The 144,179-nt window shown below is 43.7% G+C and overlaps 1 protein-coding gene across 2 annotated transcripts; it reads right to left on the bottom strand.

Moving 5' to 3' along the window:
- Positions 1-66,504: 66,504 nt before the first annotated feature.
- LOC115461237 (RING finger protein 145-like) lies at positions 66,505-125,602 on the bottom strand. Of its 2 annotated transcripts, none has more exons than XM_030190925.1 (10): positions 125,099-125,602; positions 110,048-110,156; positions 104,177-104,268; positions 99,899-100,134; positions 91,184-91,356; positions 90,597-90,737; positions 90,119-90,301; positions 83,144-83,291; positions 82,609-82,965; positions 66,505-68,326 (listed from the first exon to the last, which is right to left on the bottom strand). In XM_030190925.1, exons 1-10 carry the CDS (start codon positions 125,262-125,264, stop codon positions 67,811-67,813), a joined length of 2,121 nt encoding a protein of 706 aa, XP_030046785.1. In that variant the 5' UTR covers positions 125,265-125,602; the 3' UTR covers positions 66,505-67,810. The 2 variants fall into 2 exon arrangements, with proteins under 2 accessions (XP_030046785.1, XP_030046787.1); XM_030190927.1 differs by having other exon boundaries at positions 125,191-125,602.
- Between the last annotated feature and the right edge of the window lie 18,577 nt (positions 125,603-144,179).

Genomic DNA, 144,179 nt, shown 5'->3' with positions numbered 1-144,179 from the left:
AAAATATTTCTTCACTCAATGAGAAATTAAACTCTGGAATTAATAGTCAGACCAGAGAATGTGGTAAAAGCAGTTAGCTTAGCAGGGTTTAAAAAAGGTTTGGATAATTTCCTAAAAGAAAAGTCCATAAGCCATTATTAAGATGGATTTAAAATCCACTGCATATTCTGGGATAAGCAGCATAAAATCTGTTTTGCTGTTCTGGGATCTTACCAGGTACTTGTGACCTGGATTGGCCACTGTTGGAAACAGGATACTGGGCTTGATGGACCTTCAGTCTGTCCCAGTATGGCAATCCTTATGTTCTTAAGCCATGTTTTCACGGCTTTGAGAAACTGCAAATTATTAGTCATGCTTCTTATATCCTCAGATAACTGGCTCCAAAGGACCAAAATGGAAGAATACACATTTCATAGTGGATGTTAGCTTAATTTCAGAAAAAGGAGGAAGTTCTAAGAAAGTTCTTTGTTTCTCCCACTTGCCTCTCTGAACCTTTGAGCCTGAACCTGGCATGCCTTATGCCAATCTCAAAGAGACTCCAGTACTTTTATATATTTTATTTATCAAACAAAACACTTTTGTTGCTGTAATTATATTAAAACCTACCACTCATACCATCCTATCACCCTTCTTGCCCTCTGCTGCACTAAACAATATATACATTAACTTGCATAATTCACATTTTATTCTATTTACGTTGTTTCCACATTTCAATTCACAATTGCAAGAGCACTGCTCAGTCTGTAGAATGCAGCGATTCACGCCACGCTTTCCACTTGGCCACTGCACTCTTAGAGCAAACAAATGCTGGTTGTGTTTGTCCCTGATGTATCACACTCAAGTCAAATGTGAATTCTCCGTTTACCACTACCAAGTCAAAAATCACACTTGTGCAGCATTGTACAGGTGCTGAGAAGTCGGTGAATATGTCATTAATTAACCCTTGGTGTCTCCAGTGTGTATCGGTTCCCCGATGCTGATCCGCATTTCACTAGATCTTCCTCAGGAGGAACCACCATTAGATCTACAACAATTTGACAATATCCTCATTATTACCATCACTACCACCCATAAATCACTCTTATTATTACAATATACATTAAAGTAATACATACAATCATTCATCTAATCGGCTGCATGCCGGCTTGAGGCTCCCTCAGGCGTAGACCACAAGATGCCGCATCAGGAGTTACTACGTCAGACGTCCCTATCCAAATTTAAAGGGCTGCATACATCGCCACTCCCATTATATTAAAGAAACAGTTCCTTACACCCATTCGACCTCAAGATTGAGGCCATTGGGGGTAACCGTTCCCCATGAAAAAATGAATCGCTGCTCCATGACTAACAGGCTAGCACTGACATCCCCACCCCTATTCGACCAGGGATGCCTTATGCCAGCCACTTGCCTGTCTGAACCTTTGAGCCTGAATCTGACTTGCCTGCCAGTCACTTGCCTGCCTGAACTTTTGAGCCTGAATCTGACTTGCCTTCTGCCACCTGCTTGCCTGTCTGAACTTTTGAGCCTGAGCATGATTTGCCTTCTGCCAGTTGTTTGCCAATCTGAACCTTTGAGCCTGAACTTGACATTGTCCACTGCCAGCCTGCCTGTCTGAACCCTCAAGCCTGAGCACTGTTCCTCTGCTGGCCACCCGCTGTATCTTCTCCTGCCCAGGTTCTCCTTGAAGTCCTGTTGGCTGCCAGCACTCAGGGGCTCGACCACTGGGGATTGGCAGTCATCACAGGTGAAGTACCGGGCATACCAACAGTTGGTCCTGGTACGGAATCTGAACCATTGGGGCTTGGTGCCACTTGTTCTGGAACAGCACAAGGGCTCACTACTTGTGGAAATCAGCGTTCCTACTAGAAAGTCGTGACAGATAGCTGAGGCCATGACTTGTCGGATAAGCCTGAGCTGCCTGATTTGGCACAAGTCATCCAACAACAGTCTCAACTACATCATTTATTGGGGGTTCTTCAGGATGTTTGCTCCCAGCTTTCTGCGCTTTGTGCTCAGCACCGCACCAGTGCTCCTTTTCAGGCAGGAGCCTCTGCCTCCACTTCTGGGAGATTACCCATTCGAGTACCTGAACCCCCTAGGTTTGATGGGTCTGCCACAGCTTGCCATGGATTTCTAAACCAATGCCTAATGCATTTTGAGCTTCAACCTGCTTCCTTCCCTTCTGAACATTCTAAGATTATTTATATCATCTCCTTGTTATTGGGCCAAGCTCTGGCCTGGGCCTCACTCCTATGGGAACAGCAGGATCCTATTCCGTCTGGTCTCTCTGAATTCCTTCGACGTTTCAGAATGATTTTTGATGAACCTGGGCATCCTTCTTCAGCAGCCAGTGAGATCCTTCAAATACAACAAGGAAATCTCACTGTAGGTTCTTATGCAGTCTGTTCATGATACATTTCATTTACTTATTCTCTCCACTCTGATGTCTAAAATTCATTATTGCAACATCATATACCTAGGATTACCCCATTACTCTTTAAAACATCTCCAAACACTACAAAATACCATAGTTAAACTTCTCTGCCATGCTAAAAGAACAGATCATGTTTTGCCCCTACTTTAAAAATACCACTGGCTCCCTATACAGCAACAAATTATTCATAAACTCCTCACACTCACCTTTAAAGCTTTTTGACAGGGATCCCCAGATTATCTAGCTAATCTTACAATTCACCAATTCAGCTGTTGAGCTCTCTCAATAATTACCTTAGTTACTGCTTTATAAATAGTATTCAGCAAAGATGATTTCAGGAAAGTCATAGTAGCTGCAGTGGCTCTGATCTGAGGAGATTTCAGTGCAGTAGTCAGTAGAGATGTGCAGACAGAATTATTTTATTTTGTTTAGTTTCCAGTGTCATTTGCAGGTTTTTTTTTTCATTTTGTTTTGTTTTTATACATTTTTGTTTAAGGGCAATTTTACTAACTGTGGTTATTGAACAAACAAACAAGAAAAACCTGCTCATGGCAAACAATCCCCAACCTCCCTTCCCTCCCAGTTTCAACCTGAATTTTCAATGGAATGTCTCAGTCGTAAAAATTCCAGTTGATGATGCTGGATACAGCTCATGGCCACACCAAAAATGAAAGAAAATTCAATAATTACCAAAAAGTCAAACTAACCCCCCTGTTTTCTAAGCTGTGTGGCAATGCACACACCGCTCATTCAAAGTTGGAATTAGCGCATGGCAACCGCTAGCATGGCTTAGTAAACAGGGGGGGTAAAGGATCTCTAAAAACAGAGAGAGCATGAAACTGAGGCAACCCAACCCCCCAAAAACATTTTTTATCAAAACATTTTGAGAAAGCAGCCATGGAGATAAAACCAGTACCAGTAGGCTCCAATGAAATAGTGAAACTAAGGTGACCCCACAGAATCATGTTGATGTGGGAAGTCCCACATAAGCATGGTGTACCAATTTAGAAAGCTCTGGGCCCTGTTGGATAGCACCACTCATGTGTAAGGCCACTGATGTTCTGCTTTCCCTTGGAGAAACATGGACACCTCTGGGCTTATAGCAATACAATTTATATAACTAGTAATATGATTTCCTCCTGCAATGTACCAATTCTATAAGCAGGTGTCTCCTTTTAGGCATCCCAATGCCACTCAGTGAGAGCTTATTCTAAAATGGCATCTAGTCACCCAGAGTCTGTTATAGAATACTAGCATATTTGAGCATCAACGCACTTTACACAGTTACACCAGCAATAGACCTGGCATAAGTGTAGGTGCCTAAATGTGGCAAGAGCTCATGTAACTTACAGTATTCTGTAAATTGCATGTGTAAATTGCAGTACCACCCATATCCCTCCAGTGCTCCATTTCTGTGAACGCCTCCTTGTATTTACGCACATGCCACTTATAGAATAGCACTCAGTCACTTTGCCACCACTTGAACACGTAAGTGTACACTTACCTCCGAAAGTGCTGGTATTCTGTATATTTACATGTGCAAGTGGTGCATTAATGTGGGCGCTCAGTTATAGAAATGAACTTCACATGTTGATAAGGAATACACAGCAGCTGTTCTACTTTCTTTCCCATGTAAAACTGTATTTCTTTTTCTTACTTTGTTTATATGTTGTCTTTTTAAATCACCATGATAATGTTCCCAATGACAGTATTTCAAACTTAAATAAACCAATAATATAGACTTTTGTTGCCTAAACAATTCTAACATTACAGCTACCTGTATATCTGCATTAAAAAAATGCCTTGAAAAGATTTGAAAACTGCACCAGAAAGGATTGACAATGATCTTTTACATTGTGAGCAACAGTGGATGTTTCAATGAAATACAATCAACTACTGATTTCTCTGAGTCTTACTTCTTATTGTAGGATCCTGTGTTTACAGTCAAAGTTTAATGCTTGAAGTATTTCTAGCATTTGCTCCTTAAGTTGGCATTGCAAACTGGTATGTAGATCAGGGCCCTGGATAAAAAGAAAGTTTCCTGGCAAAATATTTGAACCAAAATTCTGTCTGCCCAAGGATTTTATTTCCTGTTATTTCTGGAAAGGAAAAATATTCTTAGAAAAAAATATGCAAAAAGCCTTTAATCTCCCTTGTTAATGTGTTATATTTTTACTTAGTCTGATTGTTTTTAGATTCTGAAACAAGCAGAGCTCATTATTGTTTATATTTATTAAACATTTACTATACTGTTCACAGTTTAAGATCTAAGTGGTTTGCAAGAATTATCTACATAATCAAAGTAAGAAATGGAATGCCATAATTGAGATAGGAAAGTAACACTCATCCACTAACAGAGAAAAAGATAAACTAATTCAACAATCGATCATGGTCTCAGTGATAACTGATCCAAGAGGCCAAAAGCCAATTTAAAGTGATAAGTCTTCAACAAAATTTTACACTTTTTCATAGAGACTTCACTATGAATCTTATTTAGTAATTTATTCCATAAAGCCATAGCCTTCTTTAAAAAAAGGCAAAATCCAGAGTAGGAATATAAGCATGCTGTAGATATATGCTCTAGATATATGCTCCAATCAAGTAAAGATCTAAGTAGTCTAATAGGCATATAAAATATTGTCACAGACCCCAGATATAAGGAGCCAGAGCCAATAATAGGATCTTAAATTCAATATGGTACCTAATCAGTAGCCAATGAAATGTAATCAGTAATGGAGTCACATAATCTCTAGTGCACACCCTAGCAAGTAATCGCACTTCTGCATTTTGCAGCATTTGTAATCTCCTTAAACCATCTGAAGAAATACCAGAATATACAAAATTAGCATAATTAACACCAAAACAACCAAAGTATGAATAAAAGAATACAATGCTTTTTCATCAAAAAATAAAATGTAATGGCTCAGAGCTGATGCAATACAAAAAAGTGCTCACCTACAGTAGGTGTTCTCCAAAGACAGCATCACATGTGGGTGTCATCCCTGACAGAGCCCCGGTGTGGATGCCACCCAGCATTCATTGTAAAAACAAAGCTTTTGGTAGGCCTGCACTATGCATGTGCGAGTGCCTTCCCACCGGCCCAAGTCATGTGAGACCCTCAGTTTGATAAAAAAAAGCATGAAGAATGCGTCTCCTAGGGGAGGTCAGAGAGTATGTGGGAATACTAGTCATGCTGTCCTCAGAGAACATCTGCTACAGGTGAGTAACTTCATTTTTTCCAAGGACAAGGAGGAGTTAGTTTCACACATGTGGGAATCCCTAGCTACCAGGTTCACCTAAAACAACAAACAAGGTCAATAGAGACTTGCAATGGCAAGGCCAACCAGAACCAATAACACTAACAAATTAAACAGGTCTGTTATGGAGGTGCAGCCTGGAACAGGAAAGAATGGGCCTAGGATTGGAGTTGGATTCTAGGCTCCAAACAAATTCTGAAGAACTGTCTGACCAAATCAGCTGTCACATCAGATGTGCTGCTCAAGGTAGTAATGAGATTTAAATGTGTAGACTGAAGACCACGTCGCAGCTCTGCAATCTCCTCAATGGAGGCTGATCTCAAGTGGGCTACTGACATAGTCATGACTCTGTCATTATGACTCTCCAGAGTCAGCCTAGCCTGATGATATGTAAAGGAGATGCAGTCTGCTAACCAATTGGATACAATCCTAGAATATCTTAAGTACACATGAAGCTCTGTCTGAATTCCATTGTACATCTGCTTATTCCCATAATGTGAATTTAGGTGACAGATTATATAAGTCAGATATTTGATCGACTGGACAAGGCCACTTTTGGTGTGGTTCCTGCTCAATCTGAGCTGTAACTGTGGAAAGGCCTTTTTATAAAAATAAGCATATTGATTAAGAGTTTTATTTAAAGGGTTATACCTCTTGTGTTTCTAAGACTATGATCTACATGGTTTGTTGTCCATGTAAGATTTCATCAAAGAATAAAAACAACCTCCAATAAACAAGATATGAATACTTAAGGTTTTAGCTTCTCCAAACTCAAATATTTCACCCAAAAAGATTAGAGAAAGATTAGATATGGAGAAAAAGCCTCAGAGCCTTACATGGGCACAGTTATAATTTTGTAGTGCTCACTCATTCAATCATTGGCATAAAAAACCTCCAAAATATCTCTTCATTAAATCTGAATCAACTCAAAAAGCTTTCTGAGCAAAAATATAAACAGTAAATTGTGTATTTATTCTCAGCACAAAACTTAGCTGTTCTTTTGTATCTGGTTACCTGAGAATCTTGTGGGGGGGGGGGGGGCAGGATGGAGTCCCTGGGAATGGGTCTGTGCATCATGTGCTCCTTAGTGGTGAGGCTCACTGGGTCCACATCTGGTGCTTTTCCACATCCCTCTTCAGCTGGCTCCTTTTTCTTTTGTTTTTCAGTCCTCCATATCTCCATTTGTGAGGTAGGCCGCATTTAGCTTGGGGCATATGGCCACCCATTGGCAAGGTTGAGGTTGACAATGTCCAGCATCCTACAGCTTAATCCCTGTCTTAGCCTTCATGTCCTAGCTTTTGGATTCCTTAAAGCTGCTACTGGGGCCACATAGGACCAGCTTGTTTGCTACCTGCCTGCTGTAGTGGCAGTAGCCTCTGGGGGCCTCACTGGTTCCAGAGGGAGGGTCATCTGCGTGTTGGGGGGGGGGGGTAGTGTGCTGGACAATGCCTCAGTGTGCCCACTGTGTCTAGACTATCCAACTGCCCTCTGGCCTGCTGAACACAGAGTAAACTCTAGTCTATGCAATGGCAAAACATACCTGCATGTTTGTACCTGATTGGTCACTTTTGTGAAACAACGGACATGTGTAGAATATTTCCTTTCCTTCCTTATGTATATATCCCCCATATTTTTATATAGTTTGTTTCCCTTCCCTCACCTTAAATTTCTGAAGTTGGTTTAAATTTGTAAATGTGTAGATAGGAAACAGCTGTTCGTGTATCTTCCTAAACTCTCAGCTATGCTGGCTGTGGGCAAGGAAGCATGCTTCCTAAACTCTACTCTGGACACTGCCTAGGCCCATCATCTGGTTGGTACCAAACTGGTGGCTAGTATGAGTCTACACACCTTTATTTTGATTAGCTGTATGAAGTCTGCTGTGGGTCTGAAGGGAGAAGGGAATATATGGGACTGGGCTCCTGCTGCAAGCTGTTAGGCACAGACATGGAAATGCTTAGAGTGGGCCAAATGTGGCCAACTTCAGTAGCTGCTGCCCCCTTCCTGGGAGTGGCAGTACACATATCTATCCATCATCTTTGATGGGAACTTGGCTCCAGGTGCCTAATCAGATAAATTGTGTGAAATAGCCAGTAGAAATGACATGGGACTGGGTAAACTGCGGGAATGGGAAACATTTTCAAAGTTTTACCACGGGCACGAACAGAGGTTATTTCTCCACCCTGCAGGAGTGGTAATAACCCCTGCACCCGTGGTAAAACTGACGCCTACCTTTTTACCGTCAAGTTGATCAGCTCACATCTTGGCTGCTTGTTTCACCTCCTCCCATCCCAGGCTGCAGTAGTAGCACGCACACGATCTGCGTGTGTAAGAGAGGGCCCCTGATTGGCCTCTCTTGAGTCTTCTTATCCCATTGGTGCAGGACTCAGGTCGGAGACAGTCTAGTCAGCAATGAACAAGGAGTCTCTCTCAGTGTCTCCTTTGTTGGCGGCGCTTGGCGGAGTACAGGAAGGGAGAACAGCTTTGAATCGAGTGAGAGCTGAGGCAGCACTGCATAACCGGTGGAGTAAAAGGAGTCTGGAGTGGTAAGTAAAGCACTTAAACCATGGAGCCAAGCCACGGCAAAGCTGAAATGAGAGGGGGGGAAGAAAAAGATGTTATTGATTTACGATGGTGAAAGCTAGCATTCTCAGCACAATAGCTACAATCCCTTCATCCCTGGAAATGGGTGCACCACCACAGCTCTCTGGCTGGAAACCAACCTGAAGAGGGGAGTGATTGCATGCGTTATTGTTGCTGCAGCTCCTCTCCAGCGGGAACCCAACTCCTCTGAAGCTGCAAGGACTCGCTTTAGTTCCGATAGTCATGCACTTACTGAGTCCGAGCATCGGAAGGGATGGAGTCCGAGCTGTTGCTTTTTTGCTAACTGGAGTACCTTGCTAGTGTGCATGGTTCTCAAATTCCCGCGCAGATAATTGCCCGCCATCATGGCTGCTAAGTCTGCTCAGGCATGAGCCTGAAAAGTTTACTGCTAGAGCTCACCGGGTAAGAGACTGGGCAGATATGGCAGTGGCTCAGTAAAACTAGGTTTGAAATGTGTTTACAAGGGGACTTGTACTTCTTCATGATTTTAAAGAACTGTATGGGTTGGCAACTTCCATGGAGAGCACATGCCCCTCTGCCACACCAGCCCAGGGCACGCTCGCACTGTGAACTCTCCAACTGTTGCAAATTTAAATGGCCCCCGGTTTTATTCCACATCTACGTCTGGAGGAATAGAGTAAACTATTCTCAACACATAGCACAGCCTGTTATAAAAGAAATTGGTTGTATTGTTTTGTATCTTATGAAACATTTCACCATTCTCCTCTCCCCGAATTGATTACCATTTTTTCAAGTAGAAATAACATCTCCCAAGGACAATGTGTGGGGATTAGTTGACGTGGGTAACATTGCTAACTGTATGTTGAGAATGTGGAGCTGTTTCACAGTTAACATAGTTTTAAAGTAATGGTTCATACTGAGATTCTACCGTCTCTATTCATATAAAGTCAAAATAGAATCCAAGGAAAATAGTGAAAGCAAGCACCTGAATTTGTATAGTTGTGTTGCTGCATGCTGTTTATTGCTGTAGATTTTGTTAACTGTTACAGTATCTATTTTGAATATTTGGGGGTACATGGAGGAGTGGCCTAGTGGTTAGGGTGGTGGACTTTGGTCCTGGGGAATTGAGGAACTGAGTTCAATTCCCACTTCAGGCACAGCCAGCTCCTTGTGACTCTGGGCAAGTCACTTAACCCTCCATTACCCCATGTAAGCAGCATTGAGCCTGCCATAAGTGGGAAAGCAAGGGGTACAAATGTAACAAACAAAAAAAAGCCCTTTTAAGCATAAATGTGGTTGGCTTTCAAAATGCAGATGACATTACCATTTTCATTCCTTTTGATGATGATGTACAAGAACTCGAATATAGTATTAGGATTAGATCTACTGGAACTATGGGCTAAACAGTGCCTATCCAACTGATGGCACAAGAAAACAGGAAAGCATTGGTCCAGCAGCGATGACTCAAAATAACCTGTTCCTTAGCTGGGCTCTAACCATATTGAAAAGGCGACCATACCATGTGGTATGGCATGAGAGAAATGTTGGTAATGGGGGCAAGACAAAGAGAGCAGAACGCAGCAGCATCATGTTTTGAGTGCCCCTAGCTAGCTCTGTCTAAGGGCCAGACGCACTAAACTTAACGAGCCATTAAACGAGCCATTAATGAGCAAGTAGTAAACCCTGGCATGCACTAAAGGCTATTTTCCGATCACTGTAGCAGCTAACAAAAACGGAATGCAGATGGTCCAAAGGCTATTGTAAGGCAATTATAATGAGATGCACTACGGTTTTCCGATCGCCTTACCTCTCGTTGGGGCAAATCGGAAGAAAAAAATGTTGTCAGGGATGTCCTTTTTGGACATCCTTCACCACCCCCCCCCCCCCCCCCACTCCAAAGACATTCTTTTTGGATGTCCTTCTAAAAACCTGTGCCGCCCGAAAGGAAGATGCTGCGCTGCTCACCCCCTCCACGACTTGCTGCAGGAAGGCTCCGATGTGGCTCGATCGTAGCAGGAGAGTGCAGTTGAGGACGTCCATCCAAAAAGTCTTATCTATCAAAAATACAAATTTTTCTGATATGGAAACAAGGCTGAAAAACTATTGGCATGTATTATAAAGGCTATGGGGGGGGGGGGGGGGTAATAGAACCATACCAGCCCTGAGAGATACAACAGGAGGCATTGAAATCACAGCTTCCCACAGCCCCGTCCTCCCTGCCATCCTCCGCACCCCGGGGCCTCACCCCCTGCTGCCCCCCTGAGGTCGAGGTTGTCGTCGCCGCTGCTCCCTCCTCCACTCACCCCCCCCCCCTCCATCTGCCACCGGGCCGGGCCCTCAAAGCGCCTCTCACCTCCGTGTGAAGGCAGTGCAGCAGGCAACAGCAGATCGCCTTCCTTCGGACTTCCCTTCTTCCCTCCCTGTGTCCCGCCCTTGCAGCACTACGTCAGATAGGGCGGGCCAGGGACGGAAGGAGGGAGGCCCGAAGAGAAGCGATCTGCTGTTGCCTGCTGCAGTGCCTTCACACGAAGGTGAGAGGCGCTGTGAGGGCCCAGCCCAGTGACAGATGGAGGGGGGGCGAGTAGAGGGGGGGCGCAGCAGTGACGACGAAGTCTCTGAACTCAGCAAAATGCGTTGTGATTGGCTCAGAGACTTCAAGGTCCCTTAGCTGAGTGAAGCACGTCCAAAAGGACATTTTTATTATTTGGGGGGGGGGGGGGACGTCCAAAAAGGATGTCTTTTTGGATGGACATCCTCAACTGTACTCTCCTGCTACGATCCAGCTGCATCGGAGCCTTCCTGCAGCAGGCCGTGGAGGGGGTGAGCAGCGCTGCGTCTTCCTTTCGGGCAGGACAGAGGCGTATTTGGCATGCGCAGAGCAGCCAGCATAACGCTTGGCTGTTCTGCGCATGCTCGACCGGCCGACTGTTTACCGATGGAATAGAGAATGCAAGTGAGCTACAATGAGCAGCTCATTTGCATTCCTTTTCCTTGATGCATGCCTGTTCCTTACCGATTTGCTAAGGGAATCGGTAAGGGAAGGGCTTTAACGATTTTTTAGTGCATCTTGGCCTAAGTGTCTGACATCACCTGGGACTTTAAGTTTTATGCTGTGCTGCTGAGAATGAGGTAGCGCAAATGCCTGCTGCAGCTGCACTGATTTTCAGAGTAGGGAGAAAGAGAAGACTGCTCCCTGCCACTACTATGGTGAAAGTGTTGATGACTTAACTGTAACACACCCTAATTCAATCCAGTGAAGTCTAGTAGTTTTTGTACTACAAAAAGGGTTTTTTGTTGTTGTTTTTTTTTTAAATCTGATCACTCACTGGTCAACATTGTGCTTTTATTTTTATTTTTTAGATTATCTGTAGTCATAGATAAAACAATGGTACATGCTCTAATTGGTAAAAAGAAAAGTGAGAGATAATCTTTTATTGAGAATGATGGAGCTTGTGCAGTGTAGAAGTCCTTCCTTGTTATCCATGTGAATGGTCAAAACAGTGGTTTTCACCATGTGCAAGACAGCATTGAAGTGGAAGTCACGTGACAGGACCAGTGGTCTGAAAGCGCATGCAGCAAGTTGTGGGCAAAAGCATATGTGCACAAGAAACATCGGGAACTTCTTACAAAAAGTGAGTCATGAACCCGTGCCAGCAACAGTGAAAGCAGAAGTTACTGACGCAGTCGCCTCAGTGTGCGCTATAGACATTAGGTCTTTCTCTATAGTTGAAGGTTTTGCTTCATTCATCTCGCTGAGAAGATGGTTTCAATTGGCGCAAAATATGGTCAGCTTTCTGCAGATCAGATACTCCCCTCTGCCAGAACAGTGTCTAGGCATATTTCTGCTATTGCTGAAAAGGAAAAAGCAGCACTGTCTGATCTGCTGCAAAAGCAAATTAAATTTGGTGTAACAACTGATCTGTGGACTGAAGATGGTACTGGGATGCCATACATAAGTTACTGTACAGTATATAGATTCAAATTATCATCTTAACTCAAGAATCCTTGCCACCAGAACTCTGCTAGAAAAACACACTGCGGCTAATATCAGATCTACTGTAAAGGACATTTTAGAAGAGTTTGGGGCTTAGCAGCAGGACAATATATATATGACTGACAATGGAGCTAACGTGAAGGCCGCATTCAAGGATCAGTAGTGGATATCATGTGCTGGCCATAACTTGAACCTTGTATTAGTTCATGGACTGAAGGACGACAGCTCTGCCTCTGATTCTGCAGCAGAAGTAAATGGTCTGATAAAGGTTTCAAAAGACATTGTCACACATGTCAAGTATTCAAGAATGCATCAGAAGCTTGAGACTAGCCTTAAACAGGCTGTTCCTACTAGATGGAACAACATCTATAAAATGCTAGACTCAATAAGTAAAAATGTAACACATCTTAAACAACTGGCAATTGAACTCAATGATAAAAAACTGAGAAGCTGCTTTTGGATTTGGATGAAGCCATGTTAAATGACATAATTTGCCTCGTCTGCCTTTGATATAGCAACAAGAGTCTTGTCTGCTGATCAAACCCCTACCATCTACAATGTCCTTCCAACCCGTGCCCAGTTGTTAAAGCATCTGAATGTCACTGTAACTGATTCATCCATTGTTGCTAGCATGAAGGAGCATTTCCAAAACCTGACTTAGTTTCGGATTCATCCACTACACAACATTGCTTCCCTTCTACACCTGTGTCTGAAACACAAGCAACAGAATCTTTGAGGTTATACCAGCAGCTTGAAATGAAAGACTCAAATCCATTAACATCTCAGGATCCTCCACAATCCATACTTTCAGAAAGTGTCACATCTGTGGAACAGTCCGGGCCAGGCCCCTCCAAACGAATGAAGATGGATTTCAGCATTAGAAGTTTTCTGAGCGACTTTTATTAAACAATGTCTCTTCAGAAGGCTGTTGTTCACAAATTTGACAGTTATTTATTTTCGACTGATGATGCTGACAATGATGTTTTATCATTTTGGAAAAATAAGGAAAAGTGCTGGCCAAAACTAGCAAAACTTGCATGGGGGATCCTGTGCATTCCTGCTACCAGCATATCTTCGGAGAAGGCATTTTCTGTTGCAGGAAGAACAGTGAAAGAAAGGAGAGCTCGACTGAATCCCGATATTGTGGATGACTTACTATTAGTCCATGGATTAAAAAAACAGAACACTAGTTCAAGAGTATAGGGAATGCTTCGTATTTGCTGAATGCAAGGGTGTTTCTTCTATTGGGGCAGGGAGGGAGTGTAGGGGAGGGGATCATTTGTGAAAGGAGAGGAGGGAGGGAAGATGGGGGGATGTATCTTCATTCTATTTTTGCTTTAATGACAATATTCAGAATATTGTTCATTTTTATACTGTAATAAAAAGAATTGAATATAAAATCAACTATTTGTGGCTTCTGTGGATGGGGACAGAGTTCACGGGGACAGGGTGGGGATGGGGACAAACTTTGTTCCCATGTCATTCTCTAATAGCCAGTTATGCACTAACTGGTTATCTCCTGCTGAATATTGTCAGTTAGGTACTGATATGCTATGTAACCAGTCAGCAGCCAATCATGACCAATTAAACAGCGCTGAATATTGGGAATAAGAGACAAACATTTAAAAATAAAAACCTTACTATCCATCAAAGTGGTTAACAATTAAATTCAAAGACCATGAATACACAACATAAAATTGCAACATCATCAAAAAAACAAACAAAACACACACAAAAAAAACAGAAAAACTAACATATCCAATCCAATGTTTACAATGAAAGCAATTCTACAACTGGGAACCTCCATTTAGGTGCTCTGAGGACACTTGATAGGAGCCTGTTCTATACTAAAATCTGGGCATTATAGAATACTAGTATTGGTATGCCTGCAGTTACACCATCCATAGTCCTGGCATAAGTGTAGGCACCTATATATGGCAAGGATGCACAAACCTCCACCCCTGTGTACACCTCTTTACAAATATGCACTATATAAGGTAAGTGGGTATTTGCATAATACCACTTAGATGCCCTGTTAGAACTTAAGCGGGTAAGTGTGCGCGCACACACACATACGTACTAGTATGCTAGACATTTATGCATTCAAGGAGTGCTTAAATACAGGCATCTAGATTATAGGATTGTAGAATTGTAAAACTCCCAACCATCAGAGATTAGACTAGCAACAAAGTATTTACACTTCTTCCAATTATTGAAAATCTGGTTATTTCAGAATTATATTGGAATGTCAACTGCATCAAACAATTAGATTTTCAATCATCTGATATATATAATACCGATAGACTCCAGGGGCCAATATGTAGCAACAAGCCAGAAAATTCCAAGGTATAGAACTTCTGATCCTAAGGGGATTATATAGGGATACCTGTTACTACTACTACTACTACTACTATTTAGCATTTCTATAGCGCTACAAGGCGTACGCAGCGCTGCACAAACATAGAAGAAAGACAGTCCCTGCTCAAAGAGCTTACAATCTAATAGACAAAAAATAAATAAAGTAAGCAAATCAAATCAATTAATGTGAACGGGAAGGAAGAGAGGAGGGTAGGTGTAGGCGAGTGGTTACAAGTGGTTACGAGTCAAAAGCAGTGTTAAAGAGGTGGGCTTTCAGTCTAGATTTAAAGGTGGCCAAGGATGGGGCAAGACGTAGGGGCTCAGGAAGTTTATTCCAGGCGTAGGGTGCAGCGAGACAGAAGGCGCAAAGTCTGGAGTTGGCAGTAGTGGAGAAGGGAACAGATAAGAAGGATTTATCCATGGAGCGGAGTGCACGGGAAGGGGTGTAGGGAAGGACGAGTGTGGAGAGATATTGGGGAGCAGCAGAGTGAGTACATTTATAGGTTAGTAGAAGAAGTTTGAACAGGATGCGAAAATGGATAGGGAGCCAGTGAAGGGTCTTGAGGAGAGGGGTAGTATGAGTAAAGCGACCCTGGCGGAAGACGAGACGGGCAGCAGAGTTTTGAACCGACTGGAGAGGGGAGAGGTGACTAAGTGGGAGGCCAGCAAGAAGCAGATTGCAGTAGTCTAAACGAGAGGTGACAAGGGTGTGGATGAGGGTTTTGGTAGAGTGCTCGGAAAGAAAGGGGCGGATTTTACAGATGTTGTAAAGAAAGAAACGACAGGTCTTGGCAATCTGCTGGATATGAGCAGAGAAGGAGAGAGAAGAGTCAAAGATGACCCCAAGGTTTCGAGCTGAGGAGACAGGGAGAATGAGAGAGCCATCAACAGAAATAGAAAACGGGGGGAGCGGGGAGGTGGGTTTGGGGGGGAAAATGAGAAGCTCGGTTTTGGTCATATTTAATTTCAGGTGGCGTTGAGACATCCAGACAGCAATGTCAGACAAGCACGCTGAAACTTTGGTTTGGATGCAAGGTGAGATATCAGGGGTAGAAAGGTAGATTTGGGAGTCATCAGCATAGAGATGGTAGGAAAAGCCATGGGATGAGATTAATGAACCAAGGGAAGAAGTGTAGATAGAAAAGAGGAGGGGACCAAGAACAGAACCCTGAGGTACGCCGACAGGCAGAGGGATAGAAGTAGAAGAGGATCCACCAGAGTGAACACTAAAGGTGCGGAGGGAGAGGTAGGAAGAGAACCAGGAAAGGACAGAGCCCTGGAATCCAAGTGAGGACAGGGTATCGAGAAGTATGCTGTGATCGACAGTGTCAAAAGCAGCGGAAAGATCAAGAAGAATGAGGATGGAATATTGACCTCTGGATTTAGCCAGTAATAGGTCATTGGAGACTTTAGTAAGCGCAGTTTCGGTTGAGTGGAGAGGGCGAAAACCAGATTGTAGTGGGTCAAGAATAGCATGTGAGGAGAGAAAATCAAGGCAGCGGCGGTGAACAGCACGCCTGTTGAGGGGTTATACTTTAATACTGTATACATACTAGCTCCTATGGCTTGAGATCATGTTAGATGATAGGGATACTTGTTGCGAGGCTACACTTTATAATGTACACACATTAGTTCAAATGTAATAGTGTACTAGTACTTCTTAATTGTTGAAAGATGTTTTAAAGAAGACTATCTTCTGCCTTGAACTTGATGGCTAAGCAGATTATAAATGCCAAAATTAAATTTAAAATGTACAATAAATATAAGACAGAGGTTAAATCAACAAAAGACAAAGGAGGAACAGGAAAAAAAAAGTTAACCATCATTGATAAGCAGAAGAAAAACATATCAGCAACATTATGAAGATCCACTAGACTATAAAGCTTTTGCCATATGCCTGCTGAACAGATAGCTTTTAAATCCAACCCTGAATGAGTAATACAAACAGTTCATTCTTAAGAAAGAATGCAGAGAATTCCAAAGACTTGGAGCAACATAACTAATTGCAATATGTTGAGTAATTTTTAGATATACTATATCGTGTTTGGGGACAGATAGTAAGTATGTTTGAGGGTGATCTCAGATAACTAGAGCTCACTGTACCCAGTCAGTTCAACCTCCTCTCCCATGGATGACAACGGAGCAGCGCTGAGCATAGGGGACGACAGCTTCGGTTGCTGCAGGAGTTGCCGTGCAGAGAACACAGATGTGCCCTTGCCGGACACCACGCCGACGCACACCCAACACTGGAGAAGTGCTGAGCATCAGGACAGCGGCCTCGGTTACTGCAGGAGTCACCATGCAGAGAACAAAGTGGTGCCCTTGCCGGACACCATGCCGACAGTAATTGCACTCATTGCCAACTTCAGAAGAAAAATCAGTCAGGGCAAGAGCACACTACTTTTACAATCTGACATATCTTCGGCCTTTGATATGGTAGACCATGACACCATACTACGAATTCTTGACAAAATTGGAAAAAGCGGAGCACTACTCAAATGGTTCGAGCAATTCCCAACTAGGAGGTCATACCAAGTCAAAATGGAAAATCATCTATCCTTCCCTTGGAAAGCTCATTCAGGAGTTCCACAAGATTCATCCATCTCTTTGATCCTATTCAATATCATGATGGTCCCGTTAGCCAAAACAATCGCCAAACAAGGTCTCAACCCATTTATTTACACTGACAACAGCATGTTAAAGGTGAGAACAAAAATATTTTATTAACATGTCAGGTAAGGGCTTCCTCCAGGACCACAGTGTAAACTACTTTCTCTTGAAAAGGTAGCACACTCAGCTTGATTTTAGCTTGGGAGCCCAAAGATAAAGTTTTACCTCTTGTAACATAATATTCACTGGCTGGCATCTGGCCAGGTTTCAAAATAAAGTTCTGCAGGTTGCCAAGATTAACTTGGCTTATCTGACTATAGCATCTGTAAATCATACAGATGTGGTGGAGACATAGACAGTAGGGCTCCACTTCTTCCCTCTGGTCCTCCTTGATCTAGCTGTATCCTGAGCTTTTATATTTCCTGGGCTATGCCTTCCTGGCTCCACCTCTCTTGAGTCAGCTTCCTCCTGGGTGTTAGTGGGGTTTAAAGTGATTCTGCAACTGTGAGGGAGACCCGTTAAGGGGAAGTAGTAACTTCCTATAGACTCCCTCACTCAGCAATATACAGAGTGCAAAGACAAAGAAGGTCAATGAAAAAAGGATTTGGATGGATGTCGTAGATCTGGGCATGGAGGGAGAGTTTGGATATAAACAATGCCAACTTGGACTAGGTATCTGCCTAGGGTGGCACAATCTGTAGGGAGAGGGGGCAGCACTGAAGCAGCCTACAAACTTATCTAAAGAAGTTCCATCATGGCAGTCATGGGGACTTGGGAATCTGCTCATGCTCAAAGCCTGCCAGGTCCCTCCCTGTTTAAGAGAAGGTGGGATCTTGCAATCCTTGAACATGATTGATTGCTCAAAGCCCCTTGCTGGATGTGATGAAGCTTTTTAAAACATGCTGACAGTGGCCTCGGTGCCACCTCAGAGGTGGTAGAGAATGAAAAAACAAATTTGTTTTAACTTCCTAATCTCCTGGTTTGATATAAAGAAAAGAGGGGCTATCATCCAATGGTGTCACTTTGTGCCAGTGGCGTACCAAGGGGGGGGGGTGGAGGCGGTCCGCCCCGGGTGCACGCCGCTGGGGGGGGTGCCGCGGCGCGCACCTGCTGCGAGAGTTTGCTAACTTCTCTCGTTCGCTGCAGCTCCCTCTGCCCCAGAACAGGTTACTTCCTGTTCCGGGGCAGAGGGAGCTGCAGCGAATGAGCAAAGTTAGTAAACTCGCAGCAGGCGCGCACTGCGGCACCCCCCCCCCCCCCACACACACACACAGCGGCATGCACCCGGGGGGGGGCGGGGTGCCGCCCCGGGTGTCTGCCCCCCTAGGAACGCCACTGCTTTGTGCTATTAGTATGAGCATTTGATGCAACTTTGTAGCTCAGGGGGGAGGGGAAGACTTCTTGACTGGTAAGTAGAATACTGTCAGCAGTATTTGGAGTCTTGGTTATAACCACATATCATTCCCCATCATGTTTGGCTGTTTATATGGTTGACATGGTGGAGAGCTGACAACCAGCATTTAAGCATGGATGATTGGGGCACGCACAGAGTAGCGGGCACAGCTCTGGCCACCTTGGGCAGACTGGATGGACTGTGTGGGTCTTTATCTGCTGTCAGTTACTGTGGTACTGTGTGCTTCTTCGCACCTCTGGATACAACAGCTCACAAGGTATGACCAAGGCTATTACATGAAAGATTGTGCAGTTGGATGTACTGAAATAAATCTGGAACCTCAGAAAAACACAGCAATGTCGGAACCGCTTGTGAATGAAAACTGGCAGATTAAAGTTCAACATGATCAAATGAGTCTACTTGAATGAAACAAACATATGCAAGTGTGGTGAAGTACAGACCACGAAGAACTTGCTTGTTTGCTGACTATGGGGCTCATTTTCAAAGCACTTAGACTTACAAAGTTCCATAGGTTACTATTGGGCTCATTTTCAAAAGAGAAAAATGTCCAAAAAGTGGCATAAATCTGCATTTGAAGGTTTTTCTCACAAAAACGTCCACATTGGCATTTTCAAAACCAATTTTAGATGTTTTTCTATGAAGTCCGTCAGACGTGCATTCAAATCACAAGGGGGCATGTCAAGGGTGTGTTAAGGGTGGGATTTGGGCATTCCTAATACTTAAGACGTTTTTCAGCCATAATGGAACAGAACAAAAACGTCCAAGACTAACACTAAGACATTTTGAGTTAGACCTGTTTTATAACGAATAAGGCACTAAAAGGTGCTTTAAATGACCAGATGACCACTGTAGGAATCAGGGGTGACTTCCCTTTACTCCCCCTGTGGTCACTATCTGCCTCCCACCCCCCAAAAATGTGATTAAAAACATTACTTGCCAGCCTCTATGGCAACCTCAGATGTTATACTCAGGTCCATTAGAAAAGCATGCAGGTCCCTGGAATAGTCTAGTGGTGGGTGCAGTGCACTGCAGACAGGTGGACCCAGCCCCATACCTCCTCCTACCTGTTACACTTGTGGAAGAAACAGTGAACCCTCCAAAACTCACCAGAAATCCACTGTACCCACATATAGGTTCCCCCTTCACGCGCAAGGGCTATGGTAGTGGTGTACAGTTGGGGGTAGTGGGTTTTGGAGAGCTCAGCAGACAAGATAAGAGAGCAATGGTGAGATGTGTACCTGGGTGCATTTTATTTAGTCCACTACAGTGCCCTATTGCTTTTCTGGGATGTCTGGGGGACCAGTCTACTAAAAATTCTGGCTCCTCCTACATTCCAATGGCTTGATTTTGTGCGTTTTGCACTTGGACTTTTTTTGTTTTAAAATGGACCAAAAAACAAAACATCCAAATCACAAAACCTTGTTCAAAGCAGTATTTTTGAAAACAAAAGATAAATGTTTTTCTTTTTTGAAAATTACATTCTTTCCTATTCAGATTTTGGGCGTTTTTTGCAAAACGTCCAAAGTCAGACATCATATCGAAAATGCCCCTCTATGTAATTTTGTAAGTCTAAGTGCTTTGAAAATACACATTTACTGTTCCTAGGGGGACCTTGCTGTAGCAAAGGAAAGAGCCACTTTTATGTATAGATCGAGGGGGGAGGAGGAAGACAAGTAATTTGCAAGGATATAAGAAGAAATTGGCTTACTGACCTTGTCATCAATGTGAGTTCAACTGTTGTAAAAGCAAGTATATATAATGTACAATATTGACAGTTTGTTTCTGAATAGATGAGAAGCTGTTCTTGGTTTGTCTCCATCAGCAGTACAAAAGGATGGAGGTGGGGGAGATCCTGTTATTGTTTTACTCTGGAGATATTTGATACAGTATCTGTAGAATTTATTGAAAATGGTTATATGGGGAGGCCTCGGGGATAAAGATGGGAAGGAGGGGGTGATGAAGTAAATTCTGAGATTGGCTGGCCCAAAGATCAGGGAAATAATTATATCAGTAATATAAATTTCTTTAATAAACTAAAATAAGCTATTACCTACTGATGATTAGCCAAGTGTTTTAGAAGGATTTTTCTTTCTGTTTTATAAATTTCCCTTGAGAGACAGACTTTGTACCAAAACACAGCTGTGTGAGGGATGTAATATTAACACATTCTAACTTCCTTTTCTAACAGAAAAAACATACATCAGATAGCTAGATAAAAATAGATATATTTGTATCCATCCCTCGTGTTGTGTCACGAGGGCTTGCATGCATAAATGATGCTATTGGTAGGTTAACTATTGGCTGAGTCTCAAAATGGAAAGGTCTCTGCTGAGGTATCAGACTAAGACAAACCTTCCATTTGTGTGGGATAGTATTGACAGAGAAGGACATTTCTGTGACAACAGCAACAACACTATAATGACCTTCATGGAATAAAGGTCTGGCAATCTACGTCTCTATCTTGCCATGAAAACTCAATGGATAGCTACAATGAAATAAACTGCAAAATAACACAGTAAATGATGGCAGATAAAGACTGCAAAATCCATCCATTTCAACTAATGCATTTCAACTAAAGCTCAACAAAGAAAAAACACACTGCCTCGTCGTCTCATCCCAACACAACGTAGACAACCCCACAATTATCAACACTCCAGAGTACACCCTCCCTATCTCGGACAGCCTGAAAATACTTGGCTTTACAATAGACTGCAACTTAACACTAGAGAGCCAAGTGACATTCACAACAAAGAAAATGTTCCACTCAATGTGGAAACTCAAGCGCATGAAACAATTCTTCCCGAGGGAAACATTTTGCAACCTGATTCAATCAATGGTACTAAGCCATGTAGACTACTGCAATGGAATTTATGCGGGATGCAAAGAACAAACTTTAAAGAAACTTCAGACCGCTCAAAACACAGCAGCAAGACTTATCTTCGGAAAAACGCAATTCGAAAGTACAAAACCCCTCCACGAAAAACTACACTGGCTCCCAATCAAAGAACAAATCGCTTTCAAAATCTGCACTCTGGTTCACAAAATTATCTATGGTGAAGCCCCAGGGTACATGACAGATTTGATCGACCTACCAACTAGAAACACATCCGAATCAACGCAAACGTACCTAAATCTGCACTACCCAAGCTGCAAAGGACTCAAATACAAGTCAACCTACATATCCAGTTTTTCCTACATAAGCACACACCTGTGGAATGCATTACCTAAAGCCTTGAAAACTACATATGACCACCTACACTTCCGGAGAACACTAAAAACTTACCTGTTTAAAAAGGTATACCATACCAATCCAACATAAATGCCAATCTCTGCTACACAACAAAACTAAAATACGTAATGGACATAACACAACTCTTCCGCTGTACGATTCCCTTATATGGCTATACAACATGAACTTTATCTTGCCACAACATCACTCTGTAGTTGTTTGAACTTTATCTTACCACAACATCACTTTGTATTTGTTTACACCGGAGTCTGCAAATGCCTCTCCGGCACTATGTAAGCCACATTGAACCTACAAATAGGTGGGAAAATGTGGGATACAAATGTAACAAATAAATAAATAAAATCCAGCCTGCCCAACAAGTCAGCCAGAGCCATGCCTGCTCTGCACAGGCAACAGTCACCCATTCTTATACTCTGTTTGGCAAGTCTCCACCATACCAACCACATATATAGCAGCTAAACATGGAGGCTTGGTTATAACCATATGTCGTCCCCAAGTATTGCTGACAGTATTTAACTTACCAGTCAAAATATCTTCCTCCTTCCCCCCTGACCTACACAGTACCCTCACTTACAGCACATGACAATAAAATCATCTATAACACTGGAGTTGCTAAAGCTTCACCAATCTTTTGCTATTTGCAGGACACAGACTGTAGAAGTCTCTCTGGCAGCCTTGGTTCCCCCAATACTGGAGTTGCGGAATCATCTTCCGTTTTTTGCCATCTGTGGGACATAGATCAAAGAAGTCTGTCTTGCTTCAGCCTTAGTTTCCACAACTCTTGCCCAACATAACACTTTAACAGCCATGTTATGTTTTTATCCTCTCCCTTTTAAAGGCATCCCGTGTCAATCCCACGCCATTTTTAAATTTGCTCACTGTTTTTTACTCTACCACCTCTCCTGGCGGGGTGTTCCAGGTGTCCACTACCCTCTCTGTGACATTACTCCTGTCTACCTCCCTGTAACCTCAATTCATGTCCTCTAATTCTACCATCCCTATGTCTCTGGAAGAGGTTGGTTTGTATATCAATACCTTTCAAGTACCTAAATGTCTGTATCATGTCACCTCTCTCTCCTTTTCTCTATTGTATACATATTCAAGTCCTTCAGTCTCTTCTCATATGTCTTTTGGCACAAACCCTGTACTGTATCCCTCAGTCATAATACACTCAATGGGCTACTGGAGGAGAAGAGCTGAAGATCGACATTTTTGAAATAGCTGGAACAAAGCACTTGGAACATCTGACTGACTGCAAAATTAGCTGCATATAAAATGAGAGTCAGAAGCTGCAAAGACATCTTACATATTGGGACATGGAATATACAAATCATGAACCAAGGAAAGCTGGATGTGTCAAGAATGAAATGGAACACACATATCTTGATCTGTTGGGTGTCAATGAACTGAAATGGACTGGCATTGGGCCCTTTAACTGTGATGATCATGTAGTACACTATGCCAGAAATGAAAGACCTAGAAGAAACGGTGTTGCATTTATAACTAAGAAGTAGCTTCCAGAAATGCAATATAAGGCAGTCAGTGAACCCTTAATTTATATTTGACTACAAGGAATGCCCACCAATACAGCTATTAAGTATATGCACCAACAACAGGGGACAAAGAGGACACATTTGGTCAGTGCTATGAAACTGACAGAACATGCAAACAAGATGATCGACTGGAATACAAAAATTAGACACAAAGAAGGGGGCCAAGTGACTGAAAATATGGGCTCAGCAAACGGAAGAAGCTGGAGAATGTTTGATAGAATACTGCAAAAACATCAGTCTGCTCATTTCAAACAACTTTTCCAGCAACACAAGTAGTGTCTGTACAAATAGACTTCACCTATTGGATTGTACAAAAATCAAATTGAGTACATCTGTGGAAGTTAGTAATGGAAAAGCTCAATAACATCAGCAAAGACAAAACCTGGAGTTGACTGTGGTACAGATCACTAGCTACTATTATGCAAACACAAGCTAAAGCTGAAAAGAGAAAGCCTATCATGAAGGAGGAACTTGCAGGCTGATCTTTTGGCGTTTCTGGGCGGTAAGTCTAATAAGTTTAGCGTAGAGTGGGGCATCTGTGTGAATGATTTTGTGTACGGCCGTGCAGATCTTGAACTCAATTCGTTCCTTGAGCGGGAGCCAGTGCAGTTTCTCTCTTATGGGCTTCGCACTTTCGTATTTGGTTTTTCCAAAGATGAGTCGGGCTGCGGTGTTCTGGGCTGTTTGGAGTTTTTTAATGGTCTGTTCCTTACAGCCTGCATACAGAGTGTTACAGTAGTCTATGAGGCATATTTTCAAAGCACTTAGCCTTCCAAAGTTCCATAGGTTTCTATGGAACTTTGGAAGGCTAAGTGCTTTGAAAATATGCCTCCAGGTGACTTATCACTAGTGATTGTATGAGGGTGTGGAAGATTTTTCTTGGGAAAAAAGGTTTTATTCTTTTGAGTTTCCACATCGAATAGAACATTTTTTTCGTTGTGTTCTTCACGTGGGTGTCAAGTGTGAGGTTTCGATCAATAGTGACTCCAAGAATTTTTAGATTTTCTGAGATATGGAGTGTGCAGTAAGGTGTGGTTATGGTAAGGTAATTGTTTGTGTTGTATTGGGAAGTGAGAACCAGACATTGTTTTTTCCGCGTTCAGTTTTAACTGGAATGAGTCCGCCTAAGAGTGCATGATTTGGAGGCTCTGATTGATCTTGTTGGTTATTTCGTTTAGGTTACTTTTGAATGGGATGTGGATCGTGACATCGTCCGCATATATATAGGGGTTAAGGTTCTGATTGGCTAGTAGTTTGGCTAGCGGTATCATCATCAGGTTGAAGATAGTTGGCGAGAGGGGGGATCCCTGAGGAACTCCACATTCCAGTGTCCAGGGTGGTGATCTGTCATTGTTCGTTGTTAATTGCTAGGATCTGGTAGTGAGGAATCCTTTGAACCAGTTGAGAACTGGGCCTCCGATTCCGAAGTATTCTAACAGGTGTAGTAATATTCCATGGTCTACCATGTCGAAAGCACTAGACATGTCGAATTGTAGTACGAGTATGTTCTTACCGGTTGCAATTGTTTTTTTGAATGAGTTCATTGCAGACACAAGTACAGTTTCAGTACTATGATTTGATCTAAATCCTGATTGAGACTCATGTAGAATTGAGTGTTTGGTTAGGTATTCCGTGAGTTGTTTTGTCACTATGCCCTCCATCAGTTTTGTTATGAGCGGGATAGAAGCAACTGGTTGGTAGTTTGTTAGGTCCATTGTGCTTTTCTTGGCATCTTTTGGCAGTGGAGTGAGAAGGATATTTCCTTTGTCCGTGGGGAAGAGACCATTTAGGAGTCTGTAATTTATTTGGTTCGTGAGGTCTTTTTTGAATTGTTTGGGGGCGGCTTTTAATAGGCTAATAGGGTAGATGTCAAGTTTGCATTGAGATTTGGCGTATTTTCCGAGCCAGTGTGCGAGTTCGTCTACTGAAATCAAGTCAAAGTTGGTCCATGATCGGTCGGCTGGATATTCCCCAGGTTTCGGGTCTAGGCATTCAAGGATGCTTGTGTACTCAGTGGTATTGTTCGCTATCATGTGTTGGAGCTTTATGATTTTTTCCTTGAAATATTTCGCTAGGTTCGATTTGGAAATTGTTTAAAATTATAAATAAAGAAATTAAAAATAAAAAGAAACTTAGCCAAAATTTCCAATGTGCTACAAGAATAAACAAAGAAGTACTAAAACAGAAAAGATAAAAGGAAGAACAAATTTGGTTTTCCTAAAAGTACGAAAGAGAAAATTCCAGCCTTGTATTGGAATGTCAAAGGATGCTCACAGCTCCATGTTTAATGATGCTGAGAAGATCAAGAAAAGATGGAAAGAATACACTAAGTCAACATACCACATAGATCAAGTGAATCAATGGTTGTTTGAACTTATACCTTATGATCATGAGCCACTGGTGATAAAAGAAGTTGTCGAAGCAGCACCGAGAGCTTTATCATAGAACAAAACAGCAGGCACAGATGGCATGCCCAATGAAGTATTACAGCAATCATTTGAAATTGTTACAAGCTCTGCCAGGACATTTGGAAGATAACACCATGGACAACTGATTAGAAAAGATCTGTATTTCATGCCAATATGAAAGAAAGGAGATCCAACTCACTGTGGAAATTGTCACTACGCAAAATCATCCAGTGGAGACTACAGTTATATCTGAAACAAGAACTGCCTCAAGTTCAAGCATGATTCGGGAGATGGCAAGGAACAAGAGACATCATTACATATGTGAAATGTATTCAAAAGATGAAAGAATAGCAAAAGGCTATCTACATGTGATTTATTAACTACAACACGTTAGCTGCATAAATCATGAAAAACTCTGTGCCACATTTAGAAGTATGGGTATAAAAGAACACCTGATAGTTCTCATGCACAACCTTTATACTGATCAAGAAGCAACAGTTTGAACAAAACAAGGACAAACAGAATGGTTCAACATTGGCAAAGATGTACAAGGCTGCATACTTTTCACTTACCTGTTTAATCTATCTGCAAAACAGATCAAAGAAGCAGAACTGTATGAAGAAACATTAGATGTGGTTACTGGCTGAAAGTAAAAACTATCTAAACATCTAATTATCAAGATTAAAAAACATAGTCTCAAGATGGGCCTGAACTTTAACGAAAAGAGGACAAAGATCCCAACAACTGGTAAAATCAATAATTTCATCCTTGATGGAGAAATAATAGAAACAGTAGATAACTTCAACCTGCTTGGATCAATAAGGAAACAACAAACAGTCAAGAAATCCAATGATGCATCACTCTTGGCAGAACAGTTATGAAAGACCAAGACAAACTCTTCAAGTGAAGAGATGTCTATCTGCATACAAAGATTCAACTTGACCAAGCCATGGTTGTTTCAATAATGTTATATGCATGTGATGAAGCAAGACCAAAAGAAAATTGATGCCTTTGAATTATGGTACTGGCGAATACTACATATATGTGGACTAGCCAAAGAAGAAATCAAGCAGTATTAGAAGAGATCAAACTTAAGCTTGCCTTGGAAACTCAAATGACAAGACTGATTTTCATACTTCAGATATATCATGCAAAGAGCAAGATCATTAGAGAAAGACATCGTGCTTGGCAAGGTTGAAGGTCAATGCAAAAGAAGAAGACTGCACATTATAGGGTCTATTCAATAAAGGGCACTCAAACATAGGCATTTAAAATTAGGGCACAGCTGGTATTCTATAATGGCATTAGCATGCCTAATCTGTTATAAACTACTAGCTTACAAATGCATGTATGTGTGTGTGAAAATATACATAGATATATCTCCAATAACATCTGCAATGGATGCCAATCTACCAATGAATGCACACACATATGTGCGTAATCATTGGCATACATTGCTAGTGTTATTGGAGATATAAATAAATAGATAGATATGCATGCACACAGTGAAGTTTCATTAATAAGTGGTCCATTAACAAGCAATATTGCTTAACATGTAGAAAACACATGGACTTCAACATAAGGAGCATAATGTGTAGTATTCATTAACACACAGGGCCAATATTCCTTGCTGTCATAGCGTCAGAACAATTTATAAGCACCATATCTGTACGTAGTTCCGCTTGCATGCGGTCAAAGTTCTTTACAACATCAAGTGATCAAACGGAAAGGATACAGCATTATACATTTGTCACTGCTGTGTGCTACATGGACAGCATTTCACTAAAGTACTGTAGTTACTGCGTAGAGTAGAAAAAATAGAAAAGTTCACAATCCAAATAAAGTATAGTACAGCTATTAGCAATGTATAGCTTGTTATCAAACTAAGGATGTTAAGTGTAATAGCTGTACAATAATACAGTATTAATGCAATGTGTGATTTAAAAAAATGGGAACATGTATACATCATAGAACAGAAGTGGCTAAAAACTAAAACTAAACTGTATCATTTTGTAAAAAACATTCATTCCAATGCCAGATTAGCAGGAAAACAAGTGAGATATTCTACAAACCCAGAATTTGACAAGGCCATGAACACATGGTTTGCACAAGAAAAGCATGAAGGAGTACTACTTAGTGGTCCAATTCTCCAGACACAAGCGATAACACTTAATATACACCCTTAGTACAGATGACATGGTCCAAGCCAACAAAGGATGGCTTGTTTTAAGAAATGGCATAGCATTGTGCAGGCAATGATTTCAGGAGAAAGCTGATTGACAGATGATACAGCAGTGGACACATTTCATGCCAAATTGAAAATATTTATCAAAAATGGAGGTTATGAGGATGAACAAATATATAACTGTAATGAGACAACTCTGTTCACAAAGCTACTTCCAGATAAAATATTAGGCTTTCATGACAACAACTGTAAAACAGCAGGCTTCAAGAAAATTAAAGACAGAGTAGCAATATTATTTTGTATTAATAAGACTGGCAATTCAAACTCAGTCCTTTCCTAATCAGACATTTCAGCAATCCATGCTGTTTTCATCATATGAATAAGGCATCACTACCTGTTATTTATGAACGCAGCAGAAATATTTGGATGACACGAGACATCTTTAATGACTGCTTCCATAAACATTTTGTACCTATGGTGAAAATGCACTTACGTGCCAAAAAGATTGAAATTAAGGCTGTTTTGATGTTGGATAATTGCCCATGCATCCTCCAACTGATACACTTGTGTCTAGAGATGGGCAGATATAAGTTTTATATCTGCCAAGGAACTCTATGTAAAAAATCCAGTCACTTGATCAGGGAATACTTCAGGGTTTGAAGCCTAATTACCAGAGAGAACTGATAACATCAATGATTGCTAGTGAAGACAAAGCAGCTGAATTTAAAGGAGGTTATTTACATAGTGGTGTGGGCTTGGGAATTTGTGAAAACAAGTGCCATAGAAGACCTCTGGATCAGAAGTTTACTACTACTACTACTATTTATCATTTCTATAGTGCTACATGTGTTTGGTGGTCATGACCTTAACAGCGATGAACAAATTCCTGATGCAGACAATGTTGACAGATTCAGATGCTGAAGACATCAATGATACTACAGAAACAAGATACGACTGAGTTCAAACTTTATTCCAACTCATCAAAGACTTGGGCATAGATATGTCACCAGATATCGCTGACCAATGGTGGGAGCTAGATGAACCCTGCCCAATTTCAGAATATCACACTGAGGACAACAAAATATTCGCTTTTAGTGCTTCTAATGTGAATGAAGATGTAGCCTCTACTAATGATGATACTGATGATGAGGGCAACAGCAATTTTGAAGAACCAACAATTTCTAACCCAGAAGCTTTAACATTGTCACATACAATTATCAAGTGGATGGAGAGGAATAATACTGAACCAATTCACCTTATTCAAACTTGTGGCATGGCTGATTTTATCCAAAGGGAAAATTTTGTAAACCTATAGCAACAGAAACCTATCACATATTTTGTTCAAGGAAACTGTATTTAGCACTATAAATTTTGTGCTTCTGTTCTTTGGTGCAATACAGCATTTGTAATCATTGGTTAAGAACTTTGATGTGCATTAAATGGTGCTTGCAACTGAAATATTTATTTTTCTTCTGTCTTTTTAATTTGTTTGCTCATTGTGATATTAATAACCAGAGTCAGGGTAAGTACATTTTTTGCACTATTAATAGTAGCAAAGTTTTGTTCCCATACATTGTGGTTTACTTTACTCGCAGTTGTTAACCATTTGGCTCTGAACTTCTGGATATGAAAGGATCCACCCTGGATTCTACTGGCCGTACTGGCATTGGAATGAATGATTATCGTTTGATAAGAACAGAATTCATTTTATGATGTAACATCTGAAATTAAGTCCCAAAGTTTGAATATCATAATTTCAGAGCTGCCAAATTTCCCAATTCCAAGAAAGAGACTTTTTGGCCAGTGAGGAATTTGTTGTCCTCATTCAAATTAGTGCTGCATGTACCAAAATGCAATAGGATGGTGTCATTGGAAACACAGGAGTGACCTAAAATCTCCCTCCTGGAGCTGAGAAACTTGGACGCTCTGAAATGTTTTCTGGATGCAGTGAGTATATAAATGAGCTTGTGATTTTGCTGCCAACCTGTATCTTCAGTTACTGGATTTGATTTATCCTTTTTGTAGTATTTTGTTTTAATTCTTTCATATGGCAGTTTCAGTCATCCCAAATTTTAGTGTGTGTGCTTATTTAGTTTCACCTCCACACTCTACAATAGTGGAATTTCAAAAAATGAGGCGTGTCTTTCACTTAAAGCAGCAAACCAAAAAGTAGGGGTGGGCCAAAAGATCTTCGCAGCCAGAGTTTGATAAAAACCAGTGGTGTAGCCAATCCTGACATTTTGGGTGGGCCCAGAACTAATATGGGTGGGCACTGTGCATATAGGTATGAGTAGTGTTTCTTGGGACACTACAAAATAATGATTTAGAATGCACTTGATGATGGATTTCTAAGTAGTCTGCCCAACAGCTGCCCTGCATCAATATAAATCACATACATGCATACATACATAATGGAAAAACTACCCAGTTACATTATCCCATATCTTAAACTTAACCAGACTTATGTCTGAAATAATGGCAAACATCTCAACACACATGACAGGATCCTGCAATATAATTACAGCAATAGCATTTATCCTTCAAACTTTGCTTTATAACAAACATTTAAAAATATAGAACCTTTTTTTAATTATTATTTTAACTTGGGCATTGAGCCCACCCCCACCCAGAAACCCAACATCATTAAAATTTATTGTTGTTGGGTTTCTCAGTGGGGGAATGCTCTTCACTGCTTTGGGGGGGGGGGAAGGTATATTTGATTAAATATAACTTTTCCCCCTAGGCAGTGAAAAGCCCACCCCCACCATTACACTGTACATTTAAACATATTTATTTTACCTGGGCAGCTGGGCTTAAGCTTCCAAAATTTGTGTGCGTGTGGTGGCTGGTTTTTCAGAGAGCACGTCACACTGTGCTCTGTGTGTGCTGACTGGGTCCTGTGCCTGTTGGGGCCATAGGGGACTGCATTTCTCCCCTCCCCTCCATCCATGTGCATCTCCTTCCTCCATCTTCCCTCCCCTCCATCCATGTCCAGAATTTCTCCTCTTCCCCCTCCATCCATGTGCATTTCCTCCTCTGTCTTCCCTCCCCTCCATCCATGTCCAGCATTTCTCCTTCTCTCCCCTCCATTCATGTCCAGCAACTCTCTTCTCTCCCCTGCCCTCCCCTCCATCCATCCACATCCAGCAACTCTCCTTTCTCCCCTGCCCACTCCTCCATCCATCCATATCTAGCAATTCTCCTCTCTCCCCTGCCCCCTTCCATCCCTCCATCCAGCAATTCTCCTTTCTTCTCTGCCCTCCCCTCCATGTCCAGCAATTTCTCCTCTTTCCCCTGCCCTCCCCTCCCATGTCCAACGATTCTCCTCTGCCCTCTCTTCCCATCCATGTCCAGCGTTTCTCCTCCCTGCCCTCCTCTCCCCTCCATGTCCAGTGATTTCTCATCTCCCCTGCTCACCCCTACCATCCATGTCGAACAACTCTCCTTTGCCCCCTATCCTTCCCTCCTATCCATGTCCAGTGACTCGCCCCAGCCCCTACCTGTCCCTTTCAGCCCCCAAGTTCCAGTTCAAACCAGAGCCCCACCTACCTGCTCTCTTCTCCACAACATTCCCCTTTTCATTCCTGCCGCCCTGCATTTAAATTTTTTATTTTACCTCAAGTCGCAGTAGCGGCAGCAGGGAAAGCAGAAAGCTTGCCTCCACCCTTCCCTTCCCTGTCACGTGTCCTGCCTTCCTCTGATGAAATTTCCTGTTTCCATGAGGGTGAGACACAGAGGGAAGGATGGAGGCGAGCCTGCTGCTCTCACTGCCGCCACTGCTGCGACTTGAGGTAAAAGATTTAAACGCAGGGTGGCAGAAACAAAGAAGGCTGTTGGGGAGCTGAGGGCGGGCAGGTGGGGACTAAGAGCTGCCTGCTGCTTGGGCTGGGACCAAGGCCGTGCCAAATCCTGATTGGAGCATCAAGAGAAACTGGGTGGGCCTAAACTGTGATTGGGTGGGCCCAGGCCCACCTGTAGCCCCTGATAAAAACAACTTTTATTCGGCACCAAAGTGGTGTATAACCCGACAGGGGGCTGTGTTTTGACGGAACAACAGTTTTTCTCAGGGCTCTAACACTTAACTGTAGAAAATCATAAGATATGGGTGCAGAATAATACAAAGGAAGAACAATAAGCCACTCGAGGGCAGTGAAGCAACACAGACGCCTTTAGGGTTTTTACCTTTCACTAAACGCAAACACTGGAGCATCTCACACTGCCAGGCAATAGCCCCCAGATTCTAGAATGACCCTGAGATCTGCACACAAATAAATTAATGAGACATTATCAATAATTGGTTGTTATCAGTTATTGACAATTGACTCTAATTTGGATTTGTGCACGGACCTGGCGCAATTCTATAAAGATTTGTGCCTAAATCCTCTCATGCACAATGAAAAAGAAAGTGTGCACATGGGGGCAGGGGTATGTGCAGGTCGGGGGCATTCCAAAGAATTAAGAGCAGTGTTATAGAATTTGCAGGCTGCGCACCCACGTTGGAAATCAGGATTTACACCAGGTTTTAGTTAATGTAACCTCTCGTATCAAATGTTGGGTGCCAGAATACTTACTAAGCACTATTCTATAAAGAGCGCTCAGCTTAGAGTGCCCTTTACAGAATAGCACTGAGCACAATTTTTTTTCCAGCACCTACTTTTTGGTGCCACGTATTGAATCTGGACCTAGATATCTTTAAATACATGCTGTGTGGAAGTATAGTGGGGGGGTTTCTTTCCTTCCTCTCTCCCCAGGGGAGGTTTTTCCTTAGATGGGAATGCTGCATTGGGGTTTCTAGTTATACTGGTATTAGGGGTTTTCCTTTCCCCACTGTCTGTTTCATGTATTTCCAAGATCTTTCCATTCTTACTCATTGACCTTGTTATTCCATTGTTGTTCTAGAATGGGTTTCATAGCTATTTTATTGTCTCTCTTCTAGCGCCTGTTTTTATACCACACTCACACATAGAAAACCAACAAAAATATGTGTTCTTAAATATTTGACTTTTCATTTTACAAGAGGATTAATACACTGTACAGTGAAGATACTTACCTGTAGCAGGTATTCTCTGAGGACAGCAGACTGATCTCACATGTGGGTTGACGTCCACGTCAGCCCAGGAATCGACATTTTGCCAGCAAAATAAACAAAGTTTTGCTAGAGTCTTCTAGCGTGCAAGCTGCGCGCACCGTGTATGTGCGGACGACTTCCCGCCCGTAGCATGAACATGCTACTTCAGTTTAATCAAAAAGCATAAAAGCAAGCAAACAACAATAGAGCACCGTTCACGGAAGAGAGTGCGTATGAACAACTTGAAAAGCTAAAGGTGGACAAAGCCATGAAACCGGATAGGATCCACCCTAGGATATTGAGGGAGCTCAGAGAGGTTCTGGCGGGTCCTCTTAAAGATTTGTTTAATATATCCTTGCAGACGGGAGAGGTTCCGAGGGATTGGAGTACGGCGGATGTGGTCCCTCTTCACAAAAGTGGTGATTGGGAAGAAGCTGGAAACTACAGGTCGGTAAGCCTCACTTCGGTTATTGGAAAAGTAATGGAAGCGATGCTGAAGGAAAGGATAGTGAATTTCCTGGAAGCAAATAAGTTGCAAGATCCGAAACAACATGGTTTTACCAAAGGGAAATCGTGCCAAACAAATCTAATTGAATTCTTTGATTGGGTGACAGGAGAATTGAATCAGGGACAAGCTATGGACATAATCTACTTAGATTTCAGTAAAGCTTTTGACACGGTTCCCCACAGGAGGCTCTTAAATAAACTGGATGGGCTGAAGATAGGACCCGAAGTGGTGAACTGGATTAGGAACTGGTTGACGGACAGACGCCAGAGGTTGGTGGTAAATGGAATTCGCGCGGATGAGGGGAAGGTGAGTAATGGAGTGCCTCAAGGATCGGTGCTGGGGCCGATTCTGTTCAATACATTTGTGAGTGACATTGCCGAAGGGTTAGAAGGTAAAGTTTGCCTATTTGCGGATGATACAAAGATCTGTAACAGAGTGGACACCCCGGAGGGAGTGGAAAACATGAAAAAGGACCTACGGTCTAAGGTTTGGCAATTAAAATTCAATGTGAAGAAATGCAAAGTGATGCACTTAAGGAATAGAAATCCACGGGCGACGTATGTGTTAGGCGGGGAGAGTCTGATAAGTACGGACGGGGAGAGGGATCTTGGGGTGATAGTATTTGAGGATTTGAAGGCGACGAAACAGTGTGACAAGGTGGTGGCCATAGCTAGAAGGTTGTTAGGCTGTATAGAGAGAGGTGTGACCAGCAGAAGAAAGGGGGTGTTGATGCCCCTGTATAAATCGTTGGTAAGCCCCCTCCTAGAATATTGTGTTCAGTTTTGGAGGTCGTATCTTGCTAAGAATGTAAAAAGAATTGAAGCGGTGCAAAGAAAAGCTATGAGAATGGTATGGGATTTGTGTTACAAGACGTATGAGGAGAGACTTGCTGACCTGAACATGTATACTCTGGAGGAAAGGAGAAACAGGGGTGATATGATACAGACGTTCAAATATTTGAAAGGTATTAATCCGCAAATGAACCTTTTCCGGAGATGCGAAGGCGGTAGAACGAGAGGACATGAAATGAGATTGAAGGGGGACAGACGCAAGAAAAATGTCAGGAAGTATTTTTTCACAGAAAGAGTAGTGGATGCTTGGAATGCCCTCCCATGGGAGGTGGTGGAAATGAAAACGGTAACGGAATTCAAACATGCGTGGGATAAACATAAAGAAATCCTGTTCAGAAGGAATGGATCCTAAGGAGTTTAGCCGAGATTGGGTGGCAGAGCCGGTGGCGGGAGGCGGGGATAGTGCTGGGCAGACTTATACGGTCTGTGCCAGAACCGGTGGTGGGAGGCAGGGCTGGTGGTTGGGAGGCAGGGATAGTGCTGGGCAGACTTATACGGTCTGTGCCTTAAAAGGACAGGTACAAATCAAGGTAAGGTATACACAAAAAGTAGCACATATGAGTTTATCTTGTTGGGCAGACTGGATGGACCGTGCAGGTCTTTTTCTGCCGTCATCTACTATGTTACTATGCAACTCCAAAGGGGAGGTGGGCGGGTTTGTGAGAACAATCAGCCTGCTGTCCTCGGAGAATACCTGCTACAGGTAAGTATCTTCGCTTTCTCCAAGGACAAGCAGGCTGCTTGTTCTCACATGTGGGGTATCCCTAGCATCCAGGCTCACTCAAAACAATGAACATTGGTCAATTGGGCCTCGCAATGCGAGGACATAACATAGATTGACCTGAAACCATAAATAACTGGAACAGAACAAAAATGGGTCTAGGGGGGTGGAGTTGGATTCTAAACTCCGATCAGATTCTGCAGCACTGACTGCCCAAACCGACTGTCACGTCTGGTATCCTGCTGAAGGCAGTAGTGAGATGTGAAAGTGTGGACTGATGACCACGTTGCAGCCTTGCAAATCTCCTCAATGGAGGCTGACTTTAAGTGTGCCACTGACGCAGCCATGGCTCTAACATTATGAGCTGTGACATGGCCCTCTAAAGACAGCCCAAGGTCAAGTACTTCAGATGGCAGGAATTCAGTGGCTCAAAAGGAGCTTTCATCAGCTGGTTGAGAACGACGTTGAGATCCCATGACACTGTGGAGGTTTGACCGGGGGGCTTTGACAAAAGCAAACCTCTCATGAAGCGAACAACTAAAGGCTGTCCAGAGATAGGCTTACTCTCTACACGGTGATGACAAGCACTAATCGCACTAAGGTGAACTCTTACGAAGTTGGTCTTGAGACCAAACTCTGACAAGTGTAGAAGGTATTCAAGCAGGTTCTGTGTAGGACAAGAAAGAGGATCTAGGGCCTTGCTGTCACACCAGACAGCAAACCTCCTCCATTTGAAAGCGTAATACCTCTTTGTGGACTCTTTCCTGGAAGCAAGCAAGACTCGAGAGACACCCTCTGAAAGACCCAAGGAGGCGAATTCTAAACTCTCAACATCCAGGCCATGAGAGCCAGAGTCTGGAGGTTGGGATGCAGAAGCGACCCCTCGTTCTGGGTGATGAGGGTTGGAAAACACTCCAATCTCCACGGTTCCTCGGAGGACAACTCCAGAAGAAGAGGGAACCAAATCTGACGCAGCCAGAAGGGAGCAATCAGAATCATGGTTCCGCAGTCTTGCTTGAGTTTCAGCAAAGTCTTCCCTACTAGAGGTATGGGAGGATATGCATACAGAAGGCCTGTTCCCCAATGAAGGAGAAAGGCATCTGAAGCTAGTCTGTCGTGGGCCTGAAGCCTGGAACAGAACTGAGGGACCTTGTGATTGATCTGAGTGGCAAAAAGATCCACCGAGGGGGTGCTCCACGATCGGAAGATCTTGCGGATTACTCCCATGTACAGAGACCACTCGTGAGGTTGCATTATCCTGCTCAGTCTGTCGGCCAGACTGTTGTTTACGCCTGCCAGATAAGTGGCTTGAAGAAACATGCCGTGACGGCTCGCCCAAAGCCACATCTGGATGGCTTCCTGACACAGAGGGCGAGATCCGGTGCCCCCCCCCCCCCCTGCTTGTTGGTGTAATACATGGCATCAAAATTACTAATCAGGGGATAACTCTTTTAATTCCACAGTCACTTTTATTATCGACTACACAAAGACTCCAGTATTTTTTCTTTATCACAAAAACATTTTATTATATTGCAATGCCCGCTAACCTCACTAGCACTGCTACCTACTATTAAAACCTCACACATTCACTCCTCCGCTCACCTTGCACACCTGTATTTAATTTAAATACAAAACAGTTGATTTTACATTTTAAACTGCATACTTATACTGTTTCGTATTGTGCATATGTTTTGCCTGGGCGGCGTCTGTGGCTCAGCCCTAAGGGAGTTTCAATCCGGCATGCAGCCACTGGAGGTGTAGAACAAATTTGATGGTGGTTCCTCCTGAGGAAGATTTGTGAAATGCAGTCCTGCATTGAGGAGCCGGCATAACATGAAACAGATATGGTGGACTGTTGAGTTAGTCACCGAGCACACAGCACCTGTATTGTGATGTATACTAATGACTGGAGGTGGCGTATTTGAACAGCCAACGGAGGTTTAACGGACATACAGAGTTTGTCCATGAAGAACAGTCATCCAGCGTTTATGTGGAAACATTTTCACTGCGTCCATGCGGAAGGCGTGGCGTTTGTAGGAAAAGGACCATTTAGCTGGCAGGACTGAGTTTTGATTATTTGAGTATGATATAATGTATAAGCATGGCAAAACATATGCACAATACGAAACAGTAAGTATGCAGTTTAAAATGTAAAATCAACTGTTTTGTATTTAAATTAAATACAGGTGTGCAAGGTGAGCGGAGGAGTGAATGTGTGAGGTTTTAATAGTAGGTAGCAGTGCTAGTGAGGTTAGCGGGCACTGCAATATAATAAATGTTGTTGTGATAAAGAAAAAATACTGGAGTCTTTGTGTAGTTGGTAATACATGGCAACCTGATTGTCTGTCTGAATCAATATGATTTGGTTGGACAGCCGGTCTCTGAAAGCGTTTAGAGCGTTCCAAATAGCTCACAATTCCAGGAGATTTATCTGAAGACCTTTTTCCTGAAAGGACCAAGCTCCTTGAGTGTGAGGCCCATCCACATGAGCTCCCCACCCTAGGGGGGATGCATCTGTCGTCAGCACTTTTTATGGCTGAGGAATTTGGAATGGACGTCCCAAGGTCAAATTGGTATGAATCGTCCACCAATGCAGAGAATTCCGGAAGTCGGTGGACAATTGGATCACATCCTCTAGATCTCCTGCAGCTTGATACCACTGGGAGGCCAGGGGCCACTAAGCTGATCTCATGTGCAGGCGTGCCATGGGAGTTACATGAAATGTGGAGGCCATGTGTCCAAGGAGTCTCAACATCTGCCGAGCTGTGATCTGTTGAGGCGCTCGTACTAAGGACACTAGGGACAGGAGGTTGTCCGCCCTTGCCTCAGGAAGATAAGCACAAGCTGTCTTTGTGTTCAACAGAGCTCCAATGAATTCCAATTTCTGAACTGGGGTGAGATGGGACTTGGAATAATTTATCACGAACCCCAGAAGTTCTAGCACCTGAATAGTCATTCGCATGGACTGCTGAGCGCCTGCCTTCGAGGTGCTCTTCACCAGCCAATCGTCGAGATAAGGGAACACATGCACTCCCAGTCTGCGTAGCGATGCTGCAACTACCGCCAAGCACTTTGTAAACACCCTGGGTGCAGATGCCAGACCAAAGGGCAGTACACAGTACTGAAAGTGCTGAGTTCCCAGCCGAAATCGCAGATACTTCATGTATCAGGACATGTGTGTAAGCATCCTTTAAGTCCAGAGAGCATAGCCAATCGTTCTTTTGAATCATGGGAAGAAGGGTGCCCAGGAAACCATCCTGAACCTTTCTCGAACTAGAAATTTGTTCAGGCCCCTTAGGTCTAGGATGGGACGCATTCCCCGTTTTCTTTTGCACAAGGAAGTACCTGGAATAGAATCCCAGCCCTTCTTCCTCTGGTGGAACGAGCTCGACCGCACTGGCCTTTAGAAGGGCGGAGTGTTCTTCTGCAAGTACCTGCTTGTGCTGGGAACTGTAAGAATGAGCTCCCGGTGGGAAATTTGGAGGTTTGGTTTCCAGATTGAGGGTGTATCTTATCCGGACTATTTGAAGAACCCACCGGTCGGAGGTTATGAGAGGCCACCTTTGGTGAAAAAACATCAACCTCCCCCTTACTGCAAGCCGTCCGGTACAGACACTTTTACTGAGGCTATGCTGAACTGGAGCCAGTCAAAAGCCCGTCCCTTGCTTTTGCTGGGGAGCAGAATGGGCCTTAGTCGCACGCTGTTGACGAGAACGAGCGCGCTGGGGCTGAGCCTGGACAGGCTACCGAGAAGCAGGAGTGTACCTACGCCTAGAATAGGTATAGGGGGCACTCCTCCTCCCACCAAAAACCTCCCAGATGAGGAGGCAGTAGCAGAAGGCGCCCGGTGGGAGAGAGAATCCATAGCATCATTATGCTTCTTGATCTGATCAATGAGATCCTCTACTTTTTCACCCAAAAAATTGTCCCCCCGGCAAGGAACATCTGCCATCCGCTGCTGGATAGAGTGATCCAGATCACAGAAATGCAGCCATGAGAGTCTGCGCATCACTGTACCTTGAGCAGCGATCCTGGATGTCACGTCAAAAGTGTCAAAAGTACCCCTGGCCAGGAACTTGCGACACGCCTTCTGCTGCCTGACCACCTGGCAAAAAAGCTCAGCCAGCTCCGTAGGGAATGCATCAACCAAGCTGGACAGCTGACGTATCGAGTCCCACAAGTGTACGCTCGTGAAGAGCTGGTATGACTGGATCTTTGCAGCGAGCTTAGCGGCCTGATACGTCTTCCTCCCAAAAGAATCAAGAGTCCTAGCTTCTCTGCCTGGGGGCGCCAAAGCATAGTCTCTAGTACTCCTTGCTCTCTTGAGGCCGGAATCCACCACCATGGAATTGTGGGGTAACTGAGACCTCATCAACCCAGGTTCACCGTGGATCCGATACTGGGATTCAGCTTTTTTCGGGACCATGGGACCAGACAGAGGGGCTGACCAGTTTCGCATAAGGACTTCCTTCAGTACCTTATGCAGAGGAACTGTCACAGCCTCTTTAGGTGGAGAAGAATAATCCAAGACCTCGAGCATCTCAGTCCTGGGCTCATCCTCAACCTCCACAGGGAAGGGAATAGCCGTAGCCATTTCCTGGACAAAAGAGGAAAAGAACAGACTCTCCGGTGGAGATAATCTCCTTTCTAGCGGAGGGGAAGGATCAGAGGGAATCCCAAAGGACTCATCAGAAGAGAAGTACCTGGGATCCTCATCTGACTCCCACGAGCACTCCTGCTCAGTGTCGGATAAAACCTGAGTTAAGGTGCTTCGACACTAGACCTGCCTCGACGCCGAGGAACGATATCCTCTATGGCGATGTCGAGAGGTCGATGCCCAGTCCGACTGCAGCGAAGTGACCTGGGTGGCAGCTGACATTGATGCCACAGGCGAAGGGCCAGACACCACTGCAGCAGCCGGTACAGAAGGCGCAAGCACCCCCGACACCAAAGCTGACTGTCGTAGCAGCCCCTCCAGATGTTCTGGAAACAAGGCCCGCATGCACTCGTCGAGAGCCGCCATCAGAGAAGGCTGCGGGATCGGTGGGACAGGCGGTGTCAGAATCCATGGAGGCTTGGGAACAGGTACTGGGCAGCCAGGAGACTGACGCATCGGCACCTCCTGTATCGAGGGGGAGCGATCCTCTCAGCGCGGATGCTTCTCAGGTGCTTACTCTCTCGAAGCCTTGGAGTTCCCGGTACCGTGTGTCGAAGGAGAACAATGACGGTGCTTCTTCGCCTTCGCTCGATGCCCGTCACCGAGACTCCTCGGTACCGATGAGAAGGACGTGGAATCCTCACGTCTCCTCGGGGCTGGGTCCGACGAAGGTCAGTCCCGGGGGGCCTGCATAACAGGAGGCCTCGAGGCAGGTGGAGACCCACTCAATGCCTCACTGCTCCCAGCGCGAACTGGTCTCTCAGCGGCCATTACCTTTCTTTCCAACGTCAATGCTCCTGTCGATGTCGAAAGACCAGACTGAGCCCCAAAAAGGTTTTTCTCGTTGGGCTTCTCGAGATGCTTCAGTCCGTTTCTTCATACAAAGACACAGACTACAAGCGGCTGGTCTATGGTCAGGCCCAAGGCACTGGATACACCAGGCGTGGGTATTGGTACCTGAGATAGTCCGGTTGCACCGCGTACAACGCTTGAAGCCGCTGGGTGTCTTAGATGGCATGGAAGGGAAAACGGCTTCGGCTAAATCATACGACGCGATTGTGCCTTGAAAAGAACAAAGGGGCACAAACGAAAGGGAAGAACGGCCATGCAGCCTGAAAATCAGCCGCGTCGAAAAAGAAAGAAACCTTATAAAAAGGCCTAAAACTTAGAAAAATACATGGAGAAGTGTTGTTTGTTTTTTTTTAATAAAATGAGGGAAAAATAAAAGAAAAATTAGCAAACTCGTCATCAGACTCTTTCTCCTGGGCCAAAAACAAACAGCAGTGTAGAAACACTGTCTCTCCGCCGCGGAGAAGAAAAAACTGAAGTAGCACGTTCACGCTACGGGCGGGAAATTGTCCGTGCATGGGCGCACTAGAAGAATCTAGCAAAACTTTGTTTATTTTGCTGGCAAAATGCCGATTCCTGGGCCAACATGGACATCAACCCACATGTGAGAACAAGCAGCCTGCTTGTCCTCGGAGAGATAGAGTATAACACCTACACAAAACAGAAATCCCAAATAACCTTAAGTTTAAATCTATGGGTGTTATTACAACAGAAAAATATGAAAGTATGTTAGAAATCTATATAAATAATTCTCACCTCCAACGTTCTGAAGCTCAACTGTGGCAGGGAAACACTGAAGCCCTGCACTGTTGGTAGGCTAGGCTGTCAGCACCACTCACTCTCACTCATGCACCACTCACTCTCACTCATGGACACGCCCTCAGCCACGCCCCATCCAGACATAATTCACAACCCCAACGTTCTATGAAGCCTCCACAACTCCCAACATTCTAACTGATGGTGGTGAAACCCAAATTTGCCCATGAGTGTTGGCCCCGCCCTCGTGTCACAACGTGATGACGTCAAGGGCGGAGCACTGACACTGAGCAAATCCCATCTCACCCCCCTGCTCACCACCGCTATCCCCCCCCTTCGTCCGATACAAAAACAAAAGAAAAAAAACAACCTGCAAAAATGCCCCCCCCCCCCCATCAGGTCACAACACCCAGTGCCGGTCCCCCCTCTCTGACCGCCCACCCACCCAACAGACCTGCACAAGTGTCCTATCCCCCCTCCAGCCACCCCGCAATTCTCCTCTCTTCCCGCCCCTGCTGCCACGCCCCCTCCAGAGGCAGTCACCGCTCCACACCCCACCCCCCCACGATGACTCCGCAGCCACTGCACCCCCCCCTTCCACACCCACCCAGGACATCACTGCCTCCGCTCCACCCTCTCCGAATGTCCACCCACCCAACAGACCTGCCGAAACAGAAACAGATGATTTTAAGAAGCAAAACGGCACCACAGGCAGTCAGCAGGCATTGGCTGTACACTCTGAAGCTGCGCCTCTTCTAGCCTGACATCAATGCCCCTGCTGGGGAACCCGGAGGAGCGCACCAACGTCACAGGTGAGAGGCGCGGATTCAGAGTGTACAGCCAACGCCTGCTGCCTGCCTGCGGTGCCGTCTTGCTTCTTAAAATCATCGTCTCTTTCTGTTTCGGCAGGTCTGTTGGGTGGGTGGCCGGACGGAGAGGGGGGAGCTGCGGCGGCAGCGAAGACCTGGGTGGGGGTGGAAGGGGGTGCAGTGGCTACAGTGACATTGGGAGGGGGGGAACGGTGACGGACTCTGGGGAGGTCCGTGGCGCCAGGGGCGGGGAGACAGGAGAATCGACGAAAACCTTGCTAGGGCCCATTTCATTTTCTCGGAAACGGGCCTTTTTTACTAGTATTATATAAATAAAATAACTGTGTTACAAATGTGTGAAAAATGTTAAAATGTTAAAAGTCCAAATAAAAATAAAGTTAAAAAAATCAATGCTATCTACTAATGTGAGGAACATAAAAAAAGTACAGCTCAGGCTCCACAAGCAGCAGTTACAAAACAGTCCAACCAGCTTATTTTCGAAGGAGATCGCCGGCCATCTTCCGACACAAATCGGGAGATGGCCAGCGATCTCCTAAAGCCGGTCAAATCGGTATAATGGAAAGCCGATTTTGACCGGCAACAACTGCTTTCCGTCGCGGAGCCGGCCAAACTTCAAGGGGGCATTTCGGTAGGGTAGCGGGGCAGATAATGGAAAAAATGGCCTAGACGAGCATTTCATCAGCTTCACTTGGTCCCTTTTTTTTCAGGACCAAGCTTCAAAAAGGTGTCCCAACTGACTAAATGACCAGCCTCAAATGTCATACCCAGCTCCCTGACAGTAGTATGCAGGTCCCCGGAGCAGGATTTAGTGGGTGCAGTGCACTTCAGGCAGGTGGACCCAGGTCCATCCCCCCTACCTGTTACACTTGTGGTGATAAATGTTAAGCCCTCCAAAACCCCCCAAAACCCACTGTACCCACATGTAGATGCCCCCTTCATCCCTAAGGGCTATGGTAGTTGTGTACAGTTGTGGGGAGTGGGTTTTGGGGGGGATTTGGGGGGGATTTGGGGGGCTCAGCACCCAAGGTAAGGGAGGTATGCATCTGGGAACAATTTTTGAAGTCCACTGCAGTGCCCCCTAGGGTGCCCGGTTGGTGTCCTGGCATGTCAGGGGGACCAGTGCACTACAAATGTTGGCCCCTCCCACGACCAAATGCCTTGGATTTGGCCGGGTTTGAGATTGCCGGCCTCGTTTTCCATTATCGGCGAAAACCGATGCTGGCCATCTCAAACCCGGCCATCTCTGACATTTGAACAGCCCCAACCGTATTATCGAAACAAAAGATGGCCGGCCATCTTTTCGATAATACAGTTCGGGACTGCTCTTTGCGGCGCCGGCCAAATAGATGGCCGGCCATCTATTTGGCCGGCGCCGTTCGATTATGCCCCTCCAAGTGTTCAGAAGTAAATTAGATAATGAATAGAGCCAACAGCACCTGGAAATCACATAGCAAAATACAGCTGTTGCCTGACAATCTTAAGTTTTACAATAGTTACAGGTAATGGAGTAACTGCTATAATTTCTTTGTCAGCAAATGCTTGGTTAATGATCTGCAAAATAAATTAATAAACAAATATAATAAAACAACTCCCCTCTCTTTTACCTGAAAGAAGGATTATGCTTTCTGGGGTTAATTTTATAACAGGCTACTTGGGTTAAGTGAGCAGGAAGGCTCCTACTTTGGAGCTATTTTATAAAAGACAACAAGCACAAATCCTGAAGCAACAGTGCCTACATTTAAGGCAGAAACTTTGTACTTGCTTGAGTGCAAGTGTAAATGCTAGCACTTACTTCACACATGTACGCACATTTTATAAAATATGTACAGAAACTGTGCCTCTGTCTAACTCTAACCCTATGCACACCTAACATACAAGTATGCACTGGCTTGGACTGTGTATACTTTTAAGTGAGACCTAATTTTACTTATGTAAAACAGTTTCTGTGTAAAAATGGTTTATATTACATTATGCTTGGTCATTGCTATCCTTTGTAAACTGCTCCTACACTACATGCAATAAAGGTACTATTCACAAAGGGCACTTACTTAGGGCTCCTTTTACAAAGCGGCACTACTGATTAGCAGCACACTGAATGTGAAGCCCATTCAATTCCCATGGGCTTCCTTCCATTCAGCACACGCTAATAGGTAGCATGGCTTTGTAAAACAAGCCCTAAGTATACTTCAGTAGCAAATTTGGCAGCAGACTACAATTCTGTAAATCACGATACAATGTTGACACCCAGTGGGTTTTGGTAGAACTGCAGAAGTTTTCAATAGAGGATAGAAAAATAAAATTACCATCCAAATATGCATGTATAACAGGTGCCTACTGGTCTACCCATCTAGGCAGCTTATTTTGAGCATATTTTATAAATGTCACATAGAGGGGCATAATTGAACGAAAACGCCTATCTCCATGGGCGTTTATCTCCGAGAACGGGTCCGTGAAGGGGTGGACCGAACCGTATTTTGGGAAAAAATAGACGCCCATGTTTTATTCAACAATGTGTGAGCTGGGCGTTTTTGTTTTTCAGCGATAATGGAAAATGAAAGCGCCCAGCTCAAAAACGAATAAATCCAAGACATTTATTCGTGGGAGGGGCCAGGATTCGTAGTGCACTGGTCCCCCTCACATGCCAGGACATCAACCGGGCACCCTAGGGGGCACTTTTACAAAAACAAAAAAAAGGTAAAAGAGCTCCCAGGTGCATAGCACCCTTCCCTTGTGTGTTGAGCCCCCCAAATCCCCCTCAAAACCCACTGCCCACAAGTCTACACCATTACTATAGCCCTAAGGGGTGAAGGGGGGCACCTACATGTGGGTACAGTGGGTTTGGGGGGGTTGGACGACTAATAAGCATTAAGCAGCACAATTGTAACAGGTAGGGGGGATGGGCCTGGGTCCACCTGCCTGAAGTCCACTGCACCCCCTAACAACTCCTCCAGTGACCTGCATACTGCTGCCAGGGAGCTGGGTATGACATTTGAGGGTGAAAATAAAAAGTTGTGAAACATCATTTTTTTTGTGGTGGGAGGGGGTTAGTGACCACTGGGGGAGTCAGGGGAGGTCATCCCCAATTCCCTGCAGTGGTCATCTGGTCATTTAGGGCACTTTTTGGGGCCTTATTCGTGAAAAAACAGGGTCCAGGAAAAGTGTCCTAAATTCTAGCTAAAAACGCATACTTTTTTCCCATTATCGGTGAAATGCGCCCATCTTTGTTCGGCAGATAACCACGCCCCAGTTCCGCCTTCGCCACACCTCTGACACGCCCCCATCAACTTTGTCCGCATCCGCGACTGAGTGCAGTTGAAAACGTCCAAAAATCGGCTTTCGATTATACCGCTTTATTCGTTTTTGTGAGATAAACGTCCATCTCCCGATTTAGGTCGGAACTTGGGCGTTTTTCTCGTTCGATTATAAGCAGGATAGATGCCTATTGTCTTTAAGAAACACTAGCATAACTCCTACAGCAAAGATGGGTAAAATGAACCTGTATAAATTTATGCTTGTGCAGGCAGAAATGTGTGCTTGCATATTTTATAAATAATGGACTAAATTCCACAAATGGCACCCAAACTTGGGCACTGATACAAAATTAGCATTAAGTGTTATTCTTCAAATAGCACTCACAGTTGGGCATTGTTCATAGAATAGTGCTTGGCACCAGAATCTGCACCCGAGAATTTACACCAATTGAAACCTAGATCTCACTCTGTGCTGTAACACCTACACACAAATTCCAGGAATGCCCTCGATCCACCCATGCCCCCTTTTCTGATCCTGGCACCTAAAGATGCAAACATAAATTTAAATGAATGCTAATTAGTGCCAATAACTGATAGTGCTTAATTATTAGTGCTAATTGGCTTACTTGTCAATTAAATTGCGTGCGCACCCAACTTTGTACACACAATTTTGAGTGCCATATATAGAATTAGAGTGAATGTGTATAAATCATGATGCCACCCAATATCTGCTCTTGAACGTGCTTTACCTGAGTCACATAAAAGTACATACATTCTTGTCATATGTTTAATTTTATAAGAGGCAATTTATGCATGAAAATACCTTATAAAATTACTCCCATACTGGCCACACCAGGTCTGATTTTATAATAAGATGCCTATATGAGAAATCCAAAATAGCACCTCATTAATGCCTATGTGCCTTTATAAAAATAGATTCCCAGAACCAAACCCTGTAATGCATAAATTCCAATGCCATTTATACCTGCTCTGAGGCAGGTGTAAATGTGTGCTTGTATTTTATGCATGTGCACTCATGTATTTAATAAAACACACAAATTTCAACTCTGTCCCAGCTCAGCCCATACTACACTCCCATACTACATGGAGCACATAAATGCGTGCTGCCTAGTCGCTCCACATGTAGAGATTGCATAGTAATTTTACAAAAGGTCTTTTCGTGCATAAAACTGCCTGTACACACAGAAAACCTTTTATAAAAATTGCCCCATTGAAGATAATTAAAAAAAAAAAAAAAAAAAAAAACAGCACCACGGGCCTTTAAAAATAGAACACAGTTCTTTAATGAATGAGCCTTGACAAAAAGACCCGACACGGGCCGTGTTTCGGTGACTAGCACCTGCGTCAGGGGTCACAGTGATGACGTGGAAAACTTGGGGAATAACTCGAATATATTCCTCTACAATATATTATTCCTTATCCCACGTCTCATGTAGTAAAAGCTACAAAGCACCAAGGCACTTTCACTTGATACAGAAAGTGAAAGTGCCTTGGTGCTTTGTAGCTTTTACTACATGAGACGTGGGGTAAGGAATAATATATTGTAGAGGAATATATTCGAGTTATTCCCCAAGTTTTCCACGTCATCACTGTGACCCCTGACGCAGGTGCTAGTCACCGAAACACGGCCCGTGTCGGGTCTTTTTGTCAAGGCTCATTCATTAAAGAACTGTGTTCCATTTTTAAAGGCCCGTGGTGCTGTTTTTTTTTTTTTTGTTTGGACTTTAGTTTGTACTTTGTTCCCTCTCTTTTGTTACACCCATTGAAGATAATGTCATAGTAAGATGCCTATGAGTAATGTTCAAAAAGGCACGAATACAGGTTTCAATTAAACTTCCATTCCAAATATAGACTGAGTATCCTCAAGAACAATTCAGGTTTGACAAGGTGAAAAAATGCTATTATTGCAAAACACAGTGTTGCTAAGAAACTTGAGACCTTGTTTTCACCAGCTTTATGGGTATTTTCTGAACCCAATATTTCAGGGCCAGCTGTTTTGGATGGGTTGTGAGTACTAAACAGTATAAATGAAAGTCATGGTGCTATGTGTGCCAGGGTACTGCCCCATTGATACAAATGAGATTCAACAAAACTGCAGCTTGCCTCAAGGGATTCACGATTTGACTTTTAGGGATAGAATACAGCTAAGTTCCAACCCTTATAGTTGGGAAAGTAGGTGATTGCATTCATTGTATGTCTGACAGGTAAGGGTGGAAGTTATCAATGTGGGCCACCATTAAGATGGGTTAATTTACCACAAGGAGGAAAAACCTCCGCACAGTCAATCAACCAAAGTCCAGAATAAAGGGTGGTCGTGGTCCAGAAAAGAAGGAGAAAACCAAAGGTTCACACAACACTTTTATTGAAGAACAACCCTACTTAGCCGAGTTTCTGCAACAGCCTTCAACAGGGGTCAATAAATAACTGTGACATGCAGTAGACATCCGAAGGTTTGTCCTGTTCTCTGAAGGAGATTATGTTTGATGCATTGTGTTGATTTAGAAGATTGTACTGACCACTGATGAAAGCTGTTGCCGGAACTCAGGCAAGTAAGGTCACTCTTTATTCTGGACCTTATTTTACCACAAGTATTGCTGTTTTAGCACAGGGTCCAATTTTATGCAATGAAACCCTATGCTAAAATAGCATGACCTGGTAAAATAACACATCTTAATGGTAATCCACATTGATACCTCCCCCCCCAAGGTGGCATTCATTAGAACCTGGGATATTGAATCCATTATTCACCCAAACTGCTGGTACAATTGTTTCTGAGCAGCTCCATGTTTTGCAATACAATTAGCATTTTTTCACCCTAGATTTAGAGGTGGAGAAAGGACCTATTTAGTTGTGTGCAGCCATGTGCTTTTAAGTGTGAGATAATTTTATAAAAGTCATTATAAGAAGGCTTCTATAAACTAGGCATCTGCATTTACATGTCCCTTGTGTGTGTAAGTTTCTAATACCAGCTCTTGCACATGTATGTGTGCACATACCTGCAACAATGCCAGCAGAGCATCTAGACCAAGGATAAGGAGGTCAGGCTTTGAGTGCCACAAACAGGCCAGATTTCCAGGATTTCCCTAATGAATATGCATGGGATAAACACAAAGGAATCCTATATAGAAAGCATGGAACTAAACAAGTTTAGCAGTGATTAGATGGTAAACACCAGTAATTGGGAAGCAAAGCCAGCATCAGGCAGACTTCTATGGTCTGTGCCCTTAAAATCGCAAGGACAAATCAGGATCAAGTATACATATGAAGTATCACATCATACCTTATGTTATGAGTTTATCTTATTGGGCAGACTGGATGGACCATACAAGTCTTTATCTGCCATCATCTACTATGTTACTATGAGACAGATCTGCATAGTTACTACCCCATGCATATTCAAGCACCTTTCTAAGTGGAGGAGTGGCCTAGTGGTTAGGGTGGTGTTCTTTGGTCCTGAGGAACTGAGTTCGATTCCCCCTTCAGGCACAGGCAGCTCCTTGTGACTCTGGGCAAGTCATTTAACCCTCCATTGCCCCATGTAAGCCGCATTGAGCTTGCCATGAGTGGGAAAATGCGGGGTACAAATGTAACAAAAATAAATTAGGGATACAGTATCCTGAAAATCTGGCCTAATTGCAGCTCTTGAGGCCTGAACTACTGCATCCCTGACCTATTCACTATTCAGTAAATACCTTCTTAACCTACATAGCACATATTTTCAAGAGGGGCATACAACAGGGCTACTCTAAATATGTAACTTACAGAGTACTGTAAGCTATGCACATCCTTAATGTATTTAGGCATCCATATTAATGAAAGCTCTACAGCTGGTGTAACTGCGGACACCTAAATATTAGGCAAACTAGTACCAGGTTATGCAAGTATCGTAAGACAGAAATTCACCTTCACATGCAGGTTCTTTATGGTGATGACTGTGTTGATGTGAGTACTGGGCCAAAAAATGTAAGACTATGGATGGGACTAGCTGATTTGTGGACAATCATGACAGCAACAGATAAGTCTCATATAAGAAAAGCTGACAAACTTGTAAAGGACAATCAGAGGATCACTCAACAGGAAACTGCTGATACACTTGGCACGAGGCGGTGAACTAGAACTGACAGGACAGACAGAGTGGAGCCTAGTGATTAGTGCAGTGGACTTTGATCCTGGTGAACTGGGTTTGATGCCCACTGCATCTCCTTGTGACTCTGGGCAAGTCACTTAACCCTCCATTGCCCCATGTACAAATAAGTGACAATATATACTATATAAACCACTTTGAATATAGTTGCAAAAACCACAGAAAGGTGTCATGTAACATGTAAGGGGGGTATGGACCTGGGTCCACCTGTCTGAAGTGCACTGCACCTACTAAGAAACTACTCCAGGGACCTGCATGCGCTGTCATGGACCTGAGTATGACATCTGAGGCTGGCACAAAATATTTTTAATGATGTTTTTTGAGGGAGGGAGTTAGTGACCACTGGGGGAGTAAAGGCAGTCATCCCCGATTCCCGCCGGTGATCATCTGGTCATTTTGGACACCTCTTTGTGCCATATTCGTAATAAAAACAGGTCCAGGTGAAAACGCCCAAGTTTTAATCATGGACGTCTTTGCTTTTTTCCATTATGGCTCAAAGATGTCTAAGTCCTGCCTCCGATTTGCCCCCTTGAGATTTGGACGTCCTTGCGACGGACGTCCAATACAGTCATAAAAAATCGGGTTTCGATAATACCGATTTGGACGTCTCTGAGAGATGGACGTCCAAGTGCCAATTTATGTCAAAAGATGGACGTCCATCTCTTTCGAAAATGAGCCTGGCATGGACAAGACTCAAGACTTTCCCTCTGAGTTTCAGATGTCTACGCCCTTCAGACAACCCTCTACTCTGGAGCTACTCACCCCTATGCTGGACAATGGAAGCTGTGGTTCTTGATAAAGCCGATACCTCGCTGAGACCTAACCAGCATCACGCTCCATCTCCCCCAGCACTGGTATCTCCAGCTTTGGTAGGACTGCAGCACAACAGGTCATATACCAGTCAAGTTCCAATGGAAGAGAAAATTCTGGATTGGAGTGAAGACATCGTGTACAACCACCATGGAGAAGATAGTTCCAGATTCTTCTGAACTGGTGACAGGGACAACTGTGAGAATACCTTGGTTGACCACAGAAGGTCATGTAAAAGTACAAAATCTGGAGCTTTTACTGACAGCCACTCCTCATATTAAACCAGACACTGTTACAGTAATCTGGGGAAGAAGAAACAATAGACTCCCCCCATCCACTTAGAGGACACAAACTCAAGAGGGAAAACACTTAAATAGCTATATCCACATTAATACCTGCCTACCACCATCAAGTAACCCCTAACAGTACAACTAACAGACCACTGCTTGGAAACCTGGGCCTAGTAAATGTAAGATCAGCCAATAAAAAATTTCCTATGATCAATGTCGTCATCATTGAATACCACCTACACATCTTGAGAATAACTGAGACCTGGCTGGATGAAAGCGGAGAAGTACCATTGCTGAACTATGCCCCACAGGATTCAATATCCTGTACCAACCGAGACAAGGGAAGTGGGGTGGAGAGATAGCAGTCCTGATCCAAGAGACAATCAAACTGTGTGGACTCCCATCCTCCACCTGTCTGACTCAGAATGCCTCCTAATTCAGCTGGGAAATAAGGACCCACCCTTACATGTCATGTCTGGTTTCCCCCACATTTCCTCTCTGTTATCTCTTTGTCAGCATTGCCGCGCCAGGAATCGCTAGAACGGTTTGGTAAGAGGCCCTAACTGTACTAAGAAGAAGGATGATTGGGATATAGTCGACAGTTTTATACCACATAATTCACACCTAGCATCCTTCCCTCCCTTCCCATGTCTACCATAAAGTTGCATAATCTGTATAACTCTCTATATTAGCTTGGATCTTCATCAAATATTTGACTTCCTAGTTCCCTTCTATAACTTGCCAGACAGACCTGATTACATAAGTATCTGCATTTCCTCTAGGACTTCTCATTATTACTGTATTTGCAATCTTCTAGATATCCAGTTGCAAGTTAATTCTTTTTTTTTTTCTAATTTGCTTTGAATAATTTTTACAAGAATACTGTGAGGGTAGTACCAGTAATTGACACTCGGTAGGATAAAGACATGTATAAAATAACTGTTAGGAATAATAAAACCACGTCTCCTATTTAGCTTACCGGAGCTCAAACTCGCTCTTCACCTATTAGTAGCAAGAACTTGCAATGAAATGTACAAAAATAAAGGTTTTATTTGCAAAAGCAAAATATGAAATAACATGTAACAGAAGAAAATATTAGTATAAAAAGAAGAGTCCTATTCTTATACAGAAAATGATATATTAGTTGGATCAACACACACACTCCCTGCTGTAAAAACCAGTTTCCTACAACCCCGGATGCTTCCAGTTTTATAGCAAGATAAGCATACGACTTTGTTGTTTTAAATTAATCATTCATGTCATTATTGTGATAGTTTATTATTTATTTAATTACTGAATATATATTTGTTTTTAGACTCCTGAAGCAGGCCTTTGGGCCACAACACAACGTTGTGTTGAGTCTTTGATCAATAAATCTACTTAAGCATAAGATTGTCCTTCTCATCTCTGGAGTCCGGTCCCAGGCTACCTGCAAGAATTGCTGCTGTTGCCAGTGATATCCAAGGTAAATCTGAAAGGGAGACGGGAGAGGTCAATGTGAGAGCAGTTATATGCATGTGATTTGGTATTTCCGGGTATAGACAGTAGCAATAGCATAAAAGTTATGGTGACAAGATCTGTGGATATGAGTAAAAGAAGGAATTCGTACATTAGCTTGGTACTACCATCAGCCGTATAAATTTTGTTGACCATCAGTCTCATAACTATGACCAGCATCGAGCAGTAAAAGTGTTTACTCTTTTTTAATTTCATGACTGATATATTACCTCAAAAGAGTGAAAATAGCAACTCCACATTAGTATTTTAATGATAGCAAATTTGCTGCCTTCAAAATGAAATTTATAGCTTTTGTAATAATCTGGATGATAATAAATGGTATGAAGAATACTGATAATATGCAATATAATGACAACATATATGTGAGTAAGAGGATGGAATAAAGAAATTGTACAGAGTAGGTAATATCAGAGCCGGCATTAAGGGCATGCTACGGCATCCTTTAGCTTATGCCCATATTTAACATTAGTGGTTGTCCTGCAGCTTGCATTTTTTAAGTTCAGCTATAGTTATGAAAATAGGAGACAGCAAAATGTTTCTACTGCAAGTTTGTTTGTTTTTTAAAATTATTATGCTGTTTTTATATTTTTTACTTTTATAAATTTTTACTTCATTAAAAGACATGTTTTCTTAGACTGCTAAAGCAGGTGCCCAAGCTTGATTTCGTCCATACATCATTCAGAGTGCTTCGGGTATGTTATTTCATTTTAATTTGCTCCATGTGCCACTTTGCTGGGATATATACATACAGCTGTTTTAATTGTCTCACTATCTTGTTATGTTTATGAATTTTTATCTTTTCTGATGTTATTGGGAATATCATAACACATTTTGCATGAGCTTTTTTCCTTTTCGTTTACACTTTTTAAGTTGATGATTTCTCTGTGGATAAGTTGTTTTGAGTCCTCGGTTTTGCATGATTTAGTGTTTTGCCAATTTTCTGTAGGTTGATTACAATGAAGTTTGTTGAGTCGCAAAAAGAGAAACCACTGTTGTTGAAAGATGGATATCATTATCAAAAAGCATGGATTAATGTGGATGGGAGCACGTCACAGCATTGTCTAACAACATTTTGTAAAGGGCATCTTAAAGTCCGAGATGAGTTACTACTGTTTCTGAACATAACCATGTGCCCGATGTTTTGAAGAATGAAGCAGTTCTTAGTGTTTCTGAGATGAGAAGATGTGCTGAACAAGGAATGGAAAAGCCTAGGCAGATTATATAACAGTGTACTAATGGGCTTTCTCTAGAGTTGGCTTTCATCTTCCAGCATATGTTGCTTCGCAACGGGCCACAGAGCGTAGACGGAAGCATGCTCATCATCCTTATACCAATCTTCGAAGTGTTGCTGAGATTGATATTCCAAGTGGACTTCGACTTACATTCAGAAATGTCAACGTCCTGCTATGGGATTCAGGTGTTGGTGATGAGAATTGAATACTGTTTGGAACAAGTGAAAATATATACCTTCTTGAGGAAAACCCTCACTTGTTCATTTAAAGTCACCAAGGAACTGTTTTTTCAAGTGTTTTCCGTTCATGCCTTGATTGATAGAGCTGCAATGCCATTAATTTATGTTCTGCTGAGGGACAAAATGGAAGAAACATACATGCGTGTGTTTAGAAAGTTTTTGGAATTAAATCTGAATTTGAACCCTGTAAGCAAGTCAGAATGCGTTGACAAGTCTTTCCAACCTCCTGTTTAAGTGCATGTTTATTTAATCTAGGACAGTGTCTTTGGAGTAAAGTGCAGGATACTGGGTTATCAGAGTTATACAGAGAGAATGAGGATATCAGGATTAACATAAAGATGTGGCTTTCATTGATTTTTCTGCCAATAGTTGATGTTCGGGGTTTGAGAACAATGTCGAGACCAGTCCTCCTCAGATACCACCAGTGACTGATTAGTGGGAGGACACTTTTATTGGACGTCAGCATCAAAATCGCAAAGCAGAGACTCAATATCCAATTGCAATTTGGAATGTACGGAACTATGTGCTAGATAGTTTACCTTGTACTAATAACTCTGTGGAAGCATGGCACAGATCATTTCAACAAACCATTGACTGTCACCATTTTTCACTATTTAAACTTGTTGATCATTTCAGAAGGGAACAAGATCGTACTGAAATAAAACTTTCTCACTATCTTCCTAAAGAACTTAGGCTTGAGGACTCTTTGTAAAGCTCTAAAAACATACCTTTTCCGAGAGTCAGTTGAAACAAATGTTTAGACTTTAATATTAAAAAAAAGAAAAGAAAAAAAAAGAGGGGGGATATATATACACGCATATGTGTATAGATATATATGTTGCGGGTGTGTATGTGTATATATAGGTTTATCTATATTATTACTTAGTTTTTAGTTTAAAGTATTAATAATGTTAAATCATTGGTGCCGCGAATTCTGTGTGTATTTTTGGAGTGCTTTCCTATCACAAATGGATTTCACTGTGCTGGTTTTATTTTAATGTGATTTTATATTGTAAACTGTTCTGATTTACTTTTGTAATAAGTGACGGTCTAGTAAATAAATAAACGATAAACGATATCATGCAGGCTTTCGACACCTAGACCTGCTTATAATCGAAAGAGAAAAATGCCTATATTGTGACCCAAATCGGGAGATGGGCGTCTTTCTCCCGTGGGCGCCCAAATCGGTATAATCGAACGCCGATTTTGGCCGTTTCCAACTGCAATCCATCGCGGAAATGGGTAAAGTTGACGGGGGCATGTCGAAGGCGTGGTGAAGGCGGAACTGGGGCGTGGTCATCGGCTGAGGAGAGATGGGCGTCTTTAGCTGATAATCAGAAAAAAAGGCGTTTTTACCGCGATTTTTTGGGTCACTTTTTTTTAACCCTTTTTTTTCACGAACAGGTCCCAAAAAAGTGTCCCAGCTTACCAGATGACCACTGGAGGGAATCGGGGATGACCTCCCCGGACTCCCCCAGTGGTCACTAACCCCCTCCCACCAAAAAAACCCCACTTTAAATACTTTTTTTCCAGCATCTATGCCAGCCTCAAATGCCATACCCACCTCTATGACAGCAGAATGTGTTCTATCCTGTGACAGTCTTTCCCTGGTTCTGATGTGGCTCTCGGGTGAGTGTGACACCCTTTCTGTTATGACCACTGCAGAGTCACATCAGCAATGCATTGTGGTGGGTGTAGGGTATTGGGCTCCGTGATTCCACTAGCTTGTGGCAAATGCTCACGATGTTGGTAGTTGGTAGGCTCTACTCCCATGGTGCTTTTCCCCCTGCTTACTGGGTCAGAGTGTGCCCTGTTTTGTTTCCGGTAGTCCATGAGGTAGTGGCCATTTTTGTAAGCTAGTTTTAGATCCCTTTCATGTGTTAGCCATGTTACAGAACTTAGTTCTTACCTTGAATGTGGCTGAAAGAGGGCATTGTACACCATTCTGCCAGCTCTGACCTACTGCTAATCTCAGTACCAGGGAGACTCGTTGCCAGTGGGGCACAACCTCTGATCTGCAGTTAACTGTGAGTAAGCGTGCTTATTCCAATAAAGGATGTTTTCGGAGAGATTAGTCTTCAGGTGTCAACTGGTGTGCCAATGTTATATAGCAGCAACAAGTCCTAGAGGCCTGCGTGTATGTAGGTCCCTGGAGCACTTTTAGTGGGTACCACAGTGCACTTCAGCCAGGTGGACCCAGGCCCATCCCCCCCTACCTGCAACACTTGTGCTGGTAAATGGGAGGCCTCCAAAACCCACTGTACCCACATGTAGGTGCCCCCTTCACCCCTAAGAGCTATGGTAGTGTTGTACATTTGTGGGTTGTGGGTTTTGGGGGAGGGGGGTTGGGTGCTCAGCACCCATGGTAAGGGAGCTATGCATGTGGGAGCATTGTCTGAAGTCCACCGCACTGACCTCTAGGGTGCCCAGTTGGTGTCCTGGCATGTCAGGGGGGCGAGTGTACTACGAATCGTGGCCCCTCCCACAACCAAATGGCTCGGATTAGGACGTTTTTGAGCTGGGCGTTTTTAGTTTCCATTATCGCTAAAAAAAACAAACGCCTAGCTGAAAAACATCCATTTTTTTCGAAAATACGGTTTGTCCCTCCTCTTCACGTACCCTCGGACATAGACGCCCATGGAGATAGGCATTCGCGTTTGATTATGCCCCTCCACGTCTTCTAAGTCAAAGTGTATGCAATTAGAGAAACGTTTCAGAGCACTTGTTCCAACTTATAATGCAGATGATACTATTACCTTCCTTAAGTATAGCACATAATCTATTTAGAAAATGTTATAATTTAGCAAGAAGTAACCAGTATGTACAATATGAAATGTCACTTGATGTATATTTCAATATACTTATGTTTTTGAAATGCTATTTTTTTTTACATCTTTCAATAAAGAATGCAATATATCATTTATTTTTGTGATGGGCTATTTTTTGTCAAGGGGTTATTTTGTCAAGGGTTATTTTGTGGAAGGAGCCATTTTGGCGAGGGATATTTTGTTATGAGCTGATTTGTCACAAGGCTATTTTGTCATGGCTATTATGTTGGGATGCCAGGTTTCAGGAGTGCCCATGGGGGGATCTACTGATTTCTGCTTATATTTTTTGTATTAACATTCTATAGTCCTTTGAGGTATGTAAGTATGGCTGAGTGGATTTGTGCTGAGTGTGGGTTCTGATCTGCAAAGGAGAGTGGTATATCAACCTTTTTAATAATGATAAAGATAGTGAAACTACTTGAAACAAAACAATTTTCCTAATCCTCTGTAGGAGCAAAGGGCCCCTGTACAAAACACTATATAAAGCACTATGTGCACCACTAAATGCCATTATATAACCAAGTTATATAGAAGTAATACATGGTACCTTTCAGCATTACCAACCTGACTTTAAAATACAGACTTTGGCTAACTTCATCTTTCACTGCTAAGGCCAGTGTGTGGGCACAGTCAGTAAGGACATTGCAGACATCATAAAAAAAAAACTGCAGGCCAGCCAAGGATTACTGGAAATTTCTTTTGAGAATGAGCTGACATAATGAATGAAGAGACAGAATACAACAGCATGCCGTCTCCTGGAACAATGCAGTTCACGGTCAGAGTGGCTCTGTTACATTACAGATGTGATGTAATGGTTGGATCTATAAACCACAATATTGGAAAGTCCCACGCCTACTGTCCCAGACATGGCAACACATTTGCATCTCAGGAAAGCACATTCCTCCCTGAAACACTGACTTTTTTTTTGTTACATTTGTACCCCGTGCTTTCCCACTCATGGCAGGCTCAATGCGACTTACAGGTACTTATTTGTACCTGGGGCAATGAACTTCAACTTTAATTGTGGTGCTGATGGGACAGCACCTTGGCCCTTAAGTTATAACAATCTGAAACAAACAAGGTTGTTTCACAGAACACTTGGTGTCTGGGCCAAGCTGGGAGTGACCTCACCACATCATACTATAAGAAGGACTGTAAATAAAGAGAAAAGGCAGACATTCTATCTAAAGCAGTCCTGCACTGTGACTGAATGACCTGGGGGAGGAACACTCTGCTACCTGCTAGACGTTCAGTAGCACCTCCAATCAGGCTGTATAATTGTCATGTGTAGTTGATGTGTAAGTGCTGGGGGTTTATAGGGAATGACTGTATTAGGAGCCTTAAGGATTGATGTGCATTTACTCTGAGCTATTTCCATTACAAAACCATTTCTATTGCATGACTCCCACCTTTCCATGTTGTTCTTGCTGCTATTATAAATGTTTATAATACCCTGAATGTGTAGTTAGGTCTATTATTTGAGCGTTGGGAATTCGGGTCTGTAGATAAAAAGGGGACACATTTGCTTACACTACCTTGTCTAATGCAAGAACAGAGCTCAGTCATATTCTTCTCTAATCCATACCATACCACGTCCCCAATAATATCCCGTAAGTTTGTTATCTGTGTATGTCTCACAGTTGGAGGGTTTCCCCGCAGAAATAAGATCAAAGATAACAAAGATCTCTGTTCAGATAAGGACTAGGCTATGCCATGGTATTACATAAGTGAGATTTCAGTTCACTTTCCTGTCACTATTCATTCTGTATTAGACTGAATAAAGGCTGGGAGCACTTCGTACAGTGTATTATCATTGTTTATAGTATACTAGACTTTGAGCCCGTAAAAACGGGCTATTATAGGAAGGGGGGGTTGAAAGGCCCGCCCCCACCGCAGAGTTTGCCGCTGCCCCTCCCCCTCCGAGTTCGCGCCCCCCCACCGAGCCGTCACCACCCACCTTCCACCCAGCCGGGCCCTCGCTCCGCTATTGAAACAGCAAGGGTCCGGGAACGCAGCACTGAGCTCTGCTGAGCTGCCGACGTCGGCCTTCGTTCTTCTTCTCTGCCTGTCCTGCCCTCGTGTGACCTAACGTCGTCGAGGGCGGGACAGAGGCAGAGAAGAAGAAGGAAGGGCGATGTCGGCAGCTCAGCAGAGCTCAGTGCTGCGTTCCCGGACCCTCGCTGTTTCAATAGTGGAGCGAGGGCCCGACCGGGTAGGTGGGTGGCGGCGGCGACTCGGGTGGGGGGAGCGTTAGACGGCGGTGTCCCTCCCTCTGAAATGCGCAGTACAGACCCTCTGTGTTCTGGCCCCCGTCATCACGTATTGACACGGGGGTGGGGCAGAGAAGGTCTCTACTGCGCATTTGCGAGTGAGTACGGTCACTCGCCGTTTATATGTTTGATTGAGAACATTTGTATAAACAGTTATGATTTGGCAGTTATCCCGGAAAGAGAATCCTTAAAGCTAGAATCTTGAATTCTAGTTTTGAAAACAATTGGAAAGACTGCTAACACTGAGAAATTACCTTGTTTTATATATTTTTTTGTTACATTTGTACCCCATGCTTTCCCACTCATGGCAGGCTCAATGCGGCTTACATGGGGCAATGGAGGGTTAAGTGACTTGCCCAGAGTCACAGGGAGCTGCCTGTGCCTGAGGTGGGAATTGAACTCAGTTCCTTAGTTCCCCAGGACCAAAGTCCACCACCCTAACCACTAGGCCACTCCTCCACCTCTAAACCAAAGATATAATAGACAGGTGCCTGTTCATGGTTTAAGAGCATAAGAACTGTAAACAATAATTGCGAGTGCTAGAGCTCCCCCTTCAGAACAATTACACATAGGCATTTTCGAAAGAAATGTCCAAGTTGGGATTTGGACGTCTTTGTAAAATGTCCAAATCCGGGGGCGGGAAAAACTGTATTTTCGAACAAAGATGTGCATCCATCTTTCATTTCGAAAATACCAAGGATGTCCTTGGATTTGGAAATCCATAGAGATGGATGTCCTTAGACATGGACATCTTTGACTTTCGGCGATTTTCGAAACCAAACAAGTCCATGTCAAAAACATCCAAATGCAAGCCATATGGACGTGGGAGGAGCCAGCATTTGTAATGCACTGGTCCCCCTGATATGCCAGGTCACCAACCGGGCACCCTAGGGAGCACTGCAGTGGACTTCATAAATTGCTCCCAGGTACACAGCTCCCTTACCATGTGTGCTGAGCCCCCCAAACCCCCCTCCAAAAACCCACTACCCCCAACTGTACACCACTACCATAGCCCTTACAGGTGAAGGGGGCACCTAGATGTGGGTACAGTGGGTTTGTGGTGGGTTTTAGAGGGCTCGCAGTTTCCTCCACAAACGTAACAGGTACGGGGGGGTATAGGCCTGGGTCCGCCTGTCTGAAGTGCACTGCACCCACTAAAACTGCTCCAGGGACCTGCATGCGCTGTCATGGACCTGAGTATGACATCTGAGGCTAGCATAGAGGCTGGCACAAAATATTTTTAAAGATTTTTTTTGAGGGTGGAAGGGGGTTAATGACCACTGGGGGAGTAATGGCAGGTCTGGTCATCTGGTCATTTTGGGCACCTTTTTGTGCCTTATTCGTAAAAAAAACACGTCCGGGTGAAAACATCCAAGTTTTACTTTAGAACGTCCTTGCTTTTTTTTGATTATGGCTCAAAGACGTCCAAGTCTTAGGCACACCCAAATCCCGTCTTCACCACGCCTCCGACATGCCCCCTTGAAATTTGGACATCCTTGCGACGGACTGCAGTTGGAGACGTCCAAAATCGGGTTTCAATTATACTGATTTGGACGTCTCTGGAAGATGGACATCCATGTTCCGATTTATGTTGAAAGATGGACGTCCATCTCTTTCAAAAATGAGCCTGAAAGTGACGGAATTAATACTAATAAGTTTCATGTGAAATAGAAACTACTGAATAATAGCAGCAAAGGGAAAACTATTCAATCTAGCAGAGTAAGAGCATATTTAATTCCTTCTGTCATTAATAAAACAGTGCTTCTGGTTTCTTACTTTCCTGCTATAATCACTTTCATGGCATATAGTCAATTGGAATTTCAGCTGAAACAGCTGGAGTATCTGTGTAAGTCAGTTAAACAGAGCTGCTGTTGTCTGGTTGTTATAGTGCACTGGGTCTATTAAAAAATGGGTGGTTCCATCTGCTTTAGTTCTGATTAGCAGTACATTTGTTTAGTATCCATCAGACAAATATTGATACAGCGGACACCTTTACCATCTGACAATCATGTTTCCTCCATATACAAAGCCACTCAGTGGTCTTGAAGTGACAGTAAAATGAAAGTCAAACACCCAATCACAGTGACCAAGCATTCAGGGAGTGAATTATTATTATGAAATAAACTTCTAAAAAGATTCCGACCTGTTCTGGATTACATTCAGGAGAAAATGTGGACACAGGTTAATCATCCTATTTTGTAAGGGCATGTGAAACTGGTCAAAAGAGCTAGTGGATCCTGTCAGGTTGAGTGAAGGAATTTGCCTGTATTAACTTTCAAAAGTTGGCTGACCCCTGCCTTCTGGAAATCAAACCAGAGGTTCACTCAGGTTAGTCTGGTCAGGGAAATATGGTGATTGTGCAGAAAGAGTCAATATCCAATGTGAAGTTAGCCCAGATAGTATACTAGTGAGCTTGAAAGAGACTGGGGCCTGGCAATGTGGTAGCCAGGAAGGTCTGTAGGGATATATTCAGGAGGACAACTCCAAATATATACCCAGAGGTACTTAGCAGACAGAACACAACTAAATAGCAATTATTCTAGACTAGTGACTAGGGGAAAAGTACCTCTTTGGCCCTATGGCTAGCTAGTAGCTAGCTGTGCTGGAAAAAGGAACAATGCCACAGATAGAATATATTATGATTTATTAGGAATAGAAAATTAATAGTTATATATATAACTATATATATATAAATATAACTATATAACTGTGTATATATACAGTGGGGGAAATAAGTATTTGATCCCTTGCTGATTTTGTAAGTTTGCCCACTGACAAAGACATAAGCAGCCCATAATTGAAGGGTAGGTTATTGGTAACAGTGAGAGATAGCACATCACAAATTAAATCCGGAAAATCACATTGTGGAAAGTATATGAATTTATTTGCATTCTGCAGAGGGAAATAAGTATTTGATCCCCCACCAACCAGTAAGAGATCTGGCCCCTACAGACCAGGTAGATGCTCCAAATCAACTCGTTACCTGCATGACAGACAGCTGTCGGCAATGGTCACCTGTATGAAAGACACCTGTCCACAGACTCAGTGAATCAGTCAGACTCTAACCTCTACAAAATGGCCAAGAGCAAGGAGCTGTCTAAGGATGTCAGGGACAAGATCATACACCTGCACAAGGCTGGAATGGGCTACAAAACCATCAGTAAGACGCTGGGCGAGAAGGAGACAACTGTTGGTGCCATAGTAAGAAAATGGAAGAAGTACAAAATGACTGTCAATCGACAAAGATCTGGGGCTCCACGCAAAATCTCACCTCGTGGGGTATCCTTGATCATGAGGAAGGTTAGAAATCAGCCTACAACTACAAGGGGGGAACTTGTCAATGATCTCAAGGCAGCTGGGACCACTGTCACCACGAAAACCATTGGTAACACATTACGACATAACGGATTGCAATCCTGCAGTGCCCGCAAGGTCCCCCTGCTCCGGAAGGCACATGTGACGGCCCGTCTGAAGTTTGCCAGTGAACACCTGGATGATGCCGAGAGTGATTGGGAGAAGGTGCTGTGGTCAGATGAGACAAAAATTGAGCTCTTTGGCATGAACTCAACTCGCCGTGTTTGGAGGAAGAGAAATGCTGCCTATGACCCAAAGAACACCGTCCCTACTGTCAAGCATGGAGGTGGAAATGTTATGTTTTGGGGGTGTTTCTCTGCTAAGGGCACAGGACTACTTCACCGCATCAATGGGAGAATGGATGGGGCCATGTACCGTACAATTCTGAGTGACAACCTCCTTCCCTCCGCCAGGGCCTTAAAAATGGGTCGTGGCTGGGTCTTCCAGCACGACAATGACCCAAAACATACAGCCAAGGCAACAAAGGAGTGGCTCAGGAAGAAGCACATTAGGGTCATGGAGTGGCCTAGCCAGTCACCAGACCTTAATCCCATTGAAAACTTATGGAGGGAGCTGAAGCTGCGAGTTGCCAAGCGACAGCCCAGAACTCGTAATGATTTAGAGATGATCTGCAAAGAGGAGTGGACCAAAATTCCTCCTGACATGTGTGCAAACCTCATCATCAACTACAGAAGACGTCTGACCGCTGTGCTTGCCAACAAGGGTTTTGCCACCAAGTATTAGGTCTTGTTTGCCAGAGGGATTAAATACTTATTTCCCTCTGCAGAATGCAAATAAATTCATATACTTTCCACAATGTGATTTTCCGGATTTAATTTGTGATGTGCTATCTCTCACTGTTACCAATAACCTACCCTTCAATTATGGGCTGCTCATGTCTATGTCAGTGGGCAAACTTACAAAATCAGCAAGGGATCAAATACTTATTTCCCCCACTGTATATATATAAAACTGTGTGTGTATATATATATATAACTGTGTATATAGATATATATACACACACACAGTGCACTCCATTTAAGTGCACGTCGGATAAGCGCATGCTCTTGTTTAACTGCATGCTGTACTTCAGTCCCGTTTTTGGCACCATCAATTTTTATGGGAACAAACTTCGATTTAGCGCACCACTGATAAGTGCAAGATTCGCTTATATGTATGGTTCAAGACCACTCCTCTGCAGGAAAGACTCCGCATAAGCACGTGCATGGAATATGGAAGCCGATTGGCGCGTGACAACCAACGAGATTTCAAATTTACTGCCTCTTTAACTGTCACAGGCAGAATAAGTGAAAGAATGTTGTTAGAGCGTACACCGGGGTCGTCGTCACGGTGGAACTGTAAGACTAACACTGGTTGAACGAACAGAAGTTCTTAAAAAATTAGAAAACAAACAAAGTCAAGCATCTATTGCTAAAGAATATGGTGTCACTCCCAGTCATATTTCACGTTTCTTGAAGCAGAAAGACCAGCTTCTGGAAGACTGGCAAAACAATACAAATCCACACAGGAAACGAAAACGGGCGGGAAAAGCTGAGGAGGTAGAAGATGCTCTTCTTTGATGGTTTTCTCGAGTCAGAAGCAGACAGTTTCCTGTCAGTGGTCCACTGCTTAAGGAGAAAGCTAACCAGCTAGCTGAAAGTCTTGGACTAACTGAATTCAAAGCCACTGTTGGATGGTTGGAAAGATGGAAGGAGAGGAACAACATAAAATTCAAGAAACAGCATAGTGAGAAACAAAACGCTGATGACTTTGAGTTTGCACCTCGTGACATTTTCAATGCTGATGAAAATGGTCTCTACTGGAGAGCAATTCCTGATGGAACACTTGCATTCAAACATGCCGACTGAAAGTAGACAGAGTTTCTGCCTTGTCCCTGTTCAGCCTGGGGAACTGGAACAATGGCCTGGAGTGCCAGCAACGAATCTACCATGGCCTGAACCTTGACCACCTTGGTTCTTTCAACAAGTAGACTGCAAGAGAAGAGGAGCGACCAGGTGGGAGAACTCTAACTTGTAATCTTCTGTAAGAATATCCAGAACCCAGTGGAGCCCACTCCTCCAAAACTCCTGAAGATGTCCTGCCACAGGAGGAAGAGAAGCGTGGACCAGCCTCATATCACTACGAAGCTCTAAAGGCATTGGGCGCTCTAGCTGACTGAGAAGAGAACTTCCTGTCCACACAAAAGATTGGCGTGCCTGAAAGCAGGACTTCTGACCATATTGCTGAAGACTAGGCCAGTACCATCTGCTGCCTCAAAATCGAGAGCCCTCTGAAGATGGACAACCAAAGGCTTTTGGCTTATCCTCTGGCAACTGTTGTGGCTTAGTGTCCCCCAGTTCTTTCACCAAATTACTGAGATCTTATCTAAATAACCACTTGCCCCCAAAAAGCAGTTTAACAAGTTTGATGCTGCGTCCACTGCCCAATGGCTGAAGAAATAACTGCAGTGGAGGAGCAATTTAGTGGTTAGATAACCAGGTTGCAGATCATGGAAGCCAGAGTTCAAAGTCTACTTTTCCCACCAACACATGTGTAACTTGGAATGTCACATTTTCCACTGCCTCAGCTACAACTGTTACTAAGCCCATTTGGGCAGAAAGTTAAATCACGCACCTGAATGAAACTTGTCTTGAGCTCTGATTTCAAAAAGGTGAGTAATAAAAACTTTGAATTCAAATCCAAATCCAACCCAGAGCCAGTACCTGGGAGAAACGAAAATTAGTAGCAACATTCCATGCTACTAATCCCAGGGCAAACTGTGGCTTCCCTCATGTCCATCTCAATAACAGACTATGGACTTTTCCTCAAGGAATTTGTCCAAACCTTTTTCTAAACCCAGATATGCTAACTGCTGTTACCACACCCTCCAGAAATGAGCTCCAGAGCTCAACTATTCTTTGAGTGAAAAAATATTTCCTCCTAATTGTTTTAAATGTATTTCCATGTAATTTTATTGAGTGTACCCTGGTCTTTGTATTATTTAAAAGAGTGAAAAACCAATTCATTTTTACCCATTCTACACCACTCAGGATTTTGTAGACGTCAATTATATCCCCCCCCTCCCCTCAGCTGTCTCTTTTCCAAGCTGAAGAGCCCTAACCTCTTTAGCCTTTCCTCATATGAGAGGAGTTCCATTCCCTTTAACATTCTGGTTACTCTTCTTTGAACCTTTTCTGCTATATCTTTTTTGAGATATGGCGACCAGAACTGAATGCAATACTCAAGGTGAGGTCGCACTTTGGAGCAATATATAGGCATTATAATATTCTCGGTCTTATTTTGCATCCCTTTCCTAATAATTCCCAACATCTTGTTTGCTTTTTTATCCGCCACAGCACACTGGCAAAAGGTTTTCTACATTATTGTCTACAATGACATCTAGATCTTTTTCTTTGGTGCTGACCCCTAGCATCAGATAACTATGATTCGGACTATTCTTCCCAATATGCATCACCTTGCATTTGTCCACTTTAAATTTCATCTGTCATTTGGATGCCCAGTCTTCCAGTCTCATAAAGCCTTCCTGCAATTTTTCACAGTCCGCATATGTTTTGACAACTTTGAATAGGTTTGTGTCATCTGTAAATCTAATCACCTCCCTTGTCATTATGATTTCCAGATCATTTATAAATGTTAAATAGCACCGTTCCCAGTACAGATCCCTGCGGCACTCTACTATTCACCCTCTTCCATTGAGGAAAATGGCCATTTAACCCCATCCTCTATTTTCTGTCCAATAACAAATTCCTAAGGACATTACCTCCTATACTATGACCTTTTAATTTTCTCAGGAGTCTCTCATGAGGAACTTTTGTCAAAAGCTTTCTGAAAATCTAGAGACACTACATCAACCGGCTCACCTTTATCCACGTTTATTCATGCCTTCAAAGAAATGAAGTAAATTGGTGAGGCAAGACTTCCTTTGGCTGAATCCATGCTGACTCTGTCCCATTAAACCATGTTTGTCTCTGTGTTCAAACTTTATTCTTTATAATAGTTTCCACTATTTTGCCCGTTCAGAATACATTCATCTTAAAGATTTCTGAAAGCCTTCAGCTTATCCACTGCCATTAGTTATAAAACTCAAGTAAACTGTCCTCATCAGGACTTTATGCTGGCATCATATTGATGTATGCAAAGAATTAACAGGTGGAGAACTGAGTAAAATAAATAGCAAAATGAATTGGGGAGAGGAGGGGAATAAGGTTATTTTCTGAATAAGACACAGGAGGAAGTACCCATTTTGAACAATCTGGGTAATACAGCTCAACATAAAATTTTATTCCCATGTGTTTCAAGAAGACAAAAAAATACATATATGTTTGCCTTTATTTTAAAAGAGATAGACCCTCAGTTTTGCCTTTGGTAAGGTATGCTTCCCAAAGCTTGGTCTCCAGTTAGACATGTATGTGGCACAAGGACTCATTTCTGCATAATTGATACAAGTCTGTCACCTGATTCTATAGTCTCCCTAAATTGAGAAAGCTCATTTTTGTTTTGTTTTTAGACCCAGATGATTCCCTCCCTTAAAGAAAAATCAAACCACATATTCCTGCCTGATAAATTTCATTAGCATTAAAGTCTTTCTTTATTTCTGATTCACAAAGAGTATACTGTAAAAGTGACATACTGAAGGGCAGAATATGGGCCCTGAGTTCTACACAATACAGAGGTAGCACATGAGTGCTCACCCAGTCAAGCAACTAGGCTACTGACACCTCCTAGATCCATTTAAGATCACCACAAATAATAAAAATAATCTGTCTGAACTAAAAAGGTCTTCCTTCTTGCACTTCCAGGAGCCTGTATGCCTGTTTGAATAAGAAGTGGCAGAATTTTTCAAAACTGCAAATACTTTAAAATATACACCGTACATTTTTTCCCTCAGGGAACAGAAGGTGGTCTTTGGTTTTTACCAGCAGCAGCCCTTTTAAGACTATTAGGGAGAACTTTAACCATGGTATATTCTAATAGGTATGGTCACAAACCCCAAGGAAATGGCTCAAATATTGAAAAAGAGTAGAAATATATAAGGGAAACATGATCTAAGTGTATCTCAAGAGGAAGATTTTTTTTTTATATATTGAACTTTGATTTTTCAGTTTTATATTCTCATAGGATACTAGTTAATACTTGTATGACACCACAAAGTAACCTAACTAGATAAGCTTACAGCTTTCATCCCAACAGTGCTTCATGCTCTTTTTGCAACTTTTGCTGCTGTTATAACACCAACTCAATCAGGAAACCCTCTTACCAAACAAAATTAAAACAGCTGTAGTTAATACACCATCTATGGAAGTCATCAGTTCGGTGTCACGTTATACACCCAAGATGTGCATGGTAGGTTACCAGGAGAACAGGGGGGTTTATCAGGACATGGTATCAGCAGAACTTCTTAATTCAATATTTCAAGGGAAATTTGATGTTTCAGTAAGTACTTTAAGGCCTTTTGTCTGGTTGTGTGCTCTCCCAACCTTGGCTTCAACGAGAGATAAAGTACTTGGTTTCCCCTGGGATTCAACTAGTGAAGCAACTCCTTCAGGACATACCTCACTGGGCTCTCTCATGGGGTCTGCAGTCCTAGTTTCTTTTGTGTGGCTCGAGCAGGTTTCCACTCTTCCACCTGAAGAAAGTATGTCAGTTTTGACTCTAGTGCAAGAATGGTACAATCCACAGCTTGAGCCTCCCCGTGTACAGAACACAGGGTTTCCTGAGATATTTTATTTTCAGTGCTAGTCACTGTAGCACCTGCTAAGGTTATACTGCAAGCATCACTGCCTACTGGGAATACAGAGAAGCTGCAGGATGACTGAATGGAACCAGAATCTGGAGCTTCCAAAACCACAGCAGCATTTTCATTGTCCGTCTTGAATTCAGGATCCTGTCCTGTATCTGCAGTGGCCTGTTCTTCTTTTCTTCCCTCATCAGCTATTTGGGACTCTGCTCTGCCCATATCTGGGGATGGGGGTTTCACCTGTTGGTGGCACATGGGGCAGGTGTCCTGCACATAAAGCCATTTGCGAAGGCAGTCACTATGAAAGAAGTGGCCACAGGGTGTGATCACAGCCACATTCATCTCCTGCAAGGAAAAGTTGTGAAAGTCAGTCTGGACTGTTAAAGAGAAACTCATGAAGACCAGAAACCATATTGCATGGTCTCCCAAATTACCACAGGATGGGGCTGAGGGAGGCACTGAGCACAGCCATTTAATGTATTTTACAGAGGCCCTTCAATCTGGAAAATAAATTCTCTCACCTTTTGAGGGTTCTGGTTCTAAACTGATTCTTTATAATCCAATGAATTTGAATGGTAAAGGGATTTATACAGGCTTGCTGCAAATGATGAAACAAAACTACTCATGTTGTTCTGCTTAGATTACCACCAAAGCAAAGATACCAAAACAAATATTAACTTGCATTTGCGCAGGTACCTTGGAAGCAAAAACTATTCTTGTTGACTGCTCAAAATTATGCACCCATGTATATATATGTCCCCCCCCCCCCCCCCCCCCCCCCCCACCACCTGTTTTCTGGGAATGCCTCCAAAACTCAGATGGTAAAAGTATGTGGTTTGTCATTTTTGCCAGGTAAAAGTGTTTTGCTTGTGGAAAAGGCTCCCCCCCCCCCCCCCCCCCGAGTGTGATGGAAACTGTAGTAAAAATAACATTCTCTGTTTATGCACAGAATTTGAAAAGTTCTTGTGCAGAAGTGCTCTCTAAACATGCCCCACCCTTTTGGAGATCACCTGATGAGATGGTATAATGGCCTCTATGCCTACTGATGAGATGGTATGATGGCCTCTATGCCTGCACAATATTTAACTTCTCTGCTGAGATGATTTTATTTATTTTTGTTACATTTGCACCCCGTGCTTTCCCACTCATGGCAGGCTCAATGCGGCTTACATGGGGCAATGGAGGGTTAAGTGACTTGCCCAGAGTCACAAGGAGCTGCCTGTGCCTGAAGTGGGAATCGATCTCAGTTCCTCAGTTCCCCAGGACCAAAGTCCACCACCCTAACCACTAGGGCACTCCTCCTCAACAAGATTACCCATTAGTAACAAAATGTGATGGTAGTTTTTAGGATGGTGATGTTTCTCCAGTGGGAAACTGGAGTGGGGTCAACTTATGCCACAATCTTGACCACTTGAAAGCCTTCAGGCAGTCTATCGCAATCAACCCCAAGCCAGATCTGAACTGCTAATTTAAATGTAAGAGTTTCTGCGACACTTCATCAATATACAGTATCATCCAGTCTCTTACCCCCTTGAACCCATGGCATTTCAACTCAAGGGCCTCCTTGTCAGAGATATCAAATACAATCACCTCATACAGTTGGTTTTAGAATGAGAGGTGCTAAATGGGGAACTCTGGATTGATTTCCCACTCCATTACTGTATGACCCTAAAACATTACCATAAACAAACGAATCTTAGTGCTCAATCTCATTAGCTTTGTTTCAGGGGATGGGGGCTGGGAGAGGAGGAGGAAAAGTAACAGTGAAAGATTTTGCACTTTTAATTTAATTTAATTTTATTACATTTGTACCCCGCACTTTCCCACTCATGGCAGGCTCAATGCGGCTTACATAGGGCAATGGAGGGTTTAGTGACTTGCCCAGAGTCACAAGGAGCTGCCTGTGCCTGAAGTGGGAATCGAGCTCAGTTCCTCAGTTCCCCAGGACCAAAGTCCACCACCCTAACCACTAGGCTACTCCTCTCTTTGAAATTAAAAAGTATTAACAAGCATTTCCTACGCCCTCCAACTAGCAATCTAGTATAGCAGAATCCAAGGAGGCCTTAATTCAGTGTGATGGGAAATTCGCTACAGTATTACATACATAATCAAATTCAGTATGAAGACAGTATTTTTATCACATAATAAAGGGTTATATTCCCCAGGAGGCAGAGATAACAGACAAGGTCCTCTGACATCACTGGTATAACAGCAGCGGCAAACCTGGAACCAGTCAATATAAATCTAACCAAGTTAAAGCAACAACCAACTAGGTGCCCAAAGGTTCTCCGAAACCTCAACAGGAAACCAAAACAAAATACAAGCCATACGCAACATTCTGTAACAAACATTCAGATCTGACTTCCTCTTGAAACTGAGTTATTGAGAGGAAGAGAAAACAATGCAGAAAGAACCAGCTGTCACACAGGCAGGCAAGAAACAACCCAGGACATCCAGTCTTCCAGGCACGAAAATGGATAGGTCTATCAGGACTCAAGGAAAGGACTAACAGGTAAGCATAAATTTCACCTTCCTTATTGTCCACATAGACCAGTGTAGACCAACAGGATGTAGCAAAGCTCATCCACCTTGGTAGGAGGAAGACAAGGCTTCCTGAACCACCGCTCTACCAAAGGCACTGTTACCTTTGGTATACAGATCCAAATTTGTACTGCCTCACAAAGGAGTGTAGAGAGGACCTAAGTTGCTGCCCAGCAAATGTCCTCTGGAGAAACCGCCAAGCCTCCACTCTGGAGGAGGTCTGGGACCAAGTCAAATGGGCCCTCAGGCCCACTGGTACCTTCCCCTGTTCACCAAGATATAGGCCACATCAATAGCCACCTTGATCTAGCAGACAAATGATGCAAAAGAGGCCACTTCCCCATTCCTCGGCCCATGACAAAGAACAGACAATGAGACTTCTGAAAGTTGTTTGTGATTGCTAAATAATGCAGCAATACTCTCCATCCATCCAATATATGGAGCAAAATGTCCGATCCTGCCCTAAAGCCTTGTGGAAAGGAAGGAAAGGAAACAATCTGAGATGATAGGGCAAAACAACTTTCAGCAGGAACAGAGGAACCGTGCACAAAAACAACGGCATTCTCCAAGAAGGATAAATATGGATTCTGACATGAAAGTGCCTGGATCTCTAAGATTCAATGTGCAGAACAGATAGCAACCAGAAAGGTCATCTTCAGGGAAAGATCCTTCAAAGAGGCAGGTTAGAGGGACTGGGAGGGAGAGCCATCCAGAGTCTGCAAGACAAGAGGGAGTCCCACTTAGGCAAAACTGATTGCAGAGGAAGCCAAAGATGCTCAACATAACCCCCCCCCCCCCCCCCCCCTCTCTCTCTCTCTCTCTCTCACACACACACACACAAAGAACCAAACATCATTATGTAAAACCACCAGGGATTTACCTCTGAGAAGGCCCTGAAAGCAGGCCAGAGCTGCCACCTGAACCTTGCGGGACTTCAGAGTGAGACCTTGCATAAACCCCTCTTAGGGAAATGAAAGAATGGTGGAAATGTTGGCTTTCCAGGAAGGAAGATGCTGCCGCCCGCACCAGCCCTCAAAAGCCTTCCAGATCCTCATATATACTAAGGATCTGGAAGCTTCCCATGCATGAAACAAGGTGTCCACCACTCACAACATTTAGCCCTTATGATTTAGGTGATGCCTCTCAAGGGCCATGCCATAAGCCAAATGGGATCTGGATCCTCCATCAGAACTGGACCCTCGTATAGTAGTCTCCAGCCCCTGGGCAAAGGACATGGAGTTTTGACCAGCAGCCAAATGAGATCCATATACCGCAGATGTCTCGGCCAGTCCAGAGCCATCAGAATGATCAATCAAAAGCCAAGGAGAGAACATGTACAGAAGGAACCAAGGCCAAGGCTGTACCAACACATTAATCCCTTGCAAGCCTTTTGCAACCCTGTGAATGAAGAACCACTAATACTTCATGATGTCCACAGATGCCATAAAAACGAATGCTCAACGGGCATACTTTAATTCATGCAGGGATACTCAAATATCCTAACTCTCAGCATATCAATATTTAGACACATCCATATAAACCTCTTAATTATTTCATAATCATTTATTTTAAACCATCAATATGGCACTTTTATTTTTAATTTTTGATTTTGGACCATCAGAATAGCAATGTTATTTATATTAAGCAGGACAACGCTATACTCGTCATAGGTCCATTTTTCCTTTTCTTTTATTAACTCTTAAACAATTCTTCCCATTGATCTTTATCATGAGAGTATTTCATAAAATGGTACTTAACTTTTTTGTCAACGGACTCATTGTTTTCGTTTGCACAAGGAATTACTGGAATAGAATCCCCGCCCTTCCTTCCCTGGTGGAACGGACTCAACTGCATGGGCCTTCAGAAAAGCTGAGAGATCCTCTGCAAGTACCTGCCTGTGCTGAGACCTGAATAACTGAGCTCTCGGTGGACAATTTGGAAGACTCTGATACTGAGGGTGTATCCAAGATGGACTATTTGAAGAATCCACTGGTTGGAGGTAATAAGGGGCCACCTTTCTTGAAAAAATTTCATCCTCCCCCTGACTGGCAAGTCGTCCGGGACGGACACTTTTACTGCAGCTACACTCTGCAGTAATCAGTCAAAAGCTCATCCCTTGCTTTGCCTGGGGAGCAGCAGGGGTCTTAGGTGCACGCTGCTGACGTGAATGAGCATGCTGGGGCTCAGCCTGAGCAGGCTGGCGAGCCGAGGGGTTGTACCTACGCTTACGATAGTAATAGGGACTCCTCCTTGCCTTGCCAAAAGTCCTCCTAGCTGAGGAAGTAAATACAGAAGGCATCTGGTGGGAAAGAGAAGAGATGGTATCCGTATGTTTCTTGATTTGGTCTGCGACCTCCTTGACCTTCTCTCCAAAAAGGTTATCCCCCCCCCCCCCCCCATGGGGCATCCACCAACCACTGCTGAACAGAATGCTCCAAGTCAGAAACACACAGCCATGAGAGTCTGCACATTGCTATACTCTAGGCCAAGTACTTTCGACACGCCTTCTGCTGCTTGGCCAACTGCCAATGTGACTCGGCCTGCTCCGGAGGGAGCATCTCAGCCAGGTCCATCAACTTGCGCACCAAGATTCACAAGCAGACGCTTCTGAAGAACTGGTAGGATTGTATTCAGGAGATGAGCACTGAGGCTTGGAACATCTTTCTCCCAAAACAATCCAGGGTTCTAGCTTCTCTACCTGAGGGTGCCAAGGCATAGTCCCTGGAACTCCTGGCTCTTTTAAGGGCAGATTCCACCACCATGGAATTGTGAGGCAACTGAGGCTTATCAAATCCAGGTGTGCTGTGGATCCGGTACATGGAATCGATCTTCTTGGGCAGTACTGGGACCAACAGAGGGGTCTCCCAATTCCTAATGAGGACTTCATGGAGTACCTCATGGAGGGGGACAGTCACAGCCTCCCTAGGAGAAGATGTGTAGTTCAGGATCTCAAGCATCTTTGCCCTGGGCTCGTCCTCTACTTCTAAATGAAATGGTATGGCGTCAGCCATTTCCTTTACAAAAGATGGAAATGAAAGGCTCTCCAGGGGACACTTTCTTCTTTCAGGTGGAGGGGAAGGTTCAGAGGGTATTGCATAGGACTCGTCTGAGGAAAACTACCTGGGATCTTCCTCTGACTCCCATGAGCACACCTCATCGGTGTCAGACAAAGTCTCTCTAAGGGAGTGCCATGACCGAGCCTGCCTTGATGCAGAGCAGCCATGTCCTCAAGAATGGTGTTGAGGAGTTGGTTCCTGTCTCGACTCCGGCAAAGCTTCCTCCCTGGGCTTGGGTGGCAGTCAACACCAGGGCCAAACACGGTACTGGTGTTGGACTCCACACTGCAGGCTGGGGGCCAGGTGAGGCCGCAATGAGAGGAAGGGTAGGCGCAAGCACCCCCAGTGCTGATGCACACCATTGCATAAGGCCATCAAGCAGCTCAGGAAGCAGGCCCGGATGCGCTCATCAAGGGCCGACATCAGGAAAAGCTGGGGCTCCGACTGAGAGACAGGTTGCAGGACTGTCAGAGTTGATACTGGAGTTGGCTGCTGGTAGAAGAGCACATCAGTACCTCCTGTATGGAGAGAAAACGGACCTCTGGCAACGACGCTTCTCAGGTGCCATATCCCTCGACGCCCCAGAACTCCCGGCAGCATGCATCAAGGGGGATTGAAGATGATGCTTCTTGGCCTTAGCCCGAAGCTCATCACCGAGGCACCTCACGTCACCTCTGGATCAGGACCAACAATGGACAGCAATAGGCCCTGAGACAGGTGGAGACCCACTCGATGCTTCACTGCTCCCATTGGCTAAGGGTTTAGCAGCAGCCATGCTGATACTCCCGATGCCGGTGCGATGCTTGACATCGATGCCGACGACGAAGAACCAGACTTGGCTCCAAATATCCTCTCTCATTGAGACTCTCTGGAAACCTGGGTTCTCTTCTTCATACAAAGCTTGTCATTGAGGTTCCTCGGTGCTGACGAGAATGAAGTCGAATCCACACGTCGCCTCAGGTCGGGTCCAACAATGGACAGTCCCGGGGGCCCTGCACAGCAGGAGGCCTCAAGGCAAGTGGAGACCCACTCGATGTATCACTGCTCCCAGTGTCCGCAGGTCTAGCAGTAGCACGTTTACCGATGTTCCCAGTGAGATGCTTGCCGACGCCTCTGACCCCCATGCATCGGCACTCCCTGTATGGAGGGGGAGCAGTCTTGGTGCCGCTTCTCAGGGACCAGTGAAATCCTCGGTGCCCTGGAGCTTCCAGTACTATGTGTTGATGCCAATGCTTCTTCCGATGCCTGTAATCAATACTCCCCAGTGCCAAAGAGGACATCGAGTTCTCTCGTCGCCTCGGAGTCGGGTCCGACACCGATCAGTCCCAGGGGTGCCTGCATAGCGGCCGGCATCGAGGCAGGTGGAGACCCACTTGATGTACACCTACTCCCAGTGTGCAAGGGTCTCGCAGCCATATGGACCAATGCACCCGATGCCGACGCAGCACCTGATGCTGATGGCAAGACAGACACCGAAGGCGAGGCTTCGGACCTTGCTCCAAACATCTTCTCTCTCTGAGCCTCTCTGGCCAACTATGCTCTCTTCTTCATAAGAAGACAGAGAATACAGGGGTATGATGAGGCCCAAAAACACTGTAGACACCAAGAATGGGTGTCCTTGCCAGAGATGGTCCTGTTGCACCGAGTACAGCGCTTAAAGCCATTGGAAACCTTTGATGACATGAAAAGAAAAACAGCAGTAGCCAAATCAAATGACTCAATGGTGCTAAACAAAGAGAAGAGCACCACGAGAAAAGGGAAAAACCTGACCACAGCTCAGACCTAAACACAGCCTAGCAAGCGCAGTAAAACAAAGAAAACAGAAAAAAGACAAAAATAATCTAAAATAATATATGGGGAAGGAATAAAATAAGGTAAACCCCGCAAGAGGTATTTAAAAAAAAAAAAAAAAAAGGAAGGCACAAAAAGATCAAACGAACCAGCTGTGAGGAGTGGATAATGAAAGTGTCCTCGCCTCACTGCAGAAAAAAAGAGAACAGCAGGCAGGAAGGCACTTGCGGGATGGAGCACATCTCACACTCAAAGACCTATTTTTAAGCTTGTTACAAGCTCCAGCGTTACCCATCTGCAAGAATTATAGGCTTGTTTCAAGCTCCAGCATTACCCATCTGCAAGAATTATAGGCTTGTTTCAAGCTCCAGCGTTACCCATCTGCAAGAATTATAGGCCTGCTTGTCCTTGGAGAAAAATCAGTTCTGGTGACTGTTCCAGGTGGCACCTGCTGTATTAGTCAGTATATCTCTACCTCCATTTGCTGGTCAGGGATATAACCTGTTAAGGTCTAGAATGGTCTGTCTGGACAAGGAAAGCTTTTTATGGGCTGTTAACAAAATTCTAACAAGTTGTTTTGCTTATTGCTCCGTTTTCCCTAGTAAACTGTTCAACTAGAAAGTGGGATGTGTGTGGAATAGCATTACAGAAGTAATTAGTAGTAGTAGTAGTAGTAGAAATTGTGTGAATTAAACTGCAAGGTTTCTTTTTGTCCTTGCTGCTTTTTTTTTTAAACTGAGGTTTGATGCCCTATGGCATTACGTTTTTTTATGATATTCTATTTCATGAAAGGAAATCAATGCTAAGGGTGCTCAACGAACCAGACAGCGAATGATACATACCTGTAGCAGGTGTTCTCTGAGGACAGCAGGCTGATTGTTCTCACGACTGGGTTGACGTCCACGGCAGCCCCCTCCGACCTGAAAAAAACTTCGCAGGAGGTCCCACACGCAGGGCACGCCAACCGCGCATGCGCAGCCGTCTTCCCGCCCGTGTGCGACCGTTCCCGCTCAGTTGAATGACAAGCAAAGGAATGAGGAAAAAGCGCAACTCCAAAGGGGAGGAGGGAGGGTAGGTGAGAACAATCAGCCTGCTGTCCTCGGAGAACACCTGCTACAGGTATGTATCATTCGCTTTCTCCGAGAACAAGCAGGCTGCTTGTTCTCACGACTGGGGTATCCCTAGCTCTCAGGCTCACTCAAAACAAGAACCCAGGTCAATTGAACTTCGCAACGGCGAGGGCATAACAGAAATTGACCTACAAAGAACAACTGAGAGTGCAGCCTGAACAGAATAAAATCGGGTCCTGGAGGGTGGAGTTGGATTCAAACCCCAAACAGATTCTGCAGCACCGACTGCCCGAACCGACTGTCGCGTCGGGTATCCTGCTGGAGGCAGTAATGTGATTTGAATGTGTGGACAGATGACCACGTCGCAGCCTTGCAAATCTCTTCAATGGTGGCTGACTTCAAGTGGGCCACTGACGCTGCCATGGCTCTAACACTATGAGCCGTGACATGACCCTCAAGAGTCAGCCCAGCCTGGGCGTAAGTGAAGGAGATGCAATCTGCTAGCCAATTGGAGATGGTGCATTTCCCGACAGCGACCCCCTTTCTATTGGGGTTGAAAGAAATAAACAATTGGGCGGACTGTCTGTGGGGCTGTGTCCGTTCCAGATAGAAGGCCAACGCTTGCTTGCAGTCCAATGTGTGCAACTGACGTTCAGCAGGGCGGGTATGCGGTCTGGGAAAGAATGTTGGCAAGACGATTGACTGGTTAAGATGGAAGTCTGACACCACCTTCGGCAGGAACTTAGGGTGAGTGCGGAGCATTACTCTGTTATGATGAAATTTTGCATACAAAGCATGAGCTACCAGGGCCTGAAGCTCACTGACTCTACGAGCTGAAGTAACTGCCACCAAGAAAATGACGTTCCAGGTCAAGTACTTCAGATGGCATGAATTCAGTGGCTCAAAAGGAGGTTTCATCAGCTGGGTGAGGACGACGTTGAGATCCCATGACACTGCAGGAGGCTTGACAGGGGGCTTTGACAAAAGCAGGCCTCTCATGAATCGAACGACTAAAGGCTCTCCAGAGATGGCTTTACCCTCTACACGATAATGGTAAGCACTAATTGCACTAACGTGATTCCTTACTGAGTTGGTCTTGAGACCAGACTCTAATAAGTGCAGAAGGTATTCAAGCAGGTGCTGTGCAGGACAAGAACGAGGTTCTAGGGCCTTGCTCTCAAACCAAACAACAAACCTCCTCCACTTGAAAAAGTAACTCTTTTTAGTGGAATCCTTTCGAGAAGCAAGACACGGGAGACTCCCTCAGAGAGACCCAACGAAGCAAAATCTACGCCCTCAACATCCAGGCCGTGAGAGCCAGAGACTGAAGGTTGGGGTGCAGAAGCGCTCCGTCGTTCTGCGAAATGAGAGTCGGAAAACAGTCCAATCTCCACGGTTCTTCGGAGGACAACTCCAGAAGAAGAGGGAACCAGATCTGACAGGGCCAAAAAGGCGCGATCAGAATCATGGTGCCGTGGTCTTGCTTGAGCTTCAGTAAGGTCTTCCCCACCAAAGGTATGGGAGGATATGCATACAGGAGGCTGTTCTCCTAATGGAGGAGAAAGGCATCCGACGCCAGTCTGCCGTGTGCCTGAAGTCTGGAACAGAACTGAGGCAGCTTGTGATTGGTCTGAGAGGCGAAAAGGTCCACCGAGGGGGTGCCCCACTCTCGGAAGATCTTGCGTACCACTCTGGAATGGAGTGACCACTCGTGCGGTTGCATGACTCTGCTCAGCCTGTCGGCTAGACTGTTGTTTACGCCTGCCAGGTATGTGGCTTGGAGAAGCATGCCAAACTGGCGTGCCCAACGCCACATCCTGACGGCTTCCTGACACAGAGGGCGAGATCCGGTGCCCCCCTGCTTGTTGATCTAATACACTGCAACCTGATTGTCTGTCCGAATTTGGATAATTTGGTAGGACAGCCGATCTCTGAAGGCCTTCAGTGCGTTCCAGACCGCTCGGAGCTCCAGGAGGTTGATCTGAAGATCTTGTTCCTGGAGGGACCACACCCCCTGGGTGTGGAACCCATCGACATGAGCCCCCCACCCCAGGCAAGATGCATCCGTCGTCAGCACTTTCGTGGGCTGCGGAATTTGGAATGGGCGTCCCAGAGTCAAATTGGTCCAAATTGTCCACCAGCGCAGCGAATTGCAGCAACTGATGGACAGGCGGATGACACCTGCTAGATTCCCGGTGGCTTGGCACCACTGGGAAGCTAGGGTCCATTGAGCAGATCTCATGTGAAGACGAGCCATGGGAGTCACATGGACTGTAGAGGCCATATGGCCCAGGAGTCTCAACATCTGCCGAGCTGTGATCTGCTGAGACGCTCTGGTCTGGGAAGCGAGGGACAGGAGATTCTGAGCTCTCGCCTCGGGAAGATAGGCCTGAGCCGTCTGTGAATTCAGCAGAGCTCCTATGAATTCCAGAGATTGGACTAGCTGGAGATGGGACTTCGGGTAATTTATCACAAACCCCAGCAGCTCCAGGAGTTGAATAGTGCACTGCATGGACCAAAGAGCTCCTGCCTCTGAGGTACTCTTCACCAGCCAATCGTCGAGATACGGGCACACGTGCACCCCCAGCTTGCGTAGATACGCCACAACCACCATGAGACACTTCGTGAACACCCATGGTGCAGAGGCGAGCCCAAAGGGTAGCACACAATACTGAAAGTGACGTGTCCCCAGACAGAATCGGAGATACTGTCTGTGAGCTGGCAGTATCGGAATGTGAGTATAAGCATCCTTTAAATCCAGGGAACATAGCCAATCGTCTTTCTGAATCATGGGTAAAAGGGTGCCCAAGGAAAGCATCCTGAACTTCTCTTGCACTAGATACTTGTTCAGGCCTCTCAGGTCTAGGATGGGGTGCATCCCCCCTGTTTTCTTCTCCACAAGTACCTGGAATAGAATCCCTGCCCTTCCTGCCTGGGTGGCACGGGCTCGACCGCATTGGCATTGAGAAGGGCGGAGAGTTCCTCTGCAAGTACCCGCTTGTGATGGGAGCTGAAGGATTGAGCTCCCGGTGGGCAATTTGGTGGGGTGGAGACCAAATTCAGGGTGTATCCGCACCGCAATATTTGGAGAACCCACTGGTCGGAGGTTATAAGAGGCCACCTTTGGTGAAAAACTTTCAACCTCCCCCCGACCGGCAGGCCGTCCGGCACGGCTACTTTGATGGCGGCTATGTTCCCATGGATCCAGTCTAAAGCTCGTCCCCTGCTTTTGCTGTGGAGGCGCAGGGGGCTGCTTAGGCGCAGGCTGTTGATGGGAACAAGCGCGCTGGAACTGTCCCTGTGCCTGAGGAGGCCTTCAGGCCAGCTGGGTGTACCTACGCTTGCTGTAGGCGTAGGGTGCAGCCTGCCGGGCCCGGGAAAAATGTCCACTTGCGGAGGTGGATGCTGAAGGCGCCCGGTGGGAGAGCCTGTCGAGAGCGGTTTCCCGCTGGTGTAGTTGGTCAACCAACTGCTCAACCTTCTCGCCAAAAATGTTATCCCCCGGCAAGGGACATCCGCCAGCCGCTGCTGGGTACAGTTGCCCAGGTCAGAGGCATGCAGCCAGGAGAGTCTGCGCATCACTATACCTTGGGCCACAGCTCGAGATGCCACATCACAGGTGTCATAGATACCCCTGGACAGGAACTTTCTGCACGCCTTCAGCTGCCTGACCACCTCCTGAAATGGCCTGGACTGCTCCGGAGGGAGCTTGTCAACCAGGTCCGCCAGTTGCCGCACATTCTTCCGCATGTGGATGCTCGTGTAGAGCTGGTATGATTGGATTCTGGTCACGAGCATGGAAGTTTGGTAGGCCTTCCTCCTAAACGAGTCCAGAGTGCGAGACTCCCGCCCAGGGGGCGCCGAAGCGGTATCCCTCGAACTCCGTGCTCTCTTGAGAGCAGAGTCCACGACCGCCGAGTCATGAGGCAATTGAGGCCGCATCAACTCTGGGTCTGTGTGGATTCTGTATTGGGACTCCGCTTTCTTGGGGATAGTGGGATTAGATAGTGGCTTCAACCAGTTCCGAAGCAGTGTCTCCTTAAGGACATTGTGCAACGGTGATGGATAGTCGAGGACATCGAGCATCTCCGCCCTCGGCTCATCCACAGTAACCACTGGGAAGGGAATGCTGATAGACATATCCCTGACAAAAGAGGCAAAGGAGAGGCTCTCAGGAGGCGAGAGCTTCCTCTCCGGTGAAGGACTGGGGTCGGAGGGGAGGCCCACAAACTCCTCTAAGGAGAAATATCTGGGGTCCTCCTCCTCCCCCCACGAGGCCTCCTCCTCGGTGTCGGACATGAGCTCTCTCAGCTCAGACCGCAACCGGGCCCGTCTCGACTGCGAGGAACCACGTCCTCGATGATGGCGTCGAGCGGTGGACTCCCGCGCCGGCGGGGACAAAGCTGCCTCCATCGACGGGGACTCCACCTGAGTGGCGGTCGACACCGGTGCCGCAAGCGGCGTCGGAGGCCTCATCACCGGACCAGAGCCCACTGGCGCCTCCATCAACGGCGCCGAGGGCGCAAGCACCCCCGGTGCCGGCAGAGCCTGGCACATCAGCCCTTCCAGGATCCCCGGAAGGATGGCTCGGAGGCACTCGTCTAGGCCCGCTGTCGGGAAAGGCAGGGGGGCTGGTGTGGGTGCCGGTACTGGAAGCTGCTCGGGTCCAGGAGAAGGTACCGAGATACCCGACGACCAGCGCAGCGACACCTCTTCGACCGAGGGGGAATGCTCCTCCCGGCACTGCCGCTTCCTGGGCGTCGAGTCCTCCCTCGATGTCCCAAAGCTGCCAGTCCCGTGTGTCGTGGGCGACCGATGACGGTGCTTTTTGGCCTTCTTCCGATGTCCGTCATCGGCGCTCCGCGGAAGGGACGAGGAGAAGGTGGAGCCCCCATGGCCTCGAGGTATCGGATCCGACAGGGTTCGGTCCCGATGGCCCTGAGCAGCGGGAGTGGCCGGGGCAGACTGCCCGCGCGGCCGCTCACCACCACCGTCGCTGGCAGGTCGCCGGGCCAAAGGTACCTGTGCTCCTGGGGTCGATGCCATAGTCGGCGCCAATGCCGTCGACATCGGTACCGGCACCGAAGACCCAGCCATCAACACCGATGCCGTCGAGGTTGACGTCGAAGGGCCGGCACAAGTTCCAAAAAGATGGTCCCGAAGAACTTGCCTCGCCACCTGCGTCCGCTTCCGTAAGCCGATGCACGTCTTGGAATTATGCTCTGGGCCAAGGCACTGGAGACACCAAGCGTATCAGTCTGCGAGATCTGCCGGACGCACCGACCACACTTCTTGAATCCGATCGGGACCTTCGAGGACATCGACGGAAAAATCGCGTCGAGGAAGTCAAAATCATCGATGGTGGCGGTGAAAAGTACACCCGAAAAAGAAAAGAAACGACCACGCGGCCACAAGGCCGCGACGACGCACCCTCGCGACTAAGAACAACGAGGGAAATCTACTATTGTTTTTTTTTTTTTAAACAAAGAGAAAAAGAAACGCGAACGTGTAACAACAAGAAAAGAAAAAAACGCGGGCTAGGCCGCAATCCGGTTTCCGGGGCTGACTAGGAGAGGGATGAAGACACGTCTCTCTCCAGCGCGGAAAGGAAAAAAACTGAGCGGAAACGGTCACGCACGGGCGGGAAGACGGCCGCGCATGTGTGGTGGGCGAGCCCTACGTGCGGGACCCCCCGCGAAGTTTTTTTCTGGTCAGAGGGGGCTGCCGTGGACGTCAACCCAGTCGTGAGAACAAGCAGCCTGCTTGTCCTCGGAGAAACATCTTTTGGATAATATTGACATGAGTTAGAATGGAAAAGTGAAGGTGGAGTTCTTAATACTTTTTGTGCCATATCTATCATCACTTCCCTTGTTACCACTTTACACCACAGCACCCTTGGTTTCTATTTCTTTCCTTTCCAAAGAGAGTAAAAAAAGTTGTCTTTTTTGCAGAATTCCATTTGTAGTACAGATGTAAGAGGCTACACTGGTCCTGAATTCTCAGTGAAGAATCTAACTTTACTCAGGGTAATACATGTTCTAGAACTCTAAAATGAAAGCAAATGATGGAGAATATGAACACTGTTTCTCCAGACATAAGGCTTTAAAGGTTTCTATTCTAATATATGAACTTTAAATATAGCAGCCAAAATAGGGTCAGTAGCAGTTACCTGGAAGCAGATTGCACAGATATCATTGTGGGCCTGTAGCTGCCCTCTGGTGGCCTTGGGGAGTAAACCGATCTTCTTTGCTGCCTCCCGGCGCAAGAGAAAACTCTTCCACCCAGACTGGGCCCGCAGCCACACATTGAAATACGAGTGGATGATGATCACAGAGGCACCCATCCAACTCCATTCACCAAAGAGGGATTCCCAAATGCCATAACCAACCACGCAGACGGCCACCAGGAACTCCAGCACCCGGCTCACTGCATTCACACAGTAGATGATCTCATCCATCTTCTCCAGCGGTCTGTCCTGGAAGAGCTCCACCATGAACAGAACATAGATGAAAATGGTTCCCATCACCTGCAAGAATGGTGGGTAGGAATAGCAGAACACACTCAAGAGAAAGTTGGAGACTGCATGTGTGTCTTACATACAAAATTCTGCAACAGCACACCAGGGCCAAGTCTAGAATCAGGACAGCCCATCCAAGACCCAGATTTAGTTTCTATAAGGTGTGCAAACTGAGGCAGTTGTTTACCTGCAAGGATGTGAGCATACAGCTGGAGACCAGAATCAGCAACCAGAAATCCATGTGGAAAAAATGGGATATCTTATATGCCATAAAGCAGGGAAAAATCAATAGAAACATGCACATGCTGATGCCACGAAAATGTTTCCAGGGGCTCCTAGGAAGAAGAAATGATAAACATGATGTCTTGGATGTACAAGTTAAGGCCGAAAGGAACTGAAAATGCCAGACACCAGGGTATATGGCTACAGCAAAGTAAGATGTTTCTATGGGGGAAAAAAAAACTGTTGTGTGTCATGTTACAATGGGTTAAAACAACTTTCTAAAGCATTTGTCCTTCCCTCTGTCACAAAAGCTGAAGCCAAATATATTGCACCCTCAACTTCCCTTTCTTGATTGGGTCTGCCAGATTTAATGCACTTCAGTTGTGGCTGGGATTTATTGTGAAAAGTCTTTAAGTATTTAACAACCTGAGCAAATGACCAGCTATGACAACTTGCTTGAGTTCTGGCAGACATGTCTAAAACAATACTGCAGTGATGTAGCAAGCATAGGGATTCTGCTAACTCCTGCTTCACTAGCCTCAATGTGACTCTTAACAAACCCTCTGATATTGCAAGCACCAAGATAAAATACTAACACCAACACCAGTCAGCGGCCTGCTGAAGGTACAAGCCAAAGGTGAAACTCCCTATAGTACAGTCATTAGTTCTTTGTTCAGTTTATAGGTTTATTATAAATCTCATGAATTTATGTAAGGTTTCATTGTATAAATGCTAAGTTTTCCTATTCCAACAGTAGGAGAAAGGGGTTACTGCTCTAAGTTTTCTAAGAAGGAATGTGTTCTCTAAGTAACTAGAAGGATTGTTTGTGTACCTGAGCCATGGACCATCCAATTGTTTTAGTTTAAAACAACTATACATAACATAGTAACATAGTAGATGACAGCAGAAAAAGACCTGCACGGTCCATCCAGTCTGCCCAACAAGATAACTCATATGTGCTACTTTTAGTGTATAGCAGGGGCGTAGCAACGGGTGGGCCTGGCTGGGCCCAGGCCCACCCAATTTCAGCCCAGGCCCGCCCAGCGCCAGCTCCCATTGCCGGCCACTGCTGCTTTTCCTGTTGAGCAGCAGGGCTGGCGCTACAAAAAGAAGAAGCGCTAACGCTAAGGACAAAAAATGTTAAAAAATAAAAAGCGCGGCACTGGCAGGCACTGTCTAGGCAGCCTTGAGGCATTGGCTGCTGGCTCGCAGGCTCCTCCCGTCTCCTACGTCACTGCCCCTGGAGCGACACAGGGGCAGTAACGTAAGAGACGGGAGGAGCCTGCGAGCCAGCAGCCAATGCCTCAAGGCTGCCTAGACAGTGCCTGCCGGTGCCGTGCTTTTTTTTTTAAAACATTTTTTGTCCTTAGCGTTAGCGCTTCTTCTTTTTGTAGCGCCGGCCCTGCTGCTCAACAGGAAAAGCAGCAGTGGCCGGCAATGGGAGCTGGGGCTGGCGCTGGCATGCAGGGCGGGCCTCGAGGAAAGAGAAAAGAGGGAAAACATGGAAGGATGGGGAGAAAAGAGGGAAAACAGATGGAAGGGTGGCAGAGAAAGAGGGAAAACATGGAAGGATGGGGGAAAGAGGGAAAACAGATGGAAGGATGGCAGAGAATGAGGGAAAACATGGAAGGATGGGGAAAAAAGAGGGAAAACATGGAAGGATGGGGAGAAAGAGGGAAAACAGATGGAAGGATGGGGAGAAAAGAGGGAAGGCAGATGGAAGGATGGCAGAGAAAGAGGGAAAACATGGAAGGATGGGGAGAAAGAGGGAAACAGATGGAAGGATGGGGAGGAAAGAGGGAAAACAGATGGAAGGATGGGGAGAAAAGAGGGAAAACAGATGGAAGGATGGGGAGAAAGAGGGAAAACAGATGGAAGGATGGCAGAGAATGAGGGAAAACATGGAAGGATGGGGAGAAAGAGGGTAAACATGGAAGGATGGGGAGAAAAGAGGGAAAACAGATGGAAGGATGGCAGAGAAAGAGGGAAAACAGATGGAAGGATGGGGAGAGAAAGAGGGAAAACGGATGGATGGGGAGAGAGACTCTGGATGGAAGGATGGGGAGAGACTCTGGATGGAAGGATGGGGAGAGAAAGGGGAGATGGATGAAAGGATGCAGAGAGAAAGGGGAGAGACTGGAAGGATGTGGAGAGAGAAGGGACACTGAACAGAAAAGGGTACAGAGATACAGAGACACTGGTCAGAAAGAGGGAGAGAGAGACATTAGATGGAAGGATCAGGAGAGAGGGTAGATGGATGGAAGGATGGGGAGAGAAAGAGGGAAGACGCTGGATGGAAGGGTAGGGAGAAAGAGGTGACACTGGACGGAAGGATGCAGAAAGAAAGATGGGAGACTACTGGAAGGATGGGGAGAGAGAGGGGAGACTGGAAGGATGGGGAGAGAAAGAGGGAAGACGCTGGATGGAAGGGTAGGGAGAAAGAGGTGACACTGGACGGAAGGATGCAGAAAGAAAGAGGGGAGACTACTGGAAGGATGGGGAGAGAGAGGGGAGACTGGAAGGATGGGGAGAGAAAGAGGAGAGCTGCTGGATGGAAAAGGGGAGTAGTGAAAGACTGGAGAATAAGAGGAAGGGGCATGGGGAGAACAAGGGTGAGAAAAAGATGAAAAGCTATAAGTAGATGAAGGAAATTAAAGAATGGATAGTAAGAAAGAATTAAATCAGGACAGAGAGAGAGGCAGAAAAATATTGAAGAAAGCAAAGAAAAAGGAGAGAAAAATGACAAATGGCCAGGAAAACCTGGCAGAAGAGTTAAGCGAATACGAAGGAAAGCAGAATCTAGAGACTGGGAGCGACACAATGAGAAAAAGTAAATGGCCATACAAGAAAGGTAAAGAAAATAATTTTATTTTTAATTTAGGATAAAGTAATATGGTACCTGTGTTAATGAAGTTTCAGAGACCAATACTTCCTTCCTTAGGTCAGGCGAGGATACCGTAACAGCATTATACTGACCTGAGGCAGGAGGTTTTGGCCTCTGAAAGCTCACTGAAAAGGGTGTTAGGCTATTAAATAAATTTTCTGAAATCTGATGCACTGAAAAGCAGCACTTTACCCTGTTTGACAAATGCATCTGATTAGCGTAACTAAATTTTGCTGGGGAAGGGGGGTAGAGAGAAAATTTTGTGCCCACCCACTTTGGGTTCAGGCCCATCCAAAATTGGCAGTCTGGCTACGCCACTGGTGTATAGCCTACTTTGATTTGTACCTGTGCTCTTCAGGGCACAGACTGTATAAGTCTGCCCAGCACTATCCCCTCTCCCAACCACCAGCCCCGCCTGGTGGTTGGGAGGCGAAATTAAAATTACAGCAGAGGGTTAATGCATGTGTATACACTACTATTCCACTGATAACTTAAAAAAAAAAGAACTCTTAATGGATACTAATGAAGACTGAACAGAGGGATTTATTAATGCCTATTCTATCAGCAATAGATAACATTCTTCCAAGTCTGCTTAAAATTATCAAGAGATAGAGGGGTGAATATTAGCTACAGTTTTCCATATTTTGGCAATCCCATTTGAATAAGGTTAATTTTACTGTGAATTGTATTGAAAGTATTGAGGATCTATTTTTAAAAAATTGATAGCTTGTCTTATTCGAGTATTCTGTTGATCTGTACAGCCCTGGATGGCCAGTCCTCCTCCTCTTTAACTTCACTGAATTTCAGCTTTTAATATTTAGCTTTGTTCCCAGTAGCTCAGAGCAGATTACAATTAAGAGCAAGTTACAACATTAAAATTAAAAAGTGCATACTAAACCGTAAACACAAACACAGTCAAACAATTAGATCACAGAGCAGATTTACATCTAGCCCACCAACATATCCAACCTAATACACAAACAGACTAGGAATACAGAGGCATCTATTAGAAAGGATGCACAAATCAGAACCAAGATATCCAGGTTAGGATGTCTCAAGTTTTGCTACTATTCTAGCACAGGATCTGCCAACGTAGATAAATTGCATCAATGAATGGATGTGTATCTGCCAGTTACATGTGGCGGGAGCATCCATTTTACAACCATACATATCTAAAATGTCAGCAGGATAGCACAGCAACAAAAAGGTATATATTGTTATTTCAGAACACAGACATCTATGCTTTCCAAAACTGTCACAGAGGCTGAAATCCTTTGCCAGTTGCTTTTGGGGGGGGGGGGAGGGAGACATTGGGAGATTGGGAGCCCACTCCTAATCCCTCAAGGAAAGCACTGCACACAATGAGCAACTTTCCCCCACATTAACATTGCCAGGGGCAGGTGTAAATTCTGGCAATGTTGCTGGACATACAAGTGCATTCCCCTTCTGACATAGGGAATGCAGTTGTAATATTTTCACTCAGCCCAAAACAGGCCCAGACCACCTCACTTGGCCACATGCATATTCCAGAAATCTGAAATTAGGTTTTAGACATACATGCAATATGTACATCTAAATGCCAGTTTATGCACATTCAAAACGTTAATTGTGCTTCTAAAATAAACACGATAATGTATTCCCTAATCAGAACTCTCCTTCAACTCTAACCTTCACAATAGTACTTTTGAAACAAATAAGTTTTAATGGTGTACCAAAATATCCAGTAGTCTTTCATACCAGGCTGCATAAGAACAGAGTTCTCTACTGGAAGAAATGTATCAAAAGTCAATTTAAAATGCACATTGTGTTGGGTAGGCTAAAGCAGGATATCCACGTGATCATACCAGAATAATACCTGGGAATTCCAGTAGCAGAAGAGCTACTTGATTTTATTTCACAGGTTTCTATTTTGTGTCCCAAACAGTTACTTATGGGTTTTTAAAGTCTATATTGATACCCCATATTCTGATTTGTGTAAATTGTTTATTGATAGTATGGGGCTCATTTTCGAACGAGAAAAACATCCAAAAAGTGTCATAAAGCAGCATTTGGTTGAGTTTCTTCTCAAAACGTCCAAATCAGTATTTTCAAAACCTATTTTGCAGATCTTTATCTATGCAATTCATCTGCAGTGCAACCAAATCACAAGGGGGGTGGTGCTAAGGACATTCCTAACACTTGGATGTTTTACAGCCATAATGGAACAAAATGAACATATCTAGGGCTGAAACTTCAACATTTTGGTCTAGACCTGTTTTCAGAATGAATAAGGCACAAAAAGGTGCCCTAAATGACCAGATGACCATTTAAGGGAATCAGAGATGATCCCCCTTACTCCCCCAGTTGTCACTGACACCCCTCTCCCACCCCCACCCCAAAAGATGTGATTAAAAATATTATTTACCAGCCTCTATGACAACTTCAGATGTTATAGCCTGGTCTATTAGCGCAGCAAGCAAGTCCCTGTAGTAGCGTAGTGGTCAGTGACTATAAAGAGGAAGACCCAGACCCATAACCCACTCTACCTGTTACACTTGTGGTGGAAAGTATGAGCCCTTCCACACTCCACCAAAGCCTACTGTACCCACATATAGGTGACCCCTTCACCCAAAAGGGCTATTGTAGTGGTGTACAGTTGGGTACAGTAAGTTTTTGGTGGGTTTGGAGGGCTCAGCATACAGTATACGGAAGTAAAAGTGAGATGTGTACCTGGGAAGCTTTTATATTGCCCTCCTGGGATGTCTGGGTGGCCAGTCTACTAAGAATTCTGGCTCCTCCTACATCCCAATGGCTTGATTTTCTACGTTTTTCACTTGGACTTTTTTCCCCCGAAAATGGCCCAAAAAGATAAACGCACAGAACACGAAAACATCTTGCATGCAGCCAAATTAAAAACAAAAAAGAAAGAAAGATGTTTTGCTGTTTTGAAAATGGCCATTATTTCCTATTCACATTTGGGAAATTTAGTGTAAAATATTCAAAGTCCGACTTAAGACGTCATATCAAAAATGCCCCTCCACACCTGCATTAGGCTTTATTCATCTAATTCAGGGACTCAACCATGTGGCAAGGTATAAACTGAATTTTATTTTTCTTTTTTACACCTGGGGACAGGAAGGGGGATGCAGGTAGGTGACCTATATGATTTCCATGCCCTCTAAACAGTTTGATCAATCTCTCTATACAAACACATGATAATCTGTCAGTACACGATTGTAAACTGTAGCTATTTCATTCAGAAAGTGTTTTCATCAGAGAATATCCCTGTGCCAGCTCCTAGATTTAGATTACCTTTTCTCAGTCAGGACAGTTGAGGCTATACTTGCTCTTGGGAATCTAGAACTATCTAGGGCCTTTGATGTTTTGGTTCCAATAAGGATGCAGACCTTCCCACTTTCTCAGAGCTGCTCCTGGTTTAATGATATGCACAGATCTATGAAAATAAACCACCAGAGCAGAAACAGTGAAAAAAAACCAGACTATTTGTGGAAAAGTGGAGGAAGCCATTGAATTAAATAAAAACCTACAATTATGAAGACCAAGCATACCTATTATACAGTCTGCTTTTGCTTATTCAACAATTTAAGTGGTATAGATCATTACTTTGACTACACATTCCTACAAAAAAAAATGCTATAAAACAGGTCACTTTTTAAGCACCATTTATGAGCTTAAATTTATGGAATACTACCACATTTATATGCACAAGTAGCGTACTTAACTGCTATTCTGTAATTACAGACTAAAAAGGCTTAATGCATAATTGCAAGGGGGCGTTCATAGGGGTATGTCAGGCATGGCCAACATTTATGCAGGCAGCTTATGGAACACTGTTATGTGCATAAATGCCGCATTTAGGCATGCCCATTTATGCCAGGCATAGACTTCTGTAACATCCACTTAGTACTTAAAACTGCCATCATTACTATTAACCCATTAGTGCCCAATATTCCCATATTTGGGAACAATATGGGAACATTGGGCACTAATGGGTTAATTAAAAAAAGGAAAGCAGCTGGTCAGAAAGGTAGAGCACACTGCAAGGGACGAGGTTACCTGTTGCGTGAAGCACCAAGAGCCATTATTATGGGATCTGCAATCTCAATCATAGATTGCAGGGTGGAGGTCACAACAATGAAAAGAATGATGCTGAGGAGGAAGGTCCTCTGGAGAACCTGCAGATCCAACAACCCTGTTTGCAGGGCCAGCAGCAACAGTGTCACTCCCTCTGTCACACCCCTACAAAGACAGAACAGCATGCTACGTCAGTGCCACATTACTGCATCAATAGATTTTGCCTCATTCAAGGATCAATTCACTTTCTCCCATTCTGCATCTATGGAAAAGTCCTTGATAAATAAGAACCCTTAGTGCCACTCCCTCTGTTCCATACACTGCATAAGAACTTCGTCACAAGGACCAGTTCTGTAGCACTCATTTCTTTTGAAAACTATACATGTCAGAAAAGGAATTCTGTTCAATTAAATATGTCAGTTTCCACTGCTAGCATTCAGGACTGTAAGTGCGGCCTTACCTGTGCATGACATTGCCATTCTGGAAGGCACTGTATCCCATGAGATAGAACTTGCAAAGGGTGAGCATCCCCAGAGCCAGGTAGGAAACAGTGAAGGTCAGGCCAATTAGAGAGTAGGGGGTGCCACAGCACTCTGCAACACTAAGAAGTCAGATCACACACTGACAGTAAGAAGTCAGATCACACACAGACAGTCAAGAGGGAAATAAATTTGTTACAAGTCTCTGAAATGAGAAGCTTAACTTTCACTACAGTTAAAGATTAGAAAATTTTCTGCAGCTCCTTGCAAACAACTACTATCCAAACCCAGATGCTGGAGGAAAAAAAACGTGCATGCTAATCCCCCCCCCTCCTGATTCCATAGATCCAATAGTACTTCTGCAGTTGCTCTTGCCCCATCAGCTCCATAATGACTGTCCCTATCAATCTTGCATCCCATGCTAGATACACTTCTGAACTCCAGCCCTTTCCCTTAAGTAAGACTCATTTAGAGCACTTTCACTCTCCTGCACACATCCCCAGACTCTCTACCATTCACCAATATCCCTCCCCTACTTACTACTAGTCTTGCAAGAACTATGCGTTACCTGTTAAGAAAGACAAAAAGCAGCCCCTGATGATCTAGAAAGCTGGTGCGATATGCCAAGGAATACATCTGAATGGTGAAGAGCACTAGCCAGAAAACAAGAAAGAGAAGGGGGATGGACAGTTGGTTCCAGAGGGACATCACCATGGCCACCAACCGGTACAGCTCCAGCACCTGTAGAGGAAGACAGATGCAAAAACAAAAAAACAGCAGCAACAACATTACAATAATACTGAGGAACATAAAAGAACCCTCAGCAGCACTAACCAAGTGCTCTTTCCAGCATCTAAAATGCTAATGACCTAACCCAATAACTTTCAAAATTTGTATGTGCAACATTGTCAACCATTATCAAAAACTGGAAATGTTTCATGTAGACCTATTTTTCCCAAATAAGCATACAAAGCCAAGTGGGTTGTAAAAAGAATGTCTTTATTTACTTTAAAATATATTTATGTCAATAATGAATAAGCAACCATTGCACCTTCAAATTCATGACAAATACATTGTTCTGTCCCATTTGCATGGAGGCAGATTGTTTGCTGCTTATGTATATACTAGTAAAAAAGGCCCGTTTCAGACACAAATGAAATGGGCGCTAGCAAGGTTTTCCTCGGAGTGTGTTTGTTTGAGAGAGTGTGTGTAATAGTCACTGTGTGAGGGAGAGTGAATGTGCGAGTGTGTGTGTGAGAGAGAGAGAGTGAGACTGGGTGTGAGTGTGTCTGTGAGAGAGAGAGTGTGTATGTGTGAGACTGAGAGCGTGTCCCAGGGCCCCCCTCTCTCTCCCTCCCTGTTCCAGGGTCCTCGCCCCCCCCCTCCTCGTTCACCTCCCAGTTCCAGGGTCTTCTTCACCCACTCCCTCCCAGTTCCAGGGTCGTCCCCCCCCCCCCCCCCCCTCTGTTTGAGTGCCATGGTCATCCCCTCCCTCCCTCTGACTATCAGGCTCTCCTCCGTCCAAGTTTCAGGGTCTCCCCTCTCCTTCGTCCGAGTTTCAGGGTCTCCCCCCCTCCCTCCCTCCCTCCCTCCGAGTTTCAGGGTCGCTCTGCCCCTCCCTCCGAGTTTCAGGGTCCCCCTTCCCTCCCTCCAAGTGTCAGGGTTCCCTCCCTCTGAGTTTCAGGGTTCCCTCCATCCGAGTTTCAGGTTCCCCCCTATATGTGTGTGTGTTGTACAGATTGTTTGGCTTTCAATCTGACGGGCAGCGGGCGTGGTTTCTGTTGGACTGTCAGTCCTTTGTTTTTCTTTCCAGCTGCCGTGGGTGCCGTTTTTGATTGGCAGCGGGCGGGTGAGCTGGCGGTTTCTGTGCTATTTGTTTTGACAGGGCGGGCTGCAGGTCGACTCGCGCTGCTGGGTGGACGGGCTGGCTTTAACGTGCGGGGTGGCGAGCTGCAGGTCGATTCACGCTGCTGTTGCTTGGGCTCTCTGGGTGACGTCATCCGAGGCTTCAGTCCCAGGCACAGCCAATCAGAATGGAGGCAGGGGCCAAGGCAGCTTTATGGAACGTTCATCCTTCCTATATAATAATTTGCACCATGAACGTTCCATGAAGCTGCCTGGGCCCGTGCCTCCATTCTGATTGGCTGTGCCTGGGACTGAAGGCTCGGATGATGTGATCTTGGGAAGCAAATAAAACACTGGGACATTGAAAAAATTACAATTCAAAAATCTATAACAGTTGGGACCACTTGGTAATAGAGATCATAACATGATCAAATTTGACTTTAATAGCTGGAGTGAGGATACAAAAGAAATATATTGTATTGGCATTTAACTTTCAAAAAGGGAGACAATGATAAAATGAGTAACATGATCAAAAAAAAAAAAAAACTAAGAGAAGAAGCTGCAAAGCATATAAAGAGTTTCATTAAGCCTGGACATTGGCCAAAAATATTTATTAGAATTTATTTACTGCCTTTTGAACGAATTCACTCAAGGTGGTGTACAGTAAGAATAGATCAAACATGAGAAACAGACAATTACAGCAGTAAAAATATTCAAAAACAATACAAAGTACGGCATGGTATACTATTACACTGTCAACACAATACGTAAGAGAACATTATAACTGATAGCGAAGGGTAAAACAAAGATGTAACGTATAGAAGGGTTTGAGAAAACAATTTTATGCAATGTATTAAGCTCTCATATTCATTGCCAGAAGATGTGGTAAAAGCAGGTAGCATATCTGGGTTCAAAAAAGCTTTGTACATGTTCCTGTAAGAAAACTCCATAAACCACTATTAAAGGTAGACTTGGGGAAAGCCACTACTTATCCCTTGGAGTGATCAACATGGAATACTGCTTCTTTCAGGGATCCTACCACGTACGTGTGACCTGGTTGGCTACTGTTGGAAACAGGATGCTGGGTTTACCAATTATGGCAGTACGGCATTACGGCTGGGATCTGTACCTCAGAGATCTGTCCTGGGACCTCTTCTTTTCTCCATCTATACTTCATCCCTTGGTACTCTGATCTCATCCCATGGTATTCAGTATCATCTTTATGCTGACGACTCCCAGATTTACCTCTCCACACCAGAAATCTCAGCAGGAATCCAGGCCAAAGTATCAGCCTGCCTCTCTGACACTGCTGCCTGGATGTCTCACCACCATCTGAAACTAAAAATGACCAAGACTAAGCTTCTTATCTTTCCACCTAAACCAACTTCTCCTCTTCTCCCATTCTCTATTTCTGTGGATAACACTCTCATCCTTCCTGTCTCATCAGCTCGTAACCTTGGGGTCATCTTCGACTCCTCCCTCTCCTTCTCTGCACATATTCAACAGACTGCTAAAACCGGTCATTTCTTTCTCTATAATATCACCAAAATTTGCCCTTTCCTCTCTGAGCACACTACCAGAACCCTCATCCACACTCTTATCTCTCGCTTAGACTATTGCAACTTGCTTCTCATAGGTCTCCCACTTAGCCATCTTCTCTCCTCTTCAATCTTTCAAAATTCTGCTGCACGACTAATATTCCGCCAATGTCGCTATGCTCATATTAGCCCTCTCCTCAAGTCACTTCACTGGCTCCCTATCCATTTCTGCATACAGTTCAAACTCTCGTATTGATTTATAAGTGCATTCACTCTACAGCTCCTCAGTACCTCTCCATTCTCATCTCTCCCTACACTCCTCCCCGGGAACTCCGTTCACTGGGTAAATCTCTCTTATCTGCACCCTTCTCCTCCACCGCTAAACTCCAGACTCTGTTCCTTTTATCTTGCTGCACCATATGTTTAGAATAGACTTCCTGAGCTGGTACATCAAGCTCCATCTCTGGCCGTCTTCAAATCTAAGCTAAAAGCCCACCTTTTTGATGCTGCTTTTAACTCCTAACCCTTATTCACTTGTTCAGAACCCTTATTTTATCATCCTCACTTTAATATTCCCTTATCTCTTATTTGTCTTGTTTGTCTGTCTTAATTAGATTGTAAGCTCTGTTGAGCAGGGACTGTCTCTTTGTGTTCAAGTGTACAGCGCTGCATACGTCTAGTAGCGCTATAGAAATGATAAGTAGTAGTAGTAGTATATTACAGTTTTCTGAATACTCTGCAGATTTATCTGTAGAAGAGCTATTCTATAACAAGTTGCTTATATTTATTTATATGTCAACTATGTGACTAACTTACAGAATACTGACATTTAGGTGCTTAAGTTTACAACATCTGGATGCCTAAGTGATATTCTACAAATAAGCACTCAAATGGGGAGGGGGGTGACATTCATATGGGTAGGCCTTAGGCAGAGCAGGCCTCCGTGCCTGATATATTTAAGCACTTCCATTTATACCAGGTCTATGGCAGATGTAAATGGAGGCACCTAAATGTATAGTAATACTGGGCATCAAAATGTACATTAGTATTCAATAAGGGCACCAAGTAATTCATACAGAATAGGCTCTCACCTCCCATTACCAGGGTGCCTAAATGGAGATATCTTGTTAAAGAATTAGCTGAGGAATTAGCTGCAATCTATTGCTGGAAATAAAAAAAAACAGTCACTCTCCAGGGCCATGAATGGCTCTCTCATTCTTAATCAACTCCTACACGAAATTTTTAGATTTCATGGTGTCCAGGAAACTCTCTCTTTCCTAAAGTGTTAGTCATCTGTTTTCTTGAAGCCCATGCCACAAACTTATACCGGGCACTAGAGATGGCACATATAAAAATCTTCCATCATCTAAAAGCACCTATTTTAATAAACCAGGGAGAGAGAAAAGTTACAGAAAATAGCTTCAAAATGATATCACAGCCCCCACCAAAATCTAGTGAATGAAGAGACTCATTTTTGAAACAGAAAAGTGTCCAAAGAAATGGTATAACAGGTAGGTATATGTATTTCTCTCAGAAAAACATCTAAAGCGTATAATCAAACAAAACAAAAAACGCCCGTCCGCTAGCCACCAAAAAGATGTTGTTCCTAAGGGGGAGGGAGGAGCATTTCGTGGGCATGACATAGGCGGTGTTAAGTAATGAACGTTTATTGCCAATAACAGATAGCAAAATGACTTCCTGGGGGCGGAAAGAAGAAAACCTGGAATGAGACCTACTTTAAAAGAATCTAGGGCACTGGTTCCCAAATCTGGCCCTGGAGGCACCCCAGACAGTCACGTTTTCAGAATATCCACAATGAATATTCATGAGATTTGAATGCAGTGCATTCAAATCTCTCTCATAAATATTTATTTTGGATATCCTGAAAACCTGACAGGCCAGGGTGCCTCCAGGACCAGGTTTAGGAATCACTGGTCTACAGTAACGCTAAACATATCTTTAGACAGACCCTGCTAGAGGAGGGACAGCAACTACAGCAGTAGCAGCCAGACCCAAAGATAAGGAGCCCCACCTACACATATATACACGCAGAGCTAACAATGGGAGCATACCAGGTGGGGATCAGAGCCAAAGACTCATTCTTACCAATTTTCAGTAAAGGTAAGTGCACTATTTGTGTGTAGCTTTCCCTCCGAACAGATATCTGTTGGCAGCATCAGTATAGGTGGGCAGTATGCCCCATACTGTGACCCACAATGATGCTTCTGTGATCTGCTTTGTACTCTTATGTCCAGGTAACTGTAGCTACATTAGAGTATAATCGACTTTGGTCATTTCACCTTCAAAGCCTTCTCTAAATCCCCAGAGGTACAATGGCTGAGCTAATGGTTGTAGGGCATCTGGAAGTGGGGTCCTTCCTGAGCCGAGTCAAGAGGTCAGATATTGCCCTGCCAGGTCCTATGGACAGGCCAGGCCCTCTGTTGGCCCTAAATTCCCTGCACATGTCTCTCAAACATTTGTCTTAGCCATCACCTCGCCAACAGAAAGGTCAGCCTGACCCTAGGTCCTGGCAGGGCAATATCCGACCTAATGACTTAGTTTGGGAACAGCTCCACTCCCAGATACCCTACAGCCACGATCTGGGAGAATGGAGTGGAAGGCCTGCATAGGCGAGATAGGTAGCAGCTTGTATAGACCTTATACCTGTGTCAAGTGCTGGCCCTAAGATATTTGCCATCACCTAATTTTTGACTATTGGAGGCATAGCAAGATGGTTTGGGGTATGGTCCGAGATCCTGGGGGGGGGGGCAAGATGGAGTCCACAGGGCCGCCTTCTGCTGCAGGGTCCATCAGATTCTGCTCTATTAGCGCAGTTGTCTGGTGGAGCATGTAACATTCAGAGGGGACTGCTCCAATTGTGGTCACCAAGGTCCATTTGGACAATTCTCTCTCCATCTGTTACCCCAACCCCTCCCCTCCCCTCTCCGGTTCTGCAGTCTCCTTTTCCCAGGGATTGGTTAGTAGTGTCTAAACCACAAGAACTTTCAGCCTTGCGTTTTATGAAAAGAACACTTTTTTTTTTCACAGAGTGAAGACACAGACTTTTGCTTGCAAACGACTGAAAACATTATATTTGGAACAATATAAAACTCAAAACTATGTATAGTGGTGATTGTCCATTTGCTTTATTGAGGCTGTCGCCGCTCCTCATGGAGCATCCTTAGTTCTGCCACCATCTGGCCCAGTAGTTCTCGTTGCATCATCAACTCCTGCTGCAAGTCTCTGCGCAAGGCTGACTTGCAGCTGGAGCTGGACTAGGGTGTCCGGTTGGGTGGGCCCACCAGCAGGTGTGGCAGCCATTTCAGGCCAGGGCTCAGCTATTAGACCCTCCAGCATAGCTGCTGGCGAGGGAGGAGGGCCTGTTCCGGCACCCCTTCTTCCCCCTCCAGTGGAGGCATGTCCCTTCAGGGGTCCTCCCCCTTCCTAGCCTCCTGATGTTGATAGGGGATTGGCACTCCCAGCGCCAGGGTTCATCTCTACTTCTTCCCATGCCTGGTCGGGGAGTGCTGGTCCAGGGTGTGCTGGTCCTGCACACTGGATAGAATATTTCCTCCTACTTGTTTTAAAAGTATTTCCATGTAACTTCAATTACGAGTCCCCTAGTCTTTGTACTTTTTGAAAGAGTAAAAAATTGATTCACTTTTACCCGTTTGACACCACTCAGGATTTTGTAGACCTCAATCACATCTCCCTTCAGCTGTCTCTTTTCCAAGCTGAACAGTCCTAACCTCTTTAGCCTTTCCTCATATGGGAGGAGTTCCATCCCCTTTATCATTTTGGTCATTCTTCTTTGAATCTTTTCTAATTCCGCTATATCTTTTTTTGAGATACGGTGACCAGAACTGAACGCAATACTCAAGGTGAGGTTGCACCATAGAGCAATACAGAGGTATTATTGTATTCTTGGTCTTATTTGCCATCCCTTTCCTAATAATTCCTAGCATCCTGTTTGCTTTTTTGCCTGCCGCTGCACACTGGGCAGAAGATTTCAGCACATTGACTACAATGTCACCTAGGATCTTTTTCTTGGGAGCTGACTCCCGGGATGGAGCCTCGCATCAGACAACTATGATTTGGATTATTCTACCCTGAGTGAGTAGGCACTGGCTAGGAGGTAGTATAGCACTGCACTGTTGCACGGATGGAGCCATTATTACCATTTTTGTCAGTGTCTGCGTCCCCATGCCTGTGTCCTACAGCTGGCTGGGAGATGACAGGGGACCCTGTTGGAGCCGCCCATCCTTCTGGCCACCTCTGCTGGGATCCCCAGAAGAAAGGCAGTTTCTAGGCATCTATCTGTGGGGTACTCATGCTAGCTCTTTTAGAGCCTTCACTGATGGCAATGGCTGCACATTACCCTGGGGTGGCGGGGGGGGGGGGGGGGGAGGGGGTGTACACATAGGCGGGAGTCTCCATAAGAGGAGGATTGGGGGTCCACTATAATGTGCAGACCTCAGGGGACCCCCGGTTTGGGCCTTGAGGAAAGTGTCTTTTGGCGGCTCAATGTACTTTAGTGAGCTGCTGCCAATGTTCCCATCTGCATGAAGGTGTGGGGAAGGATGCTTGTGGAGGGGGGGAGGGGTCTAGATATGTGCAGGCCCTCCTTTTAGCATTTCATGGTTAGTGGGACCCAAACTTGGATATTCTGTACATTCTGATTTCACCAATGTTTTGTTATTTTTTCTTATAAAAAATTAATATCAGGAATTGCAGCAAAGGGACCACACTATATGTGACCTTGCCTATGTATTTTGCTTACACTTGAGTGGTTCTGTGATCCAGGGACGGGGGGGGGGGGGGGGGGAGCAATGTTTTACACTCACCTTTCCAAGCTGCTCCTTATTGATCTCCATGCCCTCATGGAAACATTGTCTGGAGGCAAGTGGAGGTGGTGGTGCTTCAAGATTTGGTCTCCTATGCCTGAGACACAGGAGAACCAGGAGCTCCAACTCCTGAACGGAGAAATTGGGCTCCCTGCACAGTGACATAGCTGTGCACACTGAGGAACGTTCCTCCACTTAAAGATATATAGCACATTTTGCATGTGGACGGAACCATCCTGCCATTGCCATGGACGTTTTCTTGACACGAGGACCAGTACCATCATTGCACGTTTTGCGTAGTGTATTTTCAATAATCGAAAACTTTTATCTCCAAACATCTATGACGTTTGCAGTGCGCCCTCTCTCTAAACATTTTATCGCTATTTTCGTGTATCAGTAAACATTTAGTTCTTTCTTCCATTATAGACTCGCGCTTTTACACGTTTTCCAATAAACATTTATTTCGCCATTTGAATGTCATATCAAAAATGCCCTTCCAAGTGTTTGCTGGGCAAAAACATGAAATATATCAGAACACAGTCTGCAACAAGAATAATTTCTAGGGCAGCAGTGCCATTCTGCAGTTAATGTGTTAAGTCTCATCCCTATGCATAACAGACAATGCATTGCAGTAGCAATCTTAAACAGCCTCCGATACATCAGCACTGGAAACTTGCACACTACCACTGCATCAGACAGCTCTTTAGAAAAGCTCACACACTGCTCTGTCTGTACAACTCAATTTAGACCTGCAGCATTTCTTGCCATTCTAACACTAAGATACAAAGACAAACCTGTAGCGCACATTCCATCTTGTCTCAGTAATCAATTTTATGATGTGGATAAAACTGGCATAGATATCAACAAAAGAAATCATGTTAAAAGCAGAACATCTACCTGAAGCTAAGTTTGCAATGATGAAAAGCAGATGCTCTAAGCCACTATTTCTCAGCCTATAGGATCGAGAAGGGCGGGAAGGGATTTCAGAAAAGACATGAAAGTTATGATCTGAAGGCATTTTTACAATTTAATGTGTCCATAGAGAGAATTACCAACCTGTATCATCTCCCTGCAGGCACTCTTGGCGAGGTTTAGCGGAACAAACAAGTTGGTCACTACGACATACATTACTTCCAGGATAGTGAGGACAGTGGCAAAAGTGTTGACTATTGGCAGTGACTGAAGCGGGAAACCACTGAGACGAGCTAGGAGGGGCAGCAGTGATGCAGAGAAGAGCCATATCTGCCTGGTTTTCATCAGGAAGGAACAGAGAGTGCTCACAATCACCTGACCTGCAGGTGGGGTGGGACAGAGAGAGAGGAAAAAACGAAAGAGCACGAGAGAAGTGTCATTAATATAAAAGTAGACTTCAAGAACAGAGAAGGAAACTCTGTGCACACACCTGTCAAAAGGACAGCCTTAAGTAATTCACAGAATTTATCTTTATAACTCCTAAAGTACATTTTTCTTTTCTGTCTCCCACCCCTCTACACTTGCATTCAGCATTCTCAAACACCCAACCTATGCAAGCCAGCATCTCAAGAATCCCCCTTTATAGAGCAGCCCTGACTGAACAGCCTTCCCTACCTACCGAGAGAACGAAGGACCAGAAGCAGAATTGTTCCGTGACATTAGGCACTTCCCCTGTCGGGCTGTGTACAGTCAGCTTTCCCCCAACTGCTTCCTGAATCCTTCACTGAGGACTTTCAGAAACAATACCCCTAACAAGTTTTTTCTAATTCAGATCATTTTAATGAAATTAGAGGCACAAAGCAAATTAAGGCTTCTAATGGCACAAAGGAACATTTACTGAATTTGCAAAACAAATATGATATCAACAATATTTCACTAACTATGGAATGATAATTTGAAAAGGCCTATCTCCTCAATCCAGAGTATTCCCAAATATAGTATGTATGTGTAGCGACACAGCAATATACCATATATACTCAAATATAAACCAAGAAATTCATGCTAAAAAACAATTTCCAAAATCAGGTGTCTATTTATACTTGGGCAAGAGCAAAATTCTGGATTCAAATTATACATAGAAAAACAGAGCGGGGTTCACTCTCTCCACAGCAATCGAACACAACAATAAAAAATTTTTAAATGGGGTGGAGAGGGCCCAATGTAACACAACAAAAAAATGGGGTGGAGAGGGCCCCCTCCACCCCACTCAAACTATACATACCCAGGTCAACCTCAGATTTATGTTTCAGGCAAAAAAATGGAAACTGAAATGTGTTGCTAGTGAGTAAAAGATGCTATGAAAATAATAGGTTTGGTTCATAAGAATATTTTTATTTATGGAAAATATCTTCACTATTCTTACCTGCCTCAATCAAATAAAAGGAAAATTGTGTACATTAAAAGAAAAATATTTTCCAGCAAAGTTTCTTACAGAAATTTTCTTCTGGACATACTGGTAAAAATCTGAGCTTACAGCGATTCACAAGGCCATTCAGTAAACATAGGACTAAAAAGGAACTTTTAGTTTTCAACTTTGTTATTAAGGTCAAGTCTTTTGTTAAAGGTTAGTAGAACTATATACTAATTTATTGTTTTTGCTGTCTTGAGGCCCATTTGATAATTTTATGTTTTCTGTTTTTCATTAATAATATTAGGAATGGCTAGTCTTGGTGAAAAGAGAAAAAAAACTGACATCATATGATGCCAGATTTAAACTGAAAGCAGCACTGAGAGCAGAAGAGAGCAATTGTAAGCAAGGAATGTGGTACTTACGAAAGACAAGTACAAGACTGGAGAAAAGAGAAGGCTCAATTGGAACAGATGCCAAAATCCAAAAAGGCTAGTAGCAATTTTACTTCATCATTCTCAGTTCTTGAGGATGACTTTCAGCTGGGTTCTACAGTATCAGCAAAACAAATACTGCAGAACACACATGGGAATTCACAACACAGAAACACAAATACGTTATAAGATTTTGCTTTTGGTTATGTGGACAAATCTCCCCTGTAATACAATTTTCCTTATATCCATCAACCCTCAAGGTCACTACAATCTGCAAGATCTGATGTACCTTCCTTTCGGTTAGTTAAATTGGAGGAGTATAGAAACTTCATCTTCTATATAAGAGATCCTAAATTGTGGAATGCACTTCCTGAAGGAATCCGTTTACTGCATGATATGAAAGATTTTAAAAAGTTGAAGAAGTTTTTAGGATAAAAGTGCACTAATTTTGGAAGGTTTAGACATGGCAATTTAGAGAAAGATCAATGCTTGATATATGGCCTATTGAATTCTGATGATAATTATAGTACTGTGGAACCTGTCTTTTGTTACTGAATTTGTTTTACTGTCATCTACAATTTTAATTATTATGTATGTTACATTGTGCTCCGCCTAGAATTTGCAAGATAGTGTGGAATATAAATATTCAAATAAATAAATAAAATACCCTTCAAATGGCAAAATAGGACAAATATAAATCTCAAGGTATAGACAAATTTGTTGTGTCTGAAGGCTTGTGTAGTCACTTCAGGAACAGGTATGGTCTTTCTTTACAAGGAATAAAAATGTCCTAAAATTGTTGCAATATATTAAAGAATGTATCTATTTCCTAAATTATAAAACAGCAAAAATTATATAAAATTCTGTGCTCAGAAAAATTGTGAACATGACTTTCAACCTTCCTAGCAACAGAACTCTAGCAAGCCTACCAGATAAAACGTTTTTTGAGAACGGGGAATGAAAAAAATCGTTTCACTGTTCACTCTTGTTTGATGAATGGGATCAAGCTGAAGCCTGAAGTCATTTTTAAGGGGAAGATGTTGCCAAAACACGTTAAGTTCTACCAAGAATTACTGTCCACGTGCATATCAACGGCTAGATGAATAGAGGAACACAAAAAATGACTTCATGAGATTTGGAATGGACAACCAGGTGCTGCTTTGAAGAACTATCAACGATTGTTTGGGACATATTTTAAGCCCACATATCTGAGGACATCAAACATAAAGCAAAGACTCTTTAGACTACTCTGCTGCACGTCTTATATTCCGCCTGAACCGATATACTCATATCACCCCTCTCCTCAGGTCACTTCACTGGCTTCCGATCAGATACCACATACAGTTCAAGCTTCTCCTTCTTACCTACAAATGCACTCAGTCTGCAGCCCCTCACTACCTTCTCTACCCTCATCTCCCCTTACGTTCCCGCCCGAAACCTCCGCTCACAGGACAAATCCCTCCTCTCAGTACCCTTCTCCACCGCCGCCATGCCACAGATAGTAATGAAGATGATGTGCTCTATGAGAGCAACAATAAGGACAATGTCTATGCTAATGACAACACAGAAGCTGCTGTTTGTCTAGGAATACTGAAGGACCTTTTTTTTTTTTTTTTAAAGACTACTAGTACATTGACTACAAGCTGCATTGTGAAGTTAATACATTTTTAAAGACACCTTGCACAGACAGCTTTACAAAATTTTAAGATACTAGCAACTGCAGTGTTTACGCTAGTCTTTATAGTTAGCACTGTGCGTCTGGTTCCTCGTGATCACCCAAATTTCTACCCTCAGTTTATAGTTGAGCTAAAATGGGGAGGGTGGGTTGGTTAAGGGGATAAGGTTCTTGGTCTATATTTAGATGGATTTTCAAGTATATACAGTACTAAAGTAATGAAAACTGGCATCACTGCTGACGCTGTTGAATCAGCAGAATATTTCACCTGGCTCCAGGTGAAATATCCTGATGTTGTTCAGTAAAAATTAAAAACAGAGGGAGCCCTGTATATCATACCAATGCAGCATATCAGGAGACAAATTCAGAGTTCTTAAAATCTCATTTAGGGGATGCGGGAAAATGTATATTGAAATATCAAAAATGTGAGCAACCACAAAATAAGTCCTCCAAAACTCAGGCAATGGGGGAGGAAAGAAGACAGGAGGATGGGTAACAGATCTAGCTCACAAACAGAGCAGACTTAAAAAGGCTGCGTCAGGGGCTAGTGGAGAAGAAGTGCTGCTCTGTTTACAGAGTATGGTAACTGCTTATGGATAGATTTATACTACAAGGGGAATGAGTGTTTTAAAAGCCCTGTAATCTTACCCTGACACAGCCTTTTTAAAGGCGAAACGTGACGTCGGGTTCTTATGCATAATAAATTTCATACTCCTGCACCTACTAGTCTACTACATTTGTGTGCTGACTACTGTTTACAGATCGCTGCCTCTTTGTGCTTCTGTGGGTAACAGATCTATGCTCCCTTATAAAAAAAAATGCCACAATAGGAATTTGGTATGAAGATGCTGTGGATTCTTCTATCTTTATAGGAGGAGAATGAATACAAGCTTGGCGCAGCTCACCAGTCAGTGCTGCAACAATTCGGTTCAGTGCTACAGAATCCCTGTACACGGCCCCTTGGTACTCTGATTCCATCTCTTGGCGAACATAATCTCTGAAAGAGAGAAGAGAAGAGAATGAAGACTGCCATGAGGCAAGCTAAAATTGTAAATATATATTCATTAAGGTTTTCGCGATGGCTATCCTATGTCCCTATGCAGAAATCTAGTGTCGGGTGGTCTACAGTGACTAAGGATATTAACTAGTATATCAGTTGTCACAAACAACTGAAATATATGTCCTCTAGGTTTCAGAAAGATTTCTACCACTCTGGAAAGGGCTAGCCTCTGCAACCTACCAAAAAGTCTTTAAAATATGTAATTCTTTATTAAAAACCTGATGTGGCCACGTTTTGCCCTCAGGCTATATCAGGGGTAAAAAGATACAGTCAATACCAGCATTAAACACAAGGTTATTTCAGTAACAGAATAGACTGACTCATGCTGTAATGCTGTGTAGCAGACACTATGACAGTGATCTGATGCTGTTTTATCCTGTTACTGCAATAACCTTGTTTGACAGTGGGATTGACTGAATCTTTGTACCCCTGATACAGCCTGAGGGTGAAACGTAGCCACATCACGCTTTTAATAAAGAATTACATCTTTCAAGGTCCTTCTTCACTGTGGTAATACTGTTCTTTGTCTTCTGGAATTCTATATTAACAGGTCTCTGTGGTTTTCTTCTCCCATCAAGGTCTGACATTTGGGTTTCCTTTCTTATCTTCCACAGTGCTTAGGTTGTCAGCAAAAGAAAGATTATAAAAGTAGTGCAATGCTCAGTCCTTAACACTGGCAGAAACACTTAATCCACGATCAGTAACCCCCAGCACAATGCTCCTTCCTGAATGCTAGTACTCCAATCATTTTCAATGCTCACAGACTGGTTGTGTTAACTTGTGAAATAGAACAGCCAATCCAGGAAATGCTATAGTGCTAGTATCTAAAACAGCAATATGCTGGGTATGACTGCGTCTGCAATTTGATGGCAAAGGTGGAGACTCCTACCCTTTCCCAAGCAAGAGGTAGAAATGACAGATCAGAAGTGTTTCTGATCTGAAGAAGGGTTACCTTCAAAAGCTAATCAAAAAATGTATTAAGTTAGGCCAATAAAACAGGTATCATCTTATTTTGGTTTTGATCTAATTCGCTGTGGGCTTTTTGGGGGAGGACTGGGAAGTAGAATATTAATTTAGCTAAATAAACAGTGGTAAATAAATGTGCAGTTGGGACATGTACCATTATCCAGGCTTTACTCGTGGGAAATGCTTTAACATTATTCCCCCAGTGTGTAATTTTGTAAGAGGCCCCCTAACCTGTATAGCAGATACACATATAAAATTATGCCTGTATTATAAAATTATGCCTATATCAGCATTTCCCAAACTGTGCGAAGCGGCACCCTGGTGCGCTGCAGTGACCTCTCTGGGGTGAAGCGGCAAATCCAGACCTTCCTCCCACCAAACCACTACTGCATAGAGCAGCGCAGCAGCGGCAGAAAAACAAAAAAAATAAAATAACAAGTGCAGGAATGCAGCGGCCTTCAAGCATGTGGTGTCAGTTCTGCCAGTCCTCTGCACCCAGAACTGGAATTTGACGTCAGTGGGGACAGAGAACCAACAGAGCCGACAGCATATGCCTGAAGGCTGATGCAGTCCCGCACTTGTTTTCTGGTTTTTTTTTTGATGGGATGAAGTCAAAAAATTGAAGCCAATAGGTCAGTAGTCTCTGTTTCCATTCCTATTCAAAAAAAAGCAAGCAAACCTATGAGCTGCTGCATCCGAGTTGTCATTCTTTATTGTTGGTGGCATTTTTTATTTAATCTCACTTAAATTTTTAAACATGCTGGCTTGGGCAGCATGCAGATGTACTAAGAGGAAGTATAATAATGGAATAACTTTTCATAGGTAGAATAGTAATTTGTTATAAACTGTAATCAGTGTGTTATTTGGAGGGGCTCGCTATAGGGACACCCTATCGCTGATATATTTATGCAGATAAAAAGATGGAGACCTGTGTGGTTGGGGGAGGGGGGGCGGAGACCTGTGTGGCCGGGAGGGGGGGCGGAGCCGCAAAAAATTGCTCAGAAACGAAGGGTGCAATGAACTGAAAAAGTTTGGGAACCACTGGCCTATATTATGAAAAGGGAATATATGCACATTAATGATCTTAAAAACAAAGCATGCCACCATGAACTCAATCCAAGCGCCTACTGGCAACCTACTACTACTATAAATCACTTCTATAGCGCTACCAGTCGTACGCAGCGCTTTACAATAACATGAAGAAGACAGTCCCTGCTCAAAAGAGCTTACAATCTAAATCAGGACAAACAGACAGGACCAAAAAGGATAAGGGAAGGACAGACAGAAGGACACATAAGGATAAGATAAAAGTTACAAGTCAGGAGTCGAAAGCAGCATCAAACAGGTAGGCCTTTAGCCCGGATTTGAAGGCAGCCAGGGATGGAGCTAGACGTAATGGCTCAGGAAGCCTATTGCAGGCATAAGGTGCGGCAAGATAGAAGGAGCGGAGTCTGGAGTTAGCGATGGAGGAGAAGGGTTCAACTAGGAGAGATTTGCCTAGTGAACGGAGTTCTAGGGAAGGCGTGTAGGGAGAGATGAGGGTGGTAAGGTAGTGAGGGGCTGTAGAGTGAATGCACTTATAGGTCAACAAGAGGAGCTTGAATTGTATACGGAAACGGATAGGGAGCCAGTGAAGTGATTTCAGGAGAGGGCTGATATGGGCATAAAGTCTTTGGCGAAATTGGCAACCAATGCAAATCTTTTAATAAAGGGGTTGCCCGATAAACTTCCTTGTCTTTATCAGTATCACTGCAGTATGGTGCATAAGATGTAATCTATTTATGAGCTTTTGATATATTGCTACACATTAAAAACAAACTGCAATACTTTTTCTCCTGCTTCAGAGAATAATAAAACAACAGGACCATCTGAAGGGGCTGCAAATGGGCCAGAGCATAGGGTACCACTTCCAGGGCTGCCGCCACAGAACCCAAAAGCTGGAGATAGTTCCAGGGAGCCTCCAAGCTACATAGGCTGTACTTCTGGGTCTGCAGCTTGGCCACATGCTTCTCCTTGAGAAAGGCCACACCCAAAGCTGCTGCTGTACTGAAGTGGATCCCCAGGTAGTCCAAGGTCTGGGAGGGAGATAGGTGACTCTGCCCTTTTTACCACCCAACCTAGATGCTCTACGAGCAGGATGACCTGAGAAATGACCACTCCAGAGGCCACAGTAGATTCTGCCCAAATCAGCTAATCATCCAGGTAAAGATGAAGTTGAATGCCCTAGTGGCACAGATGAGCTGCCACCAATGCCATCACCTGAGAAGGTCCGAGGGGCAGTCACTAAACCAAAGGGAAGGGCCCAAAACTGAAGTTGGGAACCCAGAATAAATGTTCAGAGATAGCACTTTTGGTCCCTCTTGATTGGGATATCAAGATGACTTCCCTGAATCTTTCAGAAACCTAAGAACTTACCTGAACAGACCAAAGCAATCACTGAGCAAATCATCTCCATCCAAAAGTGCTGGACCATGAGGCAGGCATTTACCCCTTTGAACTAGAAGATTAGCCAAAAGGATTCCTATTTCTTTGGGATTTTAAGATCATTAAATAGATTAACACCCTTGCCCCTGCTCTGTGTGTGTGTGGCGGGGGGTACTAATTCCACCGCTCCCAGATCTAGGAAGTGCTGAAGAATGAGTGTGACTGCCCGATGCTTTGCCACCAAGCCACAGAGCAAGACATAAAGGTGTCTGGCACAGGACGAGCCAACTCTAGAGTGTAGCTCCATGACCACCTTGAAGACCAACTGGTCCAAAGTGATACAGGCCCACTAGTGGAAAAACAGGGACAGTCAGTCCACCATCCAAGCCACCGAGGGGCATGGCACAACCTCACTGGAAAAGATCAGGACCTTCTGACTGAGCCGGAAGGTCCAGCATCTCCCACCCATTTGGGGCCACGAAAAGACCCAGTTTGAAAGACCTCCTAGGTCCCGAGGCCAATCCACTTCGACAACTGTCTGAATGTAAGCATTCCCCACCCCTTGTGTGGGCTTTAGCTGAAGAAGCACGCTGGGAAGTTTTCTGGTGCAATTCGGGGAGCAAGAGAGGATGAGTTTCTCCCACGTCCTTAACCAGCTTCTCCAGGTCTTTCCCAAAAGAACAACTATCCCCTAAAATGCAACTGACACAACTGCTTGGACACTGCAGCCACAGCCCAATGGTACAGCTAGAGCTATCTCCAGCCCACTAACACTGAGGCCAGTGAACAACAGGAGATGTGCACCAAAAAGGCCGCTTCGACCAAGTGGATCACCTCCAGGGACTCCAGTGACTGCTGTAACCAGTACAACATGGCTCTCTCCATGTACCCATCACAAATGGCAACTAGCACACCAGCTGCACCCGAGAAGCCCAACTTCAGTTGCTGCTCCACCTTCTTGCATATCTCTTTAAGAACCAAGACCCCTTGCACCAGAACAGCAGTGTTCTTGTTAACTTCTGTGACAAGGGCATCCACCTTGGGGTACCTCAGTACCTGTCCACCTCCTCAGTTGACAAAGGGTACAGTCTGTCCAAAACCTCGTATCCTCAAAAGAACCCCATCAGATTGTACCCACTGCCAGCATCGTGTGGAAGTGTGCCTTAAGGAGGGGGAGTGCTTTGTAAACCATGAAAGACCCCCCAGAATAGGGTCTCCTTCTGAGAGCTCAGCCAAAGGAGAAAAGGAGAGATCAGGGCCTCAAACAGAATCATGAAGGTGAGTCAGCTCTTCCTGGGGTGGGGGGGGGGGGACTCTGCCTCAGAACTTGAGTCAGGGGATGAATGAGGGTCCAAAAGATCACTCACATCTCCACCACCAGCCTTAGCAGCTTAGGAGAACCCTTTCTGGCAATAATCTGTGGGGAGTGCCCATCCTCTACTGTCAGCAACTGCTTAACCAGCAGAACTATGTGCTGGAGCCATTTGGAGCTCAAAGTCTCCAGAGACCCCCACCAAGATGCTCCAGGAGCACCACCTCAGTGATAGCGAGGAAGCAACCACCCTTGTCTCCCAAGCCCCAGTGGGGACTGAACAAGCTGCTGCTGCAGACAAAATGGCTGTTGTTCCCACCAAAAGACATCTTGACTGCAAGTCCTGCACCAAGGACACCCCCACTCCTGATGCACACCCCCCCCCGGACCATTACCGAAGTCACAAACAGTCCATCTTAGGAGGGGCAGGGGTTTTTTTTATTTTATTTTTGTTTTTAATTAACTTGATTCTTCTTCCCAAAGGGAATAAAACCAAACCACGCATCTAGTGCACACCCCTGCAAGATAACAGAAAGAGGGGGGTGGGGATCTACACCCCCCGTGGGAAGGGTCCAAGTCTCATCAAGTTATTGCCCATGAAGGATGACTTGGGGCTGCAAAGCCATACTTCGCGCTTGACCAGGTCCAATCCATGAATCAGGAACCTAGGAGCAAGGAGGCTGGGATTAAGTGGTGTGGCCTTAGCCTGCACTGCTGGGAGCTAGGCCAGGGATCAGGAGCACCAGTCTGACTAACTTACCCTCTACTAGAAGTAAATACTGGGAGCTTACCCATCACCCCCTTTATACCAGTTAAGTCAATGGAAAAGTCAGTTTCTCTACCTTTTTCTACTGGTAAGTGGGGATAAAAACCCATCAGTCGGGATGATGCAGCCTGGACACTAGGGAACTGATGTTTAGGCAAAAAGAGGATGCCCTGAACAATTGAGCTCAAACTGGAGGCCTCTGTGCCCTAAATGAGTTAAACCATATGGGGCCAGAATCCAAAGCTCACCTGGATGTTTGATGAGCCACATAAAGTAACAGAATGGTCAGGAAATATAGATAAATCTTCACCAAATATCGGACAGGCAGCATCAGCAACACCACGCACAGAACATGACCTGAAATGTGAAAAATAAAGTATTGTTGGAATAAAGAATTTTCTTGTAAACCTTTTGACATTTTATAGCTCTGTTGGTAACACACATGCAAGGGCTCTTGCTGCTGGAATTCCACGTTATCTTATGTACTACATTTCAAATCACATCAAAAGGTAGCCAAAATATAGGGTAGATACTTAGCATGTGACTGAGGGAAATGAAACACACTTAAACGGGGGCATCTTAGGATGGAAGCCAAGACTACAGGGCAATCACAAAACTACTATCAGGAAGCAAAACAAAAACAAAAGATGCAGCTTCACCACAACGGGATAAGAAAGCAGAAAATGAAATAAAATGCAAAAAACTCATTGTACTAAGGGCAGTGCATCAAGTGCTTGACTAAACTAAACCAAAACAGATAACTGGGCTTTAAATAACTGATCACAGACCCTAAAAAAAGGAAAGATGAAAGAAAATGAAGGAAAACAAGCAGAATACACATATGAATAAAGGCAGCTATTAAACACCCATTGTAAAACATTAATAACGCAGCATAGCCATAATTCTGCAATGAATCCAATAGTTACCGTATTTTTCGGACTATAAGACGCACTTTTTTCCCCCAAAATTTGGGAGGAAAATGGGGGGTGCGTCTTATAGTCCGAAGGTAGCGTTTTTGGACCACCGTCCCGTACTTACACGATTCCATGTTCCCTGGTGGTCTAGTGACGTCGGGGCAGGAAAGAGCCGAGACCGTCAGAAAGCAGTGAGGAGCACGGAGAGCAGCGCGATGGGCAGGAAAGAGGGGGCTCTTTCCTGCCCCGACGTCACTAGACCACCAGGGAACATGGAATCGTGTAAGTACGGGACGGAGGTCCAAAACTCGGACAAGACGCACCGGAGCACCTAGGTTTTAGAGGAGGGAAAAAGGAAAATTTTTTTTTTTCCTATTTCCCTCCTCTAAAACCTAGGTGCGTCTTATGGTCCGGTGCGTCTTATAGTCCGAAAAATACGGTATATCAAAAATTTCAAGCGCATCATCAATGGAAGGGCTTTAAAAAGGCTTAATGGCTTCCCTGAAACCTCAGCTCAACTAGTTTATTCCCTATTAAAAAAAAAAAAGAAGAAAGAAAAAGCAACCACAAGTGTAGATTAGTGTTGGGACACAAGTGGTATGTGAGTTTGTGGTCACTGGGTGCTCTACGAACTCTGGCAGAAATTTGATTGAAACAGGATAAATGGTTAAAAAGTAAATGGGCAGAGGGAAACAATGGACAATCTTATAATGCAGAGCTCAACAAATCCCAAGCGCCAGGTCACCACTAAACCTAGAAATTAGACTCTAGCACCCCAGATTTTGTGTACTCCAAAACTGTTCTACATAAGAATGCCATAATGGGACAGATCGAAGGTCCATCAAGCCCAGTATCCTGTTTCCAACGGTGGCCAATCCAGGTCACAAGTACCTGGCAAGATCCCAGAACAGTAAAACAGATTTTATGCTGCTTAATAATGGCTTACGGACTTTTCTTTTACGAAATCAGACAAACCTTTTTTTAAACCCTGCTAACTGCTGTTACCACATTCTCTGGCAACGAATTTGTGTTTAATTACATGCTGAGTGAAGAAATATTTTCTCTGGTTTGTTTTAAATTTACTTACCCTCCTGGTTACTAAGCCGCGCTAGCGGCTGCCATGAACTAATGCCAACACAGCATTGCCATGCAGCTTAGTAAACAGGGAGGCTAGTAGCTTCATTGAATGGCCCCCAGTCCTACTATTTTTGGAAACAATAAACAAGCAATTCACATCTACCCGTTCCACTCAACTCAGTATTTTATAGACCTCTATCAAATCTCCCCTCAACCATCTCTTCTCAAAGCTAAGAGCCCTAGCCACTTTAGCCTTTCCTCGGAGAGAAATCATCCAAACCCCTTTATCAATTTCATCGCCTTTCTCTGTACATTTTCTAATCCCGATATATCTTTTTTTGAGATGCGGTGACCAGAATTGCACACAGTATTCAAGGTGCTGTCACACCATGGCACAGTACAAAGGCATTATAACATTCTCATTTTTATTTTGCATTCATTTCCTAATAATTGTCAACATATTATTTGCTTTCCTAGCCACTGCTGCACACTGAGCAGAGGGTTTCAAAGTATCATCAACAATATCACCTTTTCATGGGCGGTGACTCAATACGAACCTTGCATCACATTGCTATAGTTTGGGTTCCTCTTTGCACTTACATTAACGTCATCTGCCATTTGGATGCCCAGTCTCATAAGGTCCTCTTGCAATTTTTCATAAACATGGCAATCCTCTTGCAATTTAACAACTTTGAATAACTCTGTTTCATCAGCAAATTTAATTAGCTCACTAGTTATTCCCATCGCTAGATCATTTATAAATATGTTAAAAAGCAGATGTCCCAGTACAGAACCTTGGGGAACCCCACTATCTACCCTTTTCCACTGACAATACCAACCCTACTCTCTGTTTTCTATCTTTTAACCAGTTTTTAATCCACAATAGGAAATTACCTCCTATCCCATGACTTTCTAATTTCCTAAAGAGTTTTTCATGGTACTTTGTCAAATGCCTTTTGAAAATCCAGATAATATATATCGGCCGGCTCACCTTTATCCACATGTTTTATTCACCCCTTCAAAGAAATGTAGTAGATCGGTGAGGCAAGATTTCCCTTGACTAAAACCTATGTTGGATTTATTTATTTATCCACCTTTATGACGAGATGCACCCAAGGAGGTGTAAAGCAGGTACTTTGTATCATTAATCCATGCTTATGTATATGCTCTGTAATTTTGTTGTTTATAATAGTCTCTATCATTTTCCCTGGTGCTGACGTCAGGCTCATCAGTCTACAATTTCCTGTATCAATTCTGGAACCCTTTTAAAAAATTGGCATTACATTGGCCACCCTCCAATTTTCCAGTGCCATGCTTGTAAAAATGGGCTTTCCTACCATCTGCACTGGACCACTGGCTGGACTAAGCCATATATTCACTACTTGGAAGTTAATATCTGCCCAGAGTTTACTAAATCTTTACAAATATAATTATCAAGGGGTACTCCAGGAGCTTTCCCAGACTTTGAATCGCTGGCATGGTCTTACCCATATATGGCTGGGAAGAGTGGCAGTGTGTAAGATGATGTTATTGCCAATGTTTTTGTACTTGTGCCAGACTCTTCCTGTCCTTGTACCATTACAAGTGTTGGGGACTCTGCAAAGTAATCTGTTCCAATACATTTGGAAGAAACAGCCTCAAAGGGTGGCTAAATGGGTCTTGATGAGACGCAGACAGCTGGGAGGATTGGGGGTCCCTGATCTGCGATGCTACTACTGGGCGGCACAGTTGTGCGCTATAACGGCTTCAGGGCAGGAGCCAGGGATGCCCTGGGTATGCATAGAGGGAGAATTGATGGCATCCAGACAGAACCTTCTACAGCTTTTTTGGATGCCTCATGAAGCGACTAGTAGAGGGCGTATCTTGAATCCTATAATCCAGGGTTCCAGGGTTCTTTCTTGCTGTGGGAGAGGGGAACACGCATGCTGTTTAAGGGACGCCGACTGTCGTGCTGTGCACCACTCTCTGTCTTGGCCCCGCTCATAGACGGTTGGCACCCACATACATTTTGTCTCTGGGAACAGAAAGGCTTGACGGTAATAAGCCAGATTTTGCAGGAATGGGGCTCTGTTAAGTCCTTTGCAGAACTGCAGCAAATGTTCCACATAGATAGTAAAGATTTTTTTATGTATCTGCAGCTTAGGCATTTACTTTACAGTACACCTTATAGAGAGGGTTTTCAGGATCCTCCTATCCCTTTTGAGGAGCTCCTTGGGAAGGGCCTTCGCCAACCTAAAATGATCTCCATTATATACCTTACCCACATATTCAGTGGATCCCCTCTTAAAAGCCTTGAAAACAACATACGGCCACCTAAACTTCCGGAAATCACTAAAAACTAACCTGTTTCAAAAGGCTTATCCTACCGGCCTAACTTAAATGCCTGAACTCTGCAACACTGCAAAACTAAAGTACGTAATGGACATACCGCAATTCTTACGCTTTACGATTCCTTAATGTGACCGTTCCACATGAATCTTATTTTACCACATCTTCACTTTGTATTTGTTCACACTGGAGTCAGCGAACGACTCTCCGGTATTATGTAAGCCACATTGAGACTGCAAATAGGTGGGAAAATGTGGGATAAAAATGTAACAAATTAATAAATAAAAATAAATAAATGTGCGCAGTTGGGAGGCTGACTTGGGGCATTCTCTCTCTCCGCTATCGCAGCAAATATGCAGGAAAATGGTGTCAAGTTGTTGTACAGGTGGTATAGAGCACCTGTGACTGTAGCTCAATAAGTTCCCACCTGATCGAGGGACTGCTGGAGGGGATGTGGGGAGGTGGGAACTTATTTTCATGTTTGATGAGGTTCTCCCCTGCACTGCGGTCCTTAGGAGGGAGGTGGCCAAGTGTTGGAAATCACCGGCTCTTCCGACTCAGAAACAGTTGTGTGGTGCCCTTTGGGATGCCTACTATCTTAGTAAGTTGATTGCAAAGAGAAGAGGGTGCCTGGTTACATTTCAGAGAACCTCGGTGCCCTTTCTTACATGGTACGAGACATCCTCAAGATCTGCTGAAGTGAACTTCTCAGATAGTCAGATATAAAGAACTTTTTTGGGGTATCCTGGCGGTTTGCAGTACTCCGATAACTATATCTTGGTTAACCCCAGCGTATACGATGATGTAACCTTAAACTCTGCAACCTAGTTCAAAGATGTCTATGCAGTATGGAAAGTCTTTGAACTAGACTGCAGTTTAAGGTTAAAGTATAATGGGGTGCATCCCTGTTCCTGTATAAGAGTCAGAAGAGGGGCAAGAAAGATGTTAAAGAAAGTAGGAGCAAGGATAGAGCCCTGCTTTACACCAGACTGAAGGTGAAGGGAGAGAGGAAGTGTCATGAAAGTTGAAATGTGCGACTCAAAAGATAGATAGCAAATCAAGAAAGAACTGTATCTTTAATGTCCAAAGAATGACAACATAAAAGAACATTGTTTTTGATTGCTTTTTTTGTTGTTTTCTAAAAAAGGGTTCCAATGTTATTTCACTGAAATCAGGTTTTAGGCCTTGCCCAAAATGCAACAGAAAGATCCAGAATATCAACACACATACCAAGTGCCTCTTAAGCTTGGATCCTGGCCATGATCATGACTGTAAATACTTCCTCCCACAGCGAGATGGTCTTCGTTACTTTAAGAAGCATTTCAAAGCCAAAAAGCCACTCCTTGAAGATCTGTACAAGAACATTTCTGCACAGAAAGCAATTACTTCTGTGCACATCACTTGTGAAACTTCTATGGAAAGGCCATCAACCTCTCAGTGCAGTAACATTAAGAGTCCAGTCACCCGAGAGAACCACCAGACAACAGATGTGGTGGATCACATCCCTCGAGGTTTCCAGGCTCAGTGTAGACACTTTTGGAGCACTTGCAGAAATCTGAAGAGAAATTGCTTTTCAATTTGTTAGCCAAAGCACTGACAAAAGCAAACATACCAGCCCAGCTACTCCTACCACACCTTCTGTGCAACACCAACAGCCTCCTGATGCTGCTAAACACATGCTCAGCACAGACCAACCTATTTCTGCACAATCCCTTGCACAGGGGCCTAATCCTTCTATGCTAGTGTTGGTTAGAGTAGCAGATAAGTCCATCTTCAATGTCGTTCCAGATTCCAGAACATTCTCACTTTATTAGTCCTGACTACAGATACTTTGACATAAGAATGGGAAGCTCATCTCAACAAACATTCACAGGGATCTAATCAAGATACAATACCACATCAACCAACTGGAGTTCAGAACAATCTTCAATTCTCTATGAGTGTTCCTTCACAGCTCCTCTGTACTTATTCAGACAGACAACCAAGTGGTAAAGGCCTCTTTCTCCTCCTTTCCTGATATCACCGAGGAGGAAACCGCCCGCCTTCTTTCCTCCTCGAAATGCACCACTTGTTCCTCTGATCCCATCCCCACCAACTTACTTAACACCATCTCTCATACTGTCACCCCCACCATCTGTCATATCCTCAACCTCTCTCTCTCCACCGCAACTGTCCCTGACACCTTCAAGCACGCCGTAGTCACACCTCTCCTCAAAAAACATCACTTGACCCTACTAGTCCCTCCAACTACCGCCCCATCTCCCTCCTACCCTTCCTCTCCAAAATACTTGAGCGTGCTGTTCACAGCCGCTGCCTTGATTTTCTCTCCTCTCATGCCATCCTCGATCCGCTTCAATCCGGTTTTCGCCCTCTACACTCGACAGAAACGGCACTCTCTAAAGTCTGTAATGACCTGTTCCTTGCCAAATCCAGAGGCCACTACTCCATCCTCATCCTCCTTGATCTATCCGCTGCTTTTGATACTGTCAATCATGATTTACTTCTTGCCACACTGTCCTCATTTGGGTTCCAGGGTTCTGTCCTCTCCTGGTTCTCCTCCTATCTCTCCCATCGCACCTTCAGAGTACACTCTCATGGATCTTCCTCCACCCCCATCCCGCTCTCTGTTGGAGCTCCCCAGGGATCTGTCCTTGGACCCCTTCTTTTTTCAATCTACACCTCTTCCCTGGGCTCACTGATCTCATCTCATGGTTTCCAGTATCATCTTTATGCTGATGACACCCAGCTATATCTCTCCACACCAGACATCACCGTGGAGACCCAGGCCAAGGTATCGGCCTGCTTATCCGACATTGCTGCATGGATGTCCAACCGCCACCTGAAACTGAACATGTCCAAGACCGAGCTTATTGTCTTTCCACCAAAACCCACTTCTCCTCTTCCTCCACTCTCTATCTCAGTTAATGGCACCCTCATCCTCCCCGTCTCATCTGCCCGCAACCTCGGAGTCATCTTCGACTCCTCCCTCTCCTTCTCTGCGCATATCCAGCAGATAGCCAAGACCTGTCGCTTCTTTCTCTTTAACATCAGCAAAATTCGCCCTTTCCTCTCTGAGCATACCACCCGTACTCTCGTCCACGCTCTCATTACCTCTCGCCTTGACTACTGCAACCTACTCCTTACTGGCCTCCCACAGCCATCTATCCCCCCTTCAATCTGCACGTCTTATATTCCGCCTGAACCGATATACTCATATCCAATCAGATACCGCATACAGTTCAAGCTTCTCCTTCTTACCTACAAATGCACTCAGTCTGCAGCCCTCATTACCTCTCTACCCTCATTTCCCCTTACGTTCCCGCCCGTAACCTCCGCTCACAGGACAAATCCCTCCTCTCAGTACCCTTCTCCACCACCGCCAACTCCAGGCTCCGCTCATTCTGCCTCGCCTCACCCTATGCTTGGAATAAACTTCCTGAGCCCTTACGCCAAGCCCCCTCCCTACCCATCTTCAAATCCCAGCTCAAAGCCCACCACTTCAATGTTGCTTTCGGCACCTAACCTTTACACCTTTCAGGAAATCTAGACTGCCCCTATTTGACTGACTGTACATTTGTCCTTTATATTGTAAGCTCCTTTGAGCAGGGACTGTCCTTCTATGTTAAATTGTACAGCGCTGCGTAACCCTAGTAGCGCTTTAGAAATGTCAAGTAGTAGTAGTAAATGTAAAACAGGAGGCACAGGCTCTCTGCAACTTTTGCCACAAAACAGCCAGAATCTAAGACTTTGCTGTAGCCAACTGCTTCCAGATACAGGCTATTTACATATCTGGTCCTCAGAACAAGTTAGCTCATGAAATGAGCAATGTGCTTCTCCCTCACAAACGGTCTCTAGATGCAGCTCTTCTGAACTCCCTCTCTCAGGGGTGGAGGAACACCTCAGATTAACCTTTCCTGGCAATGAAAGGGACACAAAGCGTCCTTTCTACTGTTCCATTATTCCTTTCCCTCTATGTCTAGCTCTGGATAGCCTAGAATTTTCACAGACTCATTCCTCTATGCTTACCCTCCAACTCCTCTCATACTGAAAAAGTTCAACACACGTTCCAGTAAAGAGCCGAAGCACCATGATTCTCAATGTACCCTGCTGGTCTCGACAGAGCTGATTCCCTCTTCATGAACCTGGCTGTTTACATCGCTGCAAGCTGCTCCAATTCCCAGCAATAATAGCTGAACAGAAAGGTAAACTTTTTCATACAGACCTTGGAGCTCAGAAAATTGAGTAGCCATTAGTTTCTGCTCTCTCTTATCCACAGCCCATCTAGGACATCGACAGCTACATAGAAGAAAACTTCCACTACAAGAACGCATGCTTTCAAATGGAAGTCTATATCAAATCTGGTGCTTTACTAATAGTCACAACTCTAATCACATATCCTCCTTCGACTATACTAACCTATACCACCTATGTCATCTTGGCCTTCAAAACTCTTCAGGACACCTCAGTGCGTTGTTGATTTATCATGCTCCTGTGGATAAACTTCAACCATCACAATCACATATGATGGCTTGTATCATGAAAGACTCGCATCATGTAAACACCCCATACCAGAAACACCGTGTGATATGGACCTACATTTTGGGACCTAAACATTGCATCTGTGAAGCTCTAACTTGCTGAAGTGATTGCTACTAGGAAGAATACTTTTATAGAAGAGTAAGTGAACTTCAGGCATTGGTAACATGCAATGATGGAATGGTGTGAAGAATTCCTAAGATTGAACAAAAGTACTAGGTCAAAGTACTTGAGTTAAAATAAATAAAAATAAATGTATATTTAACACTTAAGTAAAAGTAATCCAGTGAAGAACACATTAAACAATTTACTTAAGTGAAAGTAAAAAAGTTGATGCTGTACTTTTTACTCAAAAAGTATTATATTAGGCAACTACAATGAATGCAACTATTAACGTTTTTATCCCCCAAACTTTATTGCTTTACAATTCAATACATTTTGCTTTTATTTTAAAACTAAATTGCAAAAGTGCTTGTGAGTCATTAATCCAACACAATGGTATTCAACAACTGCACTAGCAGAAATGGATTGATTGTTCAGTCTTCCTTCACATCAGGCCAGTATGCAATATTACTGATGCCTTTTGACTGGATCTGAAGGTATGGATCAAGGGAATCTCTGTCCGAAACACTGAGTTCCTAAGAATGTTTTATCTTCATCGTCATTATCATCTGCATTAGAAGTAGTGCTGTCTAATTCATCACTTGCATCTTCATCTTTGTTATCATTGTCATGATGTCAAAATACAGAGAAGTCTTTCACACAGTTAGAAACATTGTCGGTTCTAACTATTTTTCATGTAATGGCAAACTGTTTGAATATCTTCAAGAACTGATGAAAGAACGTCAAATGTGTGGGAACCCTTCAGTCTTAAGGGGGGGATGGGAAAGGGAATGGGACGATATACAGACTTTCTGTGGTTTTTGCAACTACATTCAAAACAGTTTACATTATATAAGCAGGTACTTATTTGTACCTAGGGCAATGGAGGGTTAAGTGACAAACAGACTTCCGCTCTAAAGACTCAGTCAATCCAGACAAACAGACTTCCTCTCTAAAGACTGACAATCCAGTGGACAGTCACCCCAATGTAACATTTTCCATGGGATGTCCAGCAGTCTGTTGTAGTAGAGACATGTCTGTTCACCAAGAATTACAAACAGCTTCAGTTTCATCTTTGCTATAAAGAGGGGCATAATCGAAAGGGGCGCCCAAGATTTCCTGAGGACGTCCTCTTAGGACATCCCAGCGAAGGGGCAGGGAAACCCGTACTATCGAAACAAGATGGGCATCTTTCGTTTCGATAATACAGTTGGGGACGCCCAAATCTTGACATTTATGTGGTCCCTAGAGATGGTCGTCCTTAGACTTGGTCATTTCTGATTTTCGGCAATAATGGAAACTAAGGATGCCCATCTCAGAAATGACCAAATGCAAGCCCTTTGGTCATGGGAGGAGCCAGCATTTGTAGTGCACTGGTCCCCCTGACATGCCAGGACACCAATCAGGCATCCTAGGGGGCATTGCAGTGAACTACAGAAAAAGCTCCCAGGTACATAGCTCTCTTACCTTGTGTGCTGAGCCCCCAAAAACCAACTACCCACAACTGTACACCACTACCATAGCCCTTACAGGTGAAGGGGGGCACCTAGATGTGGGTACAGTGGGTTTTGGAGGGCTCACTTTAACCACCACGTGTAACAGGTAGGGGGGGTGGGCCTGGGTCCGACTGCCTGAAGTGCACTGCACCCACTAAAACTGCTCCACGGACCTGCATACTGCTGCGATGTACCCGAGTATAACATTTGAGGCTGGCAAAAAATATTTTGAAAAATTTTTTTGAGGGTGGGAGGGGGGTTAGTGACCACTGGGGGAGTAAGGGGAGGTCATCCTCGATTCCCTCTGGTGGTCATCTGGTCAGTTCAGGCACCTTTTCGTGGCTTGGTCGTAACAAAAAAGGACCAAATAAAGCTATCCAAGTGCTCGTCAGGGACGCCCTTCTTTTTTCGATTATGACAACGGAAAGGACCGGCCAGATCAAGACAAACAAACAAAAAAGCATGTTTGTAGGGCTAGGGATTCAGTGAATCCCCTGAAGGCACATCACTGCAGTAGTTTAGTTTATGTAATCTTGATATACCCCCTTCATAAAATCAGAGAGGTTTATATTCAAAATATAAAAACATGTGAAAGAAAAAAAAGGAAACTCCAACTCAAAACAGGAAACAGTAAAAGAATTAAAGAAAAGTAGAAGTCATTAAAATAGTATAGAACAAGATAAAAGCACACATAGCTACACACAGGTGTGCTGTCCAGAACTTCACAACTCAGGGCCAGGTGGAAAGACAGCAGCAAATAAATGTGTCTTTAAAGCAATCTTGAAGCGTGAATATGATTGCTCAATACAAAGACAGAAAGGTAAATCAATCCAGAGAATGGACCCAAGGAGAAGAAAACAGAATGTCGGATAGATTGTAATCTAGAGTGAACTACAGCTGGAATAGTTAATTGGTTCTCATTTGAGGAACGAAGGAGAGTGTAGGACAATATGGAATAATCAGTGAAGATAAATAGGACGGGATCTGCTCTCTCATCAGTATGTAAAAATAGTAGCACTGATTGAAATTAAATCTTGTAAGTTTTCTAAAAATGCTGTTAAATTAACCTCAGGAGATACCAAAATATCCATATCTTGTTTAGCAGATTCAGACCTTTTCTTCAATGGAATATAGTAACAAGTTGAGATTCAGATTTTATATTCTGAGCAAAACAATAGTATTTCTTTGAGATATTTTCTTAGGAGAATATCTGGAGCCTCCAACACGCCCCCGGGAACTTTGGTCGTCCCCACGACGGAAAGAAGTTGGGGACGCCCAAAATCGGCTTTCGATTATGTCGATTTGGGCGACCCTGGGAGAAGGACGCCCATCTTCCGATTTGTGTCGAAAGATGGGCATCCTTCTCTTTCGAAAATAAGCCTGAAAGTGACCCAACTCATTATTGTTCAGTTTGGCTGGAGACCAGTAATCAATTCAACAAACACAGGCAGCTCCACTGTTCTCATAGGCTATATTCACTAAACAGCAAAATGTAAGATGATCCATTGTTTGTGTGACGAGGTTTGCAATAGCAAAATCCTGCTCCAGGTTTTGCCGTTTCATTTGGTTTACCTAGGAATCACATTGCTTCTACATTTACTTTTAACTGCAAGCATCAGAGGTAACTGAGTAAACGTAGTAAAAATTGGTAAAATTATTTCTTCAGTAAAAGTAACAAATGTTTCCAGTACTTCTTTACAAGTAAAACTGACAAAGCTTTTAGTTAAGTACAGTAACTAGTTACATTTACTTAGTTACTATACAACACTGATTGTTCTCAAGACACATTCCAAGTTCTTGCCTGAAGAACATCTTCTCCAGCTAATACAAAACACAACTGTAAAGTTCCTCACTGGCCATAAGAACTATGACCATGTTACACCACTTCTAAAGGATACCTGTCTCTCACCACGTCCTGTTCTAGTTTCTCTTCCTGGTTTTATAAAATCTGTGCCACTGGTCCTCCCTCTTCCGATACCTTGTCCCTTACTGCTGCCCAACCCACACATTACGCCCTCAGCAGCAGAACAAACTTGTTACTCCTTCCTTTCCTGAGATTTCTCATGACTCCATTCGGCATTGTATTTTTTCAGTACGAAGTCCAGAACTATGGAATGCTCTACCACCACACCTCAGGCTTCAGTCCACCCTTACGCTTTATAAAGCTGATCTCAAAACTCATTTATTTTTCAAAGCTTACCCCTAACTGACCACCCATATGGGGGACCTGAATGCCACAGTACCCTTATGTCTTTTCCTTCCTCTTCTTTCCTATTACTATTCCTATTACTATTTCCTCTCCTTTCCCACTCTCATTCTGTCTTTGTGGGTTTTTGTCCTTTTTTTTTTCTTACTCTTCCTATTAGATTGTAATCCATCGAGATATTATCTTTGATGGGCAGGATAGTAAGTTTCCAAATAAATTTGAAAAACTTGAAGCCTGAAAAGTGGCAAGGCAACACCTTTCCACCACAACGAAATAACAGCGTTTCCTATTTTCAGTACAAAGCTCCATTCAAATCCTCATGAGAAAGCCCTCCATGCTCTAGACTCTAAATACGTTCTTGCCTGTTACTGAAGACAACAGAATCATTTAGAAAAAGAAAAAAGAGCCAACTGTCCATCTTGTTCAATCCTAGTAGAGCTGGTATGACAGATGCAGGACTTTAGCAAACTGACGTCCTTCACATATACAATTTTGCCATGAATATGAGCCACTGCACAAACAGTAGCCCTCCCTAAGTGTGCCCCACTGAATACCATCTGCAAAGCAGCTATCCTTCCCTCATACTTTTACAGCACATTATGGGTTGGATCATGCCTCAGCACAGGGCAGTGCCTTTGGTCAAGCAGTGCTGGCCAATGGTATCCCTATTAGCAAACAACTCTCAATCAACTATGCAGACTGCTAAATAGACCAAGATGATTTAAGACTTGAACAGCTTCACCCACCTCACTCAGTTCTGTTTGTTAATGGAAAAAGCAATATAGTAACATAGCAACACAGTAGATGACGGCAGATAAAGACCTGTATGGTCCATCCAGTCTGCCCAACAAGATAAACTCATTGTATGTGCTACTTTATATGTATACCTGACCTTGATTTGTCCTTGCCATTTTCAGAGTACAGACCATACAAGTCTGCCCAGCACTAGCTTTGCTTCCCAATTACCAGTGTTGCCACCCAATCTCTGCTAAGCTGCTGTGGATCCATTCCCTCTGAACAGGATTCCTTTGTGTTTATCCCACGCATTTTTTAATTCCGATACCATTTTCATCTCCATCACCTCCCGAGGGAGGGCATTCCAAGTATCCACCACCCTCTCCATGAAAAAATATGATGCTTATCTGTGATAGAAGTTTTCTACAGATATAGCAGGGGTATGGGATTATGGGCCTCTTATCAAGCCACGCTAGCGGTTCCCGCATGGCAAAGCCGATGGAGCCCATTCAAAGGGAATAGGCTTTGTCGGCATTACTGCACTGCGAGCTGCTACCGTGGCTCGATAGAAGAGGTCCATAATCCCACACCCCTACCCAAGAGTTGCTTGTATTGTGCAGCAGTAGTGGTTTCACAGCTCATGCTCAGAACTTTACACTGTGTTGTGAGCTCTGAGGAAGTTCTATCCTGGCGCCATCCAATGACATCATTCACTTGTATGCCTTTTCAACCCTAGTGTCTACACAAAACACCTGTTAAAGTTAAGTTACACTACTTTAACACTATGGGGGGGTCAACGTACACTATTATTAAATGACTCCCTGTATATTTGTTACATTACTTTTCAAACCAAGAAAACTAATCCTTAAAACAAAAAGCAGATTCCAATAAAAAAAAAGTTAATGGGTTTTTAACAATATTAAAAATCAAACTATACACAAAATAAAATGATCCAAATAATAATAGCATTGTACCTGAAGTATGAACAAGGCACAAGGCAGAAAAGACAGTTGCACACTTTCTGTTAACTCTGCTGAGTCCCACCCCTATGGCATCCAGAAGCCTTCACAGTTTCTTACCTTTCCGCTTATTACTGACATTTTCACATTAAAAATGGAGCCATGGTTTGAGGAGACAAAGTGGATGGCAGTGGGGGAAAGGAGGGGAGTTGCTGGTCCAAGAGGGAGAACACACTGGGCAACCTGGGGAGGAGAAAGGTGAGAAAAGATGCAGGGCCATGTTTTTTGGGGGGTTGGGAATGCTGAACATGGAAGAGAAGAGAACTGGGAGACACAGGAGATGTGGAGGCATATTTGCAAAGCACTTAGACTTGCTTTGAAAATATACCTCATAATGAATTAAAGGGGGGGGGGAGAGAGACAAGGAGGTTGACTGATAGCAGGGTAAGAAAATGAATCTGATGCTGCAACTAATACAGGTGTTGGGGTTGGGAAAACAGCACTGATAGTGAAAGTTCACCTAGAGCATCAGATACCCCTGGGCCCACCTACCCCAGGTCTGAAATCTCAGAAAATACAAAGCAACTTTTGCTTCATTTTCATACTGTACTATGTTGGGTCCTTAAAATTATCTACTACTACTTAACATTTCTAGAGCACTACTAGGGTTACGCAGCGCTGTACAAAATAAACAAAGTATCTACACACTGCCAGGCAAGTATTTCCACTTCCATCCTACCCCTACAAACCTCCACTTCCTCTAGAATTTGTACTTAAACGTCTCTTTCTAAAATATGTTCCTGTACTCCTTATTGTAATGTTGAGAAAAAAAACAGCTAAAAGGAGAAGATACGCTCACTGAGCTTTATGTCACCTACCCGGCCTCTAAAGCCAGGTAGCTGACAAAGCTTAGACACGTCACATGAAAGGTGAACCTGTCTCTCACCTAGATAATAGACGATCCACACATATCTGGACTTCAAGAACGAATCCTCGTACTTAGGTCGTAACAGTTCAGTGAAACCCTGCACATCCCACCTGTACAGGAGATCAAGCAGGACAACAGTGGGTACCCGCAGCACCACATTGGCCACGTCCTCCAAGCGGGACATGGCTCAGCCTGAACGGTGGGAGGGGGGGGGATTGTCTTTCCTTTCTCTGCCTCTTATCCTATCCGTAAGTTAGCTGCACGAAGCGGGAACAGCCACCACCTCTGACCCTGTACAGCCACCAAGGCCTTCATGCCAGCAGAAGGCACCCAGGCCCCGGGAGCACGCGCAGCACCCACTGCCACCTGTTCTTTAACGTCACAGTCGCCGCTGGTCGAGCGGGCTGCTGATCTAACACTGTGCAACCCAGCCGATTGAGATGGGAGTGACAGTCGTATACGTAAACCCACGCTCAGCAGACTTTTCCGGGGAACACTCTGCTTAGCTGTACACACTTTCACTTTCTCCGTACCACGTGCCCTTATCATTCCGCGCACAAACTCCTGGCGTTCCTCTTACGTCAGACGCAAGAAAACAAACTGTTGCGTAACTGCCAATGCCAAGAAGGTTAGATGACAGAAAGCCGGGATGACGTTAAAAAGCTGAAGCCAAATAAGTTAATCTCCCTTTCTGTCGCCTCCGCGCAGCCGTCATCCCCATTTAGCCAAACAAAAAGCAATCTAATCTATGGGGTGCTCTGTCCACCTTGCCCTTCTTTATTGTTGCTAGTATTTTTATTTGATTTCACTTAAATTTTCAAAACTCCAGCTTGTGCAGCATACGAAAGTACACAGAGGAAGTATTGGTTTCATCGGTTAGAGTAGTAATTAGTTCTAAATTGTAAATCATGATTGTGTCATTTGGAGGGGCTGGTTATAGGGACTCCCTGTATTCGTGCAGAGACGTTTTCACGTAGTAAAGGGCCACCAAAACAGAATCAGGTGCTTAACAATCACTCTTACTATTTATAAGTACATTTTTTTAAACATTCATTAGGTTGAAACCTGGGAGCATGTAACATCTTTTTTTCCTGTACCAACATCAAAAGAAAAATACCGCATGTGGGAACTTGCACCTTTTGATTTGTGGATTGCATTTGTATATGTAATGAGATCTATGCCAGTCTGTTTATTCACGATATCTTAGATAGTGACTACAGAGTTTCTGAAGTCTTTTCCTCCATAGATTAAAAGAATTCTTGCTGTATTTACTATAGTAGTATAGTAGTATATAGTAGTGCCAAGAATCAGCAGTTAGTTGAAGTGGTATATTTTAAAAATGCACTTGCCCTTTTTATTACTACTATTTCACAGAGAGGTATTGAATGATGAGGGAAGGGCTTCCTTCATGAAGAAGTTCTGTCAAGTCAGTCTAAATGTGCCAGTGTTGTCCAGTTCAGCACACTATTAGCCACCAAGTTCATACAAAGTTAATTATGTTCAATGGAAAATAAATCTGTTGGCTCAGGCTGCTTGCTATGTGAATATTCCATCACTATTTCATTATTGCTACCAAGTATTACATATTAAGGGCATTTGCTTTAAACTTTATTTTAATTCCTTTATCCAGTCCTTACATGCACATGGTTTTGCTTTTTAAACCCAATGGTGAATCCTAAAGGTGCTTGAACAATTAGGTATAAACTGTGTTGTTTCTGACCTTACTTGTTTTGGACTGCTTTGGAACCTGATGATCTGTACATCTGATGCCACATGTTCAGAAATCATAGCCATAAGTATATACAGTTATTCAAATATTATCACATGGATACACTAGAACAGGCATCCATACACACACTGCAAAAGAAAACAACAACTTCCACAGAGTACATCCAAAACTTAATATTTATTTTCTCATTTCCATATTCCAAAATTCCAGATTGATTACCTCAACAACACCCTTATCACCCCATGATGAGATCATCACAATGACCCTTTTTAATACAGGGGGTCTTTTACAAAGGTGTGCTAGCATTTTTAGCGCATGCTAAAATTTCATGTGCACTAAATGCTAAGATTCCCATTATATTCCTATGGGCATGTTAGTATTTAGCGCACGTGAAGTTTTAGTGCGAGTTACAAATGCAAGTGCACCTTTGTAAAAGACCCCCACAATGTTTCTGTTCAGTAAGGTGTTTATGGAATGTTGTTTTACCAATACACATTAAACCATATGGGCAAACAATTGTATAAATAATATTTGTGGTGATATAATTATAGAAACTTTTCAAAAAACATTTTTGTTGCATGTTAGGTTATATAAACACTTTGGTTTCAGTTTCCTGATCACAAAGAGAACAGTTCCCACCCTCACAGAAAAAGCTTGCTCAGGACCTGGCCTTACATTTTCTCCTCAACTTGTTTCAGTGGCTTGGTAGCAGGGAACTGTTTTTGGGCGGTTCCCCCTACCCCCCCCCCCCAGGGCATTGTTAATTCCTTCATAGGGCCCTCCTCTTGTCCCTTTTTCATGTGGCAGGTGCAGAACTGGGTGGTGGTAGCACTGCAGCCTTCATATTCTTCTATGGGTAGTTTTTGGGATGTCAATGTGTTCAATCTAGAATTCCTTACTATATAGATTCCTTCTCAGTAGTGCTTTGTGCTTGGTCTGTGCAACTGGTTCTGTAATGTGGTGCCCAAGCATGTCCTAGTCCTGCATGGTAGTCGAGGTCTCGTTTGTGAGTAGTTCAGCAAGTGACTCCTTGCAGCTTGTATGCCTGTAGGGGCTGTCTCAGCTTACTACAAGTCCATCCATTTTATTTTTTGATGAGCTATTTATGGTTTGCTAGCTTGGCAGACAGCATTGGAGTTGATTAGTGTTAAGGGTGTTCGCTAATGACTTTGGAGAATCACTGGGCTGTGGCTCTAAAAGACTTTTCAAGGGAACCAGTGGCTCTGGGCACGTCTTCATGGTAGTATGAATGCCACCTTCACAGAAGAGCTAAGGTAGTATTGCAGGAGACTAAGGGTGGTATATCCTCTTAAGCACCATGACTGTAGTGTTCAAGTATCACATTGTGAATGCTTGAGGTGCAGAACATGGTGCCTTGCAAGATGGTACACTGTGGATCCTTGTCTTTCTCCCATCTTGGGTCCTCAGAGCTTGAGTACATCGCACTAGTCTAAACTGGTCAATCACAATGATAAGGAAAGTGAAATTTGTTTTTATCTGCTAATTTTCTTTTCTTCATTCCTGCTAGTCCAGTCCAGGACAAGCCCAGGAATACAAAGGTTCACTGTAGTCATATAGGTGAATTCTACCAGCTGGAGAAGACATGTAGGTTATCCTGGTAGTGTCTGCTAACATGGTTTCTGATCTTGTAGGGTTAGAGTTCAGAGAATTTGCTTATGATATGCTTGAGTGTTTTTTTAGATCTGCTTTGGCAATAGTATACTAGTGAGTTCCGGGGCCATACCACTTCTTATACTAGTGACAACATCATTGAAAGTTCAGTGTTCTCTGCCTCCATCTGCTTGTTGGGGGTATAACCCACTCACCTTGACTAGTCTAGCAGGAATCAAGGAACGTAAATTAGCAAGTAACAACAAGTTTCACCTTGACTTCCTCTCAGCTCCTTGGGAATTCACAAAATGCCTTGTGGTAATAGCAGTATATCTACAAAGACTGGGAATACATGTGTTTCCCTGTTTGGATAATTAGCTAGTCAAGAGTGCATCTCTGGAAGGGGCAGAAAGATCAGTATGTGCAACCGTTCATGTGCTGGAGTAACTAGGGTTCGTCAAATTGCCCAAATCTCATCTAAGCCCGTCACAGCAATTGGAGCTGACAGGAGCCCTGCTAGACATGACTTGAGTAACAGCCTTTCCTTCTTGGCAAAGATCACCATTTTAATATCCATGGTGTTAGAAATCCAAAAGAGTCAGCAGGTGTCAGCATGACGGATGTTGGGCCTTATTACTTCAAAAGGATATATAACACCCATGGCAGTCAAATCTGGCAAAAGGTGTCCCCTTCCAAATTCCTCCAGTTCAAGTTGTGTTAATGGCAGATGCATCCAAACTGGGCTGGGGAGCCCATGTAGATAGGTATCAAACTCAGCAATGTGGTCCTCCTAGGAGAAATTCCATCAGATACATTTTCTTGAACTGAGAGCAATATGGTACACTCTAAGGGTTTTAAAAGACTGGCTGGCCAGTAAAATATTTTTAATTCAAACCAACTATCAAGGAGCCATGTACTATATCAACAAGCAAGTGAAAACAGACAATTACTATCTTATTTGCAATTCAGGAAGGCTTTAGAAATGTTTTTGTTTTCCAGGACTAATTACTGAATTTAAATGATTTTTCTGAGGAAAATTGTAATTCCTTCTTAAATTAGATCATTACTATCTTTCTTGTATTTTAGGAAACTAAAAACATTTGTAGGACTAATTACTGAATTTTAAATTATCTTTCTAGGAAAAACTAGATAGATTCCTAAAGGACAAGTCCATAGACCGCTATTAAATGGACTTGGAAAAATTCCGCATTTTTAGGTATAACTTGTCTGGAATGTTTTTACGTTTGGGGAGCGTGCCAGGTGCCCTTGACCTGGATTGGCCACTGTCGGTGACAGGATGCTGGGCTAGATGGACCTTTGGTCTTTCCCAGTATGGCACTACTTATGTACTTATGTACTATTTGTAATTCCCTTCATTGAGAAGGTTTGTCTTATTGCAATCTGCTTTGATTCTCTGGGATAAAAGCAGAATATAAGACTTAGTATAGAATGGAATAGAATAGAAGCAGGAAGGAACAGGATCCTGCCTCCTTTGTTGGGAGACTCTCAAGAAGAGGAATTAGATCATCTCTCATGAGCTGACCCTCAGAGCTACATACCTGCCAGGAAAGGACAATTGCCTGGCAAACAGACAGAGTCGAGTTTCACAACCACATGAGTGGTTCTTAGACAAAGAGGTGGCTCACAAGATTTTTCAATAGTGGGGCATAAGAACATAAGTATTGCCATACTGGGACAGACCGAAGGTCCATCAAGCCCAGCATCCTGTTTCCAACAGTGGCCAATCCAGGTCACAAGTACCTGGCTGGCAAGATCTCAAAAAAGTACAATACATTTTATGCTGCTTATCCTAGAAATAAGCAGTGGATTTTCCCCAAGTCCATTGTAATAATGGTCTATGGACCTTGCGTAGAGAAGTCCTTCAGTTCAGCTCCAGCATAGGGACACACGACAAATTAGTCTCAGATGCCTTCCTCCTAGATTGGGGAGAGGGACTTCTATATGTATATCCCCCGATATAGCAAGAACTCTTCTGATACTCAAGCATGAAGAGGGAACTATGTAGGGCTAGCTCTGCCACTAAGCAGAATAGGTGTTTACGTAGAGCAGCAGAGTTGGAGGGGGGGCAGTGGTGCATGCCAGAGTCACCCCCACCTCTTCTTCCACCAGCCCCAAGTTAAAAAGGATTAAGTGCTATGCAGGCCCTATAAGTACAGGCCTGTGCTGAAGTGCTGCCTTGTCCCACCCAAGGCAGACTTCCTGTCAGAATAGGGTGGGAAACAGTAGCATTTCAGGTTTACAAGGCATGCACAGCACTCAATCCTTTTTAATTTAAGGCCAGTGAGGGAGAAGGTTGGGGGGGGGGAGTTTGCAGGGGCTCAGAAGCAGGGAGAGAAGAGAAGAAAAAGATGCTGGATGGGAGAAATAAGATGCTGGCAAGCTAAGGGAGGTTTAGAGAAGAAGTTTGATGCTGACAACTTGGGGGGATGGGTAGATAGAGGAAGGGAAGATGCTAGCAACCTGGGAGCATAGAGAGGAAAGTGAAAGAGGATGGGACTTTCTGTGGTTATAATCAAAGCAGTTTACATATTATATACAAGTACTTATTTTGTACCTGGGGCAATGGAGGGTTAAGTGACTTGCCCAAAGTCACAAGGAGCTGTAGTGGGAATCAAACCCAGTTTCCCAGGATCAAAGTCTGCTGCACTAACCACTAGGCTACTCCAGTATGGAGATACTGAACTATGGGAGGAAGTCCTTGTGCTGCCCAGAAGGAGGAGGGTGCTTGGTTAAAATTTTGTCTAAGGTGTCCTTTGAGCTGGCTCTGGAAGCACTATCATATCCCCTTACTGGCTGAGGCAGCTTTGCTTCCCTTTTCTTCTGGAACTTTACTTAAAAAGTTCCATGACACTGGAACTTTCTTCAGCTTTGGTCACACAAGCGTAAGGAATGGTTGTGCATCCCAACATCGAGTCCCTAGCCCTCACAGCTTGGATGTTGAGAGAGTTCTTTGACTTCCTGAACCTACCAGACAGTGTATCAGAAATCCTTTTGGCTCCCAGGAGAGATTGTACTAGGAGATCTTATTATTTTAAATGGAAGAGGTTTCCTGTTTGGTGTGACGGAAAGGCACTAGACACTTTTTCCTCTCTTGGGTTCAAGTTCAGGTTAACTTTATTTGATTTACCACTAAAGAGAGAACATCATAGCGGTGTGCAATATATAAATTACAGGAGAGTCACTGTAGGGAAGGAACTACAATAATGCATAGGATAGCAAACAAGAAAGGCAAAAAACAAACAAAGGAAAACATAAGAGAAACAAAAGACAGCAAACAGTAAAACACAGTAATCATAGCAGGCAATGGTCCAACAATTGGCCAACCTGTACCCAAAATAGACAAGGAGGAGTAGGCTTAGGGATAAAAATTAGGTCCATAGATGTGCTGAAAAAGATAGGTTTAAAGAACCTTCTTAAATTTATCATGAGAATGCACCCTACGCAATATTGACTGAATAATGTTACATTAGGGAGTGCCAGGGAGATAAAATTTCTAGATGTAATAAATGACTGCTTCTTGGAGCCACTTGTCCAGGGATCAATGAGAAGGGAAGCCATTTTGGATCTTGTCCTTGGTGGTGTGCAGGGCATAGTGCGAGAAGTTGTGGTATTGGACTTCTTGGGAAACAGTGATCATAACATGATCAAATTTGAACTACTATCTGGGATGAACCCGCAAATGAAATTTACTGTAGCTGCATTTAATTTTCAAAAGGCGACTATAATAAAATGAGGAACATGGTTAAAAAGAAGATAAAAGAATCAGTTGATAAGGTTAGGACACTAACAGGCTTATTTTCGAAAGAGAAGGATGCCCATCTTTCGACACAAATCGGAAGATGGGCATCCTCACAGAGTCGCCCAGATCGGCATAATTGAAAGCTGATTTTGGGCGTCCCCAACTGCTTTCCGTTACGGGGATGACCAAAGTTCACGGGGACGTGTCGGAGGCGTTCCAAAGGTGAGACTTGGGCATACCTAACACATGGGCGTCCTCTACCCATGATGGAAAAAAAAGGACGTCCCTGATAAGCACTTAGATGACTTTATCTGGTCCTGTTTTTCTTACGACCAAGCCACAAAAAGTTGCCCGAACTGACCAGATGACCACCAGAGGGAATCGGGGATCACCTCCCCTTACTCCCCCAGTGGTCACTAACCCCCTCCCACCCTCAAAAAATATCTTTCAAAATATTTTGTGCCAGTCTCTATGCCAGCCTCAAATGTCATACTCAGGTCCATCGCAGCAGTATGCAGGTCCCTGGAACAGTTTTAGAGGGTGCAGTGGACTTCAGGCAGGAGGACCCAGGCCCACCTCCCTACCTGTTACATTTGTGGTGGTAAATGTGAGCCCTCCAAAACCCACCAGAAACTCACTGTACCCACATCTAGGTGCCCCCCTTCACCCCTAAGGGCTATGGTAGTGGTGTATAGTAGTGGGTTTTGGGGGAGGGTTGGGGGGCTCAGCACACACGGTAAGGGAGCTATGTACCTGGGAGCAATTTCTGAAGTCCACTGCAGTGCCCCCTAGGGTGCCCAGTTAGTGTCCTGGCATGTCAGGGGGACCAGTGCACTATGAATGCTGATTCCTCCCATGACCAAAAGGCTTGCATTTGGTAATTTCTGAGATGGGCATCCTTGGTTTCCATTATCGCTGAAAATCAGAAATGACCAAATCAAAGGACGACCATCTCTAAGGACGACCTAAATTTCAGGATTTGGGCATCCCCGACCGTATTATCAAAACAAAAGATGGACGTCCATCTTGTTTCGATAATATGGGTTTCCCCGCCCCTTTGCCGGGACGTTTTGCGAGGATGTCCTCAAAGAACTCAAACATAAAATTGTTGATCTGCTGTTAATAATATGTAACCTGTCTTTAAAATTGTCCGTAGTACCTGAAGATTGGAGGGTGGCCAATGTGATGCCAATTTTTTAAAAACTCTGGAATTTGTTGCCAGATAATGTGGTAAAGGCAGTTAGCTTAGCGGAGTTTAAAAAAGGTTTGGATGGCTTCCTAAAGGAAAAGTCCATAGACCATTATTAAATGGACTTGGGGAAAATCCACTATTTCTGGGATAAGCAGTATAAAATGTTTTGTACTTTTTTGGCATCTTGCCAGGTATTTGTGACCTGGATTGACCACTGTTGGAAATAGGATGCTGGACTTGATGGACCTTTGGTCTTTCCTAGTATGGCAATACTTATGTACTTATGTGATCCGGGAAATTACAGACCAGTAAGCCTGGCATCAGTGCCAGGCAAAATAGTGGAAACTATTATAAAGAATACAATTACAGAACACATAGACAAACGTGGTTTAATGGGACAGCATGGGTTCAGCCAGGGGAAGTCTTGCCTCATCAATTTGCTTCATTTCTTTGAAGATGTGAATAAACATGCGGATAAAGGTGAGCCGGTTGATGTAGTGTATCTAGATTTTCAGAAACCTTTTGATAAAATTCCTCATGAGAGACTCCTGAGAAAATTAAAGAGTAGTGGGATAGGAGGCAAGGTTCTGGTGTGGATTAGGAATTTGGTTATTTAACAGAAAACCAAGGGTAGGGTTAGATGGTTATTTCTCTCAGTGGAGGAGGGTGAACAGTGGAGTGCCACAGGGATCTGTACAGGGACCAGTGCTGTTTAACATATTTATAAATGATATGGAAATCAGAACGATGAGTGAGGTGATTAAATTTGCAGATGACACAAAAGTATTTAAGGTTGTTAAAACACGTGTGGACTGTGAAATATTGCAGGAAGACCTTAGAAAATTGGAAGACTGGGCATCCAAATGGAAGATAAAATTTAATGTGGACAAATGCAAGGTGATATACATTGGAAAGAATACTCCAAATCATGGGGTCCACCTTGGGGGTCAGCACTCAAGAAAAAGATCTAGCTGTTGTTATAGACAATACATTGAAACCTTCTGCTCAGTGTGTGGTGGCGGCCAAAAAAGCAAATGAGATGATAGGAATTATTAGGGAAGGGATGGTGATTAAGACTGAAAATACTATAATGTCTCCATATCATTCCATAGTGCAACTGCACCTTGAGTAATGCATTCAGTTCTGGTCACCGTATCTCAAAAAAGATAAGGCGGAATTAGAAAAAGTTCAGAGAGCAACCAAAATGATAACGGGGATGGAACTACTCTCCTATGAGCAAAGGCTAAAGAGATTAGGGCTCTTCAGCTTGGCAAAGAGACAGATGAAAGGAGATATGATTGAAGTCTACAAAATCCTGAGTGGTGTAGAACAAGTAGAAGTAAATTGATTTTTTACTAATTCCAAAAGTACAAAGACTAGGGGACACTCGAGGAAGTTACATGGAAATAAATACTTTTAGAACAAATAGGAGAAAATACTTTTTCACTTAATGAATAGTTAAGCTCTGGAACTATTTTGCCAGAGGATGTGGTAACAGCAGTTAGTGTATCTGGGTTTAAAAAGAGATTTGACAAGTTCCTGGAGGAGACAGACATGGGAAAGCAACTGCTTGCCCTGGGATTTGTAGCACCGTAGGTTGCCATGATTTGGGTTCCTGCCAGATAACCTGGCTTGGCTACTGTTAGAAGCAGGATACTGGGCTTGATCGACCATTGGTCTGACCCAGTATGGCTACGCTTATGTTCTTAAGTGCATTCCATTGGTCAGGTCCCGCTACGGAAAATAGTGCCTTCTGAAAAGTAATTAATGGAACTTCCCATAATGAAGGCACCACTAGATTGATCTGCTGAATGAAGGGTCCCTGTAGGGAAATAGTGGAGTGGAGGAGTGGCCTAGTGGTTAGAGTGGTGGACTTTGGTCCTGGAGAACTGGGTTCAATTCCCACTGCAGGCACAGGCAGCTCCTTGTGACTCTGGGCAAGTCACTTAACCCTCCATTGCCCCGGGTACAAATAAGTACCTAAGCTGCATTGAGCCTGCCATGAGTGGGAAAGCGCGGGGTACAGGGTCTTATGAATCAGAGTTAATAATTTGAAGTGCACATGAATAGCTATAGGAACCCAATGTTTCCAATAAAGATGAGGTGTTACATGATCATATTTACTCTTACCTGTAATCAGTTTGATGGCTGCATTCTGAATAACCTGAATATGTTGCAGTTCTCATTGATTCAAGCCTATGAAAAGAGTATTACAGTAATCAACTGTAGAAATAACTAAGGCATCAACCAAAATACGAAGTGCTGCTGGTTCAAATAATGGGCAGAGGGTTGGAATTTGACAAAGATAAAAAAAACACTTAGAGATGACAGAGGATGCATAGGAAGAGAAATATAGTGCCGGGTCAGTAACGACTCCCAGGACCCTCAAGAAATCTTGAATCGTAATAGGAACATTGAACAGTTGAATATGACCCAGCATGGACTTAGCACCAGGTTGTGAAAAAATCATTGCCTGTGTTTTAGACAGATTAATTTTCATCCGATTAAGTGGTATTCATTGAAAAACTGTCTAATTTCTGTATCAGAGAGGAAAAAAGATCAGAAGGAACAAATGGTATCAGGATTTGAACATCATCTGCATAGATAAGCGGAATAAATCCAGTGTCCATGAGGAATGTAGCTAAAGGGGGCCATAAAGAGATTAAATAATAGGGGGTGGGGCTAACAAGGAACCCTGAGATACCCCATAATGAAGCGGAATAGTATCTGAGAATACTTCATGCCAAAATTCTTGAAAGGAATGTCCAGACAAATAAGACAAATAAGAAACTAATAGCATGTTGTATCTCTAACTCCAATATCCCATAATCTCTGGAGAAGTATGTGAATGATCTATGAGTTCAAATGCAGAAGTAAGATTAATTGATAGTAGCAAAACTGCCAAATTGTGAGTCTCTAACAAAGACTGCTTAAATACCTTGAAATAGTATGCAACTTTCTTAAATTAGTTCCCTTATTTTCTAACTTTTGTTACTCTGTTATACTTATCTAAATGTTCCATATTTGCTTATACCCTATGTTGTCCATTACAATGTTTTATTATGTATTGTATTGACATTGTAAGTAGTATACTATTCCATACTTTGTACTGTTATTTGAATATTCTTACTGATTGTAATTGTCGCTCCCCCCGTTGATGGCTCTCTCATTCTCCCTGTCTCCTCAGCTCGAAACCTTGGGGTCATCTTTGACTCTTCTCTCTCCTTCTCTGCTCATATCCAGCAGATTGCCAAGACCTGTCGTTTCTTTCTTTACAACATCCGTAAAATCCGCCCCTTTCTTTCTGAGCACTCTACCAAAACCCTCATCCACACCCTTGTCACCTCTCGTTTAGACTACTGCAATCTGCTTCTTGCTGGCCTCCCACTTAGTCACCTCTCCCCTCTCCAGTCGGTTCAAAACTCTGCTGCCCGTCTCATCTTCCGCCAGGGTCGCTTTACTCATACTACCCCTCTCCTCAAGACCCTTCACTGGCTCCCTATCCGTTTTCGCATCCTGTTCAAACTTCTTCTACTAACCTATAAATGTACTCACTCTGCTGCTCCCCAGTATCTCTCCACACTCGTCCTTCCCTACACCCCTTCCCGTGCACTCCGCTCCATGGATAAATCCTTCTTATCTGTTCCCTTCTCCACTACTGCCAACTCCAGACCGCGCCTTTTGTCTCGCTGCACCCTACGCCTGGAATAAACTTCCTGAGCCCCTACGTCTTGACCCATCTTTGGCCACCTTTAAATCTAGACTGAAAGCCCACCTCTTTAACATTGCTTTTGACTCGTAACCACTTGTAACCACTTGCCTCCACCTACCCTCCTCTCTTCCTTCCCGTTCACATTAATTGATTTGATTTGCTTACTTTATTTATTTTTTGTCTATTAGATTGTAAGCTCTTTGAGCAGGGACTGTCTTTCTTCTATGTTTGTGCAGCGCTGCGTATGCTTTGTAGCGCTATAGAAATGCTAAATAGTAGTAGTAGTAGTAGTTATTCTTGCTGTACACCACCTTGACTGACTTCCTTCATAAAGGCAGTAAATAAATCCTAATAAATAAAATGAATCCAAGACCTTTCAGTTTCTGTTACTTTCATTCATGTTTTCATCACTCAGCTTGTTGCCAGTGTTGGAAAAGCACTTTGATTGCTGTCTACAGTCCTAACTCAAGAGTTGTGATTACTGTTTGTTAATTCAGCTCACTCACAGAACTTAGACTGACCCCTTTAGCTTGGCTCACTTGCATTGGTGATTGGCACATGTGAAGCACTGTAATGTACAATGTATACAGACACTGCAGAACAGAATAATGTTTTGTCTTCCTCCCTTTCCCTCTCCCCACTATAATCACCAGCTGTAGAACAGAGTAATTTATAATCAAGATAAAAGTTAATCTGCATTGTCTAAGTTCTGACAAGAGCTATTTTCAATATATAAGAAAAAAAACATCTGCTTAGTGGAACTCCTCAGAATTTAACAAGCTTTGATGGGAAAACTAACTGCACAGGAACCTTAGCCACAGCTGTCACTAATGTCAGCTTTGAAGTAATAACCCAGGGAAATTCATTAGATCCAGTAATAATAAGATGATAGACTGGAAGAAGAAGGGGGGCTGTAGATATGTGTTTGTATAAGAGAACTGAAACTTGTGTTTTTATGGTTCCAACTCAAGGTGGCAGTGAAAGACAGATCAGTGTGATGGGCCATATAAAACACAGCTGAAGAAACTGAAAATCTCGCTTTCACCATATATTTATCCAGTTAATAATACTCAAGTGTTGGAAGATAGGCGTCCTTCAATTTCGAAAATAAGCTAGATAGTTATAGATATAGATCTTTATTACATTATTATAACTCAAAAATAAATTAAAGGCCAGCATATCTGAAGATTAGTGGCCATTGAGCAACCTACCAAAAAAAAAAAAACCCCGGTAGGCAAATAATTTTACTTTGAACAGTTTTTATTGAATGAAACAATTTCAATCTTACATCACTTCCCATCTCCCAGCCTTCCCCATGAACCAATCAATGCTCAGAAGCTGAAGGAGTGTATGAAGATTATTCCTCTATTCCCAATATTGAGGGGGATCTTCTAATACCCAGTGTTGTAAAATACACTTCTTGCCCACAAGATTTACATTGGCTGACTGTTCAAAAATGAATACAGTTTAAAATCATTAGTTTGATCTGGAAATCTATATATGGCTTAAATTCTGAGGGTATAGGGGAATTATTAACTATATCATCTCAAGGTCGGCAATTATGTTTTTCTAGTACTTTGCGATAAGGTTTTTCTTCATTTAAAAATCAATTTATAACACTTCATTTTCAGTCCAAGGAGATGAGGTTTGGAATCAGTTGCCTATGGATTTAAAGCAAGCTCTTTCTTTTCCTTTATATCGGAAACTTTTGAAAACATATCTTTTTGAGTCTTCATAGCTCCGAGCTGCTTGATTTGAAGGATCTAGTTGAGAACTATTAAATGTAATTGATTGTTATATTATTTTTGTATATGTCTGTTCAAGAGAAGAGTTTTTTTTAACTGCCTAGAATTCCATTGTGGATAATATGTGCGGTATATAAAACATAAATAGCATAGCACAAAAAAGACCTTACAGACAAAAAGCTTAAATCCATTATTCTTGATATTATATACAACCAATATATCCAACAAACAGGCCTTTGGGCTTAAAATAATAGATTGAGCAATCAAATAAGAACTCCCCTATCTGTCTCCAAAAGGCCTGGATGGGAGGACATTCCTAAAGAGAATGAAAATAATTGTTGTGTCCTCGCTTACATTTACGGTAGACTGCCATATCTAATTTTCCCACTTTATGCATTTGTGATTGTGTAAAGTATGCCCTATATATGATTCTGTAACATTTGCTATAATCCACCCCAGGAACTAGTATTGGGATTCCTCAAATACTCCCACCAATGTCCCACATTTGGGCCTTAGGATGGCAGTACAAGGCTTGATCGCCATCCGAAAACCTATCTTCAATACCATATTTCTTTAAGATCTTATACATGAAATCCCAAATAACTCAATTGAAGGCCTTCTCAAACCAGCAAAAAAGGCCTCCAATCTCTCCCAACAGCCTCCAAAGAGGCAAGAATAGTCACATAGTTTTTGCTGCATATCTATTTCTAACAAAAGCAACCTGGGAGCAGTGTAACACATCAAGAAAAGCTCTGGCTAAATGATTAGCCTATACTTCAGCCAAACGTTTGGCTTCAAAAGTAAGTAATGAAATAGGTCTAAAGAGTCAGGCACCAAAGGACCCCTATTTGGCTTCAAAAGTACTATTATTTGTGCCAAGTTCAGGGAGGGAGGTAATGTCTTGGAATCTCTGCTATGATTAAACATTGCCACCAAAGGGTGATTTATCTCAGCAAGAAGAATCTTATAAAATTCGGCTCTAAATCCATCTAAACCTGGAGTCTTGCCCAAAGAGCTTTGTTTGGCAGCCCACTCCACTTCCTCAGATGTTATAGGTGCATTAAGGAACTGCTGATCCTCCGGGCTAACTCAAGGCAAGTTCAAGCTATCCAAGTAAGTATTAGCATAATCCCACGTCAGGAAGTTTTGCATACAATTTTTCATAATAGCCCAAAAATAACTTACATATTTTTTCATCCAAGCTAGTTTCTCCCCCTAATGGGGTCTTCATATGAGCAATCTTTTGATGCCTCTCCCAAGGTTTCAACAATTGAGACAACAATCTGCCAGTTTCATTACTGTGACAATACAGATGTTAGTGGTAGTACATCTGAGATTTATGGGCTCTCTGGTGAAGTAACTCATTCAAGGACACCTGAAAAGCCAACAGATTTGCTTTATTACCCAATGTGGGTGTGTGTCCATAAAGGCCTCAGGCTGACATAATTTGCCGCTCTAACCTCAATATTGCGTGATTGCGAACTTTCCTCTTGTGGCTCAAATAACTTATTATACTACCACATAGGACATCCTGCTACAACCCCAAATAATTGAGGATTTCCCATATGTTCTTTATTATAAGTGGAATATTATTTCCATTGCAAAACCAAACATTCTCAGAAAGCTACATTGTTATAATGCTCTTAGGGAAACTACCATTTGAATGTGCCCTCCTCTCTCCCATCGAAGTGCCAGTCTAGCCATATGAGAGCATGGTCTGAGACCTCATAAGGACCTATAGATGCCTCCCTAATTGCTGTCATCAGTTTTTTTTTTTATTTCAAATATATTCATCATAAGTACATCAAGCACTACACAAGAAAACATCACGGGAAAGGAGCAGAAACAAAGAAATCATATCCCACTTGAAGCAAAAAAACAAACAAACCAACAAACCATAAATAAAAACCTAACAGGAGAATAATTAAGACTTTGATAACACTTATGATCTCATAATTTAACTTCCCTATCTATTAAAAGCCTTTCCAACTTATCTGGTTCAAAGAAAACATCTGACAAGGTAATTAAACATTTGGAAGGAAATTTCAAGAAAAACGTAGCTCTGCTTTTTAGCAAGACATAATTTTGAGAGCCCCACTAGTTTCTGCAACACTCTATGGGCTTCTGAAATGGTAATAAAATCCAGCAGAAAAGATTGAAAAAACTCCTTGAGCTTAACTCCTAGATGAGAGCAGATACCATTGGGGTTCAAAGAGCTAATATAATGTTTGACTTGGCAATCTATTACCCCATCTTGCTTGAAGATGAGACTGTAGACATTGAAAGGATATCAATGAGCCATCCCCATCCAATAAGTTTTCCACTAGAAAGATGCCCTTCTCTGCCAACCTGACAAAAACCACATTCTCTCTCCCTGGCAAAAAAAAAAACATGTTCCCTAATAGAGGCAATTGATCTGAGACCTCAGGATTAAAACCCATAGCTTCATAAAAAACCTCCAAAGGTCCCAATAGCTGTAGGTTTCAGTATATGAAATTGTTATGCCTCATTTGAGTAACTTTAGAAACCTAAGGAAATATCTGAATTTTCCCTCCACAAAAGAGGAAATCTTTCTTTCTAAAATAAGTCCGCATAAAAAGCGCCTTATCCTGTCCTGAAGAAAAAGAAAACAAAAGTGTAGATCTTGAGGAAATTTCATCTTGTGAAGATTCTCTAAAATTAGTTATATTATCCATCTCATTAACTTTAGAGAATAAAACCTAAATTTCTGCATTCTCTTGGATTCTCTCCAGAACGTTCCTAGGCAAATAGTAACATTTATTTAAAGATATTGTTTCTGCATTAGACAATAATAAAACTCCCTTGAAATATTTTCTTAGCAAAATCTCTACAGATAACAATGAACATACAGGAAAATTCAAAAATCTCAAATTCGTAATTCTAAATTGATCTTCTAACCTATTAATTCGCTTATGCAGATACATACTATCTTTAATTCCAGATGGCCCAGTTTGCTGTAAAACATCAAGCTGAGATTGAACCTTTTTAGCAGAATTGACCAACTGTGAAATTTTTAAGTCCATGTCCTCCACCTTAGAGACTACTTGCTGGGGAAAAAACACAGAGCTGTTGAACAGGACCTTTAATTAGTGACTCAATTCTGTTGACCACTTTCCAAACATCAAATAAGGTCACTTGTGAAGCTTCAATGTCCTTGACAAAGGAATCAACAGAAAAAAAACCACTGATTTCAAAGGTTCCACAGATGTAAGAACCATAGGTCTGGAGTGGTCCACTGCCTTATATCCCACCAAAGGAAGAACCTTCCTGGGATAAACCTTTGATGGGTAATAGTGGGGAAGACATAGGTGGATGGGGGGGGGGGGGGGGTCGCCTCTCCCCCAAACTTAATAAAGCGCTTGAATCCATACCCATACCCACTGCTGAAGGCAAAGTGTCCTTATGCAAAGGTACAAGATGTTTCTCTATAGGGCCTGGGGTTGAAGTGCCCACTGCTAGGTGTTTAACTTTGGCCTTCCTGTTCCCCATAATAAATACCTTATACAAGGTCAATAGTATAAACACCTCAGAAAAAAGAAAGGGGAGAAAAGCTCCAAATATGGATCCAAAGTCCCATATATCTTCACCAGGTAGCAGCAGGATTAAATCCCCTCCAACGGTCCAGCCCCGATGACGTCAGTGGGACCGGAAGTTGTTCCGGGACTAGAAAGTTCCTCTCAGCAGGTCGGCCCTCCAGCAAGCCTCCAGTGGCACTCTGCTCCTCTCCCCTGTCATCAGTTCTCCAGGCAAATCATTTTATAGTTGCCATTAACAACAAGATTTAGTGCTGCTGAACATCACTATTCATGTGGCCAAAAGAAAGATGCTGGACTAGGGATCTAGAGCTGACTGGGATCCAAGTGTCAAAGTACTTGCATATTTTTCTAGTACACTACAAATAGTGTTCTAATTAATATGTTGTGCTATTTTGGTGCATTATTTTGATTTTTTTTTTTTTTTTGCTTCTAATTCCTGGAATGTACTTAGAAGTGCATTTTCGAAAGAAATGTCCAAGTTGGGATTTGGACGTCTGGGGGAAAACCGTATATTCGAAAAAAGATAGACATCCATCTTTCGTTTCGAAAATACCAAGGACGTCCTTGGATTTGGACATCCTTAGACATGGACGTCTTTGACTTTCGGCGATTTTCGAAACCAAAGACGTCCATGTCAAAAACGTTCAAATGCAAGCCATTTGGACGTGGGAGGAGCCAACATTTGTAGTGCACTGGTCCCCCTGACATGCCAGGACACCAACCGGGCACCCTAAGGGGCACTGCAGTGAACTTCATAAATTGCTCCCAGTTGCATAGCTCCCTTACCATGAGTGCTGAGCCCCCTAACCCCCCCCCCCCCAAAACCCACTACCCCCAACTGTACACCACTACCTGTCATGGACCGGAGTATGACATCTGAGGCTGGCACGATATATTTTTAAAGATGTTTTTTGAGGGTGGGAGGTGGTTAGTGACCACTGGGTGAGTAACGTGAGGTCATCCCCAATTCCCTCTGGTGGTCATCTGGTCATTTCGAGCACCTTTTTGTGCCTTATTCATTTAAAAAAAACACGCCAGGGTGCAAACGTCTTAAGTTTTAGGACGTCCCTGCTTTTTTCGATTATGGCTCAAAGATGTTCAAGTGTTAGGCACGCCCAAGTCCCGCCTTCACCACACCTCCAGCACGCCCCCCTGAAATTTGGACATCCTTGTGATGGACTGCAGTTGGAGACATCCAAAATCGGTTTCAATTATACCGATTTGGACGTATCTGGGAGTTGGACGTCCATGTTCCGATTTATGTCAAAAGATGGATGTCCATCTCTTTCAAAAATAAGCCTGTTAATGTGCACATAACCACCAGTAACAATGGAACTAGGGAGACACCTGATACAGCTGCACCAGAGCCACAAAGTGAAGGACACCTTCCTTAATGTGTTTAAAAGTGTCCCGCTGTTCTTTTACTGCTGACACAGGCATTGCACCCTACTCCAAAGATTTTAATTTGCTCCACTCTGTTGCACTCCGCCACATAACCCATCCTAGCTCTGCCCCATAACCTCACCCTAGCCCCACCCACTTTAACCTCTCCAAATAGTTGAGTCACCAACTGCTTATGAGTCCTTTCACACTCACATACTGGCATATACACTAAAAATTGTTTTATAAAATTGCCTTCATTGTCTAAAGTAAATAAATATGTATGCCTGATAAGGAAACCAGGGGTCCTTTCATTTATCTATTTATCAGATGATATTTCTAATTCTGGTTGCCAAGTAATGGTTTGGAATACTAATGATGACCTAATTGAATGAGGATGATCTGTGACTATT

The sequence above is a fragment of the Microcaecilia unicolor genome, chromosome 2, assembly GCF_901765095.1.
Source record: "Microcaecilia unicolor chromosome 2, aMicUni1.1, whole genome shotgun sequence".
Classification (NCBI taxonomy): domain Eukaryota; kingdom Metazoa; phylum Chordata; class Amphibia; order Gymnophiona; family Siphonopidae; genus Microcaecilia; species Microcaecilia unicolor.
The sequence above is the reverse complement of the archived record's forward strand: the minus strand, read 5'-3'. Positions and strand labels throughout refer to the sequence as shown.

What these genes read in the sequence shown, in the direction of transcription:
- LOC115461237 (XM_030190925.1), bottom strand. Translation starts at nt 125,264, where the DNA reads ATGTCCCGCTTGGAGGACGTGGCCAATGTGGTGCTGCGGGTACCCACT. An exon ending in GTGGCTCATCAAACATCCAG is followed by an intron (nt 104,269 to 110,047) that starts GTGAGCTTTGGA and finishes TCTCTCTTTCAG; the next exon opens with AGATTATGTTCGCCAAGAGA. An exon ending in AATGGCAATGTCATGCACAG is followed by an intron (nt 90,302 to 90,596) that starts GTAAGGCCGCAC and finishes CTGTCTTTGTAG; the next exon opens with GGGTGTGACAGAGGGAGTGA.